Source organism: Achroia grisella, unplaced genomic scaffold (genome assembly GCF_030625045.1).
Source record: "Achroia grisella isolate CSIRO2021 unplaced genomic scaffold, CSIRO_AGI_Agris_v1 utg478, whole genome shotgun sequence".
Classification (NCBI taxonomy): Eukaryota; Metazoa; Arthropoda; class Insecta; order Lepidoptera; family Pyralidae; genus Achroia; species Achroia grisella.
The window spans coordinates 2440881-2585059 of NW_026712882.1; the positions used below are offsets into that span (position 1 = coordinate 2440881).

At 31.2% G+C, this 144179-nt stretch overlaps 1 protein-coding gene across 1 annotated transcript; it reads right to left on the bottom strand.

Moving 5' to 3' along the window:
- Positions 1–17459: 17459 nt before the first annotated feature.
- Positions 17460–83046, bottom strand: LOC131845648 (protein embryonic gonad-like). Its single transcript, XM_059194736.1, has 2 exons — positions 82969–83046; positions 17460–18785 (listed from the first exon to the last, which is right to left on the bottom strand). Exons 1-2 carry the CDS (start codon positions 83044–83046, stop codon positions 17859–17861), a joined length of 1005 nt encoding a protein of 334 aa, XP_059050719.1. The 3' UTR covers positions 17460–17858.
- Between the last annotated feature and the right edge of the window lie 61133 nt (positions 83047–144179).

The following is a 144179-nucleotide window of genomic DNA, read 5'->3' on the forward strand; positions in this document are numbered from 1 at the left end:
ATAAATTAAAATATTTTTAATTAATATAATAACCTCTAACCAAGTCGTTGTCTTTGACTTATTGATTTTTTCCTTAAGTATATATTTCTTAATTGTATAGTAATAGCCGATGCTATTACTATACAATTAAGAAATGTTAGGGACATTCAGGTCCCGTGCAACATAGATAGTATATAAAACGTGTGAGTTCATAGAAACGATCGTTTCTATTAAGTTTGGTACAGACTACTTAAGACATATATTTCTTACCACAAAAGACTTTTAAGATAATGGTTTTTTCTCAAACATCAATGTTATAGAGAAAAAATATCAGAGTGCGATGCTGCCCAAATTTATTTTCCGACTTTACGGAACATAAATAATGTTGTATGGTACAAGTCGAAAGATTTTCTCCTGATTAATATGTCTGAGGCATTATTCAGAATTTCAGATTTTACTTGCTATTAATTGTTTCTATTGTATGAAACAGTGTTTTCAGTTGAAAGTTCAGTATATGTTATTTTCAAGTTTGATATTCAAATTTCATACCTGATTAAAACACGATATATATATTTATCTGTTTCATATCTTAATACCTATTATTACATTGCATCCTTATTATCTCTGATGAACGCGACTGTTGACTGGTAGAGAATGCCATCAGGCATTAAATCCTCCATCTATAAGATTTTGTGCGCTACAAATATATAAATAAATTTCAACTTTATAGTTGTTGTAGATAGATATAAAATCACAGAAACTTAAATTTAGTAGAAAGCCATAAGTATAAAAATAAAGGTTTGCTTCTTAGGAAAAAATCTCTCACAAAGGAGAGAAGTATTTTTCGAAAAAGGATAAATGAACCATTCTAAATCACCATCGACCACCACTACAAATCATTTCTAAAATTAAATTTAGTACTATAACTGACTTTATCAACAACCAATTCTGTTTCTATATTAACATTCTATGCAAGAAATAAAATAGATAATTAAATTTTAATTTCTACTCGTAGATCTAAAACGCTATCTCTTCCAACATGCACCAATCAGCACATCCAAGTCCATAACAAAAAAAGCATCTTTAACTTAAAGCAATGTGGTCACAAAGTGCACAATTAATTAAACAATTAATCAGCTAATTGCGCGATGATTTGCTTTTTACTCCGCCATTTCAACGGCCGCATTCGTATCACTTGCCCGCGATCTGGACCACGAAACTGGTTCAGTTTATACCTTAAAAGATTAATTCGTACTTGACTAAAGAACGGTTATACGACAAAATTTAATACGGCTCGCTGAATACTTGAGATGGTGTATATTATAGGCCTACTTCATGTGGAGTATATATATACTCACCGTTTACTGACTGTGATGCTGTTCATATTTTGAGGTGACGTTTACTATTATCTATCTCTCCAGTACAGTCTGTGTTTGTCTGTCATTTCAATCATAACGCATCGTGATAAAGTCACCAGAAATTTATCGAGATGGTTTCAGTGGGAACCGCGTGGAGGTCAACCACGCGTCAGGTACAATTAGAGAATACGATCCCGACTAGTTTTTTGAATCCCGAGATTTCGGGATTACTAAAAGATAATACCGTATGTATTAAAATTTGTAAACTACAAATATTAATTGTTTCAATGAAATTAGAAGCAAATTTTGTTTAATATAGCTTTAAAATATTACCAAAATAAAAGTAGGACTTTTCATTGCCACTGCATTCATAAATTGCTCCCGGGATCGAACCCGGGATCAAATCCTCTAGGTACAATGCTAGTAGATCATCAGTCTACATCACAATCCCCTTTCCCCCCAACCTCCATTATGTATATCTTACTAATATTATAAACGTGAAAGTTTATAAGTATGAATGGATGTTTCACTCTTTCACGCAAAAATTACTGAACGGATTTTGATGAAACTTGAAAAGTAATATGGCTTATACATCAGAATAATATATAGGCTATAAATTTCAATTTTATATAGTTTATAATAAAATATTAGCATTCTGTACTCCTACCCTACATAAACTATATTTTATTATATTATTACTATACTATATTATATTATTTTACACACCTCTGTCCGTGCAATTTTCTTAAAAATGGGTAAAAAGTTTTTATATCACGTCTTAATCTAATGATTATTATAATGCAATATTTTCTTTTTTTTAATATTAAATTTGTAACGTCCTTTTTGTAGCAATTCTAATTTTAAATCGAATTCTTTTTTCTAAATTAAAATGGCTATATGGTTTTTATCAGTGGCCAGTATTTTCGAGTATTCTCTAGTAAGCAAGTCGGTAATACAACCAGCTTATTCCAAGAAAGTGTTAAATAAGGAACATCATAGATAATATACGAAGCAGTTTATTCTTGTACCTGTACGCAATGTTGCAATTATTCTTCAATTCGCTACACCCAAATATTTGGGAATGGGCACACTGTTTACGTCAACGATATCGCATAACAGAGGGTTTCTTACATGAGATATCGCACGTTCAAATCTGCTACCGCTTGTTAGTGATATCAGATGACAGTGGGTCATCAATTTCGCTTATGTTCGCGGAGAAAAAATGACAGGACGTAAGCAAAGACACTGTATGATATGGAAGGTTTCAAAATGTATTTATGTAATTTGAATGTCAAACAAGCTAATGGCCCGACCGATTTTTTTTTATACTACGATGGTGGCAAACCAGCATACGGCCCATCTGATGGTAAATGGTTACCGTAGCCTATGGACGCCTAAAACACCAAGGGTATCACGTACGCGTTGTCGACCCTAAAGAAACCTTAATATACTCTTCTAAAAAAACAAATGGTTGTACCATGCTAGGAATCGAACCCGCGACCATCGGAAGTAAGGCGTGCTAAACCACTAAACCACCGAGGCCGTTCTAAATACTTTTGGGGATATAAACAAACTACATAAATAAATATTCTAACAGCCTTCTGAAATTCCCATAAAATCTAAGATAACGAACTCTATTCCGTTAAAGGGGCTAACATTAAACTTAGCACCTTAAACAAATAAGGCAATAGAAAATTCTAGAGTTGCGTGCGCGCAGAGTAATTGACATAATGCCGATCAGCAGTTCGATTCTGGTGAAAATTAAAGCCGCTCACGAAGGTATGGCGCTGAGCGGGAGCTACCGGGATACACAACCTTTGGATCGTTTTAATACAACTCGACGACCTCGGTGGTCTAGCGGTGTAGCACACCACCTTACTTCCGATAGCCGCAGGTTCGATTCCTCGCACTGCTCAGATATTTGTATTCGTGAGTATGATTGTTTGTATCAGTCTGTATGTTTTCTATGTCTAATATGTATGTATTTACAAAAAAATCTATGTATTCGTATCAGTTATCTAGCACCCATAACACAAGCTTTAGCTAGCTTAACTTGGGTCTAGATGACGCTGTGTGAATTGTCTTGAGATTATTATTATTATTATTATCAACTAGCTGATCTAGCAAACGTTGTTTTGCCTCATAAACTAAAATCACTATTAAAAAGTGGGGTTTAATGGTTGAGGGATGTAAATTTGGGGTAGTATGTGTTTTAATGCTGAGGTATAAAAATAATAGTACAAAAAATAAAAATAAATGTTAGGGTTCGATAACTTATCACTTAGGTGTACGAAAAATAGATAGTAGCTGATTCTCAGACCTATTGAAAATGAGTAATATGTTAAAACCACAAGGTCCTAAGGGTACTATAAACCAAAACACTACACTCATGTATATAAGGTTTATTGGTTGTTTTCAAATACAGGTACAAAAAAATGTCATAAAGTAACTTTAGGACTTTCTACAAAACGAAACGTTAGCGAGTTTCAATTTTGTTACAGCGCCATCTATTGGCGCTGCATGCAAACAATACTATTTTATGGATTATAATCTACTTTAACAGTTTTTATTAATCTTAAACATAAATAATACTCTACACTCCGACTTATTCAACACCCAGACATATCTTCATCTACCCTAATGAGGTATAATAGCGTGAATTTATGTATTTTATGTATATACCAGTTTAACACTAAATCTTCAACCAATACATCTAGTGACGTTAATAGAGGAACAAGTTTATAAGTGAACCAATAAATCATGAAACTTTTGATCTCTAAAAACAACAGACAATTTGATTTTCTATTTTCCTGACAATAAATATAATTGGTTCATTAATTCCATTATGTTTTAATTTCATTAATTCCAATATTATTAGCCCTGTGTTAGACGTGGAAAACAAATAAAAAAGAAAGGGACAAACCGGAGGCTTTTGAAGGTGTTAGAGAAGGAAGGAAAGAATAAGCTGGAAAGATAAAGTAAGAAACGAAGAAGTACACAGCGTGAAAGAAAAGAGGCAGATATTGAATACATTAGATGATCAAGTATGAATGTAAAATCTTCTTGGCCATCTAAATATATATAACTCAAAGGTGACTGACTGACATAGTGATCTATCAACGCACAGCCCAAACCACTGGACGGATCGGGCTAAAATTTGGCATGCACGTAGATGTTATGCTTAGGCATCCGGTAAGAAAGAATTATGATTAATTCTACCCCCAAAGGGATAAAATAGGGGATGAAAGTTTATATGAAACTTTCTCAATTTTAAACCGATCGGACTGAGACTTTGCACGCAAAAAGCTACTATGACGTAGGCATCCCCTAAGAAAGGAGCGAAGCCGCGGGCAAAAGCTAGTGTAAGTATATTTTACTTTTTATTTACATAATGATTCGAAATTCGAAATTTGAAAATTATTATATACATAAGACAACAACATTACATAGATATATACAAAAGACTAGCTGTTCCCGCGATTTCGTACATGTGGAATTAAACTTTATTTTTCTAAAATAGAAGTAGCCTAAGTTACTCCTTATTACATCAGCTACCTGCAAAAAAAGTTCGGTCAAATTCGATCCAGCCATTTCAGAGATTAGCCGGAACACACAGACAGAACAAACAAAATTACTAAGATTGTAAAAATTTGAAATAAAAATACTTTGGCCACCAAATAGCGAATATAAAAAAATAAGAAAGTAATAGTAACCAAATGTTGCGTACCCCTGCGCCGTAATACAGGAGCGGCGTTCAACAAAGGCCACGTTAGTGTTAGCACGACCTGCCCCACCAATAACTAGAGTCTTAACCTGTTCTTTATTGATTCTTACTTATACACCATACGGTCATTTTGTTGTATCGATTTATTTACTACTAAGAGTCCACCCAGATTTGACACGGATGTACTAATGAAGAAAATCATCAAAAATAATACCCCGAACAATTCACACAGCGCCATCTGGTCCCAAGATAAGCAGAGCTTGTGTTATACAACTAATATAAGACAGACAATTGTTAGAGTTCACATCAATATTTTACAAAAAACCTAAAAAAAATTAAAAGAAGGTAGTTTGTGTTTAGTACTAATGAAGTACCCAATGTAAAGATTATTACAAATATTGTAAATAGCGCCATCTAGTATTTATAGACCGACCTACTACACTGACTTCGCTCTGTAAATACGGAGGTCGGTAGGTGAATAATCATCTTTCGTTGGGTGAGCCGCGGCATTCAGTCGACGAGCGCAGAGCGTGCCGGTTGTGTTTTGGATACTAAAGTGAATTGAATTAAGAATGGGTTTATCCCGGTCTTAGTTGGGCCTGGGGGGAAGCTGCAAGTAGTGAAGGTGAGTGTTAATGCATTCTAAAAGGGCCTTTTAAACCTACACCCGTGTCACAAGTTACGGGCGCTACTTGGGGTTTCCCTTGCGGTAGCCGGCTTCAAAGCCTAAGTAGTATAAATAGATTTAAAATATAAACGTGTTGGCAATTAGCTGTAAGTTTATATTGTGTTAATTAAATAAATAAATAAATAAATGAACTAATACAACAGGCAGTCTTATCTGTAAGGAATATTTTCTACAAAAGTACTAATATTATTAACACGAAAGTTTGTGAGTTACATGGATGGATGGATGTTGTTATTTATTGCTCAAATTACTAATTTTTTTACGGATTTTGATGAAACTTTACTGTACTACACCTTATACATTAGAATAATACATGGGCTACAAATTCATGCAGATGAAACCGCGGGCACAGCTAGTTATTAATATTTAAACAAAAATAAAAGTACATATCAATAAATGAATGCTATAATATATATATCGCTTTACTTATTACTTCTTACGTGGTATAATTCATCAATATACCATATGACAGTAAGACGGTGATTGTATCTCGGGTACATCAAGCCGCGGTCATCACTCAACCGGTGCTGAATGAAGACATAATACGTGGACAGTGCTATAATTAGGTGTCTCTATTGAGATTCAAATAGTTCTAATGATTGCTCTACTCCATAGATGATAATTTTGTATTTTCACTTTGGGTTATGCCTAAAGAAAAATGTCTCTCTGAGGACATTTGAGAGTTAGCGAATGTGGTCGAAACGAAAATTATATTAATTTAGCGGTTATACGTAACTTCGTTTGCATAAACTTACATCCCCTATACAAAAAATATAGTAAATTATTAACAGTAAAATATAGTATGTGTTCGTTCGTATTATACAATTTTATTCTTTAACTTCATATCGAATTTCGTTAATACCTTGTAGTATATAAGTTATATTTATTTATTCATTTTCTTTTTTTTAAAAAAGGTAATAAACAGACAGGCACTTTTAAATTAATAATATTTTATTGTATCAATAGTATGGAAAGGTTCTAGTAGAATAATAATAATAACAACTCAAAACAATTCCGACAATGCAATTTAATTACAAACTAAACAGCTTGTAGGTACTTACTACAAGTTCTAAACAAGTGATCGAAATAAGTATCATGAAATAATAATTTTCTTGTTAATATCTACATAACATAATATTGTAATTTGCTAACATAGTTTACAAGTTTTTGACTAACATAATATGGATACATATGCCAAATAAATAAATAATATAGAAAACATCCAACCAATTCAAACAAGTATACAAATGAATACAAATCTCTGTATCAGAATCAGTAGTAGAGCCCAAGAATCCAGGTCTTTTAGTGAAAGAAACGATTCCAGTATCCATACAAAAAGTTTCTGAAAATTTGTATACTTTGCTATCACGACTATGACTTTCTGTACACTTACTAATCTTTGTCCATTTGACAATAATTAATCGATACACTACATTCTGTTCCTCCGTGATTTGAAACTGGTTTCTACCAAACACTTGAATAATTGAACATTTAAAGATATTGTGCTAGTATATATACTTAATAATATGTTGATCTTCTTACTATAGGTACATATATACATATATAGTATTAATTACTATGTAGTGATGCCAAAACGATTTTTATCAAAGGGGATTACGTGGAAGTCTACCTAATATGACATTGCCAACAATAGTAACTCAGTTCAGAATTGGACTGTTTTTTAAATATATTTAGAATTTAAACTGCTGACGATCTGCTTAATGGTAAGTGGTAACCGTCGCTTATATGATCAGCATTATAGACATCACATTATCATAAGATAGCCAAGGGATATCAGGATAGCTTTGCCATTCCAGATAGCTAAGATGTCATGACTCTTATAGAATAATTTCACTATCTAATCTGCACCGTATAACCGAAACATCAACAAAGAAAGCTGCTTGGCTGAAATAGGTAAGGCTGAGGTATCCACGCTGACCACTTTTATAATCTACCCTTATATAAAATTTGTATGTTAATTCACTTGAATTATCATTTTTATTAAAAAGATTTAGAGTTAATAGTTAATTTTAGACTGGAAAGGTGATCGGTAATCATTTGGTTAGTTTGACCGTGACACACATCTCAAAAACTATAATTTGTTGTGACCTAATCCGAACCGGATGAGCGAGCGAAATTAGAATTGTTATACAGTTAATTATCTGGCAATACTTCATAATTATACTGTGTGGTGTTACCCGTTCATCATTTATACTATATATATAATGATTGAAATATATTATATATCCATTAACAAATAAGTTGTTATGAAACTAAAACATTTTCATAAAATATTATTTACTTCTATATGTATAGAAAAAAAAGTAAATACGCAACCGATTTTAATGCAGTTTTAGCAATAGATAGAGTGATTCAAAAGGCACATTCGTGCGAAGTCGGAGTGGGTACCAAGTTGGCAAAAAAAACTAGGTACATATATATCTAAAAATTACTACGTTTCTTAGTACTACTTTATTAGTACAACATATTTATATGTTTAATCCAAGGTCAGAAAATATATAGAAATTGCAGGGAAAGTATTATTATATATTCTTTTTCCTATACAAACTGTTCATACGTCTCAGACTCTAGATATCTAAAACTAATGGACGTTTCTTAATATTACTACATTTTGAAGTATTTGTAAAAGTCCCAAAGAAATGTTCAAAAGTTAAAAAAAAATATAGAAATTGCAAGGAAAATAGAAATAACAAATTAATTTCCAAACACATCATACTTTTTAAACTGGGTGCGTTCAGAAATTAATTCTACGGGTAGAGATAATGTTTAATTCTGAGGCGGTACGAAGATCAGCGGGTCAGCTAATTTGCGAATATAAAAAACAAATACCATAAATTCAAGTAAATGTCTCGACATAATAACCATTATATTGTGTATATTAGCTGAATATTCATAAATCGTACGTTCCAACACCAAATATGGATTTCATTATGCGATGTTATCGAATACGTTTGCGAGTGGTGTCCTTAACATTTGGTTAGTCTAGATCTATAGGAAATAAACAATATATTAATGGTATTGTTCACGCCGTAAAGGCGGCGGAGAGGGGCGGAGGGGGTGACCCATTTTTTTTTTAGGATTACTCTAATGAGTAATCCGAAAAAAAATCTGATCGGTCAGTATTAACTGTAATGATGTATAAATGAACATACATTCATTTTATTGATATCCAATCAGTCTAACCATTACCCCATCTAATTTAAACGGAAATTGAATTTATAACGGCCTGAGCCGAGGTTCGAACCCGATATCCTCAGACTTAAGTAGTAATCGTTAGGGAGGAGTTGGCCTTCAGCCACTCCACAAGTCGGATTTCGGTTGGATTGCCATCTGACCGGCTCGACCGATTTCTATACAAATTTATATGCATATTCAGTAGGTCTGACAACCCGTACAACCATATCATTCTACAGCCCTAAATGATAAGACAACCCTTATCATTTAGGGCAGTAAAATGATACGATAACATTTTTTTCACCCTAACATTTTGTTTATGTTTTTATAATATCGCATTAAAAATATGCACAAACCTATTCAGCACCTTCTCTTCTATCACCAACCCTTATTTTCTAATAGCAATTTTAATTTATATGCCTAATAAATATATAAATAATAATAACTTTTGCAGCTAGTGTTACTTTAAAATAAACATCAGATTGCTGACTAACACTGTACGAGAGAGTTAGATCGGCCGCGTCAGATGTATCAACAATGCAGCAACGGACGCGCAGATATGAACCATTCCTGAAATGCCACTAGATAATAATAGTGTAAAGGTTTAGACATATTAACGAACAAATATTTTGTAGCGCGGTTCTTTTACATTTATTTTATAATGGCTGACAGCGATCAGTGTAAGAAGATGACCCAAATAATAGGAAGGCAAGGTATTACAAAGATTTTTTTTTAGTTTTATGCATATTTAGATATGAACCATATCTGAAATGCCACTAGATAATAATAGTGTATTTTAAATATTTTGAACCGCGGTTTTTTTTTAATTTATTATATCTTATATATGAAATTCTCGTGTCACAATGTTAATTACCATACTGCTCCGAAATGGCATGACCGATTTTTATGAAATTTTATATACATGTTTAGTAGGTCTGACAATCGGCTACTATTCATTTAACAGCCCTAAGTGATAAGGGTTGTCCGCCCCTAAAATTTTTTTATTATTGGGATATTTTTGTATTAATTATAATGTGGTATAAATATATACAATCCTAAACTTTCACATTTCTATCACCAACCATTGTTTTTTATGAACCATTTCTGAAGCACCACTATATAATAATAGTATTAGGGTTTAGACATGTTATACAACAAACCAATATACAATTTTGAACCGCGGTTCTTTTAGATATTATATAACATCCGTCAGCGATTAATGTATTATGATAAATGCATTATTTTTTTATTGGTTTGTTGATTACATAAATTGGTACAAAAGATGGACTTAATATTAAGAACATTAATTTAATGGCCAAGTGGTTTAGCGGTTTAGCACATCTTAATTCCAATGGTGACGGGTTCGATTTCCAGTACAATGCATTTGTATTTAAGAATATTATTAAATATATCGGTCTGGGTGTTTTTATGTATAAATATGTATGTATTTACAATAAAAATGTATTTTTGTGTTTCTATCGGTTATCTAGCACTCATAATACCAGCTCTGCTTATAAAATTCTTATAATTTAAGTTAATTTTGTTCACCACGAATATGAATGAAAATAGATGTTATTACTATACGGTGGTGAAGTATTCGGTGAAAGTTTGTGGTAGGCGAAGACGCGGGTAACAGCTAGTGTTTTATATTATTCATCTTTAAATGTGTTTGTCACTTAACTTCTCCTAAACGGCTGAAAACGAAATTAAGTTTTGGGTCCTTACAGATTCAAAAATACAATTGGAGCCGGTATGTAAGTCAGTTTTCCAAGCAAGACATCTTCTGCCATATTTGTAAATTTTTTAAATGATCTTCCAGCCAGAACGACGTCTGCCGCGTCAATATTTTTTTTAATATATTATTTTTATTAAATTATATGAAACTTCTACCTTTACGATCCAATACAGCTGAGCCCTTATACTCATGGGCAATACCAAAATTAGCCGCGACAAAACATCGAGGAGTGTGCGCCGAATAAATCTTCCCGATATGTCGCGGCCGCTAGGTGGCGGTTCGATCTTGATAGGCCAGTATAGGTGCGCAGGCGCCGATGTGGCTATCTGATCGCAGCTGGGAGATACGCCCGTTAGATGCCACTTTTATTTCGTTTTGTTACACATTTCGAAGCTCTTTTAGGCTGTAATTGATTTGTTTCAATGCTCTAACTAAACAATGAGTATTATTTTGTTTTTAATTTTTTTTATACAAAAAAAAAATAATGGAATGGTGCACCCGCCTGCGCTAACGGTTTACGCTGGCGGGGCACCAGTGGAGGATGATAAGATGAGCATGAGGTCAGGTTAGTTAGCCCATCGTAACAAATTCAACAAGAATTTATCACGATGGTTTCCAGGGGAACCGCGTGGAGGTCAACCTGACATGGTACATTGCTAGCAATGAGATCGTCAGTCCACATTACTAACAATCCCCTTTCTTCCCAATAATGGTATTTGTGCAGCTAGTGTTTAGAATAGAAAATCCTTTCTTCAAATAAACTTAATTTAAGCACTTTTGAATAGTCATAACAGTTTTTCTTAATCTACCGCTCATTTTGAAAGCTGTCTCATCACAAGAATAACGAGCAGGAAACTTGTGTGTTACTCATTTAAATAATCGTTGTAAGTTTTGTAAAACACAATTTTTTTTCTTTTTAATTGTAAAATATTACATATATTCTTAGTAACTATTAAAATAGGTGTGATACCGTTCGATGTTTGAAGAAATTACTTCTTCTCGTGATGAGTTTGCGTTCCGAATGAGTGGTAGAATAAAATATGACTATTCAAAATGCTATTGAATTGATAATAAATTTATATTATTAAGGAATTAAACAGTGATTATTTGCTCACCGACCCCACTCAAAATTTTGTATTTGTACTTTAGCTGTATGAGGGCGCCACCTACGCTTTTACTTACCATCTGTTATCTCTTGTAGTAGTTTCTTGTAATCATTCGTAGTTCTGTGTCATTTTATTGTACTTCAAGTAATATTGATTAATTAACTTTTGCCCGCGGCTTCGCTAGCGTTAATTTATCCCTTAGGGGTGAAATTTATTAAAATCCTTTCTTAGGGGATGCCTACGTCATAGTAGCTTTATGCATGCAAAGTCTCAGCCTGATCGGTTTAAAATTGTTATGAATGCAAAGTCTGAGACTTTTAATTGATTGGTTTAAAATTGACAAAGTTTGATACAAACTTTCATACCCTATTTTATCCCCTTGGGGGTAGATTTAATCAAAATCCTTTCTTAGCGGATGCCTATGTCATAACATATATCTGCATCCCAAATTTCAGCCCGATCCGTCCAGTGGTTTGGGCTGTGCGTTGATACACCACTACGTCAGTCACTCAACTTTGAGTTATATATATATTTAGATATAAGAAATTTTACTGAATTATAGTGTTTAATATCTCAAAACAATAACTGGTTGTATAAAGTTTATTTGAATAAAGATTATTTCTATTTCTTTAAATAGTTACATTTCTCAGTCTTCTCTACATTTGACGGAATCGATGGTCGGGCGGTTTAACACACCGCTTTAAGAATGAGGGTCGCGTGTTCAATTCCTCGCAACGGTATAAACATTTGTATTCATGAGTATGATTGTTTGTATGAATCTGGGTGATTTTTATGTATATGTTTATATATACATATATATATTGAGTAGTAGAATAAAACGCGACTATTAAAAATTGCTTATTTTAATAAAGATTTATTTGAATAAATATTATTTATATTTCTTTAAATAGTTACATGTCTTAGCCTTCTCTACATTAACGACCTCGATGGACTGGCGATTTAGCACACTTTACTTCTAATGGTCGCGAGTTCGATTCCTCGCATGGTATAAACATTTGTATTTATGAGTATCTGATCAGTCTGGGTTTTCCCTACGTATATATATGTACATACATATATATGTTTACTGCATTCGTCCGAGCCACTTGAAGCTCACCTCAGCGGCGTCTCATTAACATATTTACATTTTGTCCAAAATAATTACCGGTTGGTTACCACTGTTAAATAAATGTCACATAATACACACAACGCACAACTCCGCCAATTTAATTATGACACGTTATTAAATATAATTATTTTCTCTTTGCATACAATTTTTATGTTTTATTATCTGTTGCAATGTACTTTGAATTAATAATAATAATATTCTCATAAAATCTGTTAAAAATCTCTAAATAAATATACAGAATAATATATGCACTTTAATTGTGTATCTATTCTCTTAAACTCTGTTAAAAATCTCCAGTTTCCAATTAAATATACAATAATAATGTGTGTATTTTAATTGATTATTTATTCTTTTAAACTCTATTAAAAATATCTAATCTCTAATTAAATATACAGAAAAATATGTACACTTTAATTTAGTATCTATTCTTTTAAATTTTGTTAAAAAATATAAATTCAGTACATATTCTCTTAAACTGTGTTAAAAATTTCTAAATCGAATATCTGTTTTGTTAAACTCGGGTAAAAATCTCTAAATTTAATATCTATTCTCATAAACTCTTTTTAAATTCTCTAAATTCAGAATTCATTCTCATAAACTCCATTAAAATCTCTAATCTCCATTTAAATCTCTAATTAAGTGTACAGAAAGAACCTCAAAACTTTGTATTTTGCCCGATGGCATCAGTGTGAATGCGTGGCACTCCGCGGCGGACGCTCGCCGGCACGTTGCTCCCGTTACGACCTGTCTATTCCTGAGATGTCTTAATAAATCTGCACCATCTTTGGATATAATGACACGATTTTTTGGACGGTGACCGTTCGTGGTGCAATCTCAATTAGTGCGATATATTTTCTCGTTAAAATCTCCCGCGCAAACGGGCCCTTTCGGCTGTACTGTTGCGCAGAAAACGGTTTGCCTATTTGTTGCCTAATTTCGGTCACTTATATTAATTTTGTTTGTAATTGGTATTTCCAATACCTACTGGAAAGTCAGCCAGAAATAAATATTAAAATAGAAAATTATTTAACTCTACCAAGAGTTTGACGACGATCTTGAACTTCATAAGTCACGATTATCTCTTTTCAGGGAACATAATTTTATTATAATTATTACAACTTTGGATTATTATTTCATTTTAACAATGCAATAAATATTTAAATCAGTATAACTATACTATAATATAATTAACATAAAATACGAGTACAATCCATGTTACTCGGTGTTAAGGTTTGAAGACTAAATGATTCTTTTACATCCAATTAAAAAAAAATGAGGTTCGATGATGAACTTATAAAATATTAAATATTTCTTCTCTATACTTTTAGTTCAGTTATATAATAATTTAAACTGTAACACTATAGTTCCTAACAGTACAACGCTCAATAATGTAAAGCTCCCATTATCAACACTAACGAGCTACATTTCTTTCTGCCGCGTAAACATCCGACTGTAGGTACGGCTGTATGTGAGAATGCCTGACACGCGGACGTACTGAAAAAGTAATGATTTGTGAGACGCACTGTGACATTATTCCAATTAAATTGGGTGACAAAAATCTTGTCAAAACGAGAACAGTGCGCGTCGATATACAAATTTCCATCTTATAACTCTCTATAGTAAGGTCGCTGTTTGATTGATATGTCGGCACTTTGATTGAATAGTGTCAGAAACGGAGCGAAAGGGATAATAATATCAATTAAATCTGTTAAGGTTTTATTGTACTGATGCCATATTTGTATAGCCGTGGTACTTTGTGATTACAATGTTTATCTCGTATAATTGTATACTTAATTTTGAATTTCGAATTCATTTACTCATCAATACAAATTTACTTTTTAAACTTCATATCATTTTAAAATTTTGTTCCAAACGACAACTTTGAAATTGTTTCAATACAAACTATTTCTATTTTGAAAAAAGAACTGGACTCCTACATTTAAATTTATGTTCCAAAGACAAATTCTGTATTGTTTTGTTTCAAAATAAGACTATATATGTTACATTTTCATTTTCGCCAAATAGTTCTTTTTTCAAAATAAATACACTTTGAAAAAAGAACTATTTGGCGAAATACATTTAAAAAATAACAAAAGCAAATGAAATTCCTGAGATTGTAAAGTCTTAATTGACTTGAATTCAGTTTCTAGTGTTATATTATAACAAACTTTTCGTAACATTTAGTATATCTTTAATTCTAATCGATTAAAACGAAAAAAATATGTTAAGGCCTCTGTTCTATCCTGTCGCAGGCTTATCTAGATTCTAATATATTCCATACTCAGAGTTTTCTAATTTGAGTACTGTTGCTGGCAGCTTGTCTATCATTCTTTTTATAAACTTTATATTTTTTATACGTCACTTTTGACTATTCTATATTGTTTTGTTACTTCTTGCTGTGAGCCCTTTTGGGAAGAATACACATTTTTGCTAATATTTGGATTTTATTAAAATAGTAGTTGTGTTCCCGCTCCAGTAACAAGTACCAAAATAGTTAGAGATATTTTGACAGAAATAAGATGTATATCAAAAAGTAACGAACAAAAATGAGTTATATTACTACCAAATAAGAGCTACTTAAAACATTAAAAACTGACTTGTTGTCATTTGTTAAACGAATTTGAACTTTACTGGTATATGAATAAATTTTAATATTTACAACAATAATAGTACATGTTGAGGAATTCTTTTGAATAATTCAGTGTAATATAGCTACTATTGAACTACTGTTTCATAACTGAATTCAAACGTTTGCTCGAATGGATGTATAAATATTGATTGACCATAAATTATAGAAACTTTTATATGAATGACAATTAATGCAAATTAATATAAAGTAACAATATCCATTAGTGGAGATCGATTTAAATAATTGTAATTAAAGAAGCTCAGGTATCAGGAACTTCATCAACAGCCTGTAGATATACGAATAATGTTGTATTTTTTTTATAATAATTAGCTGACCTGGCAAATGTTTCATATGAATTAATATCGCTATATAAACAATTGGTTAAAATTTTGAGGGGAAAAATTTTGTGTTGTTTGAATTTTTTAATGGCAAATTTTTAAGGGTTATTCACCCCGAAAAAATATATTTGGACCAATTATGTGATTCACCCCAAAAAAATCTCCTTTATCACTGAATCACCTTTATCAATTAGAGGTATTAAAATTGGTCTATGTCCACTTCTTAGACCTGCTACTAATATACACAAAAATTGATAAGAATTGGTCAGATCGTTATGGAGAAGTTATGTTTCAAACACGATTTGTAAAGAAGCATTTAAAATAGGAAGCAACAAAGAAATAATAATGTTAATATATCAGATGTTTTAGTGTTTTATAAATAATAAAACTAGTTTATATAAAGGCACTCACGTTTATTCTCTTCAAATATATTAAGATTTGTTTTATAAATGTAAAAAAAAACATATATAAAAATATCGTATCACACTGATAACAACAATTGAGTCTACAAACCACTAAATCAGTACAGATTATACATTAAAAAAATATTAGACATTGTACAAAATAAAGTGTACAAGTTTCGTTTACCGCGGAATTTATTATACATTATATTTATTACTTAATAAGTCTTTACGTATATCTGAGCAAAATTATTAATTAAAAATATACATATTACATTTGAATTGTGATTGTAAAAAATATGACACTAATTTCTAATAAAATGGCACGTTACAGTTAAAACGTAGCAAATTGTATGTAATGACAGAATACATTATCAATTAATATTTTATACACCAATTCGAGGACGACCGAATATTGTAATTAAAAAAAAAGTTTTAATTACATAATTTACAATTTACAATTTTGTACAAATTTATTACGTATACGAATATTGCGACTAATTTGTACATTTTAATTTATTTCATGTATAGAACACCTATTTTAAAATTCGAACGTTGTCATCGAATGACATTTTTGATATTTGTCGACAAAATATCCATTCTATTATACATTCAAACAACATTAAGTACTTATTATGCTGATTTTATCTATGATCCTATTAAACAATAATACACTATCAGTTTGAGCATCGTTAATAAGGAAAAATATTATTGTATTTAAAATCTCTAAAAAACGAAACAAATAACAAAATAGTAACACACAAGCAATTATACTAATTTATATCATAAATTACAAAAAAAAATATCTAATCAAAAATTATTACCTATAAGAAAATGACTCAATACACTGGCCTATAAGCTAATCAAATAAATACTTATACAATTTTTCATACAAATCTCCTAATATTGTACAAGAATTGTCTAAAAATATTTGTACACATAAATTTTGAGCTTTACATCACTGGCCGCTTATCCCGGTATTTATAACTAAAATGGTAAAACAATAAACTGGCATAATTCGTGAACTACTGGCATTAGTAAAACTAAGGAGTAATACACTCCTTAGTTTTACTCCGCATTTCTGAACGCATGAATAGACATATTGTTATAAATAAATTTACAATGTGTACAATATATTGTACAGTTTAAACAAATTATATTAATACAAAATACACAATAACAAAAACTTAGTTCTTGTACATCTGAAATTCAATTCAAACTAGTTAAGAATAAAAATCACATTAATAATATTTTAAGTGCGTTTGAATTCTGTACTATAAAATGCCAATATCATGCTTTCAGAATTTCACAACTTAATTTTCAACCTAATTATATAATACTATCTACAATAATAAAAAAAATAACAATACTTAAAAAAACTGGTAGCAAGATCAGGTAATCAAGAAGAAAGGAATGTACAAGTTACTTAAATACTGTATGGCAGAGTATTACATTAATATTATAAAATTTTAGCACTTTCATTAATTAATACTTGCAATTACAATATATACATATAAATAGAGTAACAACATGGCTCCATTGACTCACGGTTAAAATAAACGGTACATGCTAACTTTCATCCTGTCATTGGCACTTCTTCAGTTCGTTTCGGAACTAGTGACAAATCTAACGGATTCTTCATTATATCTTTACTATTGTCATCCCCAAGATCGATCCGTAACTCTGGCTCTGAGTCACTGACTTCATCGTTCTTGGGACTTCTGTATAGAACTGCTGTTGATTTGATTGATAGATCTATAGGTTGGTCCTGCTCGATCGCCACTCCTGCAACCGCTGGAGAATGTAACAATGTCTCTCCGCCGTTATTCCGATTTTGCCAATTTGTAATCGCTGGTGGCACTGACCTCATCATATTCATGTTTGTTGACAAAAAGGGCCTCGGGGAGAAACTTGGGGAAGCTGATACTGGACCGAATGGCGAGGATGGAGGCATCGTTGATGACTTCCGCTTCCTTACATCCTTGTTTTGATTTCTAATCGCTTGTAATCTCACATCTTTTTCACTGCACGGCGAAGATGTAGGTCTGAATATACTTAAACCGCTAGTACTTCTAGAACTATTATCATCTTCTGGATCAGCTGATGATGCACCAGAATCAGACGGTGATACGCTTTGCCGCGTTATATCTTCTGTATAATGATTCTTCTCTGAATTTTTATAATATTCTGCTAGTGCAGCTGCCGGTAAAAGGTTTGTGGGCAGAAAAGATGGATTCATAGACGAATTGAACGTAGGTGGGGATTTATTTGTTTGTAAATGGTTGATCTGTTGCTGCTGTTGCTCTTGTAGAAGACAGTGAATCTTAAACCAGTTGGATCGTCTCCCATACCTCGAGCCGGACTTGGACATACCGACTAGAAGACATTTCCGTAATCGACACGCCTTACACGCTGTTCTATTCTTCTTGTTTATCACACATTCACTATTGTTCTTGCATTCCGATATCGAAGATATGTTGTTGTACGTTCGCCCGAAGAATGACTGCAACAAAAGAGAAAATCGAAATATTAATAACACGAAATTAAAAAAGGGCACACGCTACCCAACAACGCCGGACCGCATTTGGATATTCGACTGCATTAATTTTGCGTAAAATATAGACAGACTTCCGTCGGCATCGCATAAGGAATAGCAATTTATAAGCGATGCTGTTAAAAAGAATCATCCGTGGTCCCATTCAATTCGCTCCGTGCCTGCTCGGAATTAAAAATTACATTTTTCAAAAAGTCATCATAAAGAGCACAGCGAGGCGTATTAAAATCTGGGTCAGCACGAAGAAGGCTGTATCTCACACTTAATATTGCTGAAGTGAGTTCGACTCGACGCGGGTCCTGTTGCGTCTCTTGACATAAATAATGGGGGTCTTTCGCGGATTTTTAAATAAATTTGGAAGTTACCCCGCTGCGAGCACTCTCGGCCCTCTTCTTTCTCAATTAAACTCGTACGAAAGCGTAAAATATGTGATTGTGCTACAGTTTCACTCCATGCCGTCGTGTGGTCAGTACACTTTCAGCAGTAAATAACGATCTGTCCCATTATTTGGGATTATAACAATATTTTGTGTTGCAATTTGCAGTTATGGTCGCATACCTTATTTGAATATTGCGTACTTGTGATACGAAATTAAAAGCCAATATCGCTACGTATTCTAATTGCTCTAAGAGAAACAGTTATCATTATCATATTTAAATTAATTTAGTAGATTTAATCGAATGATAACCGATCTGTACGGTTGTACACTTATATAAAATGGTCGCATAAGTCAAATCTCGATGATTTAGATGCCAAAACGGGCAGTAACTGTCAACACCCAAAGATAATATTTATAGCGTACATAAAACCGGTATTTACCTAGAAAATGACGCAGGCTAATTTGTCGCAGCGAGGTTTCCAACTACTTAACTGTAACAGTATCGTCATAGTGTGCAATCTTTATTTGAGGCACAGCACGACACAGTGTGCCGTGTGTAAGTACGAGTATGTAGTGCTGGTAAATCGAGGGAATTTCGCGAACGTATGTGAGTCAGTAGATTAGAAAATGCAGATAAGTCCTTCTTCCTTATGGGCGCGGATGGCGCGTTACAGATATCTCTAATTGAGCCGTAGCTTGTTGTGGAGGCCGTACGTGACTTGATTTGCTTTTGTTATGCAAAATAATGATTTAGTAATGGCACTGACCAATTACACGCCGAGATATGACCCGAGGATGCCCGCGTGTAATGTATGATAAATTTATTCATGCTCTCGCATATACATTGCCTGTATTATTTAAAAAATAAAAACGTTATTGCGGTTAGCGATTTAAAAATATATTTTTGGAAGGAAGTAGAGTACATTTTAATGTATTTTTTATCATATTAATTTAGCCTTATCGTCTATTTGGAATAGTATGATGTTTATGTTAATGACTGAGAGTATAATTCTGTATAATACATCCGAAGAACTACCATTGCCATCAAATTTATTGCCTTATTATGTATCAACAAATAAATCTGTTCAGTTATTACACTAATTATTTATAAGTATTCTCAATATAAGTAACTAATATTATAGTTATTGTTATAGGAACTCATCATTATATAAATAAGTGGATAAAACTTGTACCCCTTTCTTCGAAAATTGCGGCAACGGACTATGTAATATCAAACACTTATAGTTTATATAAAGAAGGAGTGCAGAATGCAATTTTTTTTATAAATACGAGTATGAATAAAAAATACATTACACACACTACCATATATTTAACATACACAAGAAATGTCAAACACAGTTACATTGTACAAATTGTACAATCTAACACAAAATAAAATACATAAATACAAAAACATAAATAGTTCTGCATATAATAAATAAATAAGAATAATGCAAAATGAAAGGTGGTTATTATCATGGCATTTTTTAATTCAAATGGTGTAATTCTTGTTACATCGTATATTCCATTTTCGTTTTTCAAATACAGTTATTAATTGTAACATTATAAATTTTATATCCGTGTAGTTCTCGGATATTCCATTTTCATGTTTCAAATACAGTAGGTAATTCTGTAGTACGTAATTCTGAAGTTATGAATGAGGTTTTACAACAAAAAACCAAAGTCTGTTATAAATCTGCCTGAAAAAAGATTTAAATGTCATATAAAATACTTCCTTTGCAAAAAAGCTTACTATATAATTGAAAAGTTCGTTAACGATAATAATGTTTTTATAGAAAAATTTAAAATCCATAGCACTGACAATATCATCTGATTGCACTAATAATGAGTGCGTAGCGATTTCTATGTTGATTATCGCATGCCTCTTACTTGTTATACTGTATTTATATATATAAAAAAAAACATCTATTCCAAAGATCAACACACAAGTTTCTTGCTCATTCTTCTTGTGATGAATCTGCATTCCGCATGAGTGGTAGAATCAAAATATGACTATTCAAAAGTGCTTGTAATGAGTCTATTTGAATAAAGATTATTTCTATTTCTATATCTAGAATAGTATTAAATTTTATATCCGTGTATTTCTCGGATATTCCGAACTTATGAATTAGAACAGTACAAAATTTTATATCCGCACCATTATTTTTATGTTACCATTGTTAAATATAGTATTAACATTTCAACATATTATTATTTTTGCATTTTTATCGCCATGAATAAATTTCCGAGTGATATAGTTACATATTTGGACAGTTGTTTCCGTATTATACTCATAAAAATGATGTTTTTATTAACACATATATACAATAATTAAGATAATCCTAGTATTTACATAATTATTTAGTAGCAAAATATTATATATTTGCAAATATATAGTATATTCTGATTGTAGCTATAGTGTATTCTATTTGCACCCACGCATGTGTATTTGAATTTTAGAATACAAAAGAATATAAATTAGAAAGCAGGAAATCTCTTATAAATCCATCAATTATGTATATATAAGATAATATTTATTGTTACTCTTGCCGGTCTCGGATGTATAGCGGTTTAGCACGCCGTTCTTCTTTCCGGTGGTCATGGGTTCGATTTCTTGCATGGTGCATACATTTGTATTTATGAGTAGTATTGGTCCAGACCAATACAAACCAATACTCATAGCCAATAATCATGTATTTTATTATTAGATATTATATATTTACAAAAAAATGTATTTAAGTATTTATATCAGTTGTCTAGTACCTGTAACACAAGGTCTGCTTAGCTTGGGACTAGATGGCGCTGTGTTATTTTCTTAGGCAATTATTATTATTTTATTTTCTTCGAGTAATATGTATATATATATACAATGAGTATACGTTATACATTTTTATGACATACCAGCTGTTACCCGCGTCGTCGTCTGCTATTTTAGATAAAATATCGCATATTATGGGTTTTTGTATAACGTGTAGTGATTATTTTTGATATTTCTTAAAACTGCGTATATGAGTCATATGGCCAGTGCCATCTTTGTTTCGTATAATATATTCCTATTGATATAATAATTCACTACGAAAATTACTATAATCTACGACAAGCTGTCATTCTGTCATCCAAAAACAATGTGACAAACTTCCAAAGAATGTCACCTGCGTGGGCGCAGGTACGGTTCCCACGGACTTACTGGATTCATATGAAATAAAACATTATAACATTTCGTCTTCTACGTACTCGTATTGAGATTTCCTCGATAGTCTATTGGATAAACAAGGTCAAGCAACGTTCGGCTTGGTCATCAATTGGATGGGTGATCAAGTAGAGTACTTAATGAACGCGTTTTTGGAAACATATAATCGTTATTATAATAAAATTCAGTCTTTACTACATTATTTATCATTATTAATTTATTCATATGATTTCATAAATAATGTATTTCCAAGAAATATCATTTGTACGAGGTAATATTATGAATGTAATATTTCAATCTTTGTTACACGATCACGCTTAAGAAAATATGTCTATTTTCTTAAGCGTGATTTGGATAAAATTTGATGCACAGATAGATCATAGCCGAGATAGGATCTTTTAATCCAACTAACTTTTTACTAAATTTTCTTTAACCATTCTAATGCTGTTGTTTGCAGCTGGAATTTACAGCATCATCGAACGAAATTGAGCGAGTGCAGATGACACTCCAAACCCGCGGAAAGTCTTATAGAACGGCTGAAGGCCAACTCCCGTAGATTGACACGACTTTAATCTGAGGACATTGCTAGGGGTTCGAATCTCGGTTCAGGCCGTCGTAGTTTCCATCCCTGTTTAATTGGATGGGGGATCAGAGGGATAAGACTGATTGGATACGACTCTTCCAACATCGCGCGTGGGCATTTCCGCGTGATTTAGCAAATGGTAAACATGTTACCGTAAGGTTCTAGAACCTTCGGTAACTCATTCATCTATTATAAGTCATTCATTGAATGAAATGAATGAATGTTTATGGATTTATGAATGGCTCTTAATATTTAATTAAATATTTTAATGAAATTCTATAATTAAATATTAATTAGCTTTATAAATTAGTCGGAAATGAATAAGAAAATAAACAGACAGTTTTTACTTTGAGGTCCGCCGGGCCATACGTCTTGGTTAATTGTAACCATAAATAATAAAAATCAGGTATGTATAATCTTAGTAGATCATATCAATCATAAAACTAGAACCTTAATAGTGTAGCGATGTAAATATACCGCCTCGGCTACAGATGGTAGCGCGGTCGATGCTAGCATACTATAAAATTTGTATGTATCTTTGTACGGATGATTTTTTTATGTTATATTGTTATACTAGATGTTCCCGCGACTTTATCTGCGTGGAATTTAGCTATATTTTTCTAAAATAAAAGTAGCCTAAGTTACTTTATGTTACATCAGCTACCTGCCAAAAAAAGTCCAGTCAAAATCGATCTAGCCTTTTCAGAGATTAGCCGGAACAAACAGACAGACAAACAAAAAATGTCATTTTGGTGTATGAACCAATTTATATTATATTTATAGATAAATTTTACTATCATTCATGTACGAGTATGTTAGTCTATAAGGTATTTACAATTTGGGCCTTTAGTTTTTTTATTGGGTTGTTTGGGCTATTGTCAGGTGCCTGTAGCCCCTGTAACACTGCGACCTGCATAGATCTATTGTCCCCCCCTTTTTCAGAGTTACCCGTCAGGGACAAGAATTAAAGGATATTCTTAGATTATTCTTCTAGTTTTTATCTCCTCAGGATAGTGTTATCCAGTAGCAAATGTAGTAAACTTAGTCAACTCAGGCCCTTATTAAGTAATCAGTTTATGATTAAACCGTATTGTGTAACGTTAGGACATAAAACGTATGTTACAGACAGCGCGTTAGCTAACCGCGGTCACACTGCGTTACGCAAACCGTACACTTTGACCGTATAGACTTGTGACAAACTAGCATTGGACTTAAATGTTTATGGCAAATGTAAATTACGTGGTACAGAGGTATAATAATGACCAGAAGAATTTGCACAGCGCCATCTAGTCCCAAGCTAGGCAGAGCATGTGTTTTGGTTCTAGACAACTGATAAATATACTTAATATCTATTTTTTTTATAAATACATATAAAATCAAATTATCTTTATTGGTGTAGGTCTATTACAGACTTTTGTGATATGTCAAAATCTATAGTTAGTTCGGAGTGCATTCGAGCTAAAAAAAACTGACAAGAAATTAAACTTACTCTTTTCAAATGAGCATATATATCAAAATTTAGATTCATTTTTAAATTCATATTAGGGACAATAGTGTGACCAACAGCATATGCTTTTGCAAATTTTCTCAAAAGGAAATAATCTAATTAGTATCCGTATATAATATACAAATATACATAAAAAAACACTCAGACCGATACAAAAAATCATATTCATGGATACTAATTGTATTGTGCTAGGAATCGAATCTGCGACCATCGGAAGTAAAGCGGTATGCTAAACCTCTAGACCACCGAGGTCCTCAATCTCTAAATCTAATTAACCGATTTTTTTTTTATGTTTTCTCATATACTTTTGACGTGGGACCGTTTTTTGACACCTTTATCGTTATTTATGCAAAACTGACTACCGTATTAGGTCTTTGACTTATGAATCATTGTGAATAATGTTTAAATTATATTAAACAATAGTCGGTGTGTACAAATCATGAACAATACAATAATAATGGCGCACGGTGGCTACCATCATGGTCAGTGACGTTCTCACGGCGAGAGACGACTATCCGTCATGTACGGCCCATCGCTTAGTAATGAGCGGTAGCGATTCAGTGTAGTCTGGGCGTTTCTATGTATATTATCTGCTATCTATGCCCACAGTTTCAACTGAGTTACATTTCAATATAAATATAACCTATGTGTTATTCTGATAAGATAAAGAATGAATACATTAGAGGATGTATATGAAAGTGGCACCGGTGTCAGAGAGGTTGAAGAGTAATCGTCTATCATGGTATGGACATGTAATGCGTAGGAACGAGGATAATATTTTAAGAAAGGTGTTTACATATGAATGTGGATGGTTATAAGGGCAGAGGAAGATCGAAAAAGAGTGTGGACTGTGTGAAAGATGACATGGTATATATTGTGTACAGAAAAATATTTAAGAAAAAAAGGACTTAATAAAAATACGCAATCTCTTACAGACAACTAGGGAGATGGAAGCTTTGAGTAAAGTAAAATGCAGGTGGCGCACGGTAAAATTCAAAATGATATTATTATTTACTTTGCTACTCTTTCTCAGGTAATATAATTTGGTATATACAATACTGCGGCAGTGTATATACTATTTTTATTTAGAATGTAAATTCAAAACGCTGTCCGCTCCGCTTAACACAATAGGATTAGTGTTAGAATGTATGTCGGTAGCCGCGGGCGACGCGTGCGTTTAGTAGCATCAGGTACTGTGACCTATATTCCTATATTTATTTAATCTTGCCATATAATGGCAGGTTATAAACAATGCAAAATAATATGTCGATAGATATTATCAGTAACATTATGCAATAGAGTACATATAATATATAATAAGTAAGTATAAAAATCTTTTTTATATTTTTTGTTTAATTCTCCAATATCAAATAAATATGTAATTGTTATAATGTTAATTGTCAACTTTATTAATAAGATTTGCAAAAAATTGCATATTACAGCGGCGTTGTAATTTATATTGGCGCTGTAATTTTTTTATTATTATTATTACAGCGCCAATATATTATGTATGCTAAAATATTTTTTTACCCATCCTAGTGTATATACAGTACACTTTATGCAATATAGTAGTAAACTTAATTATAGGCAAAGTAAACAAAAGCGGACGTATCTCTAAAAGAGATAGTTTTCTTAGTAGGCATGCGAATTTTCATTAATAAGATTTTTTTAATTTAGAACATATAATTGATATTATTATACGAGGGATAAGAAATTTATGAATTTAGAATTCTTAAGAATTTAATGTATATATTTGATATTATTATAATTGAATTTAGAACTATATCAGACTGTCTCTAAAATGATTCTAAATTTCTGAATTTGGAATGCTTATGAATTTAGAATATATATTTGACATTATTATAATTGAATTTAGAACAATATCAGACTGTTTCTAGTAGTATTCAAAATTTTTGAATTTAGAATTCTTATAGAAACCGTCTAATATTGTTAGTCGTAATTGTAAGCACATAAATAAATTACGCTCCTAAACAAAGGATAAATGTATCGAGTAGTAACACGTATTGCAATTATTTTTATTTTGTTAAAACAATATTTACATAATTGTATCCAGTTGTTGAAACCTCATTTAAGCATAAAAATCAGGTAAATTGATAAATGCATTTTTTAACCGCACCATCTTATTAATAATGTATATGCGACAGTTTGTGAGTATGGATGGATAAATAATTGTTACTCTTTCACGCAGAAAATACTGAACGGATTTTGATGAAACTTTATATTAATGTAGCTTATACATCAGAATAATATATAGGCTATAAATTTCAGGTGAAACCGCGAGCATAGTTAGTAGATGATATTTTTTTATAGAACGAATTTGATATTCGAACTGGCAACCTTTGACACGCCTAATTTTATTGCATCTTATACATTATAAATATATCATGTCGTAATAAACACAAGAGTAGCCCCGAGCGTACACTTTCACCCAAACTGACGAATCATATTTAATGCCCAGTTAATGATGACAAAGTGTCATTTAGGTAGGGTGACCATACTGTTTAGAGTCCTAGTCTTTCCTTATACCATGTCAGGTGGACCTCCACGCGGTTCCCCTGGAAACCATAATGGTCGTTAATTTATGGTAAATTCACAACGATGGGCAAACTTGTTGTAGTAATAAGAAAAAAGACTAGGTAAACGGAGAAAATTTAGTAATATAGACTACTAATAGAATAATATAGACTAATTAGGAATAGAAAGAAGGAATTGAAGTATCAAAAACAAGAATGTAATATATAAGAACTATAAATTCAAATAGGAACTATAATTTCTATTCCTAATTGTCAGTAGTCTATATTAATAAATTTTCTCCGTTTACCTAGTCTTTTTTCTTGTTACTACAAAAAAACTGACTTGACTTCCTCTTGTTATCCTTCACTGATGCCCCGCCAGCGTATACCTTCCCCTCTGATTGATCCCCCGTTCAATTCAAACAGGAGTTGGCCTTCAGCCGCTCCATAAGTCCTTCCGAGGGTTTAGAGCTCTATCTGTACTCGCCCACTATCGTCCGTTGAAGCTGTAAAGGCCAGCTGCGGCCAGCATTAGAGTAGTCCGAAAAAAAGCGTATACAGTTAGCGCAGACGAGTGCACCATTCCATTATCATCTCTGAAAAAATGTCTTTCTGCCCACGTGACCTAGATCTATTTATCTGACAAACATGAATCTGTATTTTTGGAATTATATACAATCATAAATTTTTTTAAGTAAGAGCTTAGTTTCTTGTCAATTCTTGTCATGAAATGAAACACGCGTGTGACATCAAACAAGCTGAAGTATATAATAGTTTTGATGTATAGCGAATTCGAATTTACTACCTCCGAGGTATATAACTAGGGAAAGTCTCTTTCTTAAGGATGTCTGGAAGAGATTGCGTTAGCGATAAGATCGCCTTCACCTTCTTCTTTCTTTAATATATTGTTATATTCTTCAATATATCTACTTTTAATATTGGTATATCATTATAAATCCTTACTAATGTTAGAAATGCGACAGTTACTCTGTTTGTCTCGCTTTCCCGCCAAGACTACCCAACCGATTTGAATGAAATTTGGAACATAGATAGTTTAGACCCCGAGAAAGGACATAGGCTTTTAATGCGAAAAAAGGATTGTAAGGGGTTGAAAGGGGAGAAAGATTATACGGATGTATCGTCATCCTTAAAACTAGACGCTTGAAACTTATTGTGAAGATTCCATTAGGGAGTAAAATAAACCAGGGGACGTCTATTCCTGGCGGACGAAGTCGCGGCCATATCTAGTAAATAAATAAAATAAACGTATCTCAAAGGATATAAGTTTGAATCCGTGAAAACAGTAAACCGCTAGGTTTTGTCGCTGTCCTCTTTAAGCGCTCAACCCTACTGGTTAAAAAAACAAAAAAAAAAAGAATCACAAAAAGCATCATTGTACATCATCAAACAATCATTGTACATTTTATAATATGGACATCCAATAAAATATGTTTAACATGGTCACCTCCTAAATGGCCTACACGTCGAATATCCCAAATGTATCGAAGCAGTTCTGTGACTCCACCTGACCTGCGCCTACGCACCGTGCTCTATGCAAATCAGTCGCATAAATAATGAGCTCGTTTTTTTTTTGTGTAACTTTTAGCGACGCATTTCTCCGAAACAAATGATTGTTCGTCACAATACGAATATTAATCTATACATATAAATAAAATTGGAGTGTCTGTTTGTAATATTGAAATAACTTTTACTACATGCATATGAATATAAATATACATACAGCGAAATAACATTTTTAACATTTTTTGTGTCTCTTGTCATTTTAGAGCCGGAACCGGCTAATCTCTGAAATGGCTAGATCGATTTTGACGAGACTTTTTTTAGGGAGTAACTTAGGTTACTTTTATTTTAGTAAAATAAAGTTAAATTTCACGCGGACGAAGTCTCGGTTTCAGCCAGTATGTAATATAATACAAACAAAGATTCGCCATTTTATAATAGGTTCTGACTGTATCAATATTATAATTTGTTGATATTCACTAGTTACTATCTATTCAGGAATTCGTTTCTCTCGTGGTAACTTTCCAATTTTAACTTACGGTTAAATTTTGTATGAAATTCTTTTGTTTGTAACTCGTTCTGTTTTATTGCGTTATTGCGTTTAGTGGGTTCTATATTAGAGCGTGTATCTAAAGCTGCACTAGCAATCTCCTTCCAGATTTGGACAGGCAGGGCGAGAAACACGAGCGGTGCAGATGAGTGTAGACGTATCGGCAAGAGGTCCCTTAAATCTACACCCGGGTCACAAGTCTTCGGAACTACCGGAGTTTCCCTCTCTACCACACGATGGACCAGGCACTCTCACGGTCTCTCTTTCTCTGTCTCTCTCTCTCTCTCTCTCTCTCTCTTTGAAAATAATTAGAAAATGTATAATTTATAATCTTTCATTTGTAAATTATAAATATTATATATCTAACTTCTTAACTATGTCTAAACTAGTCCCGTCAAACGGGTTTGCATGCGTGATGTCATTAAGTTCATGCTGTACTTAGACCATAAAACTAGATGCAAATTTCAGTTCAGTTTTTAAATATCAGGTACCTATATATGTTTTTTTTATTTTATGTAATTGTTAACGGGTCATCTGATGATGAGTTGAAAGCATCACCTATATACATGAACAGCATCACAGAATATATCCGTTAGTATCACTCATGCGTTGCCATTACAGAGAACTAAAATGTCATACCTCGGTTCTCACCTATTAACCAAAACATAGCTTACAATACAAGTTACTTGGCGGCTGAATTAGGTGAGACTAAGGTAAGGTAAGACGACTTTTTACAAAGTTTATTTCAACGGCATACTCTAAGATTTTATCTATATATATGTATATGTACTTATTTTTTAAATTTTATATTTTAAACGGATTTTAAAGATAAATAAAACAAAATTTAATGTAAGGGGTGGACATATCCCTGGTGATATTTATTTTTATTTTTTTGGACAAAGTTTTTTTTAATTATATTTTTTACAATGTGGCATTAAAAATAAATAAATCCCTAAATTTTCACCCTTAATTAAAATCACTATTAAGAACTAGTTTTATATGTAGTAATATTGATTTTAATTTATAAGGTAAAACAACATTTGCGGGGTCAGCTAGTAAACAATGAATTTGGTGTACGAACGTCACAATCATTGTATTGTCGTCATTCACATACCTACCACGATAAATAAAATGAAGCGTGTATATAAATAGAAATTAAATGAAATGCCAAAAAACGTGATCTTAATACAACATTCAAATATGTACCGGATCTATACAATCTATTTAGGTTCATCGTACACTAAAACACATAGTCGCCACATGTTAAGAACAATGATTTACAAATTACATTTCGGTTCGTATTTCAAATCCAGTCAAAATTGTTTTGCGATATATATTTTCTTTTAGTGACGCAACTTACAAGAGAAAGCTTATATTGTTTTGTCATTAAAATAACTTAAATGATACAGATTATTTTTATTTACAACATATTTATAATGAATCTTTTATTTTAGGTAAATTAAGTTAAATTTCACGCAGACGTAGTCGCGGGTACAGCTAGTAGTGAATGTATGTATACTGATACAAATCGCAGTCTTATCGCTAAACAATCTCTTCAAGGACTACCTTTGAATGGATAGACCAAGTAAAAATAGGAGTTTTTATTTAAAAAGATTATTTATTTTATTTAATATAAAAATTAGGATACAAAATTGCAGATTTTGTCGCCAAGAACGGGCAAATAATTCAAATGCTACTATTTTCATACAAACTTTGTAGAACTTTATATGTTAACATGTTTTCTTCAATACAAACTAGCTTAATTGGTCAAGAATCAGACTATTTAAGGGACAAAACTTTTTTTCAAACTACAATGATAGATTCAGTTATTAGCATTCAAATAAACAAATAATTAATCACATATATAACATTTATTACACATAGTTATAAACCGATCAAAAAAATAAAAATAAAATGATAGTGAAATTGTACTAAACCTTTATCAGAGAGACTGTAAAAAGTCAACAGGACATCTTAGTTTCACCTATTTCAGCCAATGAAAAATGTGACGAAAAATATTCCTTTTAGTGCGGTATCTTCATACGTGTCGTATCGCTCTATAATTACAATAATTAAAACTAACAAATTGATGAAATAATTATTTTCAGAACTAAATTTATGATTTTACTTTTTAGTAAACACACAAGGAGGACACATTTTTGTATCTAATATTTTAAAAGTTAAACAAATATTGGTCACGTCATGCCTAGAAGCGTTGCTAGGTATAATATACACATTTAGGTATATATATTTATATATTTAAACAACACAGCCGGCACCGATAACAGCAACTAAAAGTCGCTCCCGGTTGCGCAGTGTGGGGATACGCTTATTTTATCGTATAATTAGCAAAACAATATTAGTCATATGCTCACTAACCAGTTTCAAAATGAAACAAAAAATAGCTGTACGCTTGTAATTATCGTGATTTCGACCTTTTGATCTGATGTGGTATTTTATTGATTACATATGATTGAATAACTTATTATGCATAATAATTATATGTTTTTTATGTGACTGGAATGGTAAACAGAGTGATGGCCCACCTGATTGAAGGTATACGGATACGTGTAGATAGATAGAATATACGTTATTTGTAACATATAGCAAAGAAAAGCATCATTACATAGTCTAAAATAAAGTCGCTGTCGCTTTCCGTTCGTATGTATGGTTAAATCTTTAAAACTTCGCAATGGATTTTAAATTCAAAGATTATAATTTCAAAGGTATACTATAGGACGATATGATTATTGAATTTTATTTAGGTACAAAATGATTTAGGTAAAACACAACCGTCATATTATGCTATGATATACTTTTGAAACTGACATGTCAAAAGTCCGATGTGAAGATAATTATTTCGAAAAAAATATAAGAAAACACTACTAAAGACAATGGCTGTATGGGTTAAGTCCTTTTGCCTTTCCCTGAAAAGGGAAAAACAAAACCAAAAAATAATATATATAAAAGAACTTAATACGTCAACATACCTCCTTATGTACGCATACTTCTAACACACCTTCTGGTAATTTTAACATCGATAACCAAAATGTTACGTCCATTACCATCTAAACTTTTAAAGTACATCAGTGGCAAAATACAAAAGTCTACATCGAATCGAACTCAGGACCAATTGGAAAGTGAACAATTAAGTTATACCGCTATACCATTGAGGTCATCAATGCCCAATGACATGTATTTAATTTCCATGTTCAACATAAAACTAAAGCAATAAAAACGTCAAACAGTTTTGGTTTTTAAATAAATAGACTATAGTAAAATGCAAACCACTATTTTTAGAATCGATTTTTAATTAATCAAGTCCGTTAGAAGTTTATTGTAGTCAATAGTTTCGCGAAATAGTCATGCGATGACTTTGGAGAGCGCCATTTTGTTTGTCTGTATGTATTTGGAGATCAACCTCGAGAATCACAGTACTTGTTTTAAATGTTCTATTATCCTTTGCTACTACTCGACTTCGGACGTCTGTGTGTTTATCCTGTTTAGTAGTGGAGATAGTCCACTACTGTACCTATTTGAAATATTCCTTCATCCTTTGATGGATTGACGTAGAAATTGTTCTGTTTTTGTCCGAAATTCTGTTTTTGTCCGAACTATTCAAATGCTATTAGCTGCAACTGGGCTGTACAGCCTTACTAAATGATAGGGAACTACTGTAGATGTCACTTCAAACCCGGGAAAGGACTTATGGAGCGGGTGAAGGCTAATTCCTGCCTAACGGATACGACTTTAGTTTATATCCATAGCGGGTTCGAATCTCGGATCAGGCCATCTTAATCGGACGGGGATCAAAGGAGGATTAAAACACTGGCCAAGATTTCACTGATTTATACATATTTGGTTGCAAAACTATTAATATTGGCCTAAAAAACAACGATTGCAACAGCGTTATATAAGAAAGCACCCAACTTCATCCCCATTCTTTCAATTTCACCTGTCCTTGCCAGCGTACACTATTGACAAATGGACCATAATACCATCCAAAGAAAATCCTTTAAATTCCTTTTAGTTTATGTAATGTGTTTTAAATCTTTAAATAAAGAACAAGTTTTGTTTATGTTCAAAATTAATTTTTAAATTGCAAAGTATCAACTTTATGGTCGAGATAAACGTCAAGGGAGACACTAGTTAATTAAAAGTTATCGTAAACACGAAATGAGAGATATACGATCACCTCACATGCCCAAAAGGGCCTTAAAGCGAATAATAAATCTCGATTATTCACAGATGCTCGATTCGATTTTTATTCGGAAATCGTCACGCGTTATTGTAATTCATGTTTACGAGATGTCGAAAGTAATATTGACGGAATATAAATAATAAGTGAATATGCTCAGAGCATGATAAAATTTACAAATTTATAAGTCATCAATGCTCAGACGACGTAAAGGAAGATTTGATGAGAATCAGATTGACGATGATTTTGAAGAGTTGCTTATGTAAGTTAAAGAGTCAAAATATAATATTAAATATTCAATCAACCAGTTGATTAAGTATTTAATATTTGGACTCTAATGAATTAGTTCGTAGTTTATATTTACACATTACAACTATAAAGTTATAACAATTATTTAAAAGAGCAATACGCAAATTTCTTGATCATTCTTCTTCTTAACGATACAGCTTTCCGAATGAGCAATAGATTAAAAAATATGATTATTCAAAAGTGTTAACATTTAAGTTTATTCGGATAAAGAATTTTCGTAATCAATATAATCAGTCTATATAGTTTAGTAACATAAGCTGTATTTCACACGAGCAGAGTCACTTTGGTCTTAAGTAGTCATAGTTGGTTAACTAATATCAAAGTCAATCTAAAACAAACTAAAAACCAATGTTTAAATTTCATTATTTTTAACACTACTGTCTAGTTAAAACGACAATTTCAATCGAAATGCTAAATAAAATAAAAATGCTAAATAAATAAGCTAACAAGCTAACCAAAAAAGGTTGGTCACCGTCTGGTAAATGGTAACTGTCGCCATACATATTCTACTCTTGGGTATACTAGAGGTTAATATCCTTACAAATATTACATGGAACTAATATAGTCGTAGAATACAGTCAAACAGTCATAAAGTTTAAACTGGTGTCAAATTTATCAAGATTCAGTTTAGTAATAGAAGGATGAAATAAAATGTAGAAATATACCATCATACTGAGTTCACATTTGATTTAACATTTTCAAGACGGTAAAAAATAACATAAAGATATTTAGGCTACCAGTGTATAAATCATGTTATATTAAAGCCTCCCATTTGTCATAAACATTTGGGTCCACCGGCTTCTGTGAGCCAGGGGTCATCGTATACATGATTCGGGCGCGGTCGAATTGTAATGTTACATCTCTCTTGGTTCGGGCGACAGTAGATGTTTTATGAATGGCCAAGGAACGCCTTCGTGATCCAGTTCTTTGGATACCGTTTCGAGTTACTGCAGTTGAGAGTGCCCGAAATTCGTGGATTTATAAAAGTTGGCTCACGTTTTATGATACATTTCATTAACACGATGGATACATTTTTAAAAAAATAAACTGTATATAATAGTACAATTTCTAAATACGTGTATTACATTACATTACATATACGTATAGTACAGATATTTTTTTTATATCTATCTGTCTATAACTAAAATTAATTTATCTATCTTTATCTAATTTTGGTTTATATATTAGTACAATGCTGGGCACGTGGACGGTATATGTACTCAGTGGTAAGGTCTCTATCCTAGAAAATATTCTCGAAAAGAAAGAAAAAGAATCAGAGCGTAGTATTGTTTGAGATTATCTATTACAATTGAATATATGATCCAAACTCTTTTGAACGACAAAGTCGCAGATATATATCGAACTTCTATTATAAATAAACCAATAAACATTTCCGCTGACAGTAGCGACTAGTTGGAAACAGAATGTTATGGCCTGGAATGATTGACTACACGACAAAACCGGCCATAATGTCCGACATCAAAAGAATTTGTCGCATGCCAGTGAAATATTCAGCGGCATCAAATTCTGTTAATTAATTCAACTCCTTTATGCCTCTCGCTTTTATATTTATTCACTTTTTTATCTGTGTGTGCGCACGAGTCGATAAAATACCAGTTGTGTGGTAGCGCAAGTCACGCGCGGTAGCGACGGCTTCCGTACCGGGAGATGGGATATCGTGTTACGTGATCTTGCTCGTAGAAAAAGCTTAATCATACAAAGTCTAGAGATTGTTATACGGTATTTTTTTCTTACTATTTATTTTGTGTTCACAATATTGTATTTTTTCTCTACAAATTTCAAATCTAGTTGTGCTTCTAAGTTCATTCCGATGTACTTACATGAGCGCCGTTCTCTGTTGGTTACACAATAACAATAAATAAAATATATACTAATTTGTTATTTAATTATTTAATATTTACAGTGACATATAAAAATTTTTCAAAAAATATAATATGAAACTATAACACATTGTAAATTTTTTTTAGAGTATTATTAAGCTTTTGGCCACATTTAACAATATATTCTGTTAAAAAAGTATCTTTGTCTGTCTATTAATTATTTTCTCGCGGCTGAAAAAAAATTAAGGATTGATATTTGACTTGAAAACAGATTCTATCATGAGAAATGGCATATGCTTTATCTCAAAAAAGAAATTGAGCTGATATGAAATAGGGAATTAAAGTTTGTGCAAACAATGTTTCGGTAAACAGCTCGTGTCTTAAAAATTAAAATATTTCTATTTTAATTTTTAAGAAATATTATAATAAAATATCAATAAAATTGTTATTATTTATTTTTTAGATAGCCTGTGCAGTCTAGCAGTTTAACATACCGCTTTATTTCCGATGATCACGGCTTCGATTCCTCGCACACTACTCACATTTATATTCATGAGTATGACTGTTTGTATCATTCTGCGTATTTTCTATTATATGTATCTTTACAAAAATGAATTTTATATTAGTTTTCTATTAATCTGCATAGCTCGGGACTAGATGGCGCTGTGTGAATTGTCCAAATATTTTTTTTAAACCAAACAATTTGACAGCTACTAAAAATTCTAATCACCGCTTATCTTAACCTATTTGAACCACTTAGTTTCGTAACCGCTTCTTATGGTGGCTATTTTTTATTGTTAGGGTCATCGGACACCATGGTGCCTTATTGTGTTTTATAGATTGTGAAGATTTAGTGCCCTCAATACAACGGTGGTAAATTTATAGACTCTTATCACATCCCGTGGTAATGGTATGTGACTTTATATAGTTATAGACTTTATATCTTCGTTTTTTTTAACTTATTAGAATGACATACATATTAACTGTACAATAGAAAGAAAGGGTATCGACAGGGATTTCATCCCCACACCCTGGGACCTATGTGGTCTCGAACAGTACGAATTCAGAGGAGCTTCCTCCCGTGTGCACTTAGATCGTGAAATGAACTACCTGCTCAAGGTTGTTCTCTAGAGACTACAGCATGGGGTTTTTCAAGAGAGATATATGAAGGTTTTTAAGGGTCAGCAATGAAGAGATGACATTCCTAGCTTTTAAGCGCTCTATAGGCTACGGTGACCGTTTACCATCAGATGGGCCGTATGCTTGTCTGCCGCCATCATGGTACACAAAAGTGTTAACCGTCGCTTATATATATGAATAGATAGACATCACGTTAACATGTCACGTCCTTTCATTAATTTCAACTCTACCTTGTCAATGAGGCGGCGAAATCATAAAGAAACTATACTGACTTAAAAATTACTTATAGTACGTTTATTCGAATAATGATTATTTCTATATTGCTTGTCTATTCTGATTCCTATAACTGATTTATTTTATTACTCAAGTAACTATTTATTTATTTATGTCAACTTTGCTATTTGGCTGTTTTTATTCAGACAAACTTCTTATAATTATAATTCTGAACAACATAAATTTGAAAGAGCAACACGCAAGATTTATCATCTTGTGATGAGTCTGCATTCCGAATGAGTGGTAGAATAAAAAAATATGACTATTCAGAAGTGTTTATATTAAGTTTATTTGAATAAAGAATATTTCTATTCATTTCTATATAGTACTCTATTATTTTAGACCAAAACTTTACAATTTGTCTATGACATACTGTATTTGACCATACATCCAAAATTTATTAATAAAATTTGAATTCAATTCTAACTGCAGATCGAAACTCCGGCGGCTTTAAGTAAATTGTAATCTAAATGTTGTTAGGACTGCTTGTATTGCAGTAGACAACTGTAAGGTGCGATTATATTAACGAACTTAGCGATTAGCGATTTTTATAATATATTTAATGCTACTAGTGATTGTTTAATAGTAGAAATACGATTATAATTAATTTAAATTATAAGTTTAAATATTTTTAAGGCCTTATTGGCCTTACTACGTTTACTATTCTAAACGTATGTGTCAAAGTAATAGTAAACTAGTATGCGTAAGATTTTGTTAATTATTTTACTATAAAATATATATATATATATTAGCATACTCCATTTCTCCTCTCTACTAGCAGACCCGGCACGCGTTGCTGTGGTTAACACAATAAAATAATATCGCGACTATAAATTGAGATGTCCTATCTTTCAAGTTGGATCAAATTGCACACAATGTGCAAATTAAATTTGCAATCGGTTCAGTAGTTTAGGAGTCCATCGCGGACAAGCAACATGACATGTAAATTTTATATATAAAGATAAGTGTTCGAAATTTCGTACTTCTCGGTCCGCACTATTTTTGTAAAGGTATAAAGTTTTTGTCTGACATATTAACATAATGTTTTTATATTTACGCCATCATTCTATCTACGTGCATTATACTAGTGAATGATTGTTACTTGTAGAAATTGATCAACTAGCTTGATCTCAAGTGTATGCAACGATGTATGCAAGTTAGTAACTAACATACATACATACTAACAATACATAAAAGTTGCATGTTTTTAAAATGTATACACTATACACATTGACAGCCTCGGTGGTCTAGTGGTTTAACACTCCGCCTTACTTCCGATGGTCGCGGGTTCGATTCCTCGCATGGCACAAATAATTGTATTTATAAGTATGATTGTATCGGTCTGGGTGTTTTCTATGTATATTATGTATGTATTTACGAAAAAATATATGTATGTATTTGTATCAGTTATCTAGTACCCATAACACAAGCTTTAGCTAACTGTATCGCCTGCGCTAACGGTTTACGCTGACGGGGCACCAGTGGAGGATGATAAGATGAGCATGAGGTCAGGTCAGTTAGCCCATCGTGACAAATTCACCAGGAATTTATCACGATAGTTTCCAGGGGGTACCGCGTGGAGGTCGACCTGACATGGTACATTACTAACAATCCCCTCCCCCCCAGTAGCGTCAGTTCAGCTGTGTATTTGTAAATCGCTTTCCCATCCACTATGCACACAACCTTACACCCACATTACCTTTGACCGTTGAGTACAGGTTTAGTAATAGTAGATGCTCCGCGGCAGATAACTTGAACTATAAGCAGTTACTATGAACTGTGTCACAATACATTAAATTAGATTAACTGTATAATTCATTTGGTTTTAAATGTTGTACGTTTTATCATGGACGTGCAGCATCCAATAAGGCTACTAGTGGCTCTTGTAATTTTAATTATTTACTAGCTTCCCCCTCCCCCCGGTTTCACCCGCATGAAATTTATCATGAAATTTATAGCCCATATTTATAGCTATACGCGCGGCTTTATCCACGTGGAATAGAACTTTATTTATCTAAAATAAAAATAGTCTATGTTTCTCCTTATTACATCAGCTATCTGCCAATAAAAGTCGCGTCAAATTCGGTCCAGCCATTTCAGAGATTAGCCGAAACAAACAGACAGATACATAAAAATTGTAAAAAATGTTATTTTGTACCGTATTTATATTTATATGTATGTAGTAAACAACGGTTATTTCAATATTACAAACAGACACTCTAATTTTATTTATATCTATAGATGTGTTATTCTGATGTATAAGCTGTTAGCTGCTTATTCAATGATTCTATGTCTTTCTTAATGCTAATAGTATAGTATTAATAATTATAATAGTAGAATCACTGATTAATTTACGCAGCGTCATCTAGTCCCGTGGTATACCATGGTTAGCACAGCTTGTATTATGAGTACTAGACAACTGATATAAATACTTAAGTATTTTTTTGCAAGTACATAATATATATAGAAAACATCTAGACCGATACAAACAACCATACTCTATTCAAATGGACCCGACGAGGAATTGAACCCGCGAACATCGAAGTAATGTGGTGTGCTAAACCGCTAGACCACCGAGGACGTCAAAGATGAGCATGCAATTTTTTTAAAGTTTATTCACTTTTTATGTTTATATATAGGTGTATATGTCTAACATGAAATGAAAATCTCGTGCTTGAACAACTATTGCACGTTTCTACGTAACAGACTGTAGTTTCTGAGTTTGTGACTTTTAAATTTGATATAGTTTCACCAGGAAATTGATCATTAGATCATTGATAATTACGTGTTGTGCTCCAATAATTGTACAGAGATGATTTATATAACTTATGTCATAGACAATAATTGATAGTTCTTAATTAATATGTTCAAAGAACGGTCGTAGGAAGAGGCCTCGCTGTTAATACGGAATTTGAATATATTAATTCACTCGTAGTGTAGTTGGATCACATGGCTTTGTTTTTTGATAGTTGCGGATTCTATTCCCAGCACAATACATTTTTTTGTATTAATGATTATTACGTTTGTTTATAACAATAATGTAATTCGTATTTACAAAGTAAAATATCTATATATACATATCTGTTGTCTAGTACCCACAACACAAGCTCTCCACAGAGTAATAAATATCATAATAGAGTAATAATAATGAAAAAAAATAGAATATCAGCTTTACGCTGAGCTGGTTGCGTATTCACCTTTGCGGCACATAAAGTCACCTCCATTTCTTTTAATTGTTTATGTATTTTTTTCTGTATCTCATGTATTACCATACAATATACAACAATTAACAATTTTTAATTATTCATGTATTATTTTCTGTATGTCATGTATTTTTTCTTCGCATTGTATGCAAAAATACTTGAACAATCAAAATAAATGGATGTGACTTTACGACTTGATTGACTTAGGCAGCCAACTCAGCATAATGCTACAGATTAATCTGCAGCGTTGATATTCTGTTGTGAGCTTATGTTGTGGATACTAGACAACTGATATGAATACATATATATGTAGTTAATATTTTGTGTCTGTACTTGGTAAATAAATAATTTAACTATCTTTCTATATCTGCTTACCTTGCAACTAGATGGCGCTATGTGAATTGTCCTGAGATATTATTATTATTATATCGTTAAATCTGAGTTAAACCGAACCTCTAGTACGTAAACATTACAATCAAGGACACAACATTTTTTGATATCGCAAAAACTGGTTGATTTTGAACATCCGTTTAATTGGATCGAAAAAATATTGAATTACCACTCGCAAAGAATACGGCTGTTTTTTTTTTAATTTAAATAAATACATAAGCAATTTCACGGCACTTTGCGATATATTTTGACATTAAATGGTATATATTAAATAGGTTTGATATGAAAGGTTACAAGTTATGATTAATTACATATATAAATTGATTTATTACTAAGAAAAAATGTAAATATAAATCATTATTTCATATCAATCGATTTTCAGTATACATATTATTTTTCAAAAGTTTTCATGTGAAATTAATATGGGTTGAATTTCGATCATTATAAATAAATTGCAAATAATGTGATGTAATATATTGTATGTATAATATGTTAACATTTTTTTTATACGAAGCAAATTACTAGTTAAGCCTAGAAGGCAACGGCGTTAATAAATATTATCCGTCAGAAATCACTTTACGATTCGTTTCAAATTTAAAATCAATCACACGTTAGCGAGAGTTGGTCACTGCTGTACTTCTTATGATGTGGTGCAAGTTACAGACTTTCGAGAGAGCAATTAATATGAATAGAAAAATAGAAAAGTAAATTTATACCGTCTTTGTTGTAAAGACATGTGGCATAATAGTTAACTAAAAAAAATTTATTGAAATTTATTGTTTTACTATAAACATTTATATAATTTGTTTTTTATGTATTTGGAATGGAAAACAAGCTGATGACTCACGTGATGATTTGTCATAATCTTTACTAATATATATAAAAAGTACTATCGACACCATATTATCAAGAACTGCCCGCGATTTATGCTTTGCAATTTTTGTGTACACTACCATGACAATCTAACATATGCCTCATCTGATGGTAAACGTTCACCGTAGCCTATGGACGCCTGAAACACCAGGGGTATCACGTGTGCATTGCCCATCTTTAAGAAGCAATTTGAAAAACCCACGCTGTAGCTTTAGAAGAAACCACGGCAGGTAGTTCATTTCACAATCTAAGGGTACGCAGCAGGAGGAAGCTCTTCTAAAACTGCATTGTCCGAGACTATGTGGGGATGAATTCTCTGTCGAGAATTAAAATGTTTGACAGGAGAAGACATCTTACTGCATGATAGCAGATTAGATAGAATAGAGATGGTCATGCTGACGATTTTTGTACAAAGTCTACGTGGTGACTTAATCTGTCTTAATCTGGCGTCAGCGTATCACCATTTTCCGCTACCGTTTCTAACTTGAACTCAAATCTCTGTTCGTAGTAATTGTTTCCATCACATATAAAATATAAAACATTTATTATAATTTTCGGGCTGTCAGTCTGTCTATTGAAAGTCGAGCGTGTCTTATCGGTAATTGGATATCATAGGGATTACAGGCTGCCGAATAGACTTAAATAATTATCTATAGGAGAGGTGCTGTGCATTGTTCTTTTACAATATTTCTTCTATGGTTTTTGTTAGATTTTTATGTGGTTCAAATTATTTTGTACTAGCTGTGCCCTTGGTTTCACCCGAAATTTATAGCCTATGAGTTATTCTGATAGTAATAAATGAAATGAAGGTATGCTTTGTAGATGTTTAATATGCTCGTAGCAGAGCGCCGCGCAGAGCGTGACGGAAGTGCATATGTAAAAGAAATATATGAAAATAATTCTTATATTTTAAATATGGATACGAATATACAAAACTGCCAGAGATTCTCGTTGTCAGTCTAACACTGATCTTTAAGCTACATTATTGTAAAATCTGTTCAGTAGTTTTTGCGTGAAAGAGTAACAAACATGTATCCATCAACACTCACCTAACTTCCACATTTATGATATTAGTAAGACTTGTAGAAAAGTGTAAATGGTTTATATTGTAGACCTGCATTGGTATAATTGGAAAGTCCCCAACAGGGTGCGTAACCAGGTGGGTCCCTGGTAGGCACAACCTGCTAAAATGGGGTATAACTGCCCGGGAGGTACTGTCGTACTCTTTGTGTCAAGCGCCTTACACGAAAGAAGAATCTGATCAAGGCGACTGTTGAAGTTGCCAAGTTCTGGTCTAAGCATATATAGAATCAGACCAAAAAAAATCTAATCTGATAGCAAAACTTCTGGTAGTAAAACAGTACTAAAAGAACATTCCTCAGGTTTTTAATAATTATAGCAGAAGCAATTTCTTCTGTTGGGTAATAGATAGAAACGTAAATACTCTTTGATATATACAATATGTAGCAACACTATCAGGTACCAAAGGAATTTCTAACAAAAAAATATCTACCAGTAAAGCATCGACACGATGTAATTAATACAGTGGGGTCCTGACACTTTCATAAAGAGCCTCAGGCGGTAACAATTATATCAGTAGCTGCTACTTCCATTATTACCATAACACTTAGATAACGATCGACGAGATTTTATAATGATAAATCGTTATACTATACACCGGGAGAATGCGCCACGTATCATTCATTCGTTATAATGACAGCCCTCATTTTGAAATAATGATAATTGTCTACTGTTATTAATTTTTTTTAGCTTCGCCTGTGAGTGTAATGAAATCATTGTAATGTCAAATTTTAATAAGACAATCGATCGCACTCTTTATAGCAGTAATTAATGCTGCGGATAGATGAGGTGCCGAGTTCATTGTTCGGTTGTAAATTTTTTTAATCGATTCGCAAATGGTATTACTGACTGTGTTTTTTTTTAAGTTTTTTTATGTAACTGGAATGCTATACAGACCGATGACCCATCGACTGGAAGATAGCTATTTTGACCTATATACATGAGGTACAACGTTAGTCTGAGGGTACCGCTAGGGTCGAATCTCGGCTCAAGCCTTCGTAATTTCGATCCCCGTTTGAATTGAACAGTGGATCGATCGGAGGTGCACTACAGAACTAACGTAGTTATACACATAACGCCCGTTTTACTCGACTTATGCGTTGCCATTTCTAATGATAGATACTTATTTACTTTATTTACATCAACAGATACACATTCACACATATTTTACTACACAACAATTAAAAAACAAACAGAGTATATAAAAAAAAAAACCAAAAGAAGTATATACAAGTTAAAATATGTAGATCATCCTATCTTCTTTCGGTGTACACCCACAGTGATGTTATAAGGTAGAAACTCAGTGCATTGTTTGATCTGGGAGAGAAACCCTCGGTTTTCAGTTACTGCCTCTGATAAGGTTAATCTGATGATTATGTGTCGTGACTTCGTACCTTATAATTTCACTGCCCCATCTCACACTTCACACCAGAACAGAACAACCACTCAACCTATTACTATATATTAAACGCGAAATAAAAACTTTGTACCCTTTTTACAAAAAATGTGTGGACGGAAGAATATGAAATTTCAAACACTTAGGGCAGAATGCTAATATTAAAAAAAAAAGCATTACACGTACTACCATGTACTGGACACACACCCGCAAATATATTCTTTTGTTTATTGTTAAAATCTGTGCTCAAATTGAGAATAGGTTTAACTATATATTATTTGTCTCTAATCTTATTGAATGTTACACCAATTACGATAAAATTTCAACCACTAGTAAGTTATTAGAAGTTATTCTATTAACAGTTCATACGGTTCATAGATAACTTGTATATAAACAACAAACCTTTTACTTAATCACAATAAAACTGTTCGCTATCATTTTTTAATTCAATAACATAATTGCGTATTTTTAATATGCCATAATGCATGTACAATATTACTAATTTCTATTTCCCGAACCGGTGTGAACCGGTATTAACCGGTTTGGGTTCAACCACAAAAAATAGTTCCCATGTCGATCATATCGATAGATCGACGGCTCTATCAGCCGCGTATTAAGCTAAATTACAAAGTAACACATAAATGATCTGTACGCTGTAATTATGGGGTATTACAAGTGGCAATTAGTGGTGTGGTATTTTTTTGTCGATATCGGTATGGATCTTGAGAAATGTGGTAAATTTGTGATACCGATATACACGTGCTTGGCTATTTAACTGTCGCACGTTCCGGTACTTTGTAGTTGTATCTTTTGTAGAAACAAACGCAAAAGAAATCACGGATTAAACTAGTTTTTTATTTAATAGTAAATATGCTTACGGCAAACGTAACTTTTTATATTAAAATCAATGTAACTAATATCTCATCCTGCAATATAGATACAGCTCTCAAAGAAACTACTTTGCGGCTTGCTGATATAGGTGAGATAATACTTACTTTTAAGTACTCATAGAGACAACTTTGTACGAAGTTACGTTAAGTTTGTAACGGGATAATAATCATTTCATTTTATAAACAAAAACTCATTTAATTAGAACCATGTCTAATTTAATTCGATCTACCCTCACAAAAACGATTTCTAACAACATGTAACATGATATATTTAAAAAAATAGTAATTTAATTTTATTTTTATTTCTAATTTATTTATTTATGCATTACATCAGATCAGTTATAAACTCTGTTGGGCACAGCTGCAGAAGAGAATAACTGCAAGTTCGTTGTTAAATATCAAGACTTGACTGTAGGGCACATCATGTAGAAGAGAAGAGAGGAGGACGAGTTCGTTGTTTGTAATTATAAAATTGTCTAAAAAATTGTATCGAATTCATGTAATTATTTGAATTTTAACTATTTATTTTTGATTAATCAAATTGTACAATATTTAATTAAGTATGTCATTTAAATATTCACATAATACAAAGAAAAAAAGAAAAGAAAATAAAAAACAATAGTTTAACTGCGGGAAGCCACAATGCATATTATTCGCGGAGCAATAAAGGCGAGGAAAAATATAAAAAAAAAGAATCAATAAAAAAAATTGCAAAAAGGGGCACGGATCTTCAGTCTATGGAAATTAAAAAAAAATAAGGGAGTAACTATTTTAAAAAAAATATTTACATAACAGTCTGCGAAAAATTTAATATGATATGGTCAATTCTGCTACCTGACCCCAACATAGCGATATTTAAACTACTGGGTCACACCTATTCCAAAAATCCGACCCGATCCATATAATAATGAACGATAATATCTCACTCACTCTATTTGACTTTCATGAACATTATAATAAAAAGGGCCTACATATAATTAATAACAACGTAACATCTAAAGATATTTACATATTAATTAAGTGAATGAATGAATTTAATAGGCGACATCTCGACTTTCACTAATAAACTAATGAAAATATTATAATGGCCGACCAAATACAATGATTGTGATTAAAAAGAAAAATATAACGGAATTTCTTATTCAAATTATTGTTAATCAGGTATTAATTAATAGCTTCTTAGATTATATTATACAAGCTGTTACCTGCGACTTTGTCTCTTTTCGGTAACTTTACAAGTGAATTCCTACGTCTTTGTCTGTCTTTTTAGAGAATAAGTGGCATATGTTCGTTTACATAATACAAACTATTTTCGTTAAATTTCATTAGGATATATTTAGGATGTTTGTTTGTTTATCTTGTCACCTTTTACTGGACAAAGGGCCAGTTTCGAGTTTATAATATTTCTATGGATATTTTACCTTTTTACCATAATATAAAACTTAAGGTAAGGATACAAAAATCTTAAGAGATTTATGAGTATAAATACCGGACTTGTCCCATAAGGAGGATTCTTTCCAGTCGACCTTTGAAAGGCGCAGAATAAATGTGGATTAGTGGAAAGTAAAGTAGAAACTAGAAATACTTACATTAAATATAAATTAATTACATAAATATATAAATAATAATAAAAATTATTATTATTATTAATAATAATCCCAGGACAATTCACACAGCGCCATCTAGTCCCAAGTTAAGCTAGCTAGAACTTGTGTTATGGGTACTAGATAACTGATACAAATACATAGATATATATTTTTTGTAAATACATACATATTATACATAGAAAACACCCAGACCGATACAAAAAATCGTACTCATGAATATAAATGTTTGTGCCGTGCCAGGAATCGAACCCGCGACCATCGGTCGTAAAGCGATGTGCTAAACCGCTAGACCACCGAGGTCGTCGTAAATGTATATAAGATACAAAAATAATATAGTTTTAACAAATCCGTTGTGTTTGTAGAACATGTTAATTTTCTGTAGTATATCATTATGAGAATGCTTGTTCTGTTATATAAAGATACTAAAACATAATAAATTAGTTTTTAGTAAGAAAACAAATTGTATTTTATAAGAATGAAGGAGTGAAAGCGAAATCTGTACTATTCTATATTGTAATTTATTAATTTTATGTGTCGTATTTTTTCTATATTCAATATAATAATCAAACAATTTGATTATATACTACATTATATATGTATTACTTGAATAAATTAAATTTATAATGGACTAGCTGTTCCCGTTCGTCTGAGTGGAATTTAACTTTATTTTTCTTAAATGAAAGTAGCCTAAATTACTCCTTATTACTTCAGCTACCTGCCAAAACTAGTACCATCAAAATCTGTCCAGCCATTTCAGAGATTAGCCAGAACAAACAGACAGACAAAAATTGTAAGAAATGTTATTTTGATGTATGTACCGTATTTATATTCATATGCATGTAGTAAAAAACAGTTAATTCAATATTACAAACAGATATTCCAATTTTATTTATATGTATAGATTAATAATAAAATAAATAGATAATTATTATTAATATTAATTTATATTAATTATTGTTTATATAATTTATACGTAAAAAATATTTTATTGTTTTTTATCTGATTTAACAGAATACGATTTACATTATTAGAATGTAATATTTCGATTGTTTGGATTTGGAACACTTTCATCATTATAAACATTAAACTTACCTAAACACACTAACATAAAACCTAGATATTTGACTACCAAACAAATATAAAATATTTTGATATATTTCGATGTATTTATGCTTATTTTATTTTTAACATCAGTTTAACTGCTAAAAACATAACTAACACCGACATATTTTTAAAATTATAACTTTATTAATTACAACATCAGTATAGAAAACTACGAACATTTATATGTAATAAATAAAGTTGTTATTATAATTTGTACACTCCATTTCGTGTTTGCGTGCAGGTTAAAGTTCCTACAATAAAAATTATGTTAATCACCATCTCTCGTCGGCAGCTCAAGAAACCATCATAAATAATATTATAAATTCTTTACTAATTAGGACTATAGTAAGGCGATATCTTTGGTTAAGTAACAACCTTGTAAACTTTCGTTTTTATCTTATTAATAGGAAGGATAGTTCACATAGTACAGCGACTTGAAAATCATCACGTCCTCGGTGTGCACACCAGTTAATACAGCACACAGGGACAAGTGTGCGGTGTACCGACACGGTGACCTCACGCACACAAACAAACGTTCACCTGCAGCGATCCACTCGTGCGCACTGTCACATGTAGAGTTGGGGGCACACTGAGTATTTATTTGCACATATCTTAATAAATTAATTTATATTTTTTACTTACATTGTATGGTTGCTAAAATAATGTCGGTTAAGTTAATTAAAAATGTATTAATAATAAATTGTAGCTCTAATATGTACAAATTATTATTTAAATATCCATAATAAATAGTCGAAATTTTTAGATACATTACAATATTGGTTACCGTTATTAACTACTGACGTTCTTCAACGCTTCTTAACAATTGATATTGGTAAATGTATAAAGATTAAAATCGCTGTCAGTACCCACATGAGTTGTTTACGTTTTATAACGACAGCAAAAAGTCATAACTTTACGTCACTACATTCGAGCACTTTTAAATTTAATTATATGTTTATAACACCCACACTTACATGTGTTCGAATTTTAAAAATGATTGCGAGCATGATCTAATCTATTTTTTTTTATTAAAACAAAATAAGAACAGTAAATTCGCCGAGTCCCAATGTAACACCGATCTAAGCAGTAAACTCTGACATTCCACACACACATGCATAAGATCGATAGAACATCGGCGTCACCTGTCGGCCGACCGCGACCTCCCATCCAGCCACTACGTTATTAATACTCTGTCTATTGGTCAACACACTCACACTACAACACTATAAACAAACAGAATGCAACTCTAAACCAAATGTCATTAGATTCGAAATCGCAAAACGTTACTAGAAACAGAACTTATTGAATGGTATCGTCTTCACTCACACGTGCAACTTAAGGTGTTGCGCACGCGTGTGTGCACGGGCCATCTCTTTTGAATGGATACTAATACTGCTGTATCGATTTTCAACTGTATGCCATTAGTTTAAGATTTGAATTGGCTTGTACTAGGAAGTAAAATTGGATAGAGCACAGCGAAATGTAGTTCTGAGGTCGTGGGAAGTCAAATCGACCGGTGATTCGGTAAGTTATATTATTTTCAGTTATAACGGTATGTAGTATTTTTGATAACAGATTTATACAATATGGTTGACGGCAATATGGCGTCCATTGTCATTATTCTTTTCTCGGATCATTCGGATGTGTCGATAATAGTTTTGACATGTGACTATTGAAATTAAGGTTGTGGTTTTTTTTTATTATTCAAATGATGAGTTTCTATTTTTATTCACTGATATATGTTATATTAATGTATAATATAATTATTTTTTATATAAATAAGTCACAAAAAATCATATGTCTTTAATTAATTAATAGAGTATTATTAGTGAAAGTTGATTTATTATATTTATAAAAGAAAAACACAATAGCAACTCCTTTATATAATAAACAATGACAACCACGCATACGATTTACCTAGTCACTCTTAAATATGAACCAAACCAGAAACTTGACAAAAAAAACAGTTTTTTTTGTCAATTCTTATTTCACTCTATTTGGACATAAATAATGTGTGTATTAAACATGTTAATAACTTCTTTATAATTATACCTATTTATTATACATTAATAATAATAATCTTAGGACAATTTATACGGCACCATCTAGTCCCAAGCTAAGCTAGCTAAAGCTTGTGTTACGGGTACTAGATGACTAATATACATAGATATTTTTTTCGTAAATACATACATACGATAGATAAGATACCCAGAATGATGAACCCCAAAGAATCATGTCATGAATACAAAAGTTTGTGCCGTGCGAGAAATCGAACCCGCGACCATTGGAAGTACGACGGTGTGCTCCACGGCTAGACCACCGAGGCCGTCAACATTAAAATTATAATTTTGCAATATATTTGTAAACAGATATATATATTTGAGTATAATGATAATCTTATCAAACGCGGGCACTTGACTGGTTTTTAATACATAGTACAGTTAAAGACCAATAAAGATCGATATAAAAGTGATTCGGATCACAGAATTATATCGGTATTAGGATGTAGTGGTGGGCGTGAGTAATCGATAATTAAATAGTCGACTTATCGATTGTTAATTTATTGTTTAGAAAACTTTGAACATATATTTTTGGATACAGATTTCATTTGTTGTTGCTTAAAATATGAGTAACAAGTTTACAATAAATAGTTTATATTTATAAAGTAAATAGTTTACAATATATTGACTGAGTTTTGTAATGTGCAATAAAATTTACTTTAAAAGTTAAGAATATTTAAGAATCATTATTTACATATAATTTATTTATATATTTTACATAGTATGAAATGTTTAAATAACAAAAATAATACGAGTTTTCTATTGAAACGTTTGTGAGGAAAAACATTGATGATTGATGAAGTTTGTATGAAATTCCAAAATCGATCAATCGATTATATAGACATCTCTAGTCTTCCATCGTTTATGTATAACTCACTTATAACACAATTGGATTGCTATCATACTATAACTGTATCAATCTATAACTGTATTTCAATCAACGTTTAAATATATTTTTTATCATTTGTATAAAATTCTAAAATCGATTAATCGATTATCTAGACATCTCTAAATATAGAGTCGTTCGAGTATAACTCACTTGTCGTTGTTACACATCACTATTCGGTGATTGGATGCAACTCGCTATCATACGCACATACATAAGTATACACTATTAAATATATTAAAGCCGTTTTCGTTTCATGTGACCGCCGCCGACTTTTACCTAATTACAAATAAAACTTAATTATTTAATTTTAGTTTCGATTAATATGGAAATATTGCTTAATTAATGCACCCAAATGATAATTGAGCACGCGAAATTATATGAGAATGTTATAATAAACTTTGATTAAGTCATTAGTGTTGTGGCGGTTATTTATGTCGATATTTGTTACGGGACTTGTCTGGGAACCATTTTGTACTATCATATGTATATGTTACATTGTAATTGTAAGCAAATCAAATCAAATCAAAATATCTTTATTCATGTAGGTGTATTAATGAATCTTATGATAAGTTAAATCTACGGTCAGTTCGGAGTGTTCTCAAGCTAAGAAGAACTGACAAGAACTCCAGCTCTTTTTTTCAAATGAGCCTGATGTATATATATATAAAAACAAGAATAGAATAGAAGATCATTTATTCAAATAAACTTAATTTAAGCACTTTTGAATAGTCAACAATTTTTTTAAAAATCTACCGCTTATTCAGAAAGCTGTCTCATCACAAGAAGATTAAGCAAGAAACTTGTGTGTTGCTCTTTTAAACAATCCTTGTAAGTTCACATTTTACAAGTCGAAACGTATGAATACAAACTACCAACTAGCGCCAATTTATTTAAGCTCAAATATAAAAACACAATAAGATTAAATCAGATATTTATGACACAGATTCATTTTTAAATTAGTGAGAATAGAGTAATTTGATTTGAGAATTTAGTGACCAGCAGTTTGCAGACCATTGCAAGTGTTATGCAAGTGGTACTAGACAACTGATATAAATACTTACATTTTTTTTTTGTAATTATAATACATACATAATATACATAGAATACACTCAGACGATACAAACAATCATACTCATGAATACATATATTTGTATCATGTGAGGAATCGAACCGCGACCATCGGATAAAGCAGCGTCTATACCACTAGATCACCGAGGCTGTAAGATTAAAGCAAATAGCATATACTCATTAATGTTGTAATGCTCGGGTATTGACCAGACGACACTAAAAAATAAAGCGGTCAGTTAAACCCTTACACCGTTGAGTCTGTTGACAGTCGATAAATCAGTGTTGAATTTTTAATTCAGTGATTAATTATAAATTGACAACCGCTAATTACTTCTGTTGGCGTTAATTTCAGTGATTAAATGTTAATTGATGGACTAATAAATTAGCATCTTTTATATTGATGTCAATTATATTAATTTTTAATACACTAATTACTTAAGTGACTGAGTGGCAGCTAAAGTGCCTCCAGATAGTCAAAATCAATAGGATCCTTTGGCATCGGATATTTTTTCACTTCTATAAAAAATATTTAAATCAGTAGTGTACTATAGGTACACTACTGATTTAAATATTTTTTTTATTATTATATTTCAAACTAGCTATTGCCCGCGGCTTCGCTCGCGTTAAGAAGTATTATTAGGTATAGTTTTTGCGGCATTACAGTACTTTCATACAAATTTTCATCCCCTATTTTCTCCCTGGGGGGTAGAATTAATCAAAATTCTTTCTCAGCAGATGCCTACGTCATAACATCTACCTGAATGCTAAATTTCAACCCGATCCATCCAGTGGTTTGGGCTGTGCGTTGATAGATCACTATGTCAGTCACCTTGGAGTTAATTTCAAATAGTCAAAATCTAAATTATATGTTCACATAGGATCTTTCGGATATTTTATCACACTATAGTGTTATTATTAATATAAATAAAAAAATTATTATTATATTTCATTTGCCTTTAAATAAACATTAATCTCTACTCCTTTATTATACGTACTGTTCAAATAGTAGATGACCTTTACTAAAAAGTTTGTGAGTAAATTTTTGAAAGAAATTATTCCTCTTATTTTTGAATGATCGTTGAAACAGTGTGAAAGTACATTTTTTCAGTGACCTAAAACTTAGGATTATAATGAAGACATTAGGATTATGTTAGTTATGCATAAAATTTACAAAGATATCCGGGTTAAACCAGGGTAACAGCCACTAGTTAAATAATATAAAGTTCTAAACAACTTTACAGACTTTCACATCAATAATATTAGTATAGTAATAATATACCTAATACTACTTTAGTACACACTGTCTGTCTGTACGTTATTGAAACGTTTAATACAGGGTTGCCAAAAGAGTGAGAATCTGGGCAATCTCCGCGTTGTTTTTAATCATTGGCGAATCGCTCATACTCGGGAACGACGGTTCGGGAATGGTTGGTGCACTCAGAGGGATGAGTAACAATTGTTCTTATTAAAGAAATGAGTCGACCAACTTAAAACATGAAACCTGGTACGAAAAAGTAAGGGTTGCTTAAACTTAATTTTTTTTTATTCTACGTACGAGGTTAAGTACTTACTTAGCTTCGCACGTAGAATGAAAAAAAATCTAATAGCAGTATTACACAATTAGCTTTTATTACATATTTTTCGAAAAAAGAAATTAGGTAAGTAATATTTAATTATTTCTACCAATATTACATAACCCTTTGACCTACACCCGGGTCACAAGTCCCGGGATCTGCTCGGTGTTTCCCTCTCTACTACACGAAAGCTGCACTAGTAGTCCACAAAGAGTAAGTCCAATTTGACTATATAATATATATCATAGTGTTTTTACTGATTTTCTTCATTCAAAATCTCATACAAACTTTTATGAGGATGGATATGTAATACATACAAAAATACAAAGGACAAAAATCTCGTCTTTATAAGAGGATTTGTAGTGTTGGCATCCCTTGTAAATAACAAAATTGCCTGAAGTTATCCCTAACTACAAGTGCCCACATTATCGTTACAAGCACTCAGCTATCTTAGCACTCATTAGTTGTACAAACAAACGTACAGACGTGTTAACAATTCTCTTTATACATGTATAGTTATGTACAAAAGTAGATTTTATTTAATTTTTAATAAATTTTGTAGTTCTCTATATATGTTAACTAACTGATACACGTAACTTCGTCTGCGTAACATTTACCACGCTTTTGCAACATTTATTTCTTTCAGCTCAGTTCCTATTAGTCTTAACGTGATGTTATGTAGCCTATAATAATCCTCGATAAACGATCTAAATAACACTAAAAGAATTTTCCCAAATTAGTTTAGTAGATCCAGAGATTAGTCCCTAAAACCTCACAAAGTTTATCTTTTTATAATATTAAAATATAATATAGATGGATACATATAATAAAAATGTAACTGCTCGTTGTCTGTACGTTGAAGATATGAGAAATTATTATTAGTCTATTACATAATAGAACTCAAAACAATGACTCAGAATTGTCTGTTTATCTGTTTATACGCGCAAATGTCAATAACGGCTTAACTGATTTGGAGGCGGTTTTCAGTCATTTATTATTGTAAGATTCACTTGTATATTAAGCACGTGCATATCAGATTTCGACTGTTTTTAGATAGTAGATTAGATGGACGGTAGGGAAAAAATTATAATGTAAAAACTTGACGTTCTTAAGCGGCTAAAATGTCCTACATGAATAAATGATTTTTGAATTTGAGATAAATAATGATTATAACCACAGACAATCCACATAACCCTATCTAGTCCCAAGCTAAGCAGACCTTGTATTATGGGTACTAGACAACTGATCGATATACCTATTTAAATCAATTTATTTTAATTACATTCATAACATACATATCCATAGAAAACACCCAGACCTATACAGACAATCAGACTCATAAATACATATATTTGCATCATGTGAGGAATCGAACCCGCGACCATTGGAAGTAAAGCAACGTGCTAAACCGTTAAGCTCTCTGGACGGAAAGTGGCCCGAGCGGAGGCGCGCGGCGTATATCCCGTGGTGCCTGGTGAATGGACACCCCAAGGGTGTCCATTCAGTGCTTAAGGCGGGGAAGCGGACGAATGTCGCTTCCCGCGACCTCGCCTGCTACGAGCAGAGAGGTATACCATCAGGTTTTTAGCCGGTAGGAGTCCGGCAGTACCCACTCGCCCCCTATGGCGACTGAGTCTACATGACGGATTTTCCTGATGAAAAAAAAAGAAAAGGACACCGAGCGTAACCGTCGATATTTTTGATTATTAAAATATGTAGGAGTTTATATGTATTGTATTGAATTTTCGATGTGACTATACAGATGCAATGTTTGCACCTCGGATGACCACTTTGGTAGACCGCTATTCTATTTCCCATATAAACGGCTCATCATAAACCTGACGTTTATATACACCGTTAGTTCTTTATAATTGGTATGGCAAACAATCTGACGGTCCACCTGATAGCGAGAGGAAACTGTTGGCTATATACGTGAACGAAGTGCAGACGTTGCTAAAGAGACATAAAATAAAAATAAAAATATATCAATAAAAAAAAGGTTAACTTAAGAACTAGTGCTATATTAAGTAGTTCTTAAGTTAATCTTATTTTTTTTATATTTGTAATACCATAATTAATTAATTTAAGTCCGTAACTTTATATAAAGTAGTTTCAGCAACCTGCCAGTTACTTAGAAGCTTTTAATCCGGAGAGTGAGTTGTTGCTCTCGGAATAGATGCCGGGAAAAAGGGGCACCGAGGCACTAACATTCAGCTCTGAAGGTTGGGGCCTCAGAGCCCCGTAACTCTTTTGTCCTGGCATCTATCCCTGTAGCGTGTCACTAACTTGTGCTGTCATAACGCATCAAAAATCTCCCAAATTTAGGGGGAATACTAACAATCTGGTAACACTAGTTACCTATATAGAGTAGAGTATATGCTCTACAAATCGATAAATACCATTAATCTAAATTAAAAAAAAAGTCTAATTGCAAAATAAATTATACGGTCTAGATAAAGTTATAAATAATTTAAAACCAATTGGTCTTATTAAAACCAATTCAATTCAATTTATTCTATAAATAATATAAAATGTGTCGCAAAAAGTATATTCCTCACCTTATTTTGCAAATTTAGAATTATTTATCAACATTGCCGCACCAATTTCAACTTAATGCTTCGAAAATAAGGTATATAAGAGAATATACTATAAATAATATAGTGTGTGTCGCAAAAAGAATATTCTTCACCTCATTTTACAAATTTAGAATTATTTTACAAGACTGCCACACTAATTTGAACTTAATGCTTTAGGAGTAAGGTATATAAGAGAAGAAACGGTCTAGAAATAAGATAAACATAAGTTCCCTGACAAATTTAATGTAAAGTCACTCGCAATCGAGTACCGCATGATTTGATTACCGATCGACGGACGAGGATATACATCGAGCTGATACAACGAACCAATTTATATTTATTTACTAGCTGTTACACTTGACGTCGTGTACATTAAACTTTCATGGTAGATTATTTTTTGAGATTGACTCCTGAAATAACACAGTTATAAAGATCCCTAATAACATAACTAATAAACTTTTATTACATTAATTATTGTAGTAAATATCTTCTTTATATAATGTGTACAATAAATACATGTGTTTTCCCAAAATATTTAATGGACTTTATGTAAAGGTTGATACTATTTTGTGAACAATATAATTAAAATATTGCACTTATTTTTTTTGTACTATGCACCGCTGCAACTACATCAATAACATCTAGTAGTAATAGTAGAGAATTAACGTTTAAGAATAATAATAATAATTAAAAGATATATTGTTACAAAAAATTATTAACCGGGATATTAGTATACATTTCCTATAGTTTTGCTTGATATACCTATATGACTAATCATGTAGTAAAAAAAAAAAATTGCCGTGCACAAAATTTACAAACAAAACAATTATTGTGGTATTAACACCTCTTAATTATATATCAATGAGCAAAGCGTCGCATGCGCACAAAACGGGAGACATTCGTGAAATGCAAAATCAGATAGTTTAGCTTTTTGCCACGAGCTGGCTGCCGTCCTAGCTTTTTGCCACAAATGTATTCCGCTACATATGTATACACGCGACTTGTTAGTTTTTGCTTAGAGTTGCTTATGGTACTTGACAATCTTTGGCAATACGAATATATTAACAGTGACAGAAAAATAAATAAAGCATTGGTAAATTTATAGACAGTGTTGAATTAATACATCTTCACGACTGTAATTCTAAATAGGGTAGCCAGATTATATGCTCGCATTTCATAGAGCTAAAATACTCTATGAAATGCGAGCATATAATCTGGCTAGTTATTTTTAGTACCAATATTTGAATGTTAGGTGGCAAGACTTACTGTTGTCTTTCTAGAATAAAGTTGATATGTTATCGGTGTTCCTACTGACAGAGAGTCAGTCAGAAATGTTTGCCCATAAACTATTAGAAGATATAAATATACGTTTGTATCTTAAATTCAAAAACAAGAATTCTTCAAAATTACTTTCAGGGATATTGCCAACCCTGAAACTAACTACAAAACAATTTGTTTACACGTCACCCCTGGTGTTTCAGAGGTCCATAGGCCACTGTAAACGTTTACCATCAGATAGGCCGTATGCTTCCTTCGCACCATCGTAGTATTAAAAAAATAGTTTATTAATTTAATAAAATCGAATAAATATTAAAATTTCTACTAAGCAATCCCTCCCGCATAATCCCTTAAGCATTAAAATCCGCTAAATGTCATATATACGACGCTATTTGATCCCGATACACTTATTTAGATCGTGAAATTTGACGGAGATACACAAAAATGGTAATCTTTTTCAAATAGTTTCGAATCGTTTCATTGAATTCAGCGAAGTCTTCGTAGCGAGAGGACTCCGAGTATAAAACGATCGTTTACAATAATAAATCTTCCTTTACACTGCCAACCAATAAAATAGTGTCACTTCATCTCAATCTATTGTATATAGAAATAATAATTCCCTATTGACTTCAATAATAAATCTATTGAACGTACAAAAACGGACTTTGATACGGTACAGTAATGTCCTTTTTGGTTTGCAATGACTGATCTATTGCGTATGTTTCACTTGCGGATTCCCAACACGAATGAAATTACAATACAATGCCGGTTGCGTATAGGTGAATGTGTGACGTCGGCAAACTTAAAAGCCGTTGGACGCCGATATATCCTTCAACGTATTTGTTAGGGTTGCCACTAGAATTTTTATTGGACCATTAATTCGAATGAAAAATTCATCGAGTCGCCTTTGAATTACGTTAATGTAAGCAGTAATGATGTATGGGATCGAGTTAGGAAATTAAAACATCTATTTATACACTACGTTTATTATGGCTAGATAATAATGCATAGTAAAATAGAAATAATCTTTATTCAAATTAACATAATATAAGCACTTTTGAATAGACCTATTTTGAAGACGAATGAGCGTGAAAAGAGCGTGTTGCTGCATTTATTTACAAATGTTCTAAGTAAATACTCATTAACAAAGACGCTTGCAACTATTAACACAGAATTCTTTGCTGAGTGCGCAATTCAAATTCAAATTTAAAATATCTTTATTCATGTAGATCTATTACAGACTCTTATGATATGTCAAATCTACTGTCAGTTCGGAATGATTTCGAGATGAGAAGAACTGACAAGAAACTCAGCTCGCATTTTTTTCAATTGAAATTTATACATCTTTACCCATGATATCAATAATCAAAAGTTTATAAATGGAAAGTTTACACTCTATCCTGAGGAGATAAAAACCATCGCTCCTAAGAATGTCCTTCAATTCTTGTCCCTGACGGGTCTAGGCAGCGAACTCTGAGAAAGTGCGAGCACAATAGATCTATGTAGGTCGCAGTGTGCAGTGCAGCAGTACAGGTCTAACCAACTGACTGACAACTTGACTGAACTCTTTCGCATTTTTTTTGTGACTTGGAGAAAATTGCTCATGGTACTGTCAACCCTGCAAATGCGCGTGCTTAACGTTTGCAATTTGTAAGCGGCCGCCCGCTCAGCCTACCAAGCGAACGAGCCAGTATCAATCCCAAGCTTATCTAAATTGACGTCTGTCAAAACACTTATTGCAATGCAATACGAACCATTATTGAAGGTAATACGTTCTAAATTAATTTTAAATTTACATAGCTTAAAGACGTTTTGTTTTGTTGACGTCGTTGTTTTTTTTATTTATTTTAACCCAGGACTATTAACATAGCGCCATCTAGTTTAAAACTAAGCTCAGACTATGAATACATTTAGTAACCCATACGAATAATTGCTTACAATTTTTTTTTCCGTATTCTTTAAAAAACGTGATGAAAGATAGTTGAAAGTGGCAAGAGCTCCACCGACGAAAGCGTCGCTTTTAAATTATGAATGAATGGATGATATATATATATATATGATAAATATAAAGTACACCTAGACTAATACAAACAAACATACTTATTAAGTATATAGGTATATGTATATACTAGGTCACCCAGTGGTCGAAATTCGACCATAATTAATTTAACATTCACTAAGACTATAGACAAACAATATTAATCTATTCTCAATTTGACCATAGACTTTAACAATAAACAAAAGAGTATATGTGTGTGTGTGTGTGTGTCAAATACATCGTAGTGGGGGGAAAGGGAATGTTACTAATGTGGATTAATATCTTTTTTTTCGGACTACTCTAATGCTGTTGGCCGCAGCTGGCCTTTACAGCTTCACCGGACGTTAGGGGGCGAGTGCAGATGGCACTCCAAACCCGCGGAAGGACTTATGGAGCGGCTGAAGGCCAACCCCTGCCAGACGGATACGACTTTAGTCTGAGGGCACCACTAGGGGTTCGAACCTCGGCTCAGGCCGTCGTAATATCGATCCCCGTTTTAATTGGACGGGGGATCGATCAGAACATTGCTATAATATATAATATACTATATCAGGTTGACTTCCACGCGGGTCCCCCTGGAAATTATCGTGATTCCCTGTGTATTTGTCACAAATGGCTACTGACCTGACCTCATGCTCATCTTATCATCCTCCACTGGTGCCCCGCCAGCGTAAACCGTTAGCACAGACGGGTGCACCATAAAAAATACATGTGTGTGTAATGTTTTTTTTTACTAATTCGTAAAAAGGGATAGGAAGTTTTTGCTTTACAGCAACGTTTTGTAGTAATATATAAACGTTTGGTTTACAACCAAAACTTTGCTGAGAATCAAACTATGTGGTAGTTTGATTCTCAGCAAACTTTCATCCATCGAGGCCATAATTTACTATTGATTACGATAAAATAATAGTGCAATATTGCTTTGGATTCAAATCGTTATTGATATTATAGTCATAAACAACTCGCTGTTCATCTCTATACACTATGGTCTACCGACCAATTTGCATTCCAAGCCGTAAAGGTATCTAGAGTATTTTGTTCTAAAAATGTTTCGTCACGTCATCGAACCTGTTATCCGGGTATGAGTAGTATTTCCAAGAATGTGTTATAGTTTCTTCCGATGGAATCACTACTAAACTATAAAAAATAATATTTAGGGAAATGAACTTTATATTTAAAACTTTATGATTGGTTTTCGAAAATATTCATTTTGTAGTTTATATTTTTAACCTATTCGCACGTTTAATAGTAAAATGCATTAACTATAAAAGATACATTTGAAGAATTGAACTTTATTGTTTAACTATTAAAGTTGGTTTTTGAATAAAATCATTTTTGAGTTAATGCAATTCATTACTGAGCCTGCGAAATTTTCCTCTAATACTGTAACAACACGTAATAACACGTCAAAAATGCGCTCAATTTCTTGTAAAGTAAGATTGAAACTACCAAACTATTCGCGCGCTTTATGCATTAATGGAAATGAACTTTATTGTTATAACTGTAAAGTTGGTTTTTGAAAATATTCGTTTTATATTTTTAAACTATTCTCACGATTAATACTAAAATGCATTAACTTCAAAAAAATATTTTTAAGAATTGAACTTTCTATTTGAATGTTTAAAGTTGGTTTTTGAAAATACTCCTTTTATGTTTTTAAACTATTCTCACGATTAATACTAAAATGCCTTAATTTCAAAAAAATATTTTTAAGACTTGAACTTTCTATTTGAATGTTTAAAGTTGATTTTTGAAAATACTCGTTTTATGTTTTTAAACTATTCTCACGATTAATACTAAAATGCCTTAACTTCAAAAAAATATTTTTAAGACTTGAACTTTCTATTTGAATGTTTAAAGTTGATTTTTGAAAATACTCGTTTTATGTTTTTAAACTATTCTAACTATTAATACTAAAAAGCCTTAAATTCAAAAAAAAATTTTTAAGACTTTAACTTTCTATTTGAATGTTTAAAGTTGATTTTTGAAAATACTCGTTTTATGTTTTTAAACTATTCTCACGATTAATACTAAAATGCATTAACTTCAAAACAATATTTTTAAGAACTGAACTTTATAATTGAACAATTAAAGTTGGTTTTTGAATAAAATCGTTTTTGCAGCAGCCAACAGCCATACAAGTAAAATAAAAGTACCTGCAATAAAACTATCCATAACAAAAAAGAGTCCATTCTGTATGGCGATACAAATATTTAATAAGCTTCCTGACGATATAAGAACCCTCTCTGGAATATTATTTAAAAGAAAACTGCATGAATGGTTAGTTTCCAAGTGTTTTTACTCAATTAAAGAGTTTTTGGAATATTAAAATAATAAATTGTTCCTCATGACATTTAGATTTATATACAAATTGACATATACCTACATACAATAATTCATAATTATATAAACAACCGATAATTTAATTAACTTAAAATTTGTACGCTTGATATAAGCAGATTTTGTAAGGGCCATGTTTTTGTATAACATCATATATGTATGTACCCAAAATCTATTGCAAATAAATTTATTATTATTATTATTTTGAGTTAATGCAATTCGTTAGTGAGCCTGCGAATTTTTCCTCTAAAACTGTCAATGGCACGTCAAAAATGCGCTCAATTTCTTGTAAAGTATAAAATATGTGGCGCGCCGCTGGTAGAGCTCTTTGATCGCTTGAATCCGGGAAGTGGCCAGTTCGTGAAGATCTTATCTGCAGTTATTTATAAAAATGCTATAATTTACTCTAATTATTGTAATAAACTTAATACGAAGGAATTCTACCTGCGCAGTGAATTCTGTATTGTGCATTTACTTATTTTCTATGTTATTTATAACTTGCTACGCGCCTCTGCTTCGCACGGGTGTACATGTATTATATATACAAGTATTATATATAATTTCTGAAATACCATCCTGATCATCTGAATGAATGGCGGTCTACCACAGTACGGTTTTCTAGAAACTTTTTGCCCCGCACAACCACATTGTGGAATCACCTTCCAGCAATGGTATTTCCGAACCGATACGATATTGAAACCTTCAAGAAAAGAGCTTATTCCTTTTTAAAAGGCCGACAACGTACTTGCAATTCCCCTGGTGTTGCGGGTGCTCTAGGGCGGCGGTAATCACTTACCATCAGGTGAGCCGCATGCTCGTTTGTCCCCTGTGTTATAAAAAAAAAACCTTCCTCTTGAGTCACTATCTATTAATAAAAACCGCTTCAAAATCCGTTGCGTAGTTTTCAAGGATTTAAGGATATATAGGGACAGACAGACAGATTACTTGCTGAAAGCAAACAAAATATAAATGCATGCATACAAAATTTGATGAAATTTTGTATGTATATTCAGTAATAATATAACTAATTTTTATACCTCTAAATGGGTGGCTTACCCCAAAAATTATTTTCATTTATCGACCAACTTTTTTTTTATACTTTTTACATTTACTCATAACACAAGCTTCAGCTAGCTTAAATTGGGTCTGGATGGCCCTGTGTGAATTGTCCTGAGATTATTATTATTATTATTATAAGATTTACTCAGAAGACACAGTGTCACACCATCCTTATTTACACCTTTACAACTGAGTGGTAGACCCTTTGATAGCAGTTAACACCGACCAGCGAACGTTTCACGTACAGATAAAGACTTAACGCGGTAACGTCAAAAGCATTTACAACCAATAAATATCGATTTTATCGATACATGAATCGATATTTTAATCGATCAACAATCGATTAATGGTAGATTTTTTTTTTGTAAATACTGCAATAAAATCCTCTTTTCTATGTATAATATGTATTAACTTAGAAAAAATTGTGTATCTAAGTATTTATATAAGTTGTCTAGTACCCATAACACAAGCTCTGCTTAGCACGTAAATGGCGCTGTGTGAATTGTCCAGTTTTTTTATTATTAATATCCAGACAAATCAACAACAGTAAACAATCATACTCTAGAATACAAATATTTGTGCCGTGCGAGAAATCGAACCCGCGACCGTCGGAAGTGAGGCGGTGTGCTAAACCGCTAGACCACCGTGACCGTCATACATATAACTTACATTTAAATTTTAACATGAGTATGTAAAACACAATATTATCTAGCGATACTGATTTAGTTTCACAAACAATCTTCCACCATTTGTATGCCAATCCCATCGGCCGAGCTAATAGAACAAACGCGATCACATTCATTGACTTTACACTCTGTTTGCGTGCGTAAGTAGGGATGTAGAAAGTGGCAAATAATAACAACATACGATATATCGATATTCGAAAAAAATCGATAAAAAATATTTAGATGTATGTATAACAAATAAATAACTCTGGACAATTAACACGCCATATAGTCCCATAGTAAGCAGAGCTTGTGTTATGGGTACTAGACAACTGATACAAATACATAGATTTTTTTTCTGTAAATACATAGGTACATAATATACATAGAAAATACTCAGAACGATACAAACAATTATATAATAAAAGTATTTCTTTTTTAAATCCATTTAAAATTATTTCGATGTATATAAGAAAATTGATTTAAATACATTTTGACACATATATATATATTTGTGAGATGTACTTGGTATATGAAAATAATAGATTTTCATACAGTTTTTGTTTCGACTATAGTACAACATGTGAAATTTAATTCAAAAGTTTATTAAAATATGGGATTTTATTTTATATTTGATTATTTGATTATTTTTATGATCTAAGTGAACAGTTTCTCCGGAATAAATGTATTCTAAATTCATATGAATTATTGTTTTATTACAGTAATTAAAAACAAAAGAATTATTATTCGAAACAATACATTTCTGATAGATTTTTATAATTAAATTAATATATTGATACGTCAAGAAGTTAAATCATCGATAAATATCGATAACTCGGAAATACAATATCGATATTCTTTCGACAAACCTATGAGTAAGACGAATTCATGATTCAACAGGCAAATACGAGTAAACGCCACCATTTAAATGCTCCGTTTATATCTAAAACCGAAAAGGCCTAAATGAAAAGTGAAATAAATGAAAAATGATTATTGGGAGCTGTAAATAAAATCGATATTTCAATAGCAAATGTTGTAGGTGCAATAATTAAAGAAGTCGATGACGACAAGGAACGCGTTACAAATAAATATATTGTTGTTTGTTATTCTTTGAACAATAATGTTATGTAAGCGTTAAATGGATTAATAGGTCAATGTACTTGCTATTCGGTTGTCTCGTATCGAAGGTCCGAAATTATTTGTAGTGTCTTATTATTTAGCAATTCCAATGCAAAATGTGTCGTCCTGCGGTGACATTGCGTCGAAATTTGGTTTTACAATATATTTATTTTTAGCGCCTTTTTTTGTTATTACTAGTGGTCGCCCAATTTTTGAAATTCGAACAAAATTAATTTAAATTCTAAATTTGAATTTAATGTTCTATTGTCAGACTTCTATGCGTGTGTGTATCAAATAGATCGTAGTGTGCGTAATGTTTTTTTATACATGATTAAAAAAATATTAGCATAGTGCAGTCCTACTCTATATACAATATATAGTCATGAATACAAATGTTTATACCGTACGAGGAATCGAACCGCTACCACCAGAAGTAAACCGGTGTGTTTAACCGCTAGACCACCGCGCCGCAGCCGTTACGTAATATTCAATACCTGCCTCGATATAAAATCCAAAAATTCATTTCGTCAAATTTATTTATCCAATCGTTTGTGTCGATTTAAGTCCAGTGTAAAGGTTGATTTTAGTCCAACCATTATGTTAAATGGTGCCAACAAATCCCATATAAACGACCATCGATTCACCATAACCGAGCGTGCTTTCTCGTTCTATAACTATTGAACGATAGGACGTAAGACTGGCGTCATCCAACCGATGTTTACGACTATAAACCGATAAAGCCCAATAAACTAACCGATAAAATATGTAAAAGGCGACAGACCAGCCGTTTGTGCGTGAAAAAAGCAATGTGTGTTACTTAAAAGTAAATTTTGAAACGCACGTCCGTGAATAGGAATCAAGGAATCGATTGAATCGAGCGCGGTTATCGATTGAATGTATCGAATGATTACTGTAATGACAATTTATGCGCGAGTGTAGTGGAATATGTAAACGAGCCATAGACAAGCGGAGCATCTCATTCCCCTTGATAATGAGACCACCCGTGTGAAGTGAGACAGATTTGTTTTTGATATATTTATATATTACTAGCTTTTGCCCGCGGCTTCGCTCGTTTATCCCCTTAGGGGTGGAATTTATCATATGTGTCTATGTCATAGTAATTTTATGCATGCAAATTCTCAGCCCGATCGGTTTAAAATTGACAAAGTTTCATACAAACTTTCATCCCCTATTTTATCCCCTTGGGGGTAGAATTAATCAAAATCCTTACGGATGCCTACGTCATAACATCTACCTGCATGCCCAATTTCAGCCCGATCCGTCCAGTGGTTTAGGCTGTGCGTTGATAGATCACTATGTCAGTCACCTTTGAGTTATGTATATATATTATATATAGACTAGCTGACCCACGTAACTTTGTCTGCACCACACTTATATAATTATATTACGCTAAATTTACATAATATCTTTAAAATTATAATCTATATGTTATTCTTTTGTATAAGCTATATTGCTGTAAAGTTTTATCATAATCCGTTCAGTAGTTTTGCGTGAAAGAGTAACAAGCATCTATCCATACTCGCAAACTTTCGCGTTTATAATAAGATTATGCTTTATACAATTTTTTTTTAACTATTCTAATGCTGTTAGCAACAGATAATCTATACAGCTTCACAGAACGATAGGGGCGAGTGCAGATGGCACTGCAAACCCGCAAAAGGGAGAGAAATGGGATTGTTAGTAATGTGGACTTATGCCCCTTATGCTAGCATGTACCATGTCAGGTTGACCTCCACGCAGTTCCCCCTGGAAACCATCGTGATAAATTCTTGATGAATTTGTCACGATGGGCTAACTGATCTGACTTCACGTTTTTTTTATCATCCTCCACTGGTGCCAGCGTAAATCGTTACCACAGGCAGGTGCACCATTCCATTATCATACTTCAACAGAAACCCGCGAAAGGACTCACGAAGAGGAGCCTCATGGAGCGGACGAAGGCCAACTCCCGCCTGGTGGATACGACTTTAGTCTGAGAGCACCGTAGACCCCTACTTATAGTGCATCATTCATTTATCATAAAAAAATCGTTCACGCTTGACCATTTACCCTATAATACAAACAAAGTTATGTAATCTATACATACAAATCTTTAGTCTGAGAGCACCGTAGACCCCAAAAGCATAGTGCATCATTCATTTATCATAAAAAAAATCGTTCACGCTTGACCATTTCCCCTATAATACAAAGTTATGTAATCTATACGTATAATTAAAACAGGAGTGTCTGTTTGTAATATTGAAATAACCGTTTTTTACTACATGCATATGAATATAAATACGGTATGTACACCAAAATAACATTATTTACAATTTTTGTCTGTCTGTCTGTCTGTCTGTTCCGGCTAATCTCTGCAATTCTGGACCGATTTTGACGGGAATTTTTTTGGCAGGTAGCTAATGTAATAAGGAGTAACTTAGGCTACTTTTATTTTAGGAAAATATAGTAAAATTCCACGCGGACGTAGTCGCGAGTACAACTAGTATACTATAAGTTTAATTGGCATAAAACACAATATAACTGTATTGTAGTTAATTACGTTACGTTTAAAGCCAAACGGTTTTTAATGAACTAAAAAACACTCGCGTCTAACTAATGGTTAAACATTAATCTATGGTTGAAATCAACGAGACGTTGATTAACTTTAGTACTTTCATTTTTAATCCACACCGCATCATACCATGATCTACCGTACTGTTATGATGGCAGATGATTTTATAACATACCAGCTGTTCCCGCGACTTCGTCCGAGTGGAATTTAACTTTATTTTTCCTAAAATAAAATTAGCCTAAATTACTCGTTATTGCATTAGCTACCTGCCAAAAAAAGTCATGTCAAAATCGGTCCAGCCATTTTAGAGATTATTCGGAACAAACAGACAGACAGACAGACAGATAAAAATTGTAAAAAAAATTATTTTGATGTATGTACCGTATTTATATTCATATGCATGTATTAAAAAACGGTTATTTCAATATTACAAACAAACACTCCATATTTATATGTATAGACTAGCTAACTTAAATTTCAATCTATAGATCTATTTCTTCTGAAATGGCTGGACCGACTTTCACGGGACTTTTTTGACAGGTAGCTGATGTAATAAGGAGTAACTTAGGCTACTTTATTTTAGAGAAATAAAGTTAAATTCCACGCGTATGAAGTCGCGGGAACAACTAGTATTATAATAAGTTTACAAAAAATATGTCCTATAAATAAATAGAAATGGCTCTGAACTATAAAATTATAGAGTTTTATTGAATCACTTGTAAATAATAACGTTATTATTATTATAATATTAGCACCTACATATTTAGAGACTAGTTGTACCCGCGACTTCGTTCGCGTGGTTATCAGAAACACTATCGCGATTATCTTTTAATTTTTCCCGTTTTTTATATTTTTCACTGATGCATCGCTCCTATTGGTCGTAGCGTAATGTTATATAGCTTAAAGCCTTCCTCGACAAATGGACTATCTAACGCAAAAATAATTTTTCAATTCGAACAAGTAGTTCCTGAGATTTGCGCGTTCAAACAAACAAACTATTCAGATTTATAATATTAAAAGTGTATAGTACAGAATACAATTTGTATGTTTTATGATACATAGACACAGAGGACTGGTCACATCCGCATATACAATAAAGTAATACGTAAATACATCCTTAAAAAGTTTGCCAATCATTATAACTCCCATCAAACGAGTTTAAAACTGAGAATACACAATTTTGTTAATCGCAACCAACATTAAATAACACTTAAGAAGATTTCGCATCACATTACAGGTCAGATGTGTATCGGTAAGTGAAAATGAAATTAATAACTCAATAAAAATTAAAACATCCTTTGTGTTGTATAATAAAATAAAATAAGAATTAAAAATAATAATATATGATCATAATCTTTAAGTTATATATATATATATATATATATATATCATGTAGTGTGCCTAGGTGCATGTGAACCCATATTTAACAACTCAGGCTGAGATACCTTCAACATATAGGCTAAAGAAAGAGAGAAATAAAACACATATAAAAATCCAAAAAGATGATAAATTTTGGCTAATTTAGCGTAGGATAGACAGCTAGGTGCAGCGACGACATATTACATCTACGTTAAAGGGGAAAAATTGGACAACGACAACTGGATGGGCTGAAGATCCTACCTACGGTGATAACCTGTGCCTAGTAGTGTGCCTTGAGGGAGACCAATATCCAGCAGTGGGCTGGAGTGAGCTAAAGATGAGGAGCATATATTTATTAGCCAAATTAATTAATTAAAAATATAATTTAATTAAAGTTCATAAAGAACTGTAGCTCCAACAACATTCTGAACACATTGATGAACAAAGATTTACCAATAATACATTTTGATGTTAACTTATAACCACTATGATTCTTATACATAATCTTATCTAAATAAGAAACCAATATTATATATGATACGACGGCCTCGGTGGTCTAGCGGTTTAGCACGCCGCCTTACTTCCGACAGTCACGGGTTCAGTTCCTCGCACGGCGCAAACATTTGTAGTCATGAGTATTCATATTCATATTTCGTTTATTAACCAATGCAAAAAACTTCTTTACATATGGCAAGTCATAACATACAGTAATTCATATTTATATAAATTCAATCCAATTACAATTACATTAATAAATAATATTACATTAATTAACAAAATTACATTTTAAAATAAAATTATATTAATTAATAAAATTACATTAATAATAACTAATAACATAATATGTTTCGTAGTTATAATTACGACATAATTATATTTAGGTCTAAATACTCGGTAATATTATAAAAATATGTAGTATGATTGTTTGTATCGGTCTGGGTGTTTTCTATGTATAATATGTATTTACGAAAAATATCTATGTATTTGTATCAGTTATAGTACCTATAACACAAGCTTTAGCTAGCTTAACTTAGGTCTAGGAGGCGCTGTGTGAATTGTTCTGAGATTATTATAAATGGTAAAGGTTTTTTGTATTCTTTTATTTTTAATAATAATATGTTTATGCCACAATGAACATATTTATTACTAGCTTTTGCCCGCGGCTTCGCTCGCGTTAATTTATCCCCTTAAGGGTGGAATTTATCAAAATCCTTTCTTAGGTGATGCCTACGTTATAGTAGCTTTATGCATGCCAAATCTCAACCCGATCAGTTTAAAATTGACAAAGTTTCATACAAGCTTTTATCCCCTACTTTATCCCATTGGGGGTAGAATTATTCAAAATTTTTTCTTAGCGGATGCCTACGTCATAACATCTACCTGCATGCCAAATTTCAGCCCGATCCGTCCAGTGGTTTGGGCTGTGCGTTGGTAGATCACTATGTCAGTCACCTTTGAGATATATATATATATGTATATATATAGATTATTTATTTAATAATAAAAAGAATACAAATAATATTTAAATTACACAATTCAAACTCGATTACAGATAATAAATACCATTTAAAATTCAATAAACAGAATAAAAATTAAAGTTCTTAATTCAAAAAATATTATGTCATAAAACGTTTTACAACTTTTCAGATCGACGTTCATTCGAGGTTATGTTTGACATTACAAAAATGCGCTTTTACCTTGTTCGATCGGTTGATAATAATCTAAGTTGTAATTATATACATCTAAAATGTATTTAATGTGTGAGATAATGCAACGTTGGATGTTCACGTGTGTTTATTTATAACTAGCTATTCCCGCGACTTCGTCCGCGTGGAAATTAACTTTATTTTTGTTAAATAAAATCTATGTTACTCATTATTACATCAGCTACCTGCCAAAAAAAGTCTCGTCAAAATCGGTCCAGCCATTTCCGAGATTAGCCGGAACAAACAGACAGACAGATAAACGTTGTAAAAAAAATGTTATTTTGGTGTATGTACCGTAGTTATATTCATATGCATGTAGTAAAAACCGGTTATTTCAATATTACAAACAGACACTCCAATTTTATTTATATGTATAGATTAGTTAATAGAAATCATACGTCAGTTGGTTGTTTTGGTTATATAATTTTTTTCTCACTGAGTCATCCAACGAGAATGTACAGTATAGATAAAATAATTAATAATAATATCTTGGCTTCTGTCATACGGCTAATGCTAGTTCAGAAGCTAGGACTACACAGAAATACTAAAAAGATTGATATTGTGTTGAAAGTGTAGCTATTGTATAAATAATATTGTCACGATCCTTTTGAGTTAAATAAAGATTATTATTATAAAAAAAAATATATAGTAAAGTAGCATATAATTTTCATCTTTTTTATTGCAGTATTTGGGATCTATGAAGATGGGAGATCTATTGTGCTCGCCGAATTGAAGGATATTCTTAGGAGCGATGGTTTTTGTCTCCTCAGGATAGAGAGTAAACTTTCCAAAGGAGATATTTCGTTTATGCATGAGTGGGCTACAACCACATAGGATATGTAGTGGCGTTTCCTCTTCAGCTTAAGATTTGCGGATTTTTTTTTATAACTATTACATGCCAAATATATGAAAGATACTAGTTGTTCCCCGCGAATTCGTCCGCGTGAAATTTAAGTTTCATTTTCTAAAATAAAAGTAGCCTAAGTTACTCCTTATTACATCAGATACCTGCGAATAAAAGTTCTATCAAAATCCGTCCAGCCATTTCAGAGATTAGCCGGAACAAACAGACAGAAAGACAGACAGACAAAAATTGTAAAAAATGTTATTTTGGTGTATGTACCGTATTTATATTTATACGTATGTAGTAAAAAACGGTTATTTCAATATTACAAAGTAACTGCAATTTTATTTATATGTATAGATATAATAAAATATTTCTTCCCCTTTTTCTTTATTTTTTTTATATTTATATATAAATGTTTAATTATTTAGTTGTGGTTCTGCTCACATTTGCAGATTTGCTCACTTTTGGCCGCATTGCGGTGTCAAAGCCGTGATTATTTATGTCAGCCGTCCGCGCTCCGTGTGGCGGGAATGTCATTTTCATAAACCCCCATCCATATAGATGATTCACTTATATTTATTTGTTACAAAACCAATAGCTTACAATCCAATACATTAAATCAAAAGTACATATGTTACATATTTGTATATTGATTAGACTTGTTCAATCATATTGTTAAATTTACAAAAATAAATAATTATAGACGAGTCAATGGCACTCAAAGATGCTGCTGTAATCTGTTAGATTATCGTAGCAAATATAATTAATAATTTGTTACTACAACCTTGTTCTTTTCTATCATTTTATAATCTCGATTATCGAGTGTTGCCTTTATGTATCTCAGGACAATTCACACGACGCCATCTAGACCCAAGCTAGACAAAACTTGAGTTATTGGTACTAAGCAGCTGATATAAATGCATAGACATTTTTTTGACACCAAGACCGACGCAAACAACCATACTCATGACTGAACATTGTGCATCGTATCAGGAATCGAACCGACCATCGTAAGTATAGCGGTGTGCTAAACCATTAGACCACTGAAGCCGTCCTATTAGAAGACTTATTTAAAATAATATTAATTAAAGTACTATACTTATTAATGAATGAATTATCCTCTATATTTGACGCTTTAATGATATCCAAACCTTTAAAACTCCTCTCCAAAATCTTATACATAAAATTTTCGTGTCACAATTTTAGGTACCATACTCCTCTGAAATGGCTTGACTGATTTTATGAAATTATATATACATATTCAGGTCTGGGAATCGGATACTATCTATTTTTCATACCCCTAAGTGATAAGGGTTGTCCACCCCTAAGATTACTTTTTTTTTTTGGAATTTTTTTTTAATTTTTTTATTATGTATCATTAAAAAATACATACAACCCTAAATTTTAACCCTTCTATCACCAACCCCTATTTTTTTATAGCGTTATTAATTTATATAGCAAAACAACGTTTGTTGGGACAGATAGTATCATATAGCAATGGATGGAGGAGTGATCAGGCCGCTCTAAATTTTCACCCTTCTATCACCAACCCCTATTTTTATAGCGTTATTAATTTATATAGCAAAACAACGTTTGCTGGGACAGCTAGTATGATATAGCAATGGATGGGGGAGTGATCAGGCCGCAGGCGCAGCCGTGCTCGCACGCAAGTGGCAATACCATCACCTGCTGCGTCGTAGCTATAAATTTGTTCATTTGAGTCCCACATAATAATGTTGCACAAACGTACGCCATCTCACACATGGAATGCTAATAATGTTTTCGCGCAGACCAATTGAAGTTACTTACTATATGTTATATATATCTACCAGATTAAAGAAGTTGAAAGTATATAGTAGTAAATAATAATAATATCTCAGGACGATTTACACAACGCCATCTAGTCCTAAGCTAAGCAGAGCTTGTGTTATGGGTACTAGACGACTGAAATACGTACATGCATATTTTTTTGTACATAATACACATAGAAACCCAGGCCGATACAAGCAGTCATACTCATGAATACAAATGTGGAAGAATCGAACCCGCGACCATCGGACAGTAAAGTGGTATGCTACACCACTAGGCCACCGAGGCTGTCAATTAACCAGGAATTCATTACGATGATTTTTATAGGGCCTAAAAGGGCACATTATTGCGATGGTGTAACTATTGCCCATCCTGTCTTTTGCCGAATATCCTCAATATAAGCGTAACATTTCAAACGACTGCATTTTGCCTAATTATTTTTAAATGTCTTTTAATTATCAGGACGAAGTTTATATGAAAGAATATGTATGAAAATTGCATAAAAACTTGCATTCCAAATAAAAATTATTTGAATTAAAAAATAATATTTGAATTTGAAATTCGAATACATATAGTCACTTATTTCCGCATTGTTACTTAAAACCTATTCTATGTAATGTATTCTATTTTTGTTTTTAAATAGAACGATTTTAAATATTTATCGATAATATTTTAAAACTCAATTAAATTTGAATTTAGAATTATATATACAAAAGACTTACCTACGACTTAGACACCGTATTAACCTTATTATGCAAATTAGAATGTCATCAACATCAAACAATACAGTAAACTAAATCAAATCAGATTATAACCGGTTCCAACCGGTTCAGATCACAAATTTAGGATAATGTAGTATTGATAAAGTATAGGCCATAACTTATCGGGAAAGTAATCGATTTCATTACGACACGGGGGCGTTTTTATATCAATTTCGATGAATCGAGAGAATCGAGTATTGAGTGATAACTCGAGCCCACCATCGGCGTTCGTGCACTCGATATAATTTTGATGACGCTTGATTGTACACAATTCGACACGATTGAACCGATTATTTCCGATATTTTCGGGGAACTGGGTTGTTTCTTTGAAATTTTGTGTCGTTGTTATTTATTGATTTTACGCATTGGAATTAATCGTGTTTTATGCGGAAGTTTGAATGGTGATTTAAATCAATCTGTTTTTTTATTCACCAATTACAAACACATAGCATAAAAGGTACTTTACTTTTAATGTTTATTGCATTTTGTTAGAAATCAAACAATTTTCAAGCAACATAAAATATCGGTACTTTTTCGAGTGTATGTTATGAGATATCTTTGCCGATGTAAAACACGACGTATCACTTTGTCTTTAAATCAAAATTTTATAAAGAATAAAAAAACGATGATAAAAACTAAAACAAGGTCTATATACATACCTATAAATATACCTACATTACTCAATTATATATATATATTTAAATCAAGTATAGTTCATAATAATATAATGAAAATTATATCAATTGTTAAGATGCATCACAAATCATAATCTGAGTATGGGATCTCACGCTTCCTCGTTTCACAACTTACACTCGATTCATAGACATGCGAGTACAATAATCGATTTAATATTTTTCACACACTCGATTCACAAACCGCATATCTCGTGATCTTTTTAATGAGCACTCTATTTAAACCTCCGAAATCTAACAATAGGCCCAATCAGCGTTCGGAAATCACAAACCACTACCGTTAGTGCGTCACTATAATTCGTATCCGATATAATCATGCTCGATTCAGTATCGATACAATGATCGACATAGTGACGCCCTGTCCACTGGCCAGACATAGTTACAAAAGAAAAGAAAGTGTTGAGTCCGTTAACGATGTTTAAATTTGGAATCGTTGCATTTAGAACCGTTTTTAAAATGACTTTGTTATTTGACGGAGCGAATTTCGAATAGTTTTTGTACGCATAAATTTATTATATAAACTTTCACCGAACACTATTATTGCGTTTGGTGTATATTTTAATTGTTTTAATAACATAACAGTTGTAATATTTATAAATAGAATACAATTACAGTTTGAAAATGGAAACAAACAATAAAAACAATGTTTGCAATAATAATAATAATAAACAAATCAATTTAAATGTTTCCTATGAGAATGTTAGGGAGTAAACAAGAAACTATACTGTTATTTTGTAACTGTCCCACACGATATTAGATATGATTGAAAAATTTTATTAACATTGTTATTATTAGAGATTTGATAAAATCAAATAGCTGATACCAAATTGACAGAATATTAAGTTTACATATTAAACTATACAACTACTTATATTTATTTTTAAATATATTAAAAAGTATATGACTATGAATATAAATAGAATAGAATAGAATAGAAAATCCGTTATTTAAATAAAATTAATTTAAGCCCTTTTTATTTTAAGTCGTTTATGTATTCAGAATGTTTTGAGCAGAGTACAACCGATCACAAATTTGGCGATAATACCATTATGTTTTGTGCTGAAAAACAGCGCTACAGCGATAAAGGAGCTGCAGCATTATGCTGCACGGAGTTGTTCAGTGATCATTTTTTTTTTGTTTTTCTATATACTTTTGTTTGTTGTATATATATTGTAATGGATAATTAATAGTGATGTTTTTTGTGTGTTATTATTGTTTTTATTTTAAGTCTTTTATTGCTATTGTTTGCGTCGTTCTTCTAAGTTAAGTGTTCAGTGTATGAATTCTATTTTCATTTTCTCACTTGGCTTTACCTTCGCATTCCAACCTCTTTAGTTGAAACTTGTGGTAACATAAAACGAAAGAATTAATTAATATTATCACCTCGGGATCTTCAGGTGTTAAGTAGTTGACTCGGGCCTAAAATATCAACATGTCAGCTCACTAACCCACGTGACCTCAGCTGCAAATGATTAGTACCCGACACATCGGCCAATCAAATCGCATAGATATTTTTAGCAAACTCGTGATCCAACACGACGGAAACTATTTCTATCCATTCAAACTATCACTCAGCGTGCGAAGTCTATAATTTATTATTATAAACCGCGTTGAGTTTTAACAAGTTCAAGACTTGTAATCAGAGCGTTCGAGGCATCTTATTACGTAGTTAATGGCGGTATTTTTCTGCTTAATATCAAAACGCAAGGGACACAACCTTAATGTTGTTTGATGCTCGGTTTCGAAATTTGAATTCGGATTTCGAACGTTTTGAATGAATTGAGCGGGAAATGGCCGCGCGTTCAATTCGGTACGGAGAGACGAGAATATTTATAATTATTCTGGAATCAAAAGTGAGCACTTAAATTAATAAACAATATAAATAATATCACAGATATAAAAAAAAATGGTATTGATTATCTATTTTTAAGAATCTGAATACTCAGTCTTTCATTTTACCGCCATATTTGATCGAACAAAACACAAATTCAAATTCAAATTCAAAAATCATTTATTCATGTAGGACATTTTAGCTGCTTATGAACGTCAAATTTTTACATTATAATTTTATTTTTTCCCTACCGTCCAGTTCGGTATATAGATCCAATTGAGAAGAACTGGCAAGAAACTCAATTGAGTTACTTTTTTTTTTAAAGCCAGTTTATTTACAATGTATTTTTATATAGGTGTCTATGTCTAACATTAAATGAAAATTCAGTGCATGAACAACTATTGCCATGCACACTCGTTATTCAAGTAATCGTTTAGTGAGTAATAGGCTTTGCTCAGTAAATATGATTTAACAGATGTTTTGAATTTATTTAAGGGTAATTCTAATATATCCTTTGGTATATTATTGTAAATTTTTATACTTGGGGACAGCAAGACAGCAAGTTTGTCTTTAAATCTAGTATTAATATTATGAATATTACTGTTTTTTGGAAATAAGTCAAGATTTTTATGACCATATAGGGTATTTGAATATATAAATTGAGAAGCAACGGTGAGAATATTTGCCTCTTTGAATTTCTCTCTTAATGAGTCACGTATGAGTACGTATACAGTAGATCGCTCAACAAATTTCATATGTCAGTATCGAGTATTATGTATAGAGTACGACAAATTTGTTAAAAATACCACTAACATCTGAGTACATCTGAGTGTTTTATATGAAAATATTTTATTTTACAAAAAGTCAAGACACATTACATAGTTAATTTTTTATTTTAATCAAAATAGATCACTCTCATGCAGTGGCATTAAAAAAATGTGCAAGAGTTTTTAAAGATTATGCTAACTGAAATACGATGATTGTATTTATGAAATTGAGATAATTCTCTTTAATAAATGAAAAAAATAATTGGAATTTATTTTGTATAAAAAGAAAAATACATAGTTTAAAGTTACGTCGTTACCGCTGTCTATTCGCTTAGATCTTTTAATTTTTATTAATGGATATAGTAATTCAAGAGGAAATTTATATGCATAATAATAAACGCCCTGGCTTCTGCGGGTGTACAGCCGGGGTGTTTACCTAGTTTACCTAGTACCTAGTACTACAAAGTAATTTAATTTCATAAAAACTATCCCCAACTTTAAGGCTTGGTATATCTTTACAACTAAACCCAGTGTATTTAAAATAATTGCGCGTAATAAATTAACATTAGATGATTCACTGATCCTAATACAGTTAAAACATGAACGAGTAAAACTAGTTTGTAACGTAACAAACGGTATAGTTTCGTTACTCCCAAACACCGATAAATCGACGACCAACAAAAAACAGTATCGTCCTATCGACTCGATTATTGAAAAGCGTGCAAATTACAGGGCAATCGATGCTCTCGGCCTGTAATCGTCAACGCGATTACCACACTGACTGTAATTTCACTTAAATTCCTTGTAATTTCGGCGTCCCACATTACGCTATCCGTATCTGTTTCATATTGAATATATTACACTGTAATCATATTAATTTTTAACGCTGTTAAACATTTAATGATTTTATTTTTATTATCATGTAATATGAATAATAATAATAACCCTGGACGATTCACACAGCGCCATCAACTACCAAACTAAACAGAACTTGTATTATGAGTAATACACAACTGATAGAACTTTAGATACATTTGTTTGTAAATACATAGATAATATAGGTGGTTATCCCCCAGACCGATACAAACAATTATATTAATGAATACAAATGTTTGCGTGCGAGGAATCGAACCCGCGACCATAGGACGAAAAACGGTGAGCTAAATCTTTACACCACCGAGGCCATCATATTAAATAGATTAAAATGGACAGGGTTGAAAGAAACCTACACAAAAAAAAATGCATAAATAAGGTTTAAGAAGAAGATGAAAGTCCTAGTAAATTTCGTACGTAAAAATGCATGATTAGAAAAAATAACGCTTCGGTTTTGCGAATGAATTTGAATTGGAATTTCTTATCAATTAAGAAAGAATGTAAGTTCGTAGCATAAATTAGCGTAAAAAGAATCATGTATTACTCAAAAACAAAGTAAACAGGCAAAAATGTGTATGTTCTTACCTCTTTTCATAACGCTTACTTTTTAACTTATATACGTATATCGAAATTAGTGTAATAGAGTTTTCTTTAAAATTTATAAGGAATTTTGATTCATTCATAATTTTAAAAGTGAATACTATATTAATATTCATGTAATTTAGTTAAAACAAAGTATTTTTAATAACGTTTATGAATATGTATCTTCAAATTAACATATTTTTAATTGCTCACAACAGACATAACTTTAAATTTTTACACTTTGTTTGACATATATTTTATCAATATCTATAAATTATGCATTGAAATTGCGAATAATGACTAATACGAACATTACACACCCACATACTGATAAAACAACTCACAACACATCGGATCCAATTTAATTCCGTTTTGGTCAGCGTACGTGGGTATAATAATTAGTTAATATGCGGCTTATCACACAAAAACTAATTAAAATAAAACTAATTTTTATATTAATTTAGCATACTCATTTATTATTTATAATAAATAAAAAATAATTTCGATATTCGAACGCATTTCAAATTTAGAACTATACAAATATAGAACAGTAATATAAGGATTATCACACAACAATTAATTACAATGAAACTCATTTTTTAATTAATAAAAAATAATTTCGATATTCTCGCATTTCAAATTTGGAACTATACCAATATAGAACAGTAATTAATATAAATTACGTGCTTAATTAGATTTGGAATAAGAATGTCGCGTAATATGACACCAAAGGCTTTGGAATAAGGACGACATTATTATACCGATTTCACCGCCGCCTACTCATTGTGTATAACGTTTGTTAGTTGTTTGTTTTAATATTATTCGAATAAATACTTAATTATGCTAAATAACTAATCAGTAGATCTGAGAACTTATAATAAATTGTATCAAGAAATGTTTTTTTCTTTTTATAATAGATATATAATGTAAATTACTCGTTAACAGTCGTAATTTTACGCCAGGCTCATAGTTAAGTGTGCGTGACTTAGGAGACGATATCTTATATTATAATTATATATGTTAAACTGCTTTGTGTCTAATACAATATGAATGCCATTAGTTATTGGTTAATAATAACTAACTGTTATTGGAATGGTTTGTTACTATGACAGATGCAGCTATAACTTTGATTTTATTTTATGATACTTACTTAATATTATAAGATGTAAAATTTAAAAATAAAATATAAAATATCTTTTTTATAAAATTTTGTCGTTTTTTATAATTTTAGTAGTTACCATATCTGACTAGACAATATAAGTGTCTACATAAGGTCCTTAACTTATGACTAACTCTTATCACCTCCGATCGATAAGGTCCTTAACTTATGTCTCTCTCTTGTTCTTACTCTTGTCCGATCGATCCCTCGTCCAATTCAAACAGGAATCGAAATTCCGTGGGTTTGGAGTGCCATCTGCACTTGCCCCCTATCGTTCAGTGAAGAAGTAATGGCCAGCTGCGGCCAAAAGCATTAGAATGTTACGTAATATTAGATCGAAAAAATCTATTCCTACTACTAAACCCTTTAAATGTACAGACATGTGGTATAATTGCTATTACAGAATCCAATACAATGTTGATTTTCAACTGACAGTCTAACGATCAGATGTCCGATTTTAGCGAAAGAACTAATTTTGAAAACTGATTTAATAAAATAAATTTATATCGCCAAACTAATTTTTATCTAAGTAAGATCCAAATAGACTGTTAATGATAATATATTTTCATTTTGTTAATAAATTTTAGTACAGATACGCAATCATCCAGAAATCGTCTCACGTATACTTTCTATCCGTAATCTATATGGGACCATTGTAATAATTAATTACTTTTTGATTTATAAAACAGACTTAACACTATTTATTGGGTGTCTAATTACCGTGACTTCATTTGAATTCGTAATTTTTTCTGATGAAGCCGCGCCGCTTTATAGTTGGTTAACGCTGATAAATTGTCCAATTTGTTTTTGAAATATGATTAAAAATTAAAGAAATATGTTTAGTAGGTATTTCATGGTGACATATGGAATCATTAACCTCGCTCTTTATATGCGGTCAGTATATATAGAGTTAATCGAGAATTATTTTCCAATGTTTGACATTTTTATCTATATTCTCATTATTATTGGTGATATTGGCATGCATAAATATACAAATAACAATGTCGATTTGAATTTAGAATTTATTTAAAAAATATATGACTGTAATATAGCTAGAAATACAAATTCGATTCGAATTTAGAATTCGTTTTAATACTTTATAATTTAGAATTTATCTTAAAATACACAGTCAATTCAAATTTCGAATTCATTGCAAAAACATCATAACTCCAATTTATTTAGTCACAATTTGTAGTCGAATAATATAAATTACATTCAAATTTGAAATTTACTTTAAAAGTAATTAATTTATTTTTATTTCTAGTAAATATAGATTTACCACAAAAATATTGATTTTAGAATGTTGTCGTTATGAAGCAGCAATTTCAATATAGTATGTAATTATTCTCAAATGAGAAAATTCCATAAAATGATATGCACTACTGGTTGTTATAATTGATGACTTGCCGCGACACACGCATTATGTTCATCCCGTATTTTGTATCGATATTTGATGGAGACCAGCTACTGATTTTGATAATAAACAATGACATTAAAATTATTTAATAATAATAATAATTATTCTCATGATTGATAATTTTTTTTTGTGGCGTTTTGAACATGTTTTTTCATTCTACGCAAATATAATATAAAGAGTCTGCAGATAAACCCCGTAAATAATGTAAAAATTAGAAAAATACAACCTTTTATATAATCTGTTTAACTATATTTACAGATAAATGAAATGAAATATTTTAATTCGAATTCATGTATCGGATGGAACTTCAATTAATCGATAGATATTAACATCGATTCGCACAGAATCGATTGTTTTCAATTGTGTTGTTGTTTTTAATAACTATTACTTTATTATTGTGATTAATGTCTAATGTTACAGACGTCTATTAAGAGGGTACAATAAAACGTTAATAAACATAAAAATCTTGAGTTAATATTGGATGAAAATTGCAGTAATTACAACGACGAGAGAAAATAACATCTTACTAAGAATAAAGTTAAGTTTATATGTTTTTATAGATATCTTTGTAATACAGTCTCCAGATTAGTGATATATGATTTATAAAATATATAGAGATTTATAAATAAAATGAAGTTGCTTCCGATATCTCTTCGCTTAAATCTTTTAAACTACGCAACCAATTTCAATGCAGTTTTTAGCAATAGATAAAGTGATTCAAGAGGAAGGTTTATATATTTAATACATCTACACCTGTGTGAAGCCGGGATGGGTAGCTAGTATACAATAAAATGCCTAACGTTGTTCTCCTGATTCTGCGATTTCACTTTCACGTAGTATTTTTTTATGCATATGTATATGATAAATATCATGCACAAGCATGCATGCACGCATACGTACAATTTTTTTCATATAAACTTTATTTGTATTTGAATTACTAGCCTTGTTCTTAATAACTACCACAAGACAGATATAAATATGTACATCTAAATTTATGTATATCTATTTATTCTTATAATTGTCACTTACTATTATATATACGATAATATCATAATGTTTCCTTTTCTTTTTTTTTTCTCGTATATATCTACGTAATTATATGTATGGCTGATCTTGTGTATATATTGTTTGACAACATTTTCTAGGTTTGCAGGAAGAAATCTCTCTTTTAGAGATAAGCTCGCCTTTTTACCCAATTACTGTAATTTTTTCTTATGTGTATTTGTACAATAATGAATAATGGAATAAATAATAACGGAGTATTATATATTGTAACTTATGGTACTCGTAGATCAAGTTATTCTCAGTCAAATAAAGTTATTATCATCCTTTTAAAAACAATATTCAAAATGATCAAAGTCGAAACGGGTCGATACCTTCATAACAATTTCCATAGCAATAAAATTTAAACACGTAATACGAACTCGACCACAAATTGTGGCGTCCAGCTCCCGCAAATCAATTTGCGCGTTTTTTGCCGCGCGATAATACCGCTCGATTCAATTTTATGTCGCACGATGTTTTGTCGCGTGTAACGGCCATAAGAAATGGAATTTACATCGTTTCAAATGCCATACGTTTTTGGACGGCAATCGTGTGATGGCATCGTAATATATAACAATCATTGGCATATTTCTTGTAATAATTTACATGTTTCCATCCCGAGATATACCCATATACGACATTATGAGTTGGCCACGTCCTGAGAACTGTGACATGAGAAGATAAATTCCAAACAATGAAAAAATATAATTTTAACATACAGTCAGTATGTTAAAATTATATTTTTTCATTGTTTATTCTCACTGTAGCCGATGATGAGAATATGCGTATAATATTTTTTTTATGTTCCGTTTTTAATGCCGTATGCTTGTTTGCCACCATCGTGGTATAAATATAAACCGATAAAAATCGATTATTTTTAATTTAAAATTTGTATAATAATCTCTAAAATAATATTACTAGGCTCACTTCTAAGTTTATTTTAATTACATAAATGTTGTTGAGTACTTTCAGATATTATTAATTATAAATACTTTTTGGACTATTAATATTATTTTAATTTTCTTATATCATAACTATTTTAATACATATTACGGCACAGAGGTGTTTAAAATTCCGACCATGTTTATAATTAAATAAAATGCTACTTCAGAGAACGACAGATTAGTAATAATTGTCGGTTCATTAAAATTTACTTTATCATACAAAAATATTACGCGTCAAAAGACACGTTACAAGTGCTGAGAAATATTTTATTAAAATAATTATTGCGAGCAGGTATAAAATCTAATTAAATGTTAATTTTGGTAGCACCACGACGAAGTTTAATTATTGCTAATATTTATTTAAATAATTTACAATTTATTTTATCATATAAAAGTACAAAGGCACGTTACAAGTGCTGAAAAATATTTTATAAAAATCTTTACTCCGAGCAGAATTAAATGTTTTTTTTCTTTTGGTAGGACCACGACTAAGTTATAATTACTATTAATAATTAAAATATTTATTGTTACTCACTTTGCAGCCTTCACATGTAAAAGCACCGAAATGAAACCCCGCTGCTGGCTCCCCGCAAACTTTACACTGTTGGTTCATCTGTGAAAAAGAAACTATTATAAGAATGAATTTTTTTACACTAGATAAACAGTGACAAACAAGTATATGGTACACATTTTAGAATAATGTTCAAATATTTGAATTTGGAATGAATTCATATTTCGCATGGAATAAAAAGCTATTGACTCATCTTTACACAACCATAATGACATCAAAAAAACAAACAACAATTTACACACATTACAAAACAGAATCAATGTGAACCACAACACAGTATATAGCTGGAAACATGGTTTCCAGCTCTGATTTTCAACAGATCCCACAGTACGGACGCTCACAAATTACAATTTATATAAAATGTAAAATTGATATTATACAAACATAAAATAATAGTAATAATAATTTATAAAATGCATAAATAATAATCATTTATAAGATCATATTCGAATATAAATTTAAAATATTTAAAATAAGAATTGCAAAATTCGTTCTTAATTCACATATAATTTAAGTTATGTATAAATTGAATTCAATTACAGCTGACTTGTTTATTCTTAATAGATAATTATTTTTTATTAATTTGCTGTCGCTACCGAGTCCGATTCCATATGAATTTTATGTGTTATTATGTTTGCTCGGTAATTTTCTTTTGACATTCCAAAGTGACGTTCTGTTTGTTGAATTTTCTCTTAAATTATACGGCTGCGGAGAGCCTGTATTCGTTCGTTATACTTTTAATTTTAATAAGCGTTTGTTATTGTTTTTTTAAGTTGATTATATATTTGCTGCTATCAAGTTATAAAAAGTAGGGTCTTGAATAAATAAATATTTAATATTAATGCTTCACTATTTTTATTCCTTACTTATTTTTATTCTTTTAGAATCGCATTTTATTTATAGTACTTGAATTTGGTTCAAATATTTGAATTTGGAATGAATTCATATTTCGCATGGAATAAAAAGCTATTGACTCATCTTTACACAACCATAATGACATCAAAAAAACAAACAACAATTTACACACATTACAAAACAGAATCAATGTGAACCACAACACAGTATATAGCTGGAAACATGGTTTCCAGCTCTGATTTTCAACAGATCCCACAGTACGGACGCTCACAAATTACAATTTATATAAAATGTAAAATTGATATTATACAAACATAAAATAATAGTAATAATAATTTATAAAATGCATAAATAATAATCATTTATAAGATCATATTCGAATATAAATTTAAAATATTTAAAATAAGAATTGCAAAATTCGTTCTTAATTCACATATAATTTAAGTTGTGTATAAATTGAATTCAATTACAGCTGACTTGTTTATTCTTAATAGATAATTATTTTTTATTAATTTGCTGTCGCTACCGAGTCCGATTCCATATGAATTTTATGTGTTATTATGTTTGCTCGGTAATTTTCTTTTGACATTCCAAAGTGACGTTCTGTTTGTTGAATTTTCTCTTAAATTATACGGCTGCGGAGAGCCTGTATTCGTTCGTTATACTTTTAATTTTAATAAGCGTTTGTTATTGTTTTTTAAGTTGATTATATATTTGCTGCTATCAAGTTATAAAAAGTAGGGTCTTGAATAAATAAATATTTAATATTAATGCTTCACTATTTCTTTACTTATTTTTATTCCTTTAGAATCGCATTTTATTTATAGTACGTATAGATTTTGTATTATATATACAGCAGAACATGATTTTACCCGATTTTTATAAATACAAAATTCAAGATGTTTATCATTCAACCACGCTAAAACTCCCGAAATTTGGTACATAAATATATCCGGTCCTAGATCACATAGCTCTTTATCGTATTGAAATAAGCAGTCAGGGGTACAACTATTTGATTAATTAAGGTTCAACATATACATAAATAAATGTCATCCTAATTGCGTCATAATTTTTCTAAATCGAAAACACGAATTCAATACGAGTTTTATAATCGAGTTCAAAACACACCAATCATCGATTTGACATCGAAATCACACGTAAAAAATCAGAAGACGATCAAGTGTTATGACAATCGATAACTCGATGGGGCAACGGATTCGGCTCCCAAAAAAAATTAAACACACATGGTAGTCACGATCGTAATAATAAATCGAGTGGCCACAAGTGTACGTTCATGTTTAATCAGGCATGTGGATTGTGTAATGACACGAATAACATTTTGAAACTTTACCACAAACAAAACGGAGCTATTTTCCTGGTACTGTGAAGGACGTTGGTCAGTTGTCTCAGAAGTGTGAAAATGTGGTTCCGACTTCGTTTTTTTGGTGACTCTTAAAAAAATAAAGATTCCAAATTCAAATGTATTTTTTTGTGTCACTAAATAAACCGTATCACTGCCAACTATGAGGAGTTATGTTTACTTTTAAACTGATTTCATACGAATCTTTTTTTACGTATTCATTTAAAAAAATGTAGATTCCAAATTTAAATGTATTTTTTTGCGTCGCTAAATAAACAGTATCACTTCCAACTATGAACTGATTTTGTTTAAATTAAGGAGTTATGTTTACTTCTAAGATGATTTCATAAGAAACTTTTTTTCTACGTCTTCATTTTAAAAAATATTGATTCCAAATTCAAATGAAATATTTTTTGCAAACTAAGTGCGTAGTAAATTTTACAACTATTATTAATGATTTTGTTTAAGTATCATTAAATTAAAGAGTTGTTTACTTGCATGATTACATCCGATGATGAATTGTCAGATTTTTATATTACATTTTTTTTATAGCAAAAAGTTAAGGATTCCGAATTCAAATACTCCATATATTATTACTATGTTTACGTCACTTAGAACAAAATAATTTTGTATGAAACTGTGAATACACAATTTATAGTAATGCCCATTTACAATTTTAATGGTTTTTTTCTTATAAAGTGGTCTAGTGACAACAAACACCCTTACAAACTTTCGCGTTTATAATATTATTGGGATTAAGATATTATATATTGTTATCTTAAGTGCTAACTCTTAAACCGTAGTATTTATTTACACAGTCTCCATTACGCACTAAGTATCTTTATAATCTACGAACCCAATGTATTTTTAAATTTTCAAGCTTCAATTTCTCCATATATCTATTGACAAATATATCGCGTAACACAGTGTACAAAAAACACAATTCAAATGTCTTCATTTTTAAAGTCGGTTAAAAAAACATCTTATGAACAACAATATATATATAGAATTATGCATGCTCTTTAGACGTTATTCACATGTAAATCAAACATACAGACGGAATGCCAAGTGTTTGCTCCATAATAGCAATTTAGCAATTTTGATCGATATATTTACTTTACTGTTTGAATGTTTAATGACATAATGTTCACATACTCGAGTGGTGGCTTCATAGTGCGACGCAGCGGTTTCTGAGTTACGTGATCGTGTTGTAACCATACAGACGGACGGTTTGGTAGACTACACTTTTACTTTTGACTAACTAGGGGTGGCTTCAAATTAGTATGATAGAATATAGTTTATTTGTAACATATAGTAAAAAATACATAAATAATATATGAAAGAATAAATGTAGAATTACAATAAGGCGGACTTATTGCTGAATCAATTTTTTTTAAGGCAACCTTAGGGATACGGTTTTAAATATCTGTTCGATTCGGGTAGGATGCAAACGACACGAAAAAAAACAATAATATAAAAAAATTAATGTAAGTCGAAATAAAGTAATATTCGTCTTTTTTTCGTTTCTAGAGTTACAAAAGGTACTAGTACAATATTAGCTAGTTCGTATCAGATTTGGTTTGTAGGGAGAGTAAGACGAGTTTTGATGTGCATCTGAAAATTGCTACTTGAATTTTTCGACCTGCCACAAGGTGGACTATAAATCCATGGAATGCTAAGAACTTCGTCTTATATATATAGAAATATATAAGTTTTATAATAGTTTATTGATTTGTTTGTAGAGTTTCGACATTTGACTTGGACGCTAAAAAAAACTTTGCTAAAATATCGTACATTAATAACTTATTTCTTTAATTTTTGCGTTTGGACAGTATACATAGGGGAAATTGTTCGATTTTCAAATATTATTACAATAATTATCAAATTTTAAAAAGCAATTATAATTATTCGAAAAAATAACAATTTCGAAATAACATGTTTACATTGTCGACTTTACGCGAGTTGGTAACGAGGTGCTCCAAACCGATTCCCTTACCGGTTTCAATTTTTTTTAATATTTTTGAATGTCGAATTCTTATCGCCTTTTAATGATTATTAGAACAATTATAAAATTTAAAAAAACTATTATTTTTCGAAATAAAGAACAATTTCGAAATTGCATGTTTACATTGCTGAATTTACGCGAGCTGGTAACGAGACGCTCCAAACCGTTTCACTATCGGATTTTATTTTATTTAAAATTATATGAATATCGACTTCTTATCGCCTTTTTAAACATTATTAGAACAATTATAAAATTTTAAAACGCATTTATTATTTTTTGAAAAAAGAACAATTTCGAAATTGCATGTTTACATTGCCGACTTTAAGTGAGCTGGTAACGAGACGCTCCAAACTGATTCACTATCGGACTTTATTTTATTTAAAATTATTTGAATGTCGAATTCTTATCGTCTTTTGAAACATTATTAGAACAATTATAAAATTTTAAAAAGCATTTATTATTTTTTGAAAAAAGAACAATTTCGAAATTGCATGTTTACATTGCCGACTTTACGCGAGCTGGTAACGAGACGCTCCAAACCGATTCACTTACGGGTTTTACTTTTTCAAAAAATTAAATAAATGTCGAGTAATAACACGTTGGGTACACGTTAACAAGTTGGCGTGACTGCTCCGTGTTAACGTCGAATTGTTTTGCGTGCGATTCGCTCGGAGGCGCGGTGATCGGTGCCCGACTCGATGACAGACGGATACCGGGTTATATCAACAAGCGCTGTTATATATTTTTTTAATGTTTTATTTTAAAATATGAACATTTCATTTCTACACCCGCGGCCCGTTCTTATTATTCCGGGTCGAATATAATCTATACATATAAATAAAATTGGAGTGTCTGTTTGTAATATTGAAATAACCGTTTTTTACTACATGCAATGAATATAAATACAGTACATACACCAAAATAACATTTTTTGGAATTTTTGTCTGTTTGTTCCGGCTAATCTCTGAAATGGCTTGACCGATTTTGATAGGACTTTTTTGGCAGGTAGCTGATGTAATAAGGAGGTAACTTAGGCTACTTTTATTTTTGAAAAATTAAGTTAAATTCCAGGCGGAAGAAGTCGCGGGTACAGCTAGTGCACAATATATTGTGCGGTATAATCTACATGTTAGGTAGGCAAGGTTTTTGTGTATTCATATTGAAATGGTGTACCCGCCTGCGCTAACGGTATACCCTGGCGGGGTACTAGTGGTGGATGATAAGACGAGCACGAGATCAGGTTAGTAAGCCTATTATGACAAATTCAGCAGGAATTTATCACGATGGTTTCCTGGGAGAACCGTGTTGAGGTCAACCTGGCATGGTACATTCCTAGTTTCACATTACTAACAACTCCTAAGCTAAGATTTAATATATAATAATAATAATAATATATTTATTTGTCAGAATATGGTATGTACAATGGTAGTAAGTATATATAATATATGTTTCATCATATTCTGCTGTTTCCAGCGTACAAATATTAAATCAATCAAGTCATTATAAATTCTAAATATTACTCATTCACCATAACTTCTTACTTTAAAAAATATTTCCGTTCAAGGATCAGATTAGGTCGTGAAATTATTAAATTAATTATTAACCGATTAACCGGTAAATTAAACCTTACAGATGATAGGAGTCCGGCAGAACCGGTTCGTTACTCCTGGTTCGGGGGTACTAAATAATCATACTTACGATTACAAATGTCTGTACTGCGCGAGGAATGGAACCCGCGATCTTTAGACGTAAGGCGGTGCGTTATACCGCTGGACCGCCGTCGAAAATAATCATATAATAGCTGTGCCCGCGAATTCACTCGCGTGAAATTTATAGTCTACTACCTACACGCCCTGGCTTCGCACGGGTGTACATGTATTATATATAAAACCTACAGTTTTAAAGATTTAAGCATACATAGGGACGGACAGACAACAATAGCAATTTTGTTTTATACTATGTAATGAATTGGATGCGAGCAGCGCAGGACCGATCGTCGTGGAGATCTTTGGGGGAGGCCTATGTCCAGCAGTGGACGTCTTCCGGGCTGCGATAATGATGATGATGATGAATAATATATTATTCTGATGTATAAGCTATATTACTATACAGTTTCACCTAAATCCTACCAATAGTTTTTCATGAAAGAGTAACAAACATCCATACTTACAAACTTGCGCATTTATAAAATTATTACAATAGGATTATCATTCTTTTTGTATATATTTCATACATAGATTATAATTATTTTTATACCTAATTATTTTTTAATCAAGCTTTGGATCTCCTAGGTTGTCTATAAGACATAGATCTAAGCGATAAGGCCGCCAATTGTTTAAATTTCTTTTTTGTAATATTTTTGTGTACAACAATAACTTAAATTATTATTACTGCTCACTCTGACAATACATAGAATATAATCATTTCAATAATTATTTTTATACTTAACGATTTTTTAATCAACGTTTCGATCTCCCAGGTCATCTGTAAGAGATAGCTCTCAGCGATAAGGCCGTCAATTTTTAGTACGTTCATGTAAATTTATTTTTTGTGTACAACAATAAGTTTAATTATTATTACTGCTTACTCTGACAATACATAGAATATAATTATTTTTATATTTAACAATTATTTAATCAACGTTTCGATCTCCCAGGTCATCTGTAATAGATTGCTCTAAGCGATAAGGCCGCCAGTTGTTTAGGTTACGTTCATGTAAATTTCTTTCATGTAATTTTTTTGTGTACAATCATAATGTAAATTATTATTACTGCTTACTCTCACAACTGCTGTACCACTTGTCTCTGTAACTGCCTCAAGTCCAAAAAGCTCGTTAAGCCATCATCGCTCAAGGGTCACTCCTCAAAAACAATATTAATTTCATGCTCTCTCTCACATGCCCTTAATTTGTTCTGGTATCTGTCAGAGATGCTAATAAATCGGACCGATTACATCTTTCCATATCTCGAATGTTCTCCGCAATGAATGATATATCGTATATCTTTTCGTTGCAATCTTGATAATTTCACCCGATTACCAGCCGAGGATATGTCATATTAATGAGATAATATTGTGTACCTCATTATTAACTTGGCATGTACGGTTTATAAATAATTTTGGGGCAATGATTCGAGTTTTGTTCGTTATATGTAACAATAATTACTGGTCGCTCAGTGGTCGAAATTCGGTCATAATTATTTTAAATTATAAGTTTAAAACTTATATTATATATATATTCTTTATTGCACTTTTAAATACAGTTGTAAACTTAAATATATACAAAGTGATGTGTCAACTCAAGTCAACCCAACAGTGAGGCATAGCTATTAGTGAGTGGATAACACTAGTGCAACTAACAATATAATGTGGTAATGTTCAAAATTAAAAAAAAATCAGGTTTTATTAAGGTAAGGTTAATTGTTATATACCTTACAAAACTACACCCGAAAAAAAACACATCTATACTGCATTCTCTGAAAATGTAACACAGTAAAGTAGTTAATTCTGATTTATTCTTATTTAATTAGTTGTGTATTTATTATTTTTACTCTAATAAATTAGTTCTAGTTGGTAATTTGTACTTTACATTTTTAAGTTATAATGTGTGAAACATTTCAACGTAAAAATGTAAACTTGCTCGTTCTTCTCCTGACAAGACAACTTTCCGAATGATCGGTAGATTAAAAAAAAAGAATTGATGACTATTCAAAAGTGATTCAATGTAAGTTTATTTGAATGAATGATTTTCTATTCTATTCTATTCTAGTAAATATACATATACCTTTTTGTCTACCTACATTACAGCCATTGTAAGTGTCTTGTATTGATCAATAGATATCATCCTAATTAAATTTTTGTTCAATTGTTTATCCGTGAAAATATATACAAATTAAATAAATATATAACGCTGTAGAACATATTTAATAAATTAATATAAATATAAATAAATTCATTAATAAGTAATTAGTTAATTAATGTTTAATGAAAATATACGTTTGAAATAACAACAAAGTGTAAATAGACGGTTGAGTCCAGTAAAAAGTATCTGTGTGTGATTTAAGTTAAGAGAGGCAGCGGGTGTTTTATTATATGCGAACATCACTTTATCATGTGACGCCCGTGAGACCAATTGTACGTTAGCAACGCATGAATAAACTACGATGTCGTGTAACTTCTTCACTGCCTAATCTCAACTGCAACCGCATTCAAACTATCTCCGATAAGTATACTTAAAAAAAAAAGTTTATGCTCATCTTTCAAGTTTATTGTCATAGAATAAGTATTGTATTTATCATATAATAATATATATATATTATTTGTTGTATGCATGTTATGTATATATGTTATATATATAATTAATGTTATGCCACCATCAAGTATTTCTACACTTCCTGTAAATTGACTGGTAGAGAATGCCTGTAGCATTATGTCCGCCTTTTGTACCATAATTTATTGGTCAATAAAGTTTTAAATAAATAAATAAATAACCGAAATATCTTACAAAGCTAGCTACTTACGAGTAGCGGTAATATAGTGACTAAGGTACATTAATAGCTCTATAAAAAGTTTGCATTTTTTATATGAAGTACATAGCGAAATAGTGAGACGAAATAAATACTTTTTATACCACTTATTTATTAACATTTTTATAATTATTATTATTCTTATTATTATTGAATAGACCTGGTATGACGTCTACTTCAATAAAGAATAAGGAAATATCATTGCTGGAAGGCGGGAACTTTTTGGAAAGACGCACGATGGAGTTTGGTATTTTTGTTTCTGGTGGGTAGTGCGATGATGAAATAAATCATGATGAAATTGTAAAAGAAGACAGATTGTATCAAGACTTAGATATATAAAAATCAGCAGACGAAATCGCACGTAAACTGGATAATTCCTTATAAATTGGACCATACATTTCCTTGAACAAAAACGGTAAAGAATTGGCAGCTTACAACGAAGTACAGTGATACGAGAAGCAGTCTTCGTAAAAGGAGACAACACTAAACTTGGGTATGTCACCGTCCTGTTTTGCATGTCCCAACAACTGCACGTACAATTGCGTCGCATCAGAAATGGTCAAGCAAATTGCGTCACGTACGTGTAGATTGAAGAATCTGTATGTACAGCAGCGGTTGAAGATATGGACATTCTCGTTCATTCACACGTTGTTTGATAGGTTTGTGTGTTTTTAGAATAGGATTCTAAAAATATACGCACAGACAATACAATTTATATATATATACTATTTTTATTGCTTTCATTAGATGAATATGGAGATAAATCCTCTAACATTTTTTACAATTTTTGTCTGTCTGTCTGTTTGTTGCGGCTTATCTCTGAAACGGCTGGACCGATTTTGACGGGACTTTTTTTGGCAGGTAGCTAATGTAATATGGAGTAACTTAGGCTCGTTTATTTAAAAAAAATCTTTTATTTTAGAAAAAGAAAGTTAAGTTCCACGCGGACGATGTCGCGAGAACAGCTAGTATTATATATGGTTTTAATCTACGACCGGGATCGTAAAAGAATAAGAAACATTCAGAAAATTTCTCTATCTTTTTACTTGGACACACGTTACCGTCAAGTGAACCGTCACGTTGTTAGGCATTCTAATTACATAAAAAAAATTCGCGAGTTGTTTTTTCAGTTGGAAGATAAAATTACCTATTTATTTTAATATACAGTTCTAGTATTAAGTTAACTTGTTAAAATAATAATGAACATCAATTTCGCTTTGCGTGGGAGTTCACAATTAATAATCAGATATTTGTCTCTATCAAGCAAATGTTAAAGATGATTTATCGGCCACAAATGTCATTCTCCTTATATATGATGATTTGTCTTATTAATAATGTATTAATATTTAATTTGAAACTTATAAAACAAAAAGTTAATGTGCTTCGTTAGTTAGTTTATGGTGACTTCGATTAACTGGGTGGTATAGTGGTTTTTATTTTGCTCCTTTATTTTATGGTGGTTGCAGTTACAAATTCCATATAATACAAAATTTGTATTTATAAGCATATTGTTTGTAATTTTTAAATGTATATTAATTATTATATCGATATTTGAATTTAGAACGTTCTAATTCTGATTATCACATTTGAAAATGTGTAATCATGAACGTTCGAAATCTGATTATCTCAAATCAAAATGTATATTAGACATTTGAATTTAGAATATTCGAATTGTAATTATCATTATTGAAAATGTGTATTCGATATTTGAATTTAGAACGGTCGAAATCTGATTATCACAATCGAAAATATGTATTCGAAATTTGAATTTAGAACGTTGAAATTTGATTATAACAATTAAAAAATTATAACTTTAAACAGCTGTGAAAAAAGATTAAAAATGTATATTAAATTTCGAATTTTAAAAAGCGAATATCCCATTTATGTATCATGTATGGAAACAGATCAGCGTATCTACACCTGTCTTAACCTAGATTCCGTTGCAACTCGACTACAATAAATTGAATGGGCGGAGCATCAGTCCCGCGATATCGCATACTACCCAATACATATTTGGTGGTTCAATATACGGAGAGTTATTGCGGGATTAAACGATTTTTAATAGTGATTTTGTGATTAAAAACCGCCATTTTGAGTGAACTAATTGGTCTGGTTCCTTGCCCTTATAGTACAAATTTGGGAAAATAAAACTCCAGTTTTCTCTTATGGATGATAAAGGAATGGTGCACCTGCCTGCACTAACAGTTTACGCTGGCGAGGTCCAGTGGAGGATGATAAGATGAGCATGAGATCAGTGGGCTAATTATCTAACTTTGATCGCATCGATTCTTGTATGTAACGTAGTGAAAATGTATACATATATATCTGTCAATAATGCGATCATATTGACACCATTTGACGCTGTCAATTAGCATTGCAACGTAAACGCAACTTTACATATCGATAAAAAATATTTCTATCGAATGTCGGTTCTGTAACAGGTCAGTTAGCCCATTGTGGTAAATTTACCTTGAATTTATCACGATGGTTTCCAGGGTAGGCTACGTGGAGGTCAACCTGACATAGTACATTGGTAGCAAAGTGGTTATTAGTCCACATTACTAATAATTCCCTTCCCCCTAAAACTCCCGTTAGAGTTCATCTGAGTGAGTTAACCTTAAAAGACATGTTATCTTGGACTTTTCTTTAGAACTTTTAAAGAAGAACAACTCTCAAATTTTCTCATAACTGCATCCTTTATGCAGCGGAAGTATTCAAAATTAATATACTTGCCACATTTTACATTGCTGCTCTGCTCCTATTGGTTGTAGCGTGATGTTATATTTATCACTCGGGGATAATATACCTTTCTAACAGTGCAAGATTTTTTTAAATCGGAACAATAAAACCGGAGATTTTCTCGAATAAACAAACATATAAACTTTACCTTTCTATAATATTATTATAGTACAGATTATTTTAATAGCAACATTAGCAAGAGAAGATATATCGAGTGATTTTTTTAAATTGGAGTTTTAAACCGGAGATTTCTCCGAACAAACATACAAAACTTTCCTCTTTCTAATATTAGTATAGATTATTTTAATAGCAACATTGGCGAAACATGGATATATGGAGACTGTATTCAGCTATCTTTATGGTAAAGTATTAATAGCTTAATTGGATTTTATACCTGTGTTATAAAAAAAATATGGTTATTTTAAAGTGAATGTATTTGACATAATTTAAGTTCAGTTATAATATTTTATAGATATGTAAAATATTACAATTTTATTAATAGCTCTATAAAATTTTTACCTATATGTCGCTGGAAGAAATTGGTATATATGGTACAGGCTCGTCCTAGTATAGATACTACTGGTATATTCTATGTATGATATTTAACAAAAATGTAATAGTTTATAAGAAGAATAACTAACTGTAACTACTTAAAAACAGACTCGGGTTTTCCATATTTGAAGACCTCGGTGGTATAGTGGTTTAGCACACCGCCTTACTTCCGCTAGTCGCGGGTTGCGTGCCTCGCACAGTGCAAATATATATTCAAGAGTATGATTGCTTGTATCGGTCTGGATGTTTTCTGTGTATAATATGTATGAATTTTGTGAAAAAAATATATAATATATACTTGTATAAGTTATTTAGCGCCCATAACTCAAGTTTTAGCGCCGTGTGACTTGTCTTGAGATTATTATTATATATTTATGTTAGACCTACAATGAGAGTCACTCACTATGTTCTTAATATATATTTTGCTTTATATACTTCTGTCACTGCGCTTTGCTATAATAAACGTCTATAAGCATATCTCCTGATTTTCATTCCATATTTCCAATTTCTATGAAAAAAGTTAAATTCCACGTGTATAAAGTCGCGGCAAACAACTTGTATATAAAATGAGAATAGATATTAACGGGTCATTTAACACCAAAAGCGTTCACCCCAACAATATTTATTTTAATACATTTTTAAATTTACACTTTAAAATTTACAGTTTACAATTTAAACTTTAAAATTTACACTTTAAAGTTTATAATCGTTGTATTTTTAACGTTCCTGCTTGTTAAGCATAGTTTTATTTACGAGGTTATGTCACGCGATTGTCTCTAACACTTCGCTGTCAACGAATCTATTAATTAAAACATACAGACTCACTAATGGACCGGCCATATTTTGTGTCTTAATACAAGCGAATAAAACGATACAACTGTCACAATAAATCCGCTTTTGTTCTACACACGCGATAAAATATATAAATGATACCGGTCAAGTGCGAGTTCGACTCCAATATTATGGGTTCTGTACAAATAATAATAATATAAAGAGAATTTAATTATATTTATATAACGGTGTTTTATGAACATATAGGCGATACTCATAAGATTATGAGTATCGCCTATATGTTCATAAAATATTTATATGTATAGATATACATATAAATAGAATTAAATATTGAAAATTTGTAATATTGAAATAACCATTTTTTACTACATGCATATGAATATAAATACGACACATACTCCAAAATAACATTTTTTAAAATTGTTGTCTGTCTGTCTGTTTGTTCTGGCTAATCTCTGAAATGGCTGGGCCGATTTCGACGGGATATTTTTGGCAGGTAATTAGTAGTAACTTAGGCTACTTTTATTTTAGAAATATTATTTTATTTTAGAAAAATAAAGTATAACACCACGCGGACGAAGTCGCGGGTACAGCTAGTAATAAATAAAATATATGAATGATGCCGGTCAAGTGCAAGTTCTACTCGCATGTTATTGGTTCTGTACGAATAATAATAATATAAACTGATTTTTTTTATGTAACGATCTTACACGACTAAATAATAGGAGATACTCTTAATAATAGATAAAATATATAAATGATACCGGTCAAGTATGAGTTTGACTCATACTTAGAACTCGTACTTGACCGGTATCGAATATTATGGGTTCTGTACAAATAATAAACAGAATTTAATTATATTGATGTAATGATATAAAAAAACCAATAATAGGCGATACTCATAATAATAATAACTTTTAATTGCGCACAGATAAACGAAGAATAATAAAATTTTTCATTAATATGATTTCTAATAATCTACGTGACACCTTTGGTGTTTCAGGCGTCCACAGGCTACTATAAACGTTTACCATCAGATGGGTATACTTGTTTGTCACAATCGAAGTATATTAAAAAAAAATTAAAAGATTCAAATTTGAATCATGCATAATAATATTTAAAAATCATAATCACTGAAATGGTATCTCTCTATTTCTTCACCCCATTAGGTACGATTATTTTAAAATTCCGAGTCTTAAATTCATCATCAGTGCTTAATATAGTGTTGTTTTGTGACCATAGAACAAAGTCACAATACCAATATTAATTTAAATTTGGAATAGTTTTTTAAATAAAAACTATTCCAAATTTAAATTAATGTCGTAGTGTGACTTTGTGCGATGGTTTTTTGAATATACCAATTCCAAATTTAAATCGAGATTTCTTCGTCGTTTCTGAAGATGGTTCCATTTACCCTTTTTAAAAAACTATTCCAAATTTAAATTAATGTTGGTAGTGTGACTTTGTGCGATGATTTTTAAATATATCTATTCCAAATTTAAATCGATATTAACCGTCGTTTCTGAAGATGGTTCCATTTACCCTATACATGTTATAGAACTCTAAAAACGGCACAATGCTCCCAATAAATCCGTTTTTGTTCTGGTCCGATGATAAAACAAATAAATAACACTGACGCCAGCTAGTGGCTGATAAAGTTTATGTAAATTGAACTAGAATGAAAATGTTTTTCTTGTAACACGACACCGCGGGTAACGGGTTCATTTTAAAACCAACATGGCGACGCGGTAATGTATTAATAAAACATTAATGGTTAAAAACAAATAAATACACGGCACGGTACTGCATTGTGTAATTTTATTCACATACAACGCTCATACATCGGTATTTACTTAAGTATTTGGTAAAAAGCATACAAAAAGTAGGAAATTGTTTTGTCAATACACAAACTGACACAGTTCATTGTAAACATAGAATTTATTTAACTAGTATTTACATGTGGTTTCGTCCGTGATAAGTTTGTGGTTATTGGCCAAGTTTATACTCTATATGTCTAATATTTTAGAAAAATAAACTTAAATTTCATGCGGAAAAAGGCGCGGGCCCAGCTAATATAATTAACATCAAATAATCAGCTCTGCCTCTTCAAACTCCTTGTCTATTTACAGTTTAATATCTTATTAGAGTTATTACGCATGTTTGTCTGTATGTATCTCCTTGTCTACTTTGTGACTGGTGATTGATAGAGTTACGGTATCAGTTCCGTGGGCGCCGAGTAAAAACGTTTAATGATAATTGTATTGCATATGACAGCTTATGCAGTCTATGACATATTTGAGCGGGTTTTTGCAATTGTAATTTTGAATTTGGAATTGTAATGAATTCGATTTGACAGCTTCATACATATCACGTCTTTTATGCCAGTATTTCTTTCTATTTTCTTTTTTTTTTGCTAAGTAATAATAATTCTAATAGTACTCTTTACATATTTAGAACTGGCTGTATACAGTGACTTCGTCTTGTGGAATTAAATGAAATAAAAGTTTTAAATTAAAAGTTGTAATTTCTCCTTATAACTTCAGTTATCTGCGTTTCGTTTTAAAGTATCGTCCAAAACGGTTCAGCCGTTTCAGAGAGTTACAAGAACAGACATTTGTTTTTATTTATATATATATATATATATATATACCGTGCATACTTTTATATGCATTTAGTGAAAAACTGTTAATTTGAATTCCCTGTTTATTATATATTTGAAATTGATCATTAATAATTATTAAAAAAAATTACGTGTAAATTGATAATAATAAATTACTTCAGTAAATCATCTACACATTGAAATTGTTAATACACAATTAGAATTAATCTTGATAGTCAAAGTTTAGTTAAGGATATCTTACTGGATTTAAACAACCAATAAGAAACATCTATGTACATATATGTGAATATCAATGGATATATACTTGATACTGTTTCACGCAAAAACCACTGAGCGGTTTTTAATGAAATTTTACATAATATAGCGTATGCATTAGAATAACATCACTGTAAACTTTTAACAAAATCCGCCCAGTAGTTTCTGCGTTAAAGAGTGACAAACAATCATCCGAACTCACAAACTTTCGCGTTTATAATATTAACTAGCTACTCGCCGCGGCTTCGCCCAGGTCTACATATATTATACATATAAACCTTCCTCTAGAACCACTCTATCTATTAAAAAAACCGCTTCAAAATCTTACGTAGTTACTTTGTTTAGACTATGTAATGATAATCTAAATATATATAACTCAAACGTGACGACATAGTGATCTATCAACGCACAGCCTAAACCACTGGATGGATCGGGCTGAAATTTGGCATACAGGTAGATGTTATGACGTAGGCATCCGCTATGAAAGGATTTTGATAATCAAAGAATAAACCCCTAAGGGGATAAATTAATGCGAGCGAAGCCGCGGGCAAAAGCTAGTGGTAAGATAAGATTAAATTTAATAAATAAATAAATAACAAGTAAATAAGCTACTGTTTCTCCCTGTAAATCATTGTGACCGCATTCACGGGCAGAAACTAGTAATATTTATTAATTTATTGTAAGAAAACTACAAAATTAAACTCAAGCGACATGTCCAAAGCGCTGATGTATAGACTTCACAGTAATATGCGTAATAGGATGGCTTTATTAACATATCCCCTAAGGGGGTAAACGTAGGCGTGGTAGAACGTCAACTTAATCAATTGCTGTAGCTTAGCGAAGAAAGTGTTTATTTAGAGATTGCTTTGAGCGATAAGGCCGCCATTTGTTAAAACATATTTATATAGTTTTTTATAAATATTTTCTCTTTATACACAATTAAGATATATATTATTATTGTTAAATTGCTTGTAGGGTAAAATATCTCTAGAGTCTTTTTTACATATAATTACAATTTGATGGCAGCGGCCATCAAATACAGTACAGCGGTACAGCACACTGCTTTCCTTTCAATGGCCGCGGGTTCGATTCCTCGCGCGATACAAACGTTTTTATTCATGAGTATGGTTGTTTGTATCTGTCAGGGTGTTTTCTGTGTATATTATATATGTGATTATTTACAAAAAAGTACACAAGCTCTGCTTACCGTGTGACTAGATGGCGCTGTGTCAAATGTCCAGGGTTATTTATTTATTTATATAATGTGGATGGAATCCGAAATGAAATATGTAAACTCCCACTTTTTTATATAAGTCGTGACAGTGAACGCCACAACGACATAAATCACTATAATATACACATTGCAAGTATTTACGAAGCATCTGCATTTTTTTCTTACAAAATCAAGACAATTTAATGACTTTTATACGGTACTCATAATTTTCCCTGAAAAATGACCTCGTTAAGATCGTAAATATGGATTAACAATGCCCGGCGTGAATTACTTGGTCAGTGTGTAATCGCTTTATAATTCACTTTCTTGCCATACCCGGGAACCGAACCCGTTCCGTGACATCTCAATCAAGTACGCGGAATAATCGTAGACTGCCAATTAAAGCAATTTAAACACGTAAGTTATTATGTTCGGTTACCAAAATTATCGCCGCCTGCCTTCGATGGTCATTAACAGGATGGGTGAGTAAATAAGAAATTATAATTACCAAGGAATGATACATATCCCTTATTTTTTTTATAAAATTACGGTAGCGTCTTGTTCTAGTGTTTTTGTGCCCAACCATAAAGGCCGTGAGTTCAATTCTGACCAATACTAAAAAGAAGACATTCTATGTCAATTTATACTTATGGCTAACACTCCGATGCTAAATACATGAGGACAAAACAAATTATTCCGTGAGACGGCAGTTGGCTCCTCCGTCTTGCACATTTTACTGTACGTATCCAAAGTTCGAATTGGGTCAAAACCAAAATATTTTTGTATAAATTTTGTATGCATATCTCTGGGTCTAACTCAACGATGACTTAACCACCACGTCAAAAGTTGACCTCGGTTATGACCCAATAGGAGATAATACTATTAAATCATTGTAACAGGAAAAAATATATAATTTTCATAACCTATCTCTTTTACACCATTATTTTCCATTCCTCTACTCCAGAATATCTAAAATCTAATTTTCAATTTTACACTAAATTCCCGGATTCTACGAGTACATTGCGCAGAAGCCTTTGTCTGACGATCCCTGCTCACTTCTTCACGTATCACTCCAACTCTTTCACCATCCAAGCCATTCGCTTTTGGAACTCTCTACCACTCTCCATTCGATCCGTTCCATCTCATGCAATATTTCAAATTCAAATTCAAATTCAAATTCAAAATATCTTTATTCATGTAGGTCTATTACAGACTCTTATGATATGTCAAATCTACCGTCAGTTCGGAATGATATCGAGATGAGAAGAACTGACAAGAAACTCAGCTCGTATTTTTTTTCAAATAATAGTGGAACATGTTTATTATAAATACAGTTATTAAAATTCAAATTTGGGAGAATAGAGTGACCACCAGCATATGATATCGCAAAGAACAAAAAATTTAAAAATCGACTAAGAAAAATCTCTTTCTTTATGGCTCATTTTTTCCGCTATTTATTTTTATTTATTTATAAAAACTTCATGCACAAATATAAAACAAAATAAAGGTGCATATAACAAAATAAAGGACTTAACACCATAAGGAATTTTCTCCCAGTCGACCATAGGGCAAACAGAGATTAGTGGGATTATTTATCGTTGAAATCTTCAAATATAACAATGTTGTATATGTATAAGTTTATATATATATCTATATATGTATCTCTATTTATTCGTTTAATAATTACAGTGTGTTATGTGTGCCATCTACCTCTTCTATATACGATAGTCTTATTGCTTGTTAGCAAGTTGTCTGAAAGAAATTTGTTGTATAAATATGTAATAAAACTATTAATGACTGAAAATTGTATTTTAATGTTATGGTAGATAGAGAAGGTGACACAATATAATTTTTGTTTTATATTTTTGATTATAGAATAAAGAAAAAACTTTTAAATATATTAATATCAAAAGAGTTTTCTCAACAAAATTGCTTATAGAATAAGCCCGCCTTTTGTTGTTATTTTTTTATTTACTGTTTTTTTTTCTATTGTAGGTACTTCTTCTATGTATACAATAAAGTTTATTATTATTATTATTATTATAAAAAAAACTATTACATAGTTCCGACTAGAAAAACTACCAATCAAACACACACCAGATAAATAATCTTTAATTTATTAACGCGTGATTAACCGCTTTTTTTTACTACACACCTTTTTTAACAGCATCTCGATTCAGATGAATCCGGTTGACTCACGAACACCGACTTATCTTTGATTTGTCAAAATTCCAATAGTTTAATCTGTGGCAATTAATTTGAACCGCAGTTACGTCATTACTGAGTTGTATTACCAATGTATTACCTTTAAATGGTGCCTTTCAATTAAAACATGCACTTGACCTTCTATAATCAGATGTAATTTGTCAAATATATATATATAATATAGGTACATAGAAACATGACGGCCCGGTCGGTGGTTTAGCGGTTAAGCAGCCTTACTTCAGATGATCACGGGTTTGATTCCTCGCACGATACAAAAATTGTATTCATGAATATAATTGTTTTATTGGTCTATTATGTTAATAATTTATTTATTTGATTGCGGTAGACTTTGGGTAAAGTCATTTGAATTTGTTCCTCTGTAATAACTATTTTTGGTGTATGTCTGTATTGCAAATTCAAATAAATTATAAAGATAGATAGATAGAATCTAAATTGTATAATAATTATAAATTAATTTCTTATTTAGCGTCAAAACTTGTAGATTTTATTATAGCATGACCTAACTTAACAATACTTATCAATTTTATCTTAACTTGCAAAACGACCCCCTCTGACCACAATGACCTCACTGTATGCGCGACACTTTGAAAACCACTGGCACTCATCAATCTACATACAGAATTACAACTTCACCACAACCTTACTCGAACAATGTACCAGAATTACAAATAAAAGTCTTAAAACCAAATATATGCAGGATGTCGACGAGTTACAGGCGAAAGTGCTGACAAGCGAGAATTACCACGCCTCGGCGCAGACTTATCAAAATATAATTACACGCTGTTTAGTTGCGTCGAAAAAATATCGATAAAACCATACATTCTTATCTAGTTATCGATATAATTATTAATTCTTTATTTATAAATTTACATACTCGCGGTGAATTTTATCTACGGAATTTGACGTTGTCGGTGATCTAGTGGTTTTGTACACCGTTTAATTTCGGATGTTCGCGGATTCGATTCTTTCAAGGTACAAACATTTGTATTTGTATGATTATGTATGAATATGCGATCTCATATCACATACTCATACGTAATCATTCGAATTATTATTTGTATCGGTCGGTTTCGGTTGTATATGATTATATGTATCGGTCTAGATGCTTTCTATGTATATTATATATCTATGTATTTATGTCAATTATCTAGTTACCAATAACACAAGATCTTGCTTAGCTTGGGACTAGATGTCGCTGTATGGTTGTCCAGGGATATTATTATTATATATCGCCGAAATTTATTATTGTTCCTTCGATATCAGTGTAGTGTAGCAAATATATTGATATTTTTAAAAATATGGAATCAAAAATAATCGACATAATGGCCACTTTCCACATCCCTAACGCTTTCAGTATCTCAGTGTAGTATGTATATTTTTTGAAATATCGAATTAAAAAGAAATCGATATGTTGTATATCGATATATTTGCTAATTCCACATCCCTAACGTTGTATTCGCGAATAAAGGGCTTAAATTGTGAGAAATCAATGAGTATTGCATTAATGTACCACGGGCTTGTTATCTTGTAGCGAACTGTATCTCGGTTTGTTTAATTTGTAAATTAATTTTTGGGTGTCCATCACTGGCGTGCTGCATTCCCGCGAGAATTTTCGAGGCAGTCTTAATTGGATGTGTTCCAATGTTGAATTATTAACTTTTTTTTTCACGAATTTGGAGATGAGCAGGTTGCGCATTATTAGTATGGTTTTCTTTAAAATTACGTTCTTGTAATGCCAGGGTAGTTTTCTTACTAACAGAGAAAAAAAAGATGTTTTTCAACACTCTTGTGAGGAAATAGAATAAAAAATCGTGTATTATACTTTGTTCATTTCACTTTCCCGCCGTTTTATATATTTTTTAATCAGCGCGGTGCCTACTGGCTGGAGCTACACAGCGATCAATTCGAAATTTGAAAAATAGCAAATAATGTGGTTATGGAATATATACTTCACTATTTGCGTTTATAACGCACGCGTGTTTTACGAACTGTTTTTTATACCGAAAAACGATGAAATCAGATGCACTTTACGAGCAAGTGTGTTTTTTTTATATGTAGGAATAGCGCATTCGCTTGCGCTAACAGTTTACTTTGGCGGGGCACCAGTGGAAGATGATAAAATGAGTATGAGTTCAGGTCAGTTAGGACATCGAGACAAATTAGTCAAGAATTTATCACGATGGTTTCCAGACGGATCGGCGTGCAGATCAAGCTGACATGGTACATTACTAGCAATAAGATCATCAGTCCACATCACTAACAATCCACTTCCCCCCGAGCTAGTGTGTTGAAAATCACAACGCAGCAATCTGAACCGTACACTGCTACAGTTTACGCTAATGAAAAACCGGCAAACAATTTCACGGTGAAACAACAAAAATTCTAACACGTCCTAACGTCCTTTGTCTATTAAAAACAAAACGTCCCGAACGCATTGTGGCAACAAACAAGTTTGTGACCACGGAAATTTAAACAAAACAACGATTAGAAATTCAGAAAATCCGAATGGCGACCGTTAAATGTGAGAGGTCAACGCCCAATCGCATTTTATGCACCAGTTTCGTGAAATATTGTCCAATACGAGCAATATTTGAATACCTAACACATATTTTGTGCTCTAATCCTTACACGTTAAGATAGATTTTTGATGAACACATTTATGGTTTATATTATACATTATGCAAATATATTTTGTGATCGCTCTCAATAACATATTGGTTTCTGACATGTCATTGTTTATAATTATCCGGACAGAACAGCAATGGTGTTGAGATAATATTTCAAATAAAATTAATGGAAACACACAAATCATTGCGCGGTCGTTCGTTTAATGATAAATATTTTATCGTTAAACGAACAATTTCGTACACTCGTAGCATATTGTTGGAAATTATATCGTAAATTTAAATTGCCTATATCACTTTAATTATTATTTGAACCAAAAAATATTTTAGTAGTTATTATATATTGACATAGTATAAAATTGAGTCGCTTCCACTGTCTGTTCGCTTAGATCTTTTATACTACACAACGGATTTATTAAGTAGGGTAGAGTGATTCAAGAGGAACGTTTATATATAAAATACATGTACACTAGTGCAAAGCCAGGTATTTTTGAATTTGGAATGTCTCATATTATCGAACACTTTTGAATTTTAAATAATTAAAGTATTGTTTTTATCATTAAAACATTCTAAATTCAAAATACCCTTTATCTTTTATTCAAAAAATCTTTATTAATATGAAATAATTAATATTCCAAATTGTTTTTATCATTAAAACATTCCAAATTCAAAAAAACGTTTATCTTATTTAAATCTTTATTACTTGTGGTATGTTTAATTATTTAAGTTGTTGTTATATAATACACTCATATTCTACTAAATGACAAAATCATCGGTATTGTTTTTTTTTTAAAGTTGCAATATAACACATGACTATTAAATAAGGTTGTGAAACGAGTATATTATGAACGATAATTGATAGCATATTTTTAATTATTCTAATGACTTGTATATGATGTAATTTATACATAAATGTGCGTTTAATCGGGTTTAATGAAAAATAGTCCAAATTTAGAAGAAATAATTATATAAAAATAATAATTACAAAAATATAATTTGTATTTAGAACCTCGATTTAACCCTCCCAATGCCGTTGAGTGATTAAACGTTATTATTTTTCACGTTTCAATAACGACTTATCCTTAAAAGAGGTCAATCACCCCGTTTCGCGGGAAAGAGAAAAAAAATATAGCTCCACATTTTTGGATACGGAAATTCATTAATCAAAGTAAGTTTCGTTACATCGCCCGAGGGACTCCGGCGCAGCGCCCGAACATTTACGAGCGCGGCCGATTGGTCACGACTGTACTTTATTAATAAGCGAAAGTCGTTTTTTATTAATATTTTTTTCTGATAAATTACTTTTTATTGTTTATTAATTGTAATATTGTGATGTATTTATAATTGTTATTTGAAACAATGATTCATTATTCGAGTCTTTAATGATGTTTTAATTATTTACATTTAAATAGGTGTGACACTAGTGCTTTAAAAGGGATTGATTGAATTGTATTAGTAATCGAGAATATATTTTCAATCGATAAATTATTATTTTAATTTTAATTAACATTATCTACTAATATTCAAAAATAAAATATTATAAAATTTATGACAATATAAATGAAAATTTATTAATTACATTCAATGTGTTAATATATGTATGTTGTGACAAGTACACAGGTATATAAATTAATTGAATGGGTCTTATAGTATTATTATATGTATATTATGTTTGTTATTAATATTCAAGACCAATATTAGATGTGTAGGATTAAAAAAATAAAATAAGTGAAAAAAGTAAAATTTTTAAAAATAAAATATACCTATATGGCGTATAAACTGAAAAATATTAATATTATCTAATAAGGTAGTTACAAAATGAATCCTCTTCAAACAAATCAGAACGAGTCGTAGCGGTTGTCGATGTTCTGAATCTCTCATAAAACATACCATCTGCTTGTGTCATCATTGTGACCTATAATGCAAGCCTTTTAAATCAAAGTTTATACCATATTCAATTAGAAGCCCACATTCAGTCACCGCAATTACTCGCTTAACGTCGATCGCGAATCCTTTTATCGCACAATTTATGTGCAATCAACTGACATTTCTAAAAGTCGCTTTATAATCATACAGTAGCGAAATCTGATAGACTCTATTTACGACCAATTCATACGAATACTTATTAAAACCTCGTGTCAGACAGGTGAACATATAATGCAATAAAATTATGTAACCCGCTTGATATTTGCAAGTGCTATGTTTCGATGACCTCTCCAAATCGGCCGACTCATCTTTCAATTACTATTAATTATATGGAGCTGTCAATTATGAGCATTAATTAAATTATGAAGTTAAGTTGAGGTTTATTAATTATTGGACTCGTCGCTTGAGGGTTAAGATATAAGGTACGTTCCATTTCGAAATTTAAAATTTAAAAGTTCAAAGAAACATTCCAATTTCAAATGCTCGTAATAGCATGTCAAACAATGAGCGCTAGCGTGGTACCAACATAACGATCTCATTTCTAAAAAGCTTACACATGTAAACTTTGCCCCCAGTATACGAGTTGAGCTCCCTTCCTATTGCCATTGCTCCTAAAATGGTCGAACGAAAGGTGTTTGCGGTGATTGCCAAAGACCTAGCTTAATTGGACGTGTAACTTGTAGTACGTCAACAAGGAGACGGCAGAACAGCAATAAGCAATGTTTGTTGAAGCGCGTTCTTTATTCAAATGTTTTCGACACAGACGAGCAGTTTTCTATAGCGGATTAACTTTTATAATTTTAATTGTAAAACTATGAAAATAACGATACCAAATAAATAAACCTAATGTGATAATTCGATTCTTCCTTATTGAATATATTAGACGGCCTATCTTTTGTTACTTAGATACTTAGTGTCTTGACTGAAAATTCGATTTAAAATGGAAAATTTTAAGTGTTTACAAATTTTATTATTATTTAAATATCATAAGTAGTTATTAGGGAAAAATAATATTTATAGATACAAACAACTCTAATTATGAGATAATGAATTTCCAAAATTAAACTATTTTATACTAAGCCTATTTGAACATCAAATAGTAGTAAAGATACATATTAATATAAATAAAAAAAAAAACGAAAAATCTAATCTAGTTAAAATAATTTTTTTGTCAACCATTATCAAAGTCGAGCGTTTAAACCGCCCGTTTGCAATGTTCAAAGAATGGTTCGCGACATCTCTCTGCCTCGAGGCTGTGTGAAAAGCCAACATACCAGCAATATAACGGCAAAATGGACCAACAAACTGACGGCAAATTTGCCGATACGCAAATTTAAGCAAACAGAATACGAGCGTTGAAAGGGTTAATTTCACTAATAAAAATATTAAACGTGAGTCGAGCAAGTGCTTGTTCTTTTAACCTACTGACGAAAAAGAAGGTAATGCTTTCCGTTTGCTGATTGATATATGTACAGATTATAAGTGTGCGTACACGGTAATAGAAATTTGAACATTATCGTTTTAGCGATTAGATATAAATTTCATCACACTATACAATTTTTAATAGTTGCTAATAAAAACGTAAAATAAAATAATCGCGTATTTAGTACAGTACTGGATTAAGTAGTTTAGTTTTAGTTTTCGATTTGAAGTTAAAGGACTGAAGAAGGTTGAGATATGGTAGTGAAATAATAGGGTGTCAAGGCGAAACACTTTGTCGTTAAGAATAGCAACGCATGAGGGGTAAACATATAACATCACATGTTAACGTAATGTACGTATTAACGTAATCTACAAGTTTAGCACACCTCCTTACATCCTATTGTCACGGGTTCGATTCCTCGCACGGTACAAACATTTGTATTAATGACTATGATTGTGGATATCGATTCAGGACTTTTCTCTATACATTCTACTTAGAATTACAAACAAAATGTATCTATATATTTATATCAGTTATCTAGTATTAATGACGCAAGCTATACTTAGCGTTAGACTAGATTGCGTAGTGTGAATTGCACTGAGATATTATTATTATTACTGTCTATATAGGGTTAGTTACCAGTTACCATTACAATGCTATTGAAATAATATTAAAAAAAAAATATATATATAGACAGAATTCGTCTTATCATTTGATACAATTGTAATTACGTGGTGCAACACAAAAGCGCTGCAATCCGTCATGCAGACCTGAATTGCAGCTCATCAAGCGATGGATACATCGATATATTTAAAATCTCGACCACCTGCATTTTGCAAGTAACGGCAAGTAACCCTATCTCGTTACATCGACACCTCTGTCGGCACTCCGCATGATTATCTGCAGACAATTACTCGAGTGGGATCGATTAAAAAAAATCGAGTATTTTTTCTTTCGATTTCGTAGTTCCTTAACATTAATCGAGTGGGTTAGATTAAAAAATCGATTTTTTTTTCTTTCGATTTCGTAGTTTCTTATGCGAGTACTAATCTTTTTTTGTAATTGTTAAGAAATAAGTATTTATTATTGTTTATATAGAGTGTAATATTATTAGTACTCGCGTTTGTACAGAACCAACGTGGGACTTAATGTATTATGAATTACAAAAGATTGGGGAAACATCTCTTGTCGATTAGTTTTCTGCACAATTTTTTATATCTACGCGATTCTGAGATTATGTTGCAAAAATATTTTAGTATAAATTTTAGATATTACGAAGTAAAAATAATTTTTTTACTTACCTTAAAAAAGGGTTAACCTAGACTAGACTATAAAGTACTAGACATTTGTATATTTGTAACTAAATATCGTTGCTTTACCATTAAATCTTTTTTTACATTACATATTATAATAAAATATTTTTTTCCTACTATTGTTTAACTTGAGACCATACAAAATTCATCAGAATTGATGTAGTTAATAAATACATTAAATTATTATAAAGTAAATTTTAGAAGCATCTTCCATTTCACCAAATTGAAATCTTTCCTTATTTGCAAAATAATTATCTCCTATTTTCCTTAAAAAAAATATTTCTCTTTCATTATACATGACCATTAAAAAGTCGTACAGCAATTAAAAGCCGAATCTGATATCCCAAATGTCAGATTAACAATATTCATGGGGCAATTTTAATAACACACCAAGAATCGAACTGCACACCTCATATCAATATGCATTACTTGGCGATTTTTCATAACGCATCGATACTTGTACAATTACGGGTCATAAATCATCTGTGGTCCTTCTGAATAGGGATGATCGGTAATGACGTTGATATCGATACCGATATAACATGTATCGATGTTAGAAAACATCGATGTTTGATAATCGATAGTTAACTCGATATCGATAAATATTGATATGACATACGGTATATAGTTGGTAGAAAATATTGATATTTTCCTTTAGCCTGTCATGACTTGGGTTAAATTTTTTAATCACATCTGTTTGAATATTATTATACAACAGTTTAGAATAGAACTTGTTTCTCTGAAGAAGTCTCCTTTTTTATCGTATGGAAATATCTTCAAAATAACCTCCCCCTGCCGTGGTGACGAGAGGGTGTGTGAGATTCTTACCCACTAAAAAAACCACACGGTATACGTAGCGCCAATACCGGAGTCACGAGATCTCGTTGGCTTTCTACCGCCACTCCGGCGGCGTTGAAGAGATGTGTTAAAGGTCTTTTAGGAACGCTAACGACAAACCATAACAATTTAATATTTTTTTTTTACCGCAAATATTTTTAATGCAACCTCACATATTTTGGTTCGTTATTTTTCTCAGAGGACTTAACATAAATGTGTCGATTCTTTTTTAAACCGTACCTGGTTTTCTGTAATATCGTGTATTTAACATCGATGTATCAAATATATCGAAGAGTAAACATCGATGTTCTTCGACCAAACATCGATGAATATGGACCATCCCTAAATCTGTCCGTGCGGTTGCTCTTGATCCGCCACGCGTTTGCGGGTTGAAAAAGTTTTAATAACACCAACTGAGTCGGTTAAACACTTTTTGCAGCCGAAGCAATAATCACGGAGATTGTTATACGTAATTTATTTTGTTGCAACCAACTTCAGAAAAGGAGGACATTGTGTTTGATTGTACTTTTTATTTTGTATGTTTATTGATATCTTGATTAATTGTGTACACAATTTAAACAAAGTTTCAACGCAGCTAAAGTAATAATCCACCTTATTGTAACTGTACATGTAATTTTTAATATATAGTTTATGTCTTTTCTGTACTGTATGTATATGTTACAAATGAAGTACATAGTATCTATCTATCTAATAATACTTAGAATTAGTTGTAGAAATAGTTTATGTATAAAAGAAAATTTATGTATGTTTGGCTGTAAAGCATTACGCATAATACACATACATAGAATAGAATAGAATAGAAAAGCATTTATTCAAATAAACTTACATTGAAGCACTTTTGAATAGTCATAACATTTTTTTTAATCTACCGCTCATTCGGAATGCTGTCTCATCACAAGAAGAACAAGCAAGAAACTTGTGTGTTGCTCTTTTAAATAATTTATTCTTAATTACAATTTAAGTTTAAGTTTAAGTGTGTGAATACAAACTACCGATTAGCACTAATTCAATGAAATAATAAAATAGAAAAAACATTCAATACACAACAACATATATATAATATAACCTATAACTAACTAAAATTAATTTCAACAATCTAAATTATTACATATTTCCATAAAATATTGCTTCGCTGACTAATTTAATAGAAATTCAGAATAAAATTTTGCACGAATAATCTGCAACACTATCCAGTCGTAGTGGAATTATTATGACACTTGTAGCACTTGTAGCTGTCACACCTTGTCACACCTTGTCACATGAACTTATTCACTTATTTTGTCCGCTGTTTCCATTTAGAAATTCCCATTCATGACATGCAGCAATTTATTATAACGAAAAGTAATAAAAATAAAACAATATTTTCAATAGGCGATTTATTTTTAGCTTCTCTGTTTATTTACGTACTATTCTAATGTTGTTGGTCGTAGAGCTGACATTGATAAAATAATATTTATAGAATAATATTTTGATGGTGATAATTAAAAGTAAAAAGAAGGAACAGTATTTTGGATGGATTATTTCTTTCACTATTCATTTATTTTAGAAGTAATGATATATAAATAAATCAATTTCATTATTTAACTCCATTTGGAAAGAGGAATACAATAATATATGTATATTTCTCTTGCAAACATTGAAAAAGTAAAATAAAATATCTGAAAACATATTTACTGAAGGATTTATTCGTATGTTCAAGTCAAAGTAATTTATTCCTATTTATATAAATAAAAAGTCGTATATTATATTATATTATCTATTATAGGTATTTTATATTTATATAAATCAAATCAAAATATGTATCATTATCTATATGAATAAAGATATTTTGATTTGATTTGATTTTATTACATATAAAACTGTTATTGTAAATCAATCTTATTAGATGTCAAATATATCATCAGTCCGTAGTGCTTTTGAGCTAAAAAGAACTATGCCGTGTTCTTGACGTCTGTTATAGCATACCGAGAGATGATGACAAGTTTACCTCAGTTAAGTATCATTTCAGTCAACTATAGATGCTTTTATATTTTTTAAATAAGGTAAGTATGGACTAAATTCCATATTCTATTTATAGGCAAAACTATCAACTATCATTTGCACATTTACACATACTTAATTAACATTTAAATGAAATATGAATGTAATGATATAATTGGTATCATTAAATTCATAAAAATAATGTACTGCACCAATTAATGAATAAACATGTTTAAAATGGATAAAATTATATATAGTGGCAGTTAGAAAAATAAAGTTCACTAAATTGTAAAGATATGCCTACATGCCAATTATAATTTGTCATTTATCTCCATCGTAAATTTGATATCGTCATTCATTTATGTCAATAAATTTTACATTAACGAAAATTATAATTCGAAATTCGAATATGTTATGTAAATAAATTTTACATTAATGAAAATTATAATTCGAATACGTTTCGTTAAATCAGAATTCATATCATTTAAAATATAGACATGTACATTTTTACTTCTAATGTGTATTTTTAAAATTCGAATATAAATATTTAATAATATTATAAAAATAAATCAATCGATGACGATAATAATATTGTCATTAGAGTTCATTATTTTTAATAATTAATGAATTTCGTATCCATTTTATGTCTGTTTTGATTATATATTGATATTGAATTTTAATTGAATACTACATAAATACAATTTTCATTGATTAAAACATGTGCACGAGACATGTTTTAATCTGTCTGATTTTAGACTAAACCTGTCTCGTTGTGTTATAGAAGTGGTGAATGAACTTGCATTATTTGTTGTCAATAACATCAATTTACCTGTTATTTATTATATTAACAGCACTTGGTCGTCAATAGAGACTGTTGTCACAATTGCGTTCATATTGAAGTTATTATTGCGTCGCTCATAACCACCCACGGTATTGTTTGGGTTAAGATTAAAGATGTTAGCGGTTTGGAATTTTGGAAAAAGGAGAGAGATAGAGACTTCTCTTTCTACCACTGTTTATTCTCCTAAAACAGATTATGTTATTCAAAATACACACACAGTTATTACCTTCCAATATGTATTACAGGTCTGAAGTCACACAGAAACTGTAACTTTGTGTATTTACCTACATTTTCTCTGTATGTAGAGTTAAGGTAGCGAAATTAGTATCTAAGACAATAACTTAGAATATATTTTAAATACAAGATCTGATTTAACAGAATCAACACTATTAGTAAGTTACCTCTAACAGCAATAAGATTGCAATTTGTAGCATACTATTATTTTTATTTGCTCTCCTTGCGTGATAAAGAGATGTTATTAGAAGTATAACGCATTTTAATTATTTCTGAGTAATGACCATAGAAACATCAACTTAGGTCTGTCAAATGACTATGCTTAGCAGTGAAGCGACACCTCGAGATTAGAAAAGCCGACCTCGTGTAACTGGATAAGGATTGATACTGATACAAATATAATAAATAAAATCCGCTGTCTCTTGTACTTTGCACTGTAAAGAAGCACTAAAATAGTCCTTATGTAACATTGGTACTTATTTGTAGACAAATGTTAAACGCTTACATTCCATTTTCATTCGGAGATGATCTCGTAAAGATGAAGTCAGAAAGCTTATCCTTATCTGTATCTTACTATTAACTAGTAGCTATTTATTTTAAAGTATATAACTAGCTTTTCCCCGCGGCTTCGCTCGCATTAATTTATTCCTTTAGGGGTGGAATTTATCAAAATCCTTTCCGTAGGGATCCCCCCTACGTCATAGTAGCTTTATGCATACAAAGTCTCAGGCCGATCGGTTTAAAATTGACAAAGTTTCATATAAACTTTCATCCCCTATTTTATCCTCATGGGGGTAGAATTAATCAAAATCCTTTCTTAGTAGATGCCTACGTCATAACATCTACCTGCATTCCAAATTTCAGCACGATCCGTCCAGTGGTTTGGGCTGTGCGTTGATAGATCACTACGTCAGTCACCTTTGAGTTATATATATTTAGATTCTGTCTCCAGTAACTTGTAGGTTTTATTTATTTTAATTATCTGAGTTAAATTAACAAAAAAAGGGATACAAAATTCTTAAGGTATTCACTCCTATCAGACATTTTACGGGGCAAAAGGCATCGACTGGGCCCTCAGCAAAAGCAATGAAATTAGGATATATTATGTGCTATTAGTGGTGGTAATACATAGGCAAAGCTTATTTATTATAATAAATAAGCCTATCTGATAAAAATAACATAAAAAAAATATTTTTTTAATTTTTGTAACTTTAGTTTCATAATAAAAGTTATATTTTTTCATGTCTATAAAGCTTCACCACTAATAACAAAACTCTTGTCTTATCGGTTTATCACATTTAAATACCACACAAATACCACGAAACGCGTCCTTTAATTATACAAACGATATCAGCGACAGACATTTACGTTCCTAATGATTTATTTGGTCGTATACAGTTTTTAATGATAAATTCCTAATTATATTTACCCACGGAATCATAAAAACGTCATTGAAAGCATGTTCGCGTGTTGCTCCACATTGAATCACCACAAAATGTCAAGTAGTGTTGCCAATAAAGTTCAGTGTTGCCACCTTGCGGGGTTTACCACTAGAACTGGTGTATTAGGAGACGCCCTAAACCTTTTTGGCGCGAAAATTCTATCAGGGAGCTAGAATATTTATTAGTGCGTTTAAAAAAGAACTATTTAATTACAAATATAGTAGATTTTAATTTATTTATGATTTTCGTGTGAAAATGTATTTTAAAACGTATTCTGGTGGTGTCATCAACATTGTCAAACCCTGTATAAGATTTATAATTTTAGTTGCTATTAAAAATATAAAAAAAAATACTTTATTTCATTCTGAACTTTATTTCATTCATATATTTGATATCAATGAAATAAAGTTCAGATTTTGGATGGAAAACATGCATATTTCTATTTAAAAAAGTGCCAATAATAATTCAGTATATATATATATACCTTCATTATACAGAAATACAAGCCATCCTAAAACCTACTTAGTGTACTAGAAAAGTATTTTGAAGGCAACTAAAAATCTTGAAACAAATTATGTTCACCAACGGGGGGTTTATTCCGCCAGTTCCAGCGTTAACACTACAAAGCTGGCAACACTGTAGTCGCGAGCATAAATTCAATTTTACTGTTTTTATATAGTTTTAATAACTTCACACCGTAGTGTAACGAAAATGTTGTTTACGAGCGGTTTGTGCGAATTGGCGCGCAATAAAAGTGCGTGTAGCACTTCATTAAACCCAATGACTTTTATCGACTCCGGTGATTTTTTTGTGGTTATGTACATTGCTGCATTATAAAATAATTAATTAATTAATGATTTTAGTATACAGTAATGTATGTTGACTCATTAACTGTCAGTATTTAATTATTATTATTATTTTTTTTAATTCGGATTACATTCATATTGTGTTAGTAAAAACTTATAAAACTGTTAGTAACTTATAACATACGGATACAGAGATATATTTAATTCATATATCTGTGTCCACGTCCAGAAGCACTGGGTTCACAATGCAACGTATCCAGTGCCTCTGGAGCGGACATTCAGGTATACTCGCAACAGTTGTTAGGATGCTGTTTGAGCTCCCCCGAATTCTGGACATCAGTGATGCAGCTCTTTTACGCATTATGGCTTGAAATCAATCTACCCGCGCTGCTGCAAACATCTCTGTTATAAACAAATAAAATAAATAAATATATTTTTACCTGAATTTATTAAATGTCTTAGATCATTTGCAGCTCAAATTTCTATTTTTATTCAGGACAAATTTAATTTTCGTTCGAAAATTTCGATTTGGTTATATTTCAAGACGTCATTCATTGCAAACTTTTGTGCAATTTCTAGAATGTTATGTAAGTCTCATATAGAAATTAAATCTATAAGAGTAATTCCACTTAGTCAATTATATATTGACAACGTTATTTATAGTTGAAAGCATACTGAAAAATGAACTACATTTTTTTTGTTAATATGAAAAATATAAAACAAAATTAAACAATCAATCAATACATAGATTAAATATCTAATTATAGTTACTAAAACAGTATAAATTATATAAATTCTATTTAAAAAAAAACATTATCTCTTTTATAATAGAACATTTTCATTAATGATACAAGCCAAGTTTTTTGAAATATATACTTTTTCTGTATCGGCCAGCTAAAGTTAATATTTTATATATCAACAATGCTTATATATAATCAATGTATAGATGAATGGAAAAGGAGTCATCTCACTTACCAATCGACCAAAAAAAGATGGAATATTGTGTGAATAATGATATATATGATGGTCTAAAGGGATCATCTCAGGGAGGAAGATGACATACGCAGACCCTAAATAATTGGATAAAGGCATTGAAATGGCCCATATACACCTTAAAAATTATTGGGAAAAGCCATGGCAATAATATATGGCATGGCATATATGCAATTAAAAAAAGATTCTATTTTAATATGCAGCGTTACACTACGGTGTGACAATCGTCCACATTTAAAAGTTAGCCGTAACAAGACCGGACGTTTTACGATCATCTAATCCGCGTACGTTGCGTACTCTTTTAGGTCACAACTAGGTGGTCTGTTTTGATTTTCAAGGCGAAACTGGTGTTGTGCTCGTAAAAACTTAAGTGACGGTATAAATGAGGAATTTTATTGCAATGCTACAATATTGTTAAGCTCCGCGACACTGTTTGTATGTTTATATAATTGTATGGGCTTGTATATTTTAGGTTGTAAATTTACATAACATTATTATATTATTATCGACGACCTCGGTGGTCTAGCGGTCTAGCACACCGCTTTACGACCGATGGTTGCGGGTTCGATTCCTCGCACGGCACAAACATTTGTATATATGAGTATGATTGTTTGTATCGGTCTGGGTATTTTCTATGTATAATATGTATATATTTACAAAAAAAAATATCTATGTGTTTGTATCAGTTATCTAGTACCCATAACACAAGCTTTAGCTAGCTTCATTTGGGCCTAGATGACGCTGTGTGAATTGTCCTGAGATTATTATTGTTATTATTATTATTATTTGCGTATGTTTTATTTTAATGATTTGTTTTTATTGTATGGTCTTTATATACCTATATTTTTTTGTCGAGTTTGGGCTATTTTTCTGTCTTAAGACCTATATATAGCACTGCGACCTGTGTAGATCTATTGTGCTCGCCTTATTCAAAGTTCTAGACCCGTCATAACAGGAATATTCTTAGAAGCGATGGTTTTTATTTCCTCAGAGATAGAGTATGGTTTTCAAAGGAGATATTTCGTTTATGCGTGAGATGACTACAACCACATAGGATGTATAGTGGCCTTTCCTCTTCAGCTTGGCAAAATCTGCACGTTTTCGTTAAATTTATTTGTATTTGGATTTAAATATTACTTATTGATATTAATAAATTTTTATTTCAATTATTTAACATAAATTGTAATTTAAATAAAAATTAGGTTTTAAAAATAAATTTGATTAAATTGAACCATCGTTGCTTCATGGTGGTTATTTAAAAAGGTGTCATATAAATCGTTAAGTTAAAAGTACACATAAAACTGTCGTAAAACTGATAAGAACCCCCAAAATATGTGCTTAAAAGAACAAATATGGTTGACGCTTAGTGGTGATAAAATTAACACTTAATTTATTAGTTGTATTCGAACATAAAATCATTAATTCTTACGGGTATTTAAGCACATCTCTGCTTGTCCTTGAATAGGAGAACTCTGACAGGTTAACAGAAAATGTACCTTATCTATTGAACAATTAGATTAAAATTTTAAAAATACCTTGGCCTTAATAATTTTGTCCTTGAGTCCAACAGTACTTTACAACTTTGAATCAAGTTAAGGAACAATATACCTTAAGCTTTGAACTATATACTATATCAAACAACTTGCGAACTCAGAATAAATTTATGAAAAACGTACTTTAAATATTGGTGCATTGAATTCAAAGTTAAATGTACAAAAAAAATCATGCAACGTGTGTGGCGTTAATGATAGAAAGGGAGCCAAATTTTGATAAATTGATCGATTTGATACGCTACAGTAGCTTGGAAAAGGCGCTGATTAAATTCACATCACAAATGTTATATTTCCGCTGTTTTTTCCTATAATCTCTGACAGAGTAATTGAAAATGCAAGTGTTAGGGATATTATTATTTTAATACTACGATACCGTCATTAGAATACATAAAATACGTACCGTACGCATCTCTGTGGGTATTTTTTTTTATATGTTTATTTTTTCTTTTCTCCATTACGTATATAATGTTTTACGATTATTATAATTTTCCTTTTTATTATTTATATACTTTTTCTCTTAGATATTATTATTTTTATTTTGCCGCGCTACACCAGGCGTCTGAGCGCAACCGATGGCGACAGTTAGTCGACAAGATACTGTAGAGTCGCAATCCTCAGCAGTGAGGAAACGATTAAGAAGAATTTTAATCGTATAATATCTGTTTTATAAAGTTTATGTATACGTATTTTTTAATTGTAATATTTGCGCGTCCGTACTGAGGGCCCAACTGAAAATCAGCGCTGGAAACTATGTTTCCAGCATTATGCTGAGTAGCTTCTGAGTTGCTGAGCTGAGTGGTCTACATTGACTACGTTTTTTAATATGTAAATTATTCTTGTACTTCTTATGTTGACGACTTCGGTGGTCTAGTGGTTTAGCACACCGCTTTACGTCCGATGGTCGCGGGTTCGATTCCTCGCACGGCGCAAACATTTGTATTCGTGAGTATGAATGTTTGTATCGGTCTGGGTGTTTTCTATGTATAATATGTATGTATTTACAAAAAAAAAATATCTATGTATTTGTATCAGTTGTCTAGTACCCATACCACAAGCTTTGGCTAGCTTAACTTGGGACTAGATGGCGCTGTGTGAATTGTCCTGAGATTATTATTATTATTATGTTATTACTGTAAAAATGAGTTAATAAATTCTATTCTATTCTAAATTATAATAATATATATAGATATACGTGAGTAATATTTTTTTTATATAACTGGAACGGCAAATAAATTGACACATTTGATGGAAAGCAGTAATGATCGTCTATAGACATGAACAGTATCATGGATATCAGAACATAAAACTTCTTTATTTTTTTCTTTTAAAATATTATCTGTGGTTTATCCAGTTCAGTATACAGATTCAATTGTGAAGAACTGGCAAGAAACTGAACTGGATTTCTTTTTTTTTTAACTTCTTTTTTTTTTTGTCTATGTCTAACATTAAATGAAACTCCCGTATATTAACAGATCAAATCAAATCTAAAAACGACATTTTACCCGATTATGAATGTCAAGTTTTGTTGAATTAATATTTTTTCCCTACCGTCCAGTTCAGTATGCAGATTCAATTGAGAAGAATTTGCAAGTAACTTAACTGAATATATTTTTAAAAAGCCAGTTTGCTTATTTTGTTTAATTATATAGGCGTCTAAGTCTAACATACAATCCTAACGGAAAATCCCGTGCATGAACCATTATTCTCGCAGGCGATCGTCGTGGAGATCTTTGGGGAAGGCCTATGTCCAGTAGTGGACGTCTTCCGGGCTGAGATGATGATGATGATGATGATGATGAACAATTATTGCCATGCATGTTTGTCATCTAAGTAGCCTTTTTCTGTACTAAGTCATCTTTATACTTATTTATTTACTGCAAAACTAATCTGATGATTTGGTAATAAATATGTATACATATACTAGCTGTCCCGGCAAACATTGTTTTGCCTTAAAATAAAAAAAAAATTAGGGGTGGACTACCACTAACATTTAGGGGAATGAAAAATAAATGTTGGCCGATTCTCAGACCTACTCAATACGCTCACAAAATTTCATGAGAATCGGTCAAGCCGTTTCGGAGGACTATGGGAACGAAAACTGTGACACAAGACTTTTATATATAAGATATTTAAATTCACCTACCCTTACTGTGTAAGTTATTTAATACTTACTACAACACTGTTCAGTTGGTTTGGTATAAATATTTATATTATTTTTACCTTCTCTTACTGTGTAATTAATTACCATTACCCACCGCTTACAGCATCTTCTATATAACAAGATGTTACATTACCTGGAAATAATGGAAAGTAATTTTATAGTTAATAACCTTATGGATGCAGTTCAATAAATTGTATAGGTTTATCAACGTTGAACACAAATATCGTAGTGTTTAATACACCGAGATAGTTAAACGCAGGGGCGTTAAGTAACATCTTACGTAATACTAACTTATCAGATTCTAGTTACAACTCTGAAATATTTTAACTAGGCCCATTAAACCTCGTTAACACAGCGTTATGCCATCACTGATGCCATAAAATTCGTAATAAACCCATCGAAATTTACATAGACCTGGGGTTTTATCTTTTGTTACGATGACACAGAGTTGGGATATTAAAATCTGATTGATCTAGTATAGATTTGACCACGGTGGTCTAACGGTTTAAGTATACCGCCATACTTCCTATAGTTGCCGGTTCGGAATCAGCTCGATACAAACATTTTGCATTCATGAGTATGATTGTTTGTATCGGTCTGCGTGTTATTCTTGAGTATGACTGCTACTACTACTATTTGTATTGGTCTGAATGTTTTCTGTATGTATTATTTATGTATATACAAAAAAATATCTGTGTTCATATCAGTTTTCTGGTATGGGTTCTAGAAAACTGATATAAATAAATAGGTACATTTTTCTGTTTAGCACTATCTAGTCCCAAGCTAAGCAGAGCTTGTGTTAGCCATAACACAATCTTAGCTTAGTTCTAGATGGCATTTTGTGGATTGTCCAGGGTTATTATTATTAAAATAAACACTAAACGATAAGAGATAACGATAAGAGAATTCTATAAAGACAGTTATAATTAAACACTAATAATAAACGTATAAATAATTACTGTTATTGCTTTAAAGTGAATATGACAAAAAAACATTAAAAAAAAATTCAACATGGCACTACGGCTCTAATGCAAAGCTAACTGCAAATATTTACATTTAAAAAGTACTAGTACAATACAAAATGGACTTTTCTAAACTCAATCTAAAAATACACACATGAATCAACTTTCTTGTACCTTAAACATGTTTAATTACATCCATTCGTTTAAATCATATTCACTGAGATATTTTAACGGTTTACGTGAACTTGACCTAGCGGTTATATTGTACACACTTATAAAATTTGATTAACGAAAACCAACCGGTAATGTAACTCAATATTTTTAATATAAGATTCAACATATGCAAATGTAAATAATATTTCTATAAAATTTCAATCTATAAAATTAATTAATTCATTTAAAGAGGTTTATTTGAAAAACGATTCCGAGGAAAGCGTCTCAATTAATTTCCAATATTATAACCAAATTAAAACACGATGGATAATGTTTAGAAATTCATTAAAATCATTAAAAATGAAACGAGATGCCCGGTTCCCATCCCATTCATTATTCGTATATGTATTCAGTGTTCGATATTTAAATTTGTTCCAAATGTTTGCTTTCGTCATCATTTGGGCGCAATGAATCAATTCTATTTTAATGAGAATACCGCCTCATTACAGTGTGCGTGTATGGGTTCTATGATCTCTCACGAAATAATGATGCAGATAATAAATATTCAATACTGAGACCCTAAATTACACGCGTATCTCAACAAAAGTGGACCGTTAATAGTCCCATTTTAGAGATGCTTAATACGCTTTTTCTTTGTAATACTAGTTTGTAATATTTATTAGCGCCGTATACGTTTGTAATTATTATAAGGATCAGTATTCTGTATATATCAGTATTTCTCACAAAAGTTTTGTTTGTAATGATTTTCATACTATTTAACTTTTATGTTTAATTTATATATTAAATATTATAGCATTTTTAACTTATACATATTTTAAATCATGTTTATTTATTACAAACTCAAATGTTCCTTTTTATGTTCCTATTAGTATAGAACAAAAATATGAGCTGTTGTTTTATTCTTTAGTCTAAAAGAATTATATTTAGACAATATTGCACTTACTGTATACTGTACCGTTAAATATAATATATATATATAATAATAATCATATAAAATAATATTCTAATAGCGTTTTTTAAATAATCTAATTTAATTTTAATTCTCCTTCATTGAAATTTCCTGATTATTTCAAGAATTACAGAATTATATTGGAGAAAAATAAAGAACTACAAGTAAAAAGAAGACCTAATCAAAATAAATATTACAATATATTTTTAATTTCTATCTATTTATTTATTTGTGAATGTACATTTAAGTGTCCAATACTAATTATTTGTATATAATTATATTTTTTTAAGATAAACCACGGCATCATAGCACGTTAATATTATTTTCCTTCTTCATATATATATGAAGAAGGAAAATAATATTAACGTGCATATATATGAAGAATCATGCAAAGAAAGTATTTCTTTATTTGCATGTTTGTGTGTCCTATATGTTTCTCCTATTATATCCAATAAGGCCGCCTTATTGTATTTATATATATTTATTGATAAATGTTTAAATATGACTTTTCTCTTTTACTTCATAATACATATAGAAGGAGTCTGCATTCCGAATGAGCGGTAGAATCAAGAAAATAGACTATTCAAAACTGCTTATATTAAGTTTATTTGAATAAAGATTATTTCTATTCTATCTAAAAAACGATTTAATACCAAAATTGTACAACATAGAACTCCAATACTAATTCCCATATTAAACAATATAATAAATAGTCCAAACAGTAATCTAGTAAATTTAAACACCGATTTCAGTACATGTTTTCCTTCATCAAACGATTGTGTGGGCCGAGATCAGATTACCACGCGACAATCCATATTAAATCCCCTAATTTGTATTCAGACCACGATCGCAGTTCCTACTATAAGAAAACAATAAATTCCCTGACAAATATGACGATAATGTAAGAGTTATTGATGATTAAACCCCGTAAATCGAAGGTTAATAGTCGCCAGTTAAGATTTTAATGTCCCAATGAAATTATAGTTATGATACAAAAAATACATAATAGATTAAACGAATGTAAATGGATGGAGAGTTAATAAGGTACAAAGCGATCTAGAAATAGACATAAATCTGCTTTTATCTAATGTTTTGTATTATTTTATAATAAATTTCTGCTACTCAGTCGAGTGTTTCTCGATAAAATGGGTTGCAATAAAAATTTATGGCCAAAAGAATTAATTTTAATCCGGGTAATTCACACAGCGCCATCTAGTCCCATGCTACGCAGAGCTTGTGTTATGAGTACTAGACATCTGATGTAATACGTTTTTTTTTACAAATACATATATGTAGAAAATATTTAGACAAATACAAACAATCAAACTCAAAAAAAAATGTACCGAGGAATCGTACCCGCAATAATCAGAAGAAAAGCCGTGTGCTAAATCGCTAGACTACTGAGGCCGTCAGATTGGAGACAGTTATTACAAATAACGTTACTAAAAATAAATTAACAATCCCCTTACCCCCAATACTAATAATATAAGGGGATTGTTAGTAATGTGGACTAATGACGTTACTAAAAATATATTAACAATCCCCTTGGCCCCAATATTAATAATATAAGGGGAAGGGGATTGTTAGTAAGGTGAACTAAAAATATATTAACAATACCCTTGGCCCCAATATTAATAATATAAGGGGAAGGGGATTGTTAGTAAAGAGGACTAATAACCCAATTGCTACCATATTTGGTTGACCTCCTAGTGGTTCCCCCTGGATACTGGGTCAGTTAGCCCATCGTGGTAAATTCATAGTGAATTTACCACGATGGGCTGAATTGATCTCATGATCATCTTATCATCCTCCACTGGTCCCCCGTCAACGTAACGCGCAGGTGGATGCACCATTCCATTATCATCCATAATAGGTTAATATTATAAGTGTTTCTCAAAATAAGCTCCCGTAATCGAAATATATATAACAAAAATACAACGTATAAAAATATCAGTATCAAAATTACAAAGTAGCAAGATATATAGCTTTACGTTACATCTCTCTTATATTCTATATCTCTTATAGTATTCCTCGATAAATAGGCTATGCAACGCTCGAAGAATTTTCAAAATCTGTTCATAACCGAAGATTTATAATATTAGTGATTCAAACGTTTGGTTAACAGTTACTTATAAAATTCACACGGCGATAATGTCAGAAGTTACTTCATTAAATAAATGTATTATAATTTAATAAATATAATCTGTGGCCATTAAAGACACATTATATTCAAATTATGTATTATGTAAACATAAAACGCATCCTAATACACAAATATTGAACCAATGACTAGTTTTATTATTCTTATAGGAAACTAAAGGTCGTTATATTATCAGTTCACTGAATCACTCAATCAGTTTTTTTTTATTAGTTTATGTTGTATAATACTAGTTAATACCCTGATTTTGTCTACATGGTCTAGCGGTTGAGCATGCTGCTTTTCTTTGGACAGTCGCGGGTTCGATTCCTCGTACGGTACAAGCATTTCTATTTACGAGTATGTTTGTTCGTATCAGCCTGTGTGTTTTCTATGTATATCAGGTATAAATTAATATTTATATCAGTTCCCTGTACCTATAACACAAGCTCTGCTTAGCTTGGGACTAGATGGCGTTGTGTGAGTTGGTTCAATATAATATTATTATTATATATATCTTTTTTTTATTATAGATTCTTAGGCGAGAATTGGTAATAGACAGACAGAGATAATTTCCCGTTCTTATGAACGGGTAAGTAAGAAGGTTTTACTTTTAATAACTTTTCTCACGAACCAACTATTTCCTAACTCCAATCCAACGTCATTACACAGATAACTAGTTCGTTAGCTGCGCCCGCGCACCTCGGGTCGCGAAATTGCACCAATAAATAAATACAGGTCTAAATATCATCTTAAACCGCCGGTGGTAAACTAGACAGCGTGGTAACTGGAACGAAGGAGTTTACTTGCGGTTATATAACCCTTTCTAGTTATATTCTACAATCTTTGAAATTTACGTGCGAAAGTACACTACCGCTCACAGATTACGGAGCCGAGATGTCTATCTCATTTATATTTGGATGCTGTGCTATTAATATAATGATAGTAATAGAAATAATTATTAAATTATTACTTGCAATATTTTGTTAAAATTTAATATTAGATTATTTTTATAAATATTTATTTATTATGTTTGCATATTCTATAAAATAAATAGTAAATTTATACAAGTCAAATATGTATTTTCGACGATCGTCATAAAAGTTAAAAAAATATTGTAACTAAGAGTAATTCTTAACAATGTTGAAGTATCAGAAAGTCAAATAAAACGTGGAAAAATCCTATTATTCTTCAATATACAAATAATTCCTTTTAGGTTTTCATTTTTTACTGTATCCTATACATAATACATGTAAGCAATGACCAAGAAGAAACTATTTTATAATATCTAATATTAGGACTCAACATATACCGATAATCTAGACATCTAAGACATAAGATATCCATATATATATTAATTATCATAATAGCAAAACAATATTCTATGTTTATAATAAATAGAATAATATTTAAAATCACATAATAATAAGAGTACTTTTAAAATCATTTTTTACTTCGTAAAAATTATTTGCACAACTATTTATCAGCTTGTCTAAATAAATGCATTTAAAGCGGTAAAAAAAAACGAAAAACTCAAATAACAAATATAATAGAAAAGGACAATGAGACATACGTTGATATCATTAAACATGAGCTCTAAATAAAAAGCGTTAAGTGTAACAAAACATGTCACCTTACCGAAAAAAAAACATGAATATTTGATCCCAAACCAGAATCATTAGTCAACTTTTTATTACCATTAAGAATCACACGAGGGAACGCGAGTACAGTAAGATTTATGCAAGATTTAACTTTATCACGAAGGAATAGAGATTCAATGAGAGAGCACACGATTTTGTTGTCCGCACATTAACGTTGTCAACTTTTTGTCATGATCCCATATCACATTGACAATTGTCTCGCTTCCTCTATCCAACGATAATAGTTCTGAAGTTTGATCATTAATCACAGACACATGCGGATTGCCTATTCTTTTGACTAGATCACACAAAACTGCGTTTTGATTGTAAACTTTAATATGTTCTTTGCTAACGATGTCTTCTTCATCTCAAGCCGTTTTCGTTTCTATTGCGTCGTCTCGTAGACTTATTTTCGTTTAGGCATGTCAAGATCATTTATTATCTGACATGATCCTGTATTTATCTTTGGATTTTCACCTCCATATGTGGGAATATTCAATTTGTTTCAACTGTTTTTGTTCAATTGACGTGCAAGCTTCAAGTGACTAATGATATCAATTTTTGATGGAAGCTTAAGCAAACTGCGTGAAGTTTTTTACTTCTTTCCTATATCCGGTGAAAGCAATAAAATTTATAATCCTATTACATTTATCTTTAAGGTACGAGTAACAAATGCATCGCCGACTGATGCGAGAGTATTGAATGAAATGGTTTCTTCATTATGAGCTAAAAACAAAAGTGTTACCATAAAGAAAACTTTAATGTAAAACCCAAATAAACTATAATATGTAATAAATACTTCTTAGCAAGACTTATCAGAACCTCTCTTTAAGAAATTACATCTTTGACTTCTGTTTAATACATAAAAAATTTGCTAATGCAAGTAATTTGTAAAATACAACTATATTTTATTATTTATTCTTTATTGAATTTATAGAAATCTGCACCATTAGAAAGGCTATGTGGCATTTTCTACCATATAAACATTATGTTTCAACTCGCAAACTATTACTATTGATATTATCAATACAAAAAACTAGCGAAATTTTAGCAAATATCAAAATAGTTTAGATTCTAAAATCTTATTAATAATTTTCAGTAAATATAATCACTAACAGATTAAGAAATACTAATTAACGACATATAATTAATGTAACGATTAAAAATAATAAATGTTATATCCGAAAATAAATGGACGCCGGTTAGAGCACATCTCAATTATAAAATTTGAATATATCCAACATTAAGTCAGTTTAAATATCTTGGACACATAAGGACCTAATGAATTATGCATGCTCTAAGTAATTCTCGCAGTGTTTGTCAACTACGGACATGTATTTTGAATATATATCACTGATCCTCTAATAGATCATATCGCAAATACACTCTATAAATATATTAGATAAGACTATTTGTGTGTAAAAACATGGAACACTTGAAAAGATTGCTTTCAGCAATAAGGCCGGCTTATTGTAACGATGGATGTGTTCTTTAATATTTTGTTTATGCCTTTTCTTTACTGTATATTACAAATAACGTATATTCTAAAAAATTGTAAAAATACGTTTTTAAAATACGAACAATGTCCATATCATAGTAATTTATTTAGGTGCATAGTATAAAACAAAGTCGCCACCGCTTATATCTTTTGAATTATGCAACGGATTTAAATGCAGTTTTCAACAGTAATTAGAGTGATTCAAGATTTATATGTATAATATAAACCTTGTTTAGAATAAGTATAGAAAAAGACGAGAAATCAAATTTTTGTAATGCATCCGTGCGAAGCGTGGTCGGGTCTAAGTCTAAAATAAAACAGAAAATCTGATTGTACTATATTTGAATATTTTTTATAATATTTTAATAAAAATCATCCAGTAGATAACGGAATGAGTAGAATAATTACTGAAATATAGTAATCATATTTATATAAATTATTAAAATATAAATAGGCAGGTAAACTATCCTAGCTTAATTACAGAAGACGAGACTGTGTGTGATTATCTAGTATAATAATTCCGCCGCGCGTGTTGTCTGTGTGATCGGTTCATCGATCATCATCATCGTCGATCATCGATTCCTGCACCAAGACGCCATATCAGAAAGCCAGGTTCGCTCGTAACTCCTTACTTTGCCTGTGATCTGTGACGACAGTCTTGTCGAAAGAAGATATCTCTTGGAATACATATCCCTATGGAACCGCTTTAACAATAAATATAATATTATTAAAATATAACTAAGTATTAATTTATTGAATAATATTATTAATATTTAACTTGCATTAAATATTTTGCATCAAGTAAACTTTACAATTGTAAATATACGTAATGTATGATTTATATGTCTTATTTATAAAGACATATAAAGACAATGACGGCAGATAAATAAATTAAAGTAAACATTTCCAATATATCACACTAGAATCGATCGCTATCATATAAATCGCAATTTCTTCGAGTGAACCCTATTAATAATAGATATATCATTAAAATAAAACTTATTGAGTAATATTTATATAATTAATATTTAACTTGCAGTAAATATATTGCATCAAGTAAATTTTATAATTGTAAATATTATGTGTAATATAATTTATATGTATTATTTATAAATACATATATAGACGGTGACGGGAGACAAATCAATTAAAATAAAACTTTCCGATATATCTTATTTAACTATATAAGGCAGTGGAATCGATCGCTGTCATATAAATCGCAATTTCTTCGAGTGAACTCTTTATAAAACCAATGGTTTGTAACAAATTTGAATCAGTCACGATAAACAATCTACTCAAAGACGTATATCTCAATCGTGCCACCATAAACGGATTTCTCATATAAATGGATCGGATCGAAGCATATTTACGTTCATTGCCGTGATTTTATAAAACTAAGACCTTAAGAAGGGTGGAGCGATTTATGTGATTGTTGTATTCGAATATGGGAATCTTGTGGTTTTAATATCGTTTATGGTACTTTTTCACGCATATAGAATAATAATAATATTGAACAATTCTCACAACGCCATCTAGTCTTAAGATAAACAAAGTTTATGTTATGGTTACTAGACAACTAGTACAAATACTTATACATATTTCTTTTTGTAACTACATCTATAATCTCAAGACAATACACATAGCGTCCATCTAGACCTAAATTAAACTAGCTAAAAGCTTGTGTTATGGGTACTAGATAACTGATACAAATATATCGATACATTTTTTATGTAAAACATACATAATATACATAGAAAATACCCGGATCGATACAAAGAATCATACTCATGAATACGATTATTTGTACCATGCGAGGAATGGAACCCGCGCCTATTGGAAGTAAAGCGGTGTGCTTAGCAGAACCTCTAGATCACTGAGGTCATCTATAGATGATTTATTTCTATAACGATAAACTTTGTAATCAATACATACTAATATTATAAATACGAAAATACATCTGTCTATCTTCTAAATATCACTCTGAAACTGCTGAAGGAAGTATCTGAAAATTACCGTGAAAATAAATTGTATCACAAAGAACATAGGCTATCTACCAAAAGCAGAAAAGTAGCAGGTTACAATTAGTAAATAAATATTTGCATATATCTCCACAATAAACGTATGAAGTCATCACCATCCTCTCGTAACTGACGATCTCTACAATTGATAAAAAAACTGCATTTTATTATGTGTATAAAAGATATAATCAGTTTGTGTAACTTCAATTGAAATTCAGTTATTTTTACATTCATATTATTATTATTACAATTTATAGTTCTTACATACAGGACATTAATTCTTTATTTCTATTAAATTTATTTGTACACTTTTACATTACTGGTCTCCCAATGGTCGAAATTGGACACTAGTTAATTCAAATTATAAGTATTAACATTATTAAAGTTCTATTGTCACAGAATATGCGTGTGTGTATTAAATCATCACTACATGATATAAAACAAAGTCGCTGTCGCTGTCTGTCTGTCCCTATCTAAGCTTAAATCTTTAAAATTACGCAACGGATTTTGAAGTGGTTTTTTTAATAGATAGAGTGATTCAAGAGGAAGTTTTATATATTTAAATAAATAAATATATAAAACTTCCTCTTGAATCACTTATTGAATTATTATGATTACTTGAGACATTTATTAATATATAACTCTATCTATTAAAAAAACAGATTTTGAAGCGGTTTTTTTAATAGATAGAGTGATTCAAGAGGAAGTTTTATATATTTAAATAAATAAATATATAAAACTTCCTCTTGAATCACTTATTGAATTATTATGATTACTTGAAACATTTATTAATATATAACTCTATCTATTAAAAAAACAGATTTTGAAGCGGTTTTTTTAATAGATAGAGTGATTCAAGAGGAAGTTTTATATATTTATTTATTTAAATATATAAAACTTCCTCTTGAAACACTCTATCTATTAAAAAACCGCTTCAAAATCCATTGCGTTGCAAAAACCTTCATCAGTGTATAGTTTGATGCAGTCCTGACTCCCAAACTAGCGTGAGCTGTATATCAGGAGTCAGTTTACAATTTATTTACATAATACATTCACTAAAATAATATTCACTTAGCTTCAACAGTGCACTCGAACGCTCCCTATTGGAATAAAAAAAAACCTTAACAAAACCCAATACTTCAAAGGGAGCATGGCATACTTTTGGGTGCCCCGTACTTGTAAAATTAATCACGCGTCCGATTGTCCCGTTTTGTTGGTAAACTGCATTGACACAATGCATTGTGTTATTGTTAGATGAATAAAAAATGGAGACAAAACAAGAGCACTATTATGTGATATTTTCTCAAATAAATTCCGCTTGCATTGGTTACATCTTGTTTATTGGAATGTGTGATTGATAAATAAAGTAAAATATAAATAAAGCCGCTGTTCTCTACCGGTTTAGCACCGCTTTACGTCCGATGGTAGCGGGTTCGATTCCAAGCTGCAAACATTTCTATGTGTATTATTGTTTGTATCGGTCTGGGTCTTTTCTATGTATTACACATGTATTTACAAAATATATATGTAGGTATTTATATCAGTTGTCTAGTACCCATAACACAAGCTCTTACCGTGGGACTAGATGGAGCTGTGTTAATTGTCCAGGGTTAAAAAAAATATGTATGGTAGTGTTATTAGAGAAATTTAAAGAAAAGGAAAGATTCGAGAAGATATAGTATGCATCTAATATGTAAAAATTCTCGTGTCACAATGTTACTTGCCATAACACTATCGGTGTTTCAGACTTTCTTCCAAGAGATGGGCCGTATGCCATCATTGTAGTATGAAAAAAATCTCGAAAACAGCTTAACCGATTTTGATGACATTTTATATGTATACTTGGTAGCTCTGATAATAAGTTGTGATATATTTTTTATACTCCTGAGGGATTACAAAATACATATGAACCTAGGTTTTAACCCTTCTATCCATATAAAGTAAGAAACATCCATCTAACCTGAATGCATAGATTTACTCTTGTGATGATATTTACTGAGTTCACAAACTTTCGTTTATAATATTTTAAGATTATCATTATATCATCATTTCTCTAGTCATATCTCATCTTCAAACGAAACAGAACTTGCAAATTGGCGACTGAAATAAGTTTAACAGTGGCACTAACGCGGACCACTTCCTACGAAGTTCCTACACCTTCCTACAGTAATATAAAGCGTGAACCTACATTTTAAATTAAGCTAATCTACATATCAACTATTTTATTTGAAATCTATAAAAAAATATGACTTCATAAAACTCGATGCTAATTATGTTAATCTCCTGACAACAATAATGTTATCGCATGGTAATATCGAAAGGATTCAAATTATATACGAGATTTGTTGTTTACTAATCAAAATATTTATAATACAGGCCTATTAATTTATCTATTATCATAAAAACGATCCTAATGATAACTATTTTAAGAGTTTTTGACTCTAAATGGTCATATATTTTGATACATCCTGATAATAGAATTAGATAAAGACTATATTCATTAGAACTGCTTTACTTTAAATGCTTCTATCGGAAGGCTTTGTACAAAATTGTCTGAGCTCCTTATAGCTATAAAAAAAAAAGTTATAGCCACATACTCTACCTTGCCTATTCCCAATGCAGCTTGCTTGCTGTATTCTGATTAAAGGGAGGGTTTTGGAAATAGAGAATCGGCGTAATATAAATATGGTATACTAGCTGTGCCCTTGGTTTCGCTCGCTTGAAAATTATAGCCTATATGTAATTCTGATGTATAAGTTACATTACTATAATGTTTCATAAAAATTCGTTCAGTAGTTTTTGCGTGAAACAGTAACAAACAAACATCCATCCATACTTACAAATACATCCATCCATGGTATATAATGGTATGAATAAGATTCTATTATATACAGATCACATTTCTCTAAATTGGAGGAAAAAATCAAAATTATTCACCGAAAAAAAATGACATGAACTATGGACTTCATAATCCAAGCGAAACAGTAATAAACAATAATCAATTTCTTTTTTACTTGTCAACAAAATGAACCGTAAACCGTAACATATCGCCGTTATTCCTCACAATTAGATCTATTTAAAAAATCTCAAGTTTGTCTATGGTTAACAAAATCAGTCTTGTCAAAATGACGTGATTCGTTCGTCACGGGTGTTCGATTATCAATGGTTTGGGAGATTCCTTTGCGTATTTAGTTTTTTTAAAGTGAATATCACTTTTAGGTACTTGTATAAAATGCCAGTAATGTTTACTTCAATATACTTATATATATGTAGACTAGCTGTTCCCGCGACTTCGTCCACGTGGAATTTAACTTTATTTTTCTAAAATATAAGTAGCGTAAAGAATTAAAAATTACTTTGTTCGTCTTAATCCTATTTAAGCGAATGTCTTCGTCATAGTAGCTGTAATCTTAAATTCAGATCAATCAATCGAAAACTAAGAAGATTTATACAAGCTTTCATTTCCTATTTTATGGAGTGGAATTTATCAAAATCCTTTCTTAGCGGATGCCTACGTCATAACATCTACCTGCATGCCAAATTTCAGCCCGATCCGTCCAGTGGTTTGGGCTGTGCGTTGATAGATCATTATGTCTCAGTCACCTTTGATTTATATATATTTAGATTATAGTATTTATTGAACTATATTATGCAAACGAAAATTTAATAAAAATGTTATAAATAATTAATAATAAACAAATATATAATATCCAAAATACAATCACCAATATAAGATACATATTTATTACTCCCATTTAATAGTTTCACCTCTAAACTTTGTTTCAATAATACACCATTCCATACACTGCAGTGTTTTAAATACGTTCAACATTGTATTCCAAGATATAATTCCATACTTTACTGTATAAAACATTAATAATATTAGATTTAATATGAGATTTAACCAATCGGCTATTACCTGTATTACCGGTAATTAAAGATTGGCAGACAGACATACAGTTTATCGGTAACGACCGGTACTAAACGGTTTTCATTAGTGAGCAATTTACTAGTTTGCACCTGTATATAATTCGACGGTTTGATACATATTACAATGCTCTTTCTTATTTCATAAAGTTTCAAAATGATTGTACATAAATGAAGTGAATTAATAGAATAGAAATGGAAATAATCTTTAATCAAATAAAATTAATGTAAGCATTTTTGAATAGTTATATTTTTTTATTCTACCACTCATTCCGAACCCACACTCATCACAAGAAGTATGATAAGAAACTTTCTGAGCAAGAAACTTGCGAAATATAGTTGAGAATTACATTTTTAAGAATTTTGTATTAATACAAGTTGCCAAATCGTAAAATTGAAATAAAATAATAATTACTTGATATGAGTGGTAGAATAAAATAAATGTGTGCTTGTATTGAGTGTATTTTAATAAATATTATTTATATTTCTTGAGTAACAAAATTAATTTTAAATCGATTTTGAGAGTGAGTCTCTAGAGCTTCCGACTTAGCTATGCTTGTATTTGATCCAAAAATAGTCATTAAATATCGAATGTATGTATGTATGTATGCATACAGACCGATACCTGTTTCTATGAATACCCACCAGATTGTATCAATGACAAAATATGAAAGAGATATCATCTCCATTCAGCGGTACGTACATATCTAATCATTAAATTAATTAATTTACAACTACACACGTCAATGATTTTTTATATTTTATTCAAATTCATTACCATACACATATTTTGTTTATTTATTTATTACACGTGAAATTAACATACAAATTTTCGGTTAATCTATGAGACCACACGCGACTGCCAATTAAAAATAATCTAAAACCGAAGATTAGGTAACAAGACATGTCATTTACATGATAATTATTTCATACCTATTGAAAAAAATCAACAAATACTAATAGTATATTATTTATAAACTTTTTTGAATCAATTTTGACATTAGGTGTTAACTTTGACAGTGATTATGTTTAGTATTTTACAGTCTTTTATTTTTGTTAAAATAAAATTTATTATTACAACCGTTCATTTATTTTAATTAAAATATATTTACCGATTTAATTGAGAAGTATTTTATAATAATTATTATAAATTATTATTGATTTTTATAAATGGAATTGTAAAAGAATTTGGACTTGAAATGTGATGGAAAAATACAACTGTCACATATACCTAATGAACTGCTATATATATCTTTTATACCAAAACTAGCTGACTAGCGTAACTCGTCTGCTAAACACAACACAGAAAAATAATTAAAAAATATGTTTTAAAGAAGAAGTATTCTGAGATTATAGAAGATTATGTGCTGGTCCTGTCTTATAGGTAAAAGGGGTGAGATTATAACAATACAATTATATTTATAATTATAGCTATCCCATGGCAATTCTATTTTCCGTGATTAAATGTATCCAAAATATCGACCAGGGGTGTAAGGTAATAGTGGCATTTAAATTATATTTAGCCCAATTTACATAATATCTTTTTAAATTATAGTCTATGTGTCATTCTGATATATAAGCTATATTACTGTAAAGTTTCATTAAAATCCGTTCATTAGTTTTTGCTTGAAAGAGTGACAAACATCAAATACACACAAACTTTTGCGTTTATAATATTAATAAGATGAAGATATACCTTACAAAGCATCTTCTTTAACGGTACATAGACAAGGTAGTAACTTCAAACTACAAAGCTGGTAAGCTTTGTACAAAGTTTTTGTGATAACTAGATTTTATTGATTATTAATAATAATAATATCTCACAATAATTCACACAGCGCTATCTGGTCCCACGCTAAACAGATCTTGTGTAATACTTTATTGAATAAATACGTACATAATGTAAATAGATAACACCCAGATCATACTCATGAATACAAATGTTTGCGCCGTGCGAGGAATCGAACCCGCGGCCATCGGAAGTAAAGCGGTGTGCTAAACCGCTAGGCCATCGAGGCTGTCAAATGTAATATAATATGCTCTTTCCAAGCATATATGAAAGCAATCTTATTATTATTGTGTACTCGCAAGTAGGTTCATTGTACACTCAGACGAATTCCTGTAATGTAGACACTGCGTCGTATATTACTTCAATTGGCAGATGACCTTTTTGAATCCCTGTGTAACGGGTTCGGTTCTCGGGCGTTCCACTTCGGTTGCCTTAATATATACGCAGTGATAAGAAAGTGACCTCGTCTTGAACAAATTGAAGCCTCGGTTTTGGAGGTATCGAGATAAGGGAAATGCTACAAATTCCATAATATCCTTACCGAAATAAAATTCAAGTAATTTTAACACAACTTGTGAGAAAAAAAAATATAATATATTGAAATTATCATTCACTAGCTACTAGCCCCGGCTTCGCCCGGGTGTATATGTATCATTACATAGTATAAAATAAAGTCGCTGTCGCTGTCTGTGCGTCCCTATGTATGCTTAAATCTTTACAATTACGCAATGGATTTTGAAGCGGTTTTTTTTAATAGATTGATTGATTCTAGAGGAATGTTTATATATATAACTAGCTACTCGCCCCGACTTCGTACGGGTGTACATGTATTATATATATAAACTTTATTATATATATAAACTGGACTTATGGAATAAATATTCCGGATATTTGTTCAAGCTACAAATAAGTCGAAAAGGATCATCAACTGTTACTAAAAAAAATAAATCATTCCGTGATCAAAAAATATTCACATAACCTAAAAACATTTCAAGGAAAAGATCAAAAAAGAATCATCAGCTCTTACTTAAAAAAAAAAATACAATTTCCGTGATCTAAAAAAACGTTCCCATAAACAAAATGCATAACACCGTTTTGCGTAATAGATCTTTGTGTCATACATCAAATTCATTGTCTCATACAAATTTATTACAGCCGCATTTCGGACCAGTTTTAAAAATTGACTCCTGGTTTTATTCGCCATTGTCATCTTAAGTGGCGTAATATTTAAATAATGGACTTAATTCTTAAAAAAAAAAAGTAACTCTTAACCCTCTCGAATATAGAGTATAATGGACTATATGGTCCAACCGGTTTTGAAGGGTTAAAAGTTTTGTTATTATTTATATGAATATAAATTGGGGTATGTTTATGTGTCACTGCGTTTGTTTATTGGGGTAACATCTTTATTAAAAGGGATGTTACAGATTACAAAGACCGATTATTTTTAATCTAATTTTTTTTAGGATTCTATTCTATTCTAGATAATAATAAAAATATACATTAATTAGCAAATATTGTTGACATTAACAGATACACAAAACAGATTATTTTTATGTTTTAGAATTCTATTCTATTCTAGATGATAATAATAATATTAGCAAATATTATATTAAATTGGAAGCATATGTACATTTACATTTTACATATATACATGTTTTTATATACAATTTAAAATACAGCATACCTACAGCTACAACAACCCAATAAAAAAATTAAAAACCAATAAACTACTAAATAAATAAATGCAATAAATAAATAAACGTAATGAATAAATAAATGCAATGTTCAAATGAGATGATTAATTTTATATTTTTTTTTACCAGAACTTATTCCAAAACTAAATACTATTGCTGATAATATATTCAAACTAAATCTACTATACTAATATCTCAAGAATGTCACATCATTGCATTTTAAATTATAATCGTATTGTAAGACAGTTGAAAATCCAAATAGCAGATTAAAATTATAGCACGCGCTATCGATGCACCAGTTTATCTAAATTAGACTAAAATCATTACGAAATCTAACATAAAAAATGTCAATATAATTTTATATAGCGATCATTTACCATATGGTCATTAGATTGAATAGATAAACAAACTATTCGATCAATTTATATTAGATAGTTTGGGTCAACGACTGTTTTATATTTCAATTCATATCTACATATTAAGAAAATGTATATTTGTTTGTTACTTAAATTAATAGCTTTCTGATTTAGAAGTTTATTAAATTTGACGTTGTTTAGAATTGTGTTTGTTTAGAAATTATTATACTTTAATTCAATATATAAATAAAATTATTTATTTATAATATAAATTTACTCTTATCTTTATTTATTATTTTAATTAATAAATAAAGATACAAGAAACTAATTACCTACTAAAAGACTAAAAAGATAATTATATAAAAATCTATGAGTAAAATTATATTATAATTAATCATATTCTATCTATAGAGCATTTTATAAAAAATAATAATAATAATACAAAATCATAGACATTCTACGTATCTTACAGTAAAATATTACTTTAATTACTTGAATAATAATTTCTTTTTATTTGTGGGTCATTAAAATTATAATATTGGAGTAAGATTAGCCAGTATATTATGCTAATAGCATTAAACCCGTCCATTATTCAAAATGTCAAATAAAAGAATAACACCCGCAGAATATTATTCTATCTAGTCATATACCAAACTGTCCTAGATGTGTCTAGACAAGTAAACTTTACTGGTTATAAAATATCATCAAACAAGAAAGAATAATCATAAAACTTGACCTTTGATTCACAGTCACAGAAAAAATATATAAAAATAATATATTACTACAAAATCGACAATCGATACATTATAAGAATTCATCGAAATAACTCCGCGTCATAAATATTGATAATGTAATATATGCATTCAATTTGAATATTTGTCAGTTTTTAATATTTGGATATCCGCTTTCTATTAGGTCAATCAGTTGAGGTGGCGTCAATTGTTTTATAAATCATATCATAGAATATAGGGTACCGTTTAACTACAAATTAATGACAATCTTGGTTCAATTATTCTAGACTCAACTAATCAATTATTTTAGACTTTATTAATAGTCAAATCCAATCATTTTCTTTTATACTACGATCGCAGCAAACGAGTTTACTTGGACTAACTGACTACGCCAGAGACATCAGGGGTGTCATGCGTTGCCGACCCTTAAGAAATCTTAATATACTTAAAAAACCCCATGTTGTAGTGTAGTGTTGTGAGAAAACCTCAGCAGGTAGTTCATTCCACAATCCAAGTGTACGTGGGAGGACGCTCCTCTGAAACCGCACTTAGTTTCTAACGTGTGTACCTTTTAATGTTATGGCATATCAAAAATTACTCTTAATCCTAGGTTTACTCAAATAGTACTTCATATTATAATCCAATAGGTCGAATATGTCGCTAATATAATTAAATAATACATAATTGACACACTCGAAGTAAGACGGAAGACTACATATTGCGTATGAAATATGTAGTCAAAGTCATGAGAGGTGAAAAATGTAACCAAGCGGTATTATCATCAGTGTCCATAAGAGCGCCCAATAATTACGTACAAGCAAGAAAACGAAACTTGTTTGATGTTCCATGGAGAAGAACGGAGCTGGCCAAACTGACTCCTATTTCTCTGGCATTGAGGTATCGTTAGTCGTTTTCCAGATCTAGACATATTTACTAGTAATTTGCTGGAGTTTCGTAGGATGGCAGTAGATTATTTATGTAGTATGGAAAATTAAGATTTTTTTTTTCTTGTGTATTTAGTGTATGTATACTGTTTTATAGGTGTGTGTATATATATTGTTTTTAACATATATTTCAGCGCGGCTCATCGAGATTACTTGTGACCCGAGAGCTGGTAGCTACTTTGCCCTAAAGGCTAAGTATGGCCATTCAAAGAGGCAACGCTGCCAGTATCTTGGGTGCGCTGCCTCGATGTGCCGCGTTGGATTACAATATTTGATTTTTGTGATTGTTTGTATTATGTAAATGTAATAAAAATAAAAATAAATTCTTGTTTCTAATCGAGATATATTCCATTCAATACTGTTACATTTCTGGAGACAGTTGAAGTTCCACCGTGTACAGTCATATTATTGAGTGTGAGTGTGAGAGTGCTATTTACTCTATATTATTTATCTGTCATTTTAAACACTACTAGCTTTTGCTCGCGGCTTCGCTCGCGTTAATTTATCCCCGCTTTAATTAGTGCTGGAATTTATCAAAATCCTTTTTTAGAGGATGCATACGTCATAGTAGCTTTATGCATGCAAAACCCTCAGCCCGATCGGTTTAAAATTGACAAAGTTTCATACAAACTTTCATTCCCGATTTTGTGCCCTTGGGAGTTGAATTAATCAAAATCCTTTCTTAGCGGATGCTTCCAAATTTCAGCCCGATTCGTCCAGTGGTTTGGGCTGTGCGTTGATAGATCACTATGTCAGTCACCTTTGAGTTATATATATTTAGATTATTTCTTATTTTTCATTTTATTTTCTCTTCATATTTTTAAAATAATGAATACTATATTCAAATTAATTATTGCGATTGTATTAATAACTCTTTAGTTGCATATGTGTATTTTTATCACTGTATGAGTTGGCCACTTGTTCGAGTAAATTGTGATTCCATGTTAATTTTATAGACATTGAGTTTTGTAGAGTCTGTCTCATGTTAGTTTGTATAAAGGAAACTATTCATAGATCAGATATAATATAGATTATATGTATATTATTGTATATAGTATTTTATTTATTTTCTAATTTCATACATATATAGATCTGTTGTTCCTAAAAGGCAATTAGAGAATAAGTAATAATAAAATTAATTTAATTAAAAATATTTAATAATATATAAAAATGGCATAATTTATACAATTTTATTATTTGTTCTAGTTGATTATAATATATTTAATATAATAGACTATAGCAATTTGACTATGATTAAATAGGGAATGATAGAAAATTTATGAAATCTCTATGATTTGTTTCATTTTGTCTCTTAAGTAACTGTATATTGAACATGTTATGTATATTGAAACTCTATTTGGTAATTATATTAAAACAAAATTTGAAAAAAGTAATATTGATATATATATATTAAAAATGTAATATATATGACAGTAAAATAGCAACTGGCTAGGTGCTACTTTCTAATGATTTCATCTGCTTTCAGAATAATCAGTAGAACCAAAAAAGACTCTTCGAAAGTGGTTATAGTTTTTTACTCATTACTGCTTTCCAATTAGCAATAGAATAATAGAAACAATACAAAACTGCTTATATTAATTTTATTTTAATAAAAATAATTTTCATTTCTATTTCATTATGTTTAACGATTAATCGTGTCGTGTATGGGCGTCTTTAGTTAAGCTGGACAGGAATGGCTTTACGATCTCTACGTCCACACCTACATGTCACATGGAGCAATAACCTGCGACCCAGAGGTTGGTCATCTATACATGCAGTTAACTCTATATTATAAACTTACTATTTAACATTAAGATTTGCTCAACTGCACGTTATTAAGGTTATTATTCTTTTATTGAAACGGCAAACGTTTGTTCAATATACATAATTATCATTACATAGTATAAAACAAGTCGATGTCGCTGTCTGTCTCTATGTATGCTTAAATCTTTAAAACTACGCAACGAATTTTGAAGCGGTTTTTTTAATAGATAGAGTGATTTAAGATAAAGGTTTTAATTGAGAAGAAATGGCAAGAAACTCAACAGATATCCATGTAGGACATTTTAACTGCTTACGAATGTCAAATTTTTGTATTGTCATTTTTGTCCCTAATGTCCAGTTCAATATATAGATTCAATTGAAAATTGGCAAGTATTTCAACTGAATTTCTTTTTTTTTAAACCATTTTATTGTATACTTATATAGGTGTTTATGTCTAACATTAAATGAAAATCCCATGCTCGTTTGTCATTTAAATAATCGTTTACTGAGTAATGTACCTATCTTACATTACAAAAAAAGTGTTTAAACATTACGAAAAACGTTACAGAATTAAACAAATCATTATGAGATTTATTGCGCAAAAAATGACTGCCGACGACAAAATAATGTGCTGTAAAAGAGAACGTAAAATTCGACCACATATAAATCACTTTGATTCGCTAGTCACTCAAAATAATAAGATCTAAATGGTAGAAGATCATACGTATCACTGTCTAAACACATACAGACACACACTCATCACTATTTACATACATTCACACTTCATATACGCATGAGTAGAAAAAAATTGCTTTCTTTCTATATAACACTGGTTTTTTTGTAAGAACTGAAAAAGCAAGCAATCAACGGACTACAGATTAAATCAAATCAAAATATCTTTATTCATGTAATAATAATCTCAGGACAATTCATACAGCGCCATCTAGACCCAAGTTAAGTTAGCTAAAGCTTGTGTTATGGGTACTAGATAACTAATATATATACATAGATTTGTTTTGTAAATACATACATATTATACCTAGAAGACCGATACAAACAATCAGTCTCATCAATACAAATGTTTGTGCCGTGCGAGGAATTGAACCCGCGACCATCGATCGTAAGGCGGTGTGCTAGACTGCTAGACAACCGAGGTCGTCATGTAGGCTTATTATATGGCTCTTATAATATGTCAAATCTACTGACAAAAACTCAGCTCGTATTCTTTTCAAATGAGCTTGTACGTGATTACAAAAATAGAGATTCATAATTAAATTCAATTATAGATAATAGAGTTTATCAGTGGCGGTAACCCGAACAGAGCAGCATCCACAAGCATTAAAAATCATGCAAAAACAAATTAAAAAAAAAACTTTTAGCGTTGCTTGGTGGTGTAGTAATCATTCCCGATATAGTCACATACACAGTACCAATGTACCTCTTGATGTGACCATCGTGGTACTCCTAATATACTGTCATTTGGGTGAACTAAGATGTCATGCTTCATATCCTTCAATTTCACTGCCTGAATTAACCCTCCAACGAAACACATCTTACAAAATAAGTTTAGTACGGGTGCAGTTATTGTTCGATGGGGAAAGGTGTTTGTTAGCAATGACCCTACTAGCAATATCAGGTTGACATACACCTGTTTCCCCAGTAAACCATCGTATTAAGTTTCTGGAGACTTTGTCACAATGAACTAACTGAACTGACATCTCATCATCTTCTACTGATGCCCCGCCAGCTACTACGGTTACTATATCATCACCATCATCATCTGCTTCTTTTTTATCCCATTTATTTGGGGTCGGCGTAATATGTTTTCTCTTCCAATCATTCCTGTTCGCAGTCATCTCGTTATTTACTCCCTTTCCTACCTACCTTCGGTTACTATATACAGGATGTACATTATTAACTTTTTATTAAACCTCAAAGTATTTATTTAGAAAAGTGTAAATATATATTTTAATTGCATTACAAACACGTCTCTCAAATAGCTCCATCGTGAAGTATTTAAAAGGCGTGCCAAACACATAATGCTCCAAATATAATACGTCAAAACTGACGTGAAGTAACGTGGCAGTGATGTGGCGTCGACTTCGTGCTAGCCAATTAAATCGCAACCAGATATTAAAAAAAAAAGAATTTGGTGAGCGCCATTCGAATACAGAAGGGTTCCGTCAGTATAATCATTCATTATAATAAAGTTTATTTTTATTATAATACTAGCTGTCCCTCCAAACGTTGTTTTGCCTTAAAATAAAAAGAAAATTAGGGGTGGACTACCCCTAACATTTAGGGGGATGAAAAATAGATCTTGGCTGATTCTCAGACCTACTCAATACGCTCACAAAATTTCATGAGAATCGGTCAAGCCGTTTTGGAGGAGTATGGGAACGAAAACTGTGACACGAGAATTTTATATATAAGATAATATAGTTAATAGCTGTGTGTACTAGCAGAAGTTGCACCACCGGAGGTCCGCGTCCAAGATTTATTTGAGACCCAGAAATGGAAGGAGTCCTCCACTCTGTACCTAATGTACTGTAAGGAATTTTTAGATTCTTTCCCGATAGTATTTTTTTCCATTGTTCATAGTGGTTCCATTGACCATTGATTCAACGGCAGATGAGCATGAGATCAGGTTAGATTAGCCGATCGTGACAAATTCATCAGAAACTTATCAAGATGGTTCCCAGAGAGAACCGCGTGGAAGTCAACCTGACATAGTTTATTATTAGTAATAGGTTTTAATTTTTTTTTCACAATTCACACAGCGCCATCTAGACCCAAGTTAAGCTAGCTAAAGCTTGTATTATGGGTACTAGACAACTGATACAAATACATTTTTTTTTCGTAAATACATGCATATTTTACATAATAATGGGTCTTAATTAATTTAATAATATTAATCTTATTGTTTATTTAATATTTGATTCTAATAAATTAGTGTTTGTTGGTAATTTGTATTCACACGCTTCGACTTAAAAATGTAAAGTTACGATTTTAAGTTTATTAGAATAAATGATTTTCTATTCTATTTCTAAGTTGACTACGGTACCCTAACTGTGGAGATCACGAGCTCAGGTCTCAGATCACTGTCGAGTGATTTTGTCTGTTAGCGCTCGTAAGGTTAAGCTATCATTAACCGAGCTGATTATGAGCAACACCATTCTCATTGTGAGAAAATGGTTCAATTCTATCACTAACTGAAGTGTACACGTATTTAACTTGATCTTGTCTTACTAATATTATAATCGCGAACTTTCGCGTTCACAAACTTTTGCGAGAC

What these genes read in the sequence shown, in the direction of transcription:
- LOC131845648 (XM_059194736.1), bottom strand. Translation starts at nt 83,046, where the DNA reads ATGAACCAACAGTGTAAAGTTTGCGGGGAGCCAGCAGCGGGGTTTCAT. An exon ending in TTACATGTGAAGGCTGCAAA is followed by an intron (nt 18,786 to 82,968) that starts GTGAGTAACAAT and finishes CTTTTGTTGCAG; the next exon opens with TCATTCTTCGGGCGAACGTA.